This window comes from Chelon labrosus (genome assembly GCF_963514085.1).
Source record: "Chelon labrosus genome assembly, chromosome: 19".
In the NCBI taxonomy this organism is placed as follows: domain Eukaryota; kingdom Metazoa; phylum Chordata; class Actinopteri; order Mugiliformes; family Mugilidae; genus Chelon; species Chelon labrosus.
Window position 1 is genome coordinate 18,275,440 of NC_140352.1, and position 106,936 is coordinate 18,382,375.

The window sequence follows — 106,936 nt, forward strand, 5'->3', positions numbered from 1 at the left end:
TTTATCTCTAACAGGCCAAAGCATTATCCTTCAGAAATAAAAGCCAAATAAAATGTTTCTTTTGTGATGTTATGTTCCTTTTTTTTTGCAGCAATTTCATTTTGCAAATAACATTTCCGTGTAGAATGAAGATGAAGACACTATTACAGACAGTTCCCAACTTCCCACTTGTCTTGAATCGGAGCCAACAGCTAAGTAGTCGAGTCAAAATTGTGTTCGGGGCAGATGCTTCCACATTAAAATAAAGTTAGGAAAGGCTTTTTCTTTAAAAACCACAGATAAGGGATATGATGAAAACAAAGACGCAGACCACGTGTGCAATCAGATGCTCTCACACCTTCTAGTACCATGCATTATAGCAACACATTAGAGAAGATGTGTTAAAGTGAAAGGATCACAATTAACCCATTCATGTCTTAACTACACTATAACTGCTTCGTTGAAGTGTTTGATTCAAAGTGCTTTTTTTGCCTTTGAAGGAATAATTTCCCATCATGCTAGCTTGTTAGCATGGCGGTTAAGACGCCCTTGCCAAAGCATGCAGTCTGATAATACAAACAGATGCCACAAGAAAGGCATCCCAAACATCGGCTATACACAATTTACTTGATTTCCTGCGACTGAATGATTCCAGCAAGGAGTCAGTGAGAAGATATCAATAGGAGGAAATAACGTGATTCACTCCACTGTAATTAGAGATTCAGCGAGATGAAAAGAGAAGATTTGCTCTTTGACACGGGTCACCCACAGAGAAACACAAATGCTATCTAAATGTCATCAGGCACACTGTAGCTACAGAGCCTCGTGTGAGAATGTGCACAGTGAATTCATTATTTTCATCTATTTTCATCTCGGCGCTATTATAACTCTGTCAAAGGGATGTGACTCACAGAAGAAGAGAAATTGGAAAGCAAAGTTAAAAGTCACAGCCGAGGAAAGCGTCTGAATTATTTTTTTTTTTCCCCCGCCACCCTCTCAAACAAGAAATGCTCTCCGGAACAAACGGAGTCTAATATTAATTTGTTTGAGTACATTCCTCCGCTGATCAAATGGGACGATCTCTTCATTGTTGTATGACGAAACTGCCGGATTGAAAACTATCTGCTGCTTTATCTCTCCTCCCCGGACTTGGTGGCTGAAGCTATCGGAGCACAGATCAGTAATTACTGCAGGTTGTCAACAATTTATCACTGAGGTCCCATGGGCTCCTGCTGCGGCGGGGCCATGATCACGCTCGCATGCGCACGTACGGACGCGAACGTGCCGGTTTGGCGCACACATGCACGAAGCCTCAAAGACACACAGTTGTCCGTGTGACAGTGCGTCGCCTCTCTGTCCTTCATGATAACGCAGAGTGCCTTGAGGAAGGTTTGGCTCTTGTAGAGACTCACACACACAGAAACAGAAGCAGCAGCAGAGATTCATTTACTGAACTGTTTATAGACTTGGCGGAAAATTGGTTTCTATAAATATCTCTTATTTATTCTATTACTTTTCATTTTCCAGGTAAACAAACCTCTCCCATCTAGGCGCTATGCAACATTAAGATAAAACCCAATTAAACAAATTATACGTTGGCCATTGATTAATTTATTTTTTTTTACTCAGTGAGCGAACCCATCGCTACAGTTCTGCCATCAGAAGCACATCAAAAGTATCCGGATGTTAAACTACGTGGCAATACGCTATGAAACAGCAAAGGTCATTTCCTGTGCCGTCGACACCTTGCAGCAGGTGCACGCGAACCACACACAAACCCTCCGTCGCCCTACTGTTAAATATGATTTATGAAAAGTGACAACAGCATCAGTGCTTTTAATTATTAATAGGGAAGAGTGCGCGGGAGTCATCTCTCAATCCTCCCACAAAGGTAATAGGGTTATTTGTTGTGGCGGAGGCCCTTACACTTTGATTCATTTGACAACCGTCCCTTGTGTCAAGTGGAACAGGAACGGCGCGTAGATAAGAAGGCTATTCTCGGTGATCCGGTGACATTGACCTGCCTTGCGCGAAGGTACTCACCCACATGGTACGAGCGTGCACACATTCGCAAAACCCCACACACACACACACGTTTTTATACTGATTCAATCTTCCGGCCAGTGTTACAAGCCCTCTTATTGAGACAGTGACAGTATTACAGGAGATGAAGGTCAACGGGTGACCCCTTTTAAATTACATCTCAGTTGAACGGAATAATAATAAAAAAAACACATTTAGCGGTTAAATGCAAAGGTTAAGAGATCGCGCTATGATATCCTTTAGCCAATGTCAACCAATTCTTGCTTATTCCGATTTTAAAACGGAACTGTTAAATGCAATTTTCCGTGGTTGCGCACTGTGTTTATCATTCAAGGCATCTGCCACGCTGCACAGGGGTGGGTAAGGCACGGCGCTTCAGTCTGTGCTAATTACAACCCTCCTGTGAAGGTACACTGTACTCTGAAACCTTTTCACTGCTCCTTTTGCAGGACTGCAGGAGCCCAGAACAAATTAGTCTAATAGCTGGAAAGTGCCTTCTAAGCAGCGGCAGAGGTCGTCTAGTTGGAAACACGCTCAGCTAAGCCGGACAAGGACAAAGCAAAATATGGCTCATGTCATTTGGATCTGCTTCAAAGGTGTTCCTGAACGGTGGACAAATGCAAATTAGAGGCTGATGAGCAGAACATCAAAGTGACAAAAAAACCCTGTCCACAGATTAGATGTTGGAGTTACAATTACACCGAGGTAGCACCGAACTTCCTGTTTTGCCTTGATTACTGATGCTATGTCTGTCAGGCTTTCCATTGGTACATATGCAATTTTAAAATTATAGTGTTGCTGATTAAAAATCAAGTCTGAGTCGAATATAGATACACAGATTATGGAAGGCTTCTCAGTTGTAGACTGAAATGACTGATGAATGGAATGACAGCTGTCAGTAGAAGTTTTAATGTTATCAGCTAATTCTATAGCTGGCTAGCTGAAAATAAGACATTTTTTCACAATTCCAGCTGACTTGTTTTAAACTAATAATGATTACTACATGATATTGTGCCTAACACTAGACTACAGTCCTGTTAAAAATTGGTATCAATGTGCGTCCCAGGTGACTGAATCTCAACTGGGCAGCTCTACAGTAAGCACTCTTGTTTGCACCTGACATTAAAATGGATCTCCGCAAAAATCTCGAGTGACAACATGCATTCATATCTCGGTTCCTCGCGCTATGTGCATGATGATGTTCTGAAATAAAAACCTTAACTTGAAACCACTTGAATAAAGTATATTTTACTGATACGTAGACAAGGTTTACTTTTACTTGAAACTGTATTTTTGTTTTATTTTTAAACTGCCTAAAGTCTGAGTATTAACGTAAGGCTTCCCCATACTGGGAAAATGAATACAATTTTTTTGCTAAATCCCTATATATTATTTATTGTTTTTAATGAGCACCTCTGCACTTGAAGTACACTGTAAGTAAATCATAGCACTGTAAGCAGTACGCTAGTTAGCTCGACAGGCTAAGGTTTGGAGCTTTTATCAAAGCACATAAACGCACAGTTTGTTATAGTTTTTTCCTCTTCCTCTTTAAGTACAAACACATTTTAGTTATCTTACTACAGCTCAGTGCACGCCCCAACTTTATCATGTGAAGAAATCCGAAAGTTAAAAGGCTCCATCTTCTGAGGAGGGGGGTTAGCTTCTTTCCATTTGATAAACCCTTTTTATCATCTGCAAACGCTGGACTTTAACATTCAGAACTGCAAATAATAAATGTATACATTTTTTCCCTCAAATTACCCATCTAGATATGTGCGGCGCTCATGTTTGAATGTCATTTCCGCTTAAAAATCTCATTACGGGCGTGCTGCTACATGCTACACCAACAAAGTCAACCGTGAAAAAGTAACCAGGAAATCCATCTCTGCCTGTCTAAGATCACACCACTATCTATTTGTTTATCCCTCAGAATGCATCAGCAAACCAAATTAGAACTCATATCTTTGTGCTCCAGGCTTCCCAATAATATTTCCAATCAGGGGACAGAATTATTCAGGGGTGTGTGTGACTACTAGCGATCTGTTATATTTGTAATCGGTCAGGCAGCATTACGAGCTCGGGAGGGCTACAGTTAGGGACAAGATTAACTAATAATTGTGCAGTTATTTAGACTGCATATTTATATTTATCTCACCTGCTGAAATGCATGTGCTTGGCAAGAGTCCGTATTTCTGTGCTGTGACTACAAACGTGCTGCAGTTGGATATGCATTTTTAATCATTTTCAAACTTGTAAGTAAGCATTATAAGCAATCTATGATATGTGAAACCTGCTGCTGCTTGTGCTGTTATCATTAACACGGGATTTGACAGGAGCAGGTGAGGCTGAGAGCTGCTTTTTGCATGTGTTGAACACGTAGTTACAGATAAGAGTGCGCTCGTTTGATGCTAAAATGGGTCTTTATCTCATTTCAAGTTGCCCGGGTGAATTTCACTGTAGAATTTTGACTTGGGTTCTTGATATTTCAAAATAGTTTCTATGACTCTGAACTATTGTAATTGTTGCAGATTTATTGATGAATTATGGATGAATACTTGACAGAAATGCTGCTGCTTCTTTGCATCTGCATTAACAGACTTTTTTTTGGCAGCATCGTGGCACCACAATAAACTGTCGGTTCAATACTGATGTGTTATATATTTCTGATAAAGTGTTGATGGTGTTAGTAGACAGTTACCTTGTGGGGCAGAGGGATTCTCGAAAGATCCGTAGATCATGAACTCCATCTTTCCAGGCTTTGTGCTTTGAACTTGTGGCTGATCCACTGAGACGTTGACCAACAGCACCCTGTCAGGATCCGTGTTCTTTTAGGTATTTCAAGCTTACTTTTAAAACCAGAAGCAGAAATTGGAGAAACTACAGTTGTTTGATTTTTATCTTAAATCCAAAAACAAAAACATATATTAAAAAATGAAAAACCTCTTTTATTCTGTTGTCTAAAACCAAAAGAAGAAGGTTTAATATTCCTTCTACTAACATGACTGAAAAAAATAGAAGTGCAACATGTCCGTATTTTCCTTCAGTGAAACAGGAAGTAGCCTACATCTAGTAAAGTGCTCTCACAGACATGGATCATTTTGTTCAGCACTAAATAAACTGGGTGCCTCTCCATATTCAGGAGACAAATGCTCAGAGATAAATTCAGATGAAATACTGTACCTTGTGTCATTGTAGAGTTCCCACTTCCTTCCTGGTCTGGCCAAAACGTGTGTTAAAGGGTGGAGCTCAATTAAATATGGAGGCTCAGGAAATGGACCGGACCATCACCTGTGACAGCATGGGGGGGATAGTGCTTCTTAGCCTCATAGCATAATTGCCTAAGTCATTTTTTCTGCCACTGTTATAATATCAATAAAAATTGTGTTTTTTCTGGCTTTCCGAAAACGTTAAAATATGACTTGGGCAATTATGCTATGAGGCTAACGAGTTGTAAGTTATTGTCTCTGTTGTTTCCCCTTTGTGTTAGTGTTGGGCTGACCGGTCAGTATATAACTTCCACTTCAGTCTCCTTTTTCAGGCCAGTTGGTTGAAATAAGGTGTAGTTTTGTTAGCTGTAGGCTGAGTCTGGTGCTCCTTAGCTAACCTCTTTTAAGGGCCCAGTTGACTTCTTTAACCCATTTTTTTCAAAAGCAAACCTGTGCCTGTTTGTCCTCGACTGCTTGGTCCCTGTCGGTCATAAAGTCTAAAATTACATTGTAATATTCAAAAGTCATATCTGTGCTACCAACAGAAACGTTTTTGCTAGAGAGCTACTAAATCATCAACTCCTGTGAACAACTTCTTCTTCTTCATTGTCTTCTTTTTCACCTACAAAAACATCTGGTTTTGTGTGAATCAAATAATGGCTGTTTTCTTGTTTAGTTCACTTTCTGTTTTCCTTTTTTTTATATATTAAAGGACGGAAGGTAAATTTACTAGTTTAGCATTTTTTTTTGTGTTTTAGAATCTAAAACCAAACTTGAAATACCATAAAGTACATGGACTTGGAAGGAATTACAACTACGGGTGTGTTTTAGGTGCAACAAATTTTAAGAAATCTTCTAGACGCAAGAACCATTTCTACATAGCTAGCTAGCTACACTGACTGCTGATCGTTGCGTTTTGTCTTTGTTGTTTTCCTACTGCGTCACGTGGTTCATTGATCTGGTTGTTTGAAGTTCTAATCAGATCCCAACCACAGCTTCTCAGGTGGTTCTGTGTTAGCGACCGCTTGCGGTGGCGGGTTAGAGGCCGTGGAGCAACAATAGCTTTGTGTTGAGTTGCGTTTCAATATTCACCTACTGCTTTGCTTTGTTTTGCCGTCACGCAACTGCTGACAGAATTATCAGCCTCCTGAACTACAAACCACTCTTTTCCACCACTTTTTTTCACCAGCCAGCTGTTGACGTTGTCCGCTCGCTGTAGCACACAGTGAGTCCAGTGACGGCTAGATACTGAATCAAAGCAGTAGCATTCTGTAAAACCAAAACATGAGCTGAAAGACAATAAAGTGCCCCGTAGAGCTGAAATGAACTGCAGTCAGGTAACAGGTGTCTGCGTTTGTCACTTAAAAGCGCGTTGTTTCTTTAATTAATTCTCCCCGCACCACTTTGTTTTAATAAAGCTCGATTTTCCACTCTTTATTTTATTGTGTGCAGTAAGATTCGCTGTAGGGCATCAGGCTGAATTATATTGCGTTTTTAGATGTTAATTAGTCACAAAGAGTTTCACTTTGGCCAAGTTCTCCATTAAACCAAGACTATTTGACTCACAGCGAAAGAGTTGCACAGACTCCTACTGCGCTCCTAATTGTAGAATAAACAGATCAAATTGCTACACTGCTTTCCTGTTGTGTTGTTGTCATTCTAATATAAAGAGTGGACACTTTACTTTATACGCATGATCGCAGGAATACATTTGCTAATTTTGATGTATGTGCTCATTAATCAAAACCAAAAGCCAAAAAATAAAGACTTATATGTTCTTGTTTTCAAGCCAGGACTGCTCACTAAGATTTTTAGCAATAACAAGTGTCGGAGCCACCCCAAAACAAAAGGGTGAAATCTACTGCTTCAAATTAATTCCGACACTTTCTAATTATTTCCCATTTTTTTCCTTTCACCATCTTTCAGGGCAGTCGGAGCTAGAAGGTGTCTTTTCATCTGAAAATGCCAACGTGAGAAGCAATCGTCACCAGCTGTTCGCTTTCTCCCCCCGTGCTCTCCCCCATCGCGCCTCTCCTCGCCGGGATTATACACCAGGCCCGGACTAATGAGTGGACTTGAAACGTTTTTATTTTTTTTTCTCATATTCATCAAGGTGAACCTGCTGATCTGCTGCCCCTTCAACCTTTTCTCTTATTCGGTTTGTTGTCTCGCGGCTTGGAAGGATTCGCCGCTGCACTTGCTCTCACTCAAACTGCCTCAGAAGCACACGTCAGACTTTTGATATCATATTTGAAGTCTGAAAGGTTACGTGCAGAAATAATGGTTATGACCTAAGACACTTCCACTTACATCCTGACCTGGAGCTTTTGTGACACATCTTTTGTCTCTGTTACAATAATGATTATTTTCTGTTGCAATATAAAAGGGGTTTAGAAGGAGATACTGTCAAGTGATAAATAATAGATCTCAATTTCAAGTCTCTCAGGCTCCTTATAGACATTTTTCTGCAGCTAAATCTCTTTTTGCCCCACTTGGTAAAGACCTACAAACCCCCTTTTCCCATCAAATGAATCACACGATTGTCTTTTACCAGCAGTCTTGCAGAAGAGACGTCTTGACTTTCATTTACTAAATATGGAATACAACTGGCCTAATATGGAAATCTTTTAAAATGTATCACTGGGGGCAGCGAAATGGGATTTGCGCTAGATGTGAACGCTGTTCCTCGCAATTGTACGGTAATGGAGGACATATCCTTCCACATCTCTGGCAGACAAAGGGATTTGCTTTCACTGGAAATCTTTCCAACCTTGTTCCAAGCCCATTTGGAGGTGTAAATTCACCACGCTTCACTCTCAGAAGTCAAATTTACCCCGGCTCCCTTGATAATTCCTTCCGATCCATTACCCGGCGTGCTGATGTGTTTGTGCTGTTTGTAGCTACTGTGCAGCTGTGTCTGCTGCAAAACATACAATCAACCGGAGGCAGACCTAATGCACACAGGCGAATTTATTTGGCAAACAGGGTTTTATTTGATTTCCTGTTGTGCGGCGGCGTACAGTACTGGAGAGAGCGATATTGTGTTCATTAGTTTATGTGCATTAGCAAAGGAATCTAATGGTTTATGCATACGAGGCCAACAGCGGAGCACTCGGATGATTTAGGATGATGCTCGTTTTATGGAAATAAAAGCAAAAAATAAGAACAGATCTTGTAACGCGTGGACGCCTCCCCTCCTCCTGGATTTCTGTCAAGACCATTCTTTACCTTCCTCACCCTCCTTCTCCCTGGATCCCCCTTCACCTTCCCTCCATCGCCCTCTCTTGTTGCTGTCAGAACGCATTAGGACATTGCTAACGAGTGACTTAAATTAGGATCCCCCGCAGCCCTATCCAGGTGTGGGTAATGAGGTGGGAAGACAAGAGATTGGGGCTCCTCCTCCGCTCTTTCACTCCCTGATCAACAGAAAAAAGGAATTTCACCATGTCCAGGCAACACATCAAAAAATATTCCCCAGAATCCCCAAAGGAGTAACGAGGTTACACGCCGGTGAGATGACAGACGAAATGAGCTTAAGTGAGTCAAAGACACGCAGTTTTGAACTTAAACACAATTTGCTGATGCCGTTGGATTTGTGACAAATGCTATTTGTTATGTATCGCTGTGAATTTATCACAACCAGCACCAGGACGCTCCGACGCAGACAAGCTTAATGATATGGAAATTGAAGTCGTAAGTTCGTGAAATGCAGTCATGAGTTCTATTCTCAAGGCCATCAGTTAGATCTGAGCTCCGGAGGCTGATGGGGTGTGATCTGTTATCGTCCCTGTGGCCTGGCCTCTCACAGACAGGCTAAATAGGTGGTCTCCCTCCACTGGAGGTGGAAATGAATCTGGCCCTCAGATCCCCACTCCTTTCTGCTCCCTCTTACACCCTGCTTGTCTCCCCGTCTACCTATCTAGGCCATCTCACTTTGTTTGACGTGGCTGGTGCAAACAGCAGATGTGTGTGTGTGTGTGTGTATTTATATATACCTGTGAGCTGGAGCCTCAACTTTCCAAAACTACAGAATGATCAACTGCAGCACAATTTTATTGAATCCAATTACCTTCAATTCTTTCTCCGGCTGATCTGATGCTGTGAAGCAGCAGAGTCAGCTAAACATTCAGGGGCTCCCATTTTTCTCGCTCTTCATCACTGTCCATCAAGCCGCCTTGACTTATCAGGAACAACAGAGGCCTTGACAGAGTGACATAGTTACAAATGATGGCCGTGATCTGGCCCGCATAAAAGTTTTGAGAAAACTAATCTTATTACCATCGCTCCTCGCTGCCTCAGCGGCTTTCTGGTCCAAGAGACTGCCGTTTGAGTTAGAGTAGAAGAAGCAGAGACATCTGGATGTGGACTTTCCATATATACATGTAATAAGGTCCACTGGTTGTCTTGTCTGTCTGCTGGGTTGTTGAACCATCACTCCAGACGTATACACAGCTTCTCCTCTCAGCCTCTGCTCTCAAAACCATATTTTTTTTTTTTTTTTTTGCAGGAGGATTGCTGTGTGAGGAAAATAATGTTAAGTCCACTTGGTGGGTGTCGCTCATAATAATGCAGACCCTGGATCTGAGGGGAGTTGCTGAGATTGGCCAGAATTAGAATAGGCAAGAACTTTTCACTGCCAGTCAAATGTGCATTTATATAAAGCTAGTTAGCCTGGCTTTCTGGATGTCTCGCTGAATAATTACAGCTAAACCTCTTGAACATTTGGTCCGTCTTCAGCCGAGCACAGAAACCTGACTGACTGTTGCTGTGATGGTGCCAAATTCACCTGTAACTGTTTTATATGGCATACCAGATCACAAGTTACTATAGTCTGCAGCCAGGAGATGTTGGGTGTAGCGTAAAAAAAATGGAAGTTATCTCTTCAGAGCTGGAATGAAGGCAAGTGGACCTTACCGCTTGGATGAGCGGTTGGTTTTGCTTTGCTTTAGAAGAACATGCTATATTTCTTGTTCAGTCTCAACCCATAGGACCCAAAGGCCCCCACTAACAACAGACACCACAGGACACCCTCAGAAGGCCCATGTCCATTCTCTGATGAGTCACAGCTGATTTGGAGGCACAAGGGAGACCTACACAATATTAGGAAAGTGGTCATAATGTTATGCCCACAGACTGTATATAAATATGGACATTGCGTCCTCACTTCCTTGCGTTGGCCAAACTGACAGAAATGTTGGCTTAGACACTGTACTTATTTATTTATTTGTGTTTTCCAACTCTCATGGTCCCGCTGGACAGCTTCATGGAGCAGTTGGCATGGCAACTTGTAGTGATCATGATGTCACATCCTGTTTCTAAAGCATCAATTAACTAACTAAGATAAAACTTCTCAGAGAAATGGACACTTGAATATGCATCGGTGTTATATTAACAACCTAAAATGAGAGAAACAGTCCTTGAAAAAAATTATTAATTTAACGTGTAATTTAGTGTTTGGCCCAGGTCCCACCCACTAACATGGAGTGGGTGGAGCTTATGACCAGCCAGTCACCAGGGGGAGCTCTAGTTGCTTTGGCTTCACTTTAGAGGAGCTGTTCCGCTGTCCATCTTTATACAGTCTATGGTTATCAAGTCTTATCAATGCAGTCACAGTGTTAATATTCTCAACTAGCTCTATTTAATTATTATGTTATTTGTGATGGGCGTCCCTCTTTCACAGGAGGATACAAAAGACACCTGCTACCTTCAAGAGAACACACAAAACACAAAACCACAAAGCCCTGGTTTTGCCAGTAAATGTCAAGGTGGATTTTTCTAACATTGTGAAAATTTGGATAAAATAAGCTCCACTGTGCACTTATGTGTGATCTCTACAAAAAAAAAAAGCAGACTTTAAAAATATGACTTGACTAAATAACTGCGACAAGATACAATGAGATCAATCACACCTTACAGGAGGGGGCTGCCTTGCCAGAGTCTCGCTGGAAGCTGATTGGACAGATTGGACACGCTCCAGCTTGTTGTTGTGGAGCAGATTGGTCCCCAGTAGCACCTGGTGCTTTGTCTCCACTTTAAACAGCTTCGGTCTTTGTAGCTGGCTCCTTTCCTGACACAAAAATCCCCTGTGGAAAAGGGGAGAAGTGAATTGGTGTCTGCCCTCCTCAGGTACATCCTTCACCCCCCTCCCCCCACACACGCACCTTCTCCCCTCTCCTCCACTCTCCTCCAATCCGCTGCCCACTCAAGCAGCTGTCAAGGTGAGGCGGTTTTACATGGTGAGGCTCCAATGCCCTTGTCCAATTTCACTTTAGAGTGAAGCTGGGCTGAACATGCCAATCCTGATATTACCAAACAAATTAAATCACGCGGTTGGGCGCAGAGGAGAGGGAGAGTGCTGAGGGTGCTGGGATGAATGAGTGGAGGGAGGGAGGGAGGTAGAAGGGGGGCAGTTGTCAACCAAGCTGAGCAGGCCGGTCTGATCAGGACATCCTGGGAGGAGAATCGCTAATTGGCTTGAGACGGAGGGGAGCACCGGTGGGAGACGGCCAGGTCGCCGCTGGCCGTGTCCATGACAAAACCATGATGGCTGACAATTAAAGGCCGTATCAGAGATGGAGCGGCCTCAGGAGGCGCAGGTGAACTGAGAACTCTGCCGGTCACGGTGAAAGAAAAACATCTAAAAGATTTAGGTGATGTGAGTTTGCATTTCTGGGTATCATTTACAGTCTGGTGGTCCAGTCCTCTTCTTTCCATGATAAAAGATCAGAGAGGAGTTGACCTGTATTGTCTACAGCCGCTAGCAAAAATGACACTAAGGGCCTGTTCAGACCTTGCATTAAGATCTGATCTGGGCGTTTAGATCAGGTAAAAGACAGGTGAGAACACCCCCGGGAAACACTGAGATCGCATTTGAGTGATCCGATCCTCTGACCACATTTATAGGCGGTCCGCATTCCTTTGGTAGCGTGAACACAATGCATCCTGAGCTGCATTAAAGACCGCCTATACTTAAGCCAAATGAGTTAACATGGTGGGCTTTGACCCTCATCACATAGATGATTCATGATCTCTGTGAAGCAAATACTGCTTACCACCCTGCCGTACACAACAAGACAAGCAGATCTTTGGTTTTCCGAAGCAAGAGCGACATGACGAAAGTTTGTATACATGTTTCTTCTGATGGACACGAACATCTTCCCGAAATTTTATGAGAATCCACAGTATTTCATAGCTGTTCTGACATTTAACCTAAAACCAAAAACGTTGACTACGTAGAAATGGATCGAGGACTGCGCTAGAAGAAAAAGTCAGAGGATGGCCAATGTTGGTAGGCTCCATCCTCTGGGGACCATGAATGCCTCTGCAAATAATAATAATAATAGTTCTTCCAAGAGAAAGGAAAGGGGAAGTTGCCATGTTAGAGCTGCTGGCAGCTACTATTTAATAACTATATCAGTGTTACGAGACAACTTTTGACATCACGGCTTTATAATCACATCCATCTAGAAATCCATTAAAAAACAGAGCTGTCAATTTCCCCACCAACAGTCTCAGCCGACTGGAGCAGAGCTTTCCCGACTCCGGCCCCGCTGCTTTTCATTTGACACGTCTAATAAGGAACGATTTAGGCCCGGGTGAGCGCAGTCAACTTGTTAAACAACTGGAGCCGAAAAAACAACGTCAGCCGGTGAGACCTAAGACAGGCTGCATTTTCCATAACAGGCGCAACTCGCTTTCGCTCGTGTGAAAAATATTTGGGTCCTGCCTACCCATCACCGTCGGAATTGCTTTTGCCATCTCACGCGAGACATACGGAGGCGAACGGCACACGTTCCGGCGCGGTGTGGTGTGGCTGTTGTCGAAAGTGATTAAGGGAAAAGTGGTAAAGCTCTAACATCTTGCAGACGGAGATGGGAAACCGGTGCAGCAAATAGTATATTGCAACAATCGTCAGAAAAAAAACACACAACTCAGACGGATTAATCATGACACTGAGTACAAGGGGGGCAGTTTTTTTCTAATCAAACTGGTTCACTGACTTGTTCTGGCGTAGATTATATATTCTTTTACGAACTTTCCACTAGTAATATACTGTTACGTTAAATGTGCTTTATTACAGAGTATAATGCTGAGCTGTTCCTAAAATGAATGGTCTTTAAGTCTGTTTATTTATAACCCGGGCGTTTCTGGTCACACCGCGTGCCCTCGCACTGTTCCCCCGAGTCAATCTTAATCACCATCAGATAACTCTCTGACAGACCTCCCCCATGTTCATTCAAATCCTAAACCCATTACTGGGACTCGTCTTTATTGCTGGCGAGCCTCCTTCGCGCGGCATTGTCGACGCGTTTCTTTGTAGCACTGAATCAATGCGAGGAGCAGGAGCACCGAGCCCTACCGCACGCCCATTGATTTCTGAGGCAGCGTGACGTGCTAAATGGTGTTCGACATCATGAATCATGTGAATGCCACTCTGCCAGCCACTCGTGTGATTAGGACGGTCTTTGATTTAAGCAGGAAATGGGCTTCCTAATCATGGATGTTAACCCCTTAATATCTTGTCGGATGCAGAGGTTTTACTGCAGGTGTCTCAGGATAGTTTGCACCGTTTGAACCTTGAGGCTTTGTGCTTTCAAACAAGCGCCTGCACACTTGGCCTGCATTTGGGCCAGCTAGTTCAGAAAGGGTCTTCATTTAGCTGAAGAAATGATGTTTCGGCCATAAAGTTCAGGAAACGGTGGCTGAACCGGAGCCGTGGCAAATTTCCAAATGCTGCTAAAATGAACGGAACATCACCAGTAGAAGAGGTTAAAGAAAGTGCATTCAAAGGAACAAGCGGAAGCTTTGCAACACTGACTGTAGCGCTGCAACAATTCAAAACAGAATTCAGGCCATTCTTGTATTTCTGTCCTAGTCAGCACTGTTCGCATTTCTTGCTCCAAAGCTGGCCTTTCTCTGTCACCTTTTTTTTTCTTCTTTTTACCATATACGGCAGCCTAGGAGAGCTAAAGCAGAAGATTTGGAGTGCACGGTCAAATCTGTGCAGAAAATATAGTTTGTATTGTACTGTCTGTTGTGCTTTGCTAAATTTGGAGCAAAACCTCAGGGTTACAAAACCAAAGCGCACTCACACCGGCTGCGTGTTCCGCTGATATACCCTTAACCAACACTTCATGCACACTTACGCTAATACCACTTCAGTGTGGTATTCGGCGCCAAGTGCACTCCATAATTAATCGTGCTCCACTGCTCCACTTTCCGGTACAGCTGGTGTCGCCACCAAGAAATAAACAACAAAGGAATATGCTGCTGCCGTCGTTTCATCTTAAGGTTTGTTTGAGTATGGGATGCCACAATTGCTCCATGGTGTTTCCACCCATTATGTACTCTACTTTCAGAACAATATTCTGAAAGTGGCTTCATTAAGAAACGCTTGAGCCCCCTGTGTTATATATGCAGCAACAAGAACATGACCACAGACAGGAGACGTAAATAACATCGATCATCTTGTGACAACTAAATTTTCTGCTGGGACACTTTTGGACCTGGCATTCATGTGGATGTTACTTAGACATGTAGCACCCACCTAGACCAGACCAGGCACCCCCACCCCATAGCAATGACATTCCTCCTGCAGCAGGATGCACCAGTAGAAAACATCAACAATTTCGTCATCATTTGCACTTCTTGCAGCATGCTTTTTCGTTTTCTGCTGTTGTGAGAATTTGCAGCGGATTTCTGTCTTTGGTCGTGTCGTGAGCAGTTGTGTTTTGCCTGTTCGCACGTGCTTTCTCAAGTCGCAGCGCTTTGACTCTCTCGCCCGCCCTGCAGGTTGCTAATGCTAACCCAAGCTAGCAGCTCCTTTAAAGCTGTAGCTTTAAACAGACCATACAGGTGCAGACCTTCACCGGGACGCAAAAAAGACCTGTCTGTTGTTAAAAAAAAAAAAAAAAGCTTCGCTCTCTTCAAGCCCTTCACTCCAAACTCCTTCTAAGCAAAGCGTACAAGAACAAGTGAGCCGTTGATGGTTTACTGCCTCACTGTCACCGACACAAAGAAAGTGACTTTGATTGCATACCACAGTGCTGTGTGTACAGCTCGGGCAATTAAAATCATAATGGCAGATTTTAGACACACAACTAATGAGCTCAACTCCTCTGAGCGGAAACGCCATTAGAAGTCCTAATGGGCCTCATTCTCTGAGTAACAAAACAAATCCTCAGCTGTTAGATATGAGCTGCGCGGCCTCCCTGGCTTGAGATCAGCACACAATTGTTTTTTTGATTAATACTGTTTGTTTACATGAAGACACAAAGAATCGTCTCCCCCTACTGCGCTACAAAGCCCGATACAAGGAGAGATGTATAATTAGATTCTGGCTGTGAAAACATAAAGAGCTGTTGCCATCCAGATCTTGAATGATGAATCGGGAAGAGAGGAAAGAAGAGGACTGGAGTGTTAGTGGAGTACTTTTTCACCTCTGTTCTCTTTACTCTGAACAGCTTCATCCAGACTCTACTGTACATTTTCATTACGCTGTATCCAAATGTGTCTCTTGAGAAATATCGTGACAGCTTAGTTGCTGGAAAAAAAAAAAAAAAAAAAAACTCTGCGTCCTCCACTCCTCCCCCTCTCGGCCGTCCCCCGCGGGGATGAGGATCATTGGAGGGGGAAGATTTCATCATCTGGTCCTGCCAGGATCTATTCCTGCTTTGGTGTGTCCTCTGAGATCTCTGCTCCGTGCCAGCGCTGATGATGATCCAAGCTCCACACCTCCACACCCACAGGAGCGCATCAATCACCTCCACTCTTCTCACACTCCCGGTGAGAGGGAGGGAGGTGGTGGTGGTGGTGGTGGTAGGGTGGAGGTGGGAATGCGTGGGGAGGTGAAGCCTTCGCCTCCACTTCACTCATATCAGGGAGAGGAGGAAAAAAGGAAATAGAGGAGAGGGAGGGAGGTGTGGTTGCTGCTCTTGTCACCTCTGTTCCTGTGATGTCTGTCTGCAGTCGCGGGCTGCCACCAAAAGACCCTAGAAGGCAAGTAATGACACATCTGCGGGGCGGTGATGTGTGTGTGTTGTGGATTTCGCATTTCACCTAATCTCTCCCAGATCAGGACCGACACCTGAGGCGTGAAATAGATGCCTGTCCCAACAGAGGGCATCCCGGACTTCAAACGCCGTCGTTCAAAAGGTACTCCGAGACACAACGGACCGAACGCGAGCCTGTCTCTCTTCAGTGAGAAACTAAATCCCTCCATCAGGTTTTAGACTCAAGACGGCATGAATACCATTTCTCGTTTCTGGAGGCCTTGGTTCCAGGTCATCGAGTCGGCCTGGCTTCTGTTGTTGACTTCGACACAAGCTGGTGAGTAAGTGTGGATGTTGAGCACCTTCCCTATGCTGTACGATATCAGGAATTAGAAAGACAGTAAGTCAAAACTTTTTCACATCTCAATTTCAATCGACAGAAGTAAAAATAAGCAAACTTTTTGTGGTGGCTTGGTCTCTCCCTTAAGAACTGAAGATGCTCCAGCAGAAATCTGTCAGGTTAGTGGTTTAATACAGCTCCAGAGCAGCAGAGAGGGAAAGTACCTTCACAGTGGACTATAGGCCAAAACTTTATTAGAATGAAAAATGTTTCAACCTTATAATATCAACCCCAGTGGATTCTACCTTTTCCCTCAATTTCCGTTAGTCCCACAATGTTCTAAAACACCTTATTATATATAATAATAAAACTATGATGGTAGATTCATGGTCCCCAGAGGATGAATCTAGTGAATTTAGGATTATTGTCTGAGTTTTTTTCCACTTATCCAGAGAAAATCTACCAGATGTATTGGTATAATACATTTAAAAAGACATTCATTGTCCCAAGATGATACATCCTAATATCATGCGTACTACTGGATCAATTGCTATGAAATCCAGAAAGTTTGGTTTATGACCAAATATCAGTAAAAGTGAGATTAATTCATTCATTTTCCATAGCCGCTTGTCCTCTAGATGGTCTGGAGAGTATCCCAGCTGCCACTGGGCGAGAGGCTGGGTACACCCTGGACAGGGCTTACACAAAGAACTCTGTCCACAATCACTCATTAACCTAACGAACATGTCTTTGGAGTGTTGGAGGAAGCCCAAGTGCCCAGAAAGGCCCCTGCTGACAGGGGTTCGAAATCCAGAACCTTCTTGCTTTGAGGCGTCGGTGCTAAGCAGCGATACGTCTAATCTAAAAATATCCCTTACTCTCTCACATATATCATGCACACTTAACCGTTACTGACCGCGTACCCTTGGTTGATGATCGTTTCATATATTCAAACATTTTTTTGTGATTTGAATCATCTTGGTGCAGTTTTTTTTGGATTGTTGATGCATCTGAGTGTAAGCGATATTGTAGCGTGTTACTGCAGCACACATGGCCCTTTGCTGGCCTCTAGCCTAATGCGTAGGGTAAACCTTGCCTTTGTCCAGCAGTTTTCTTTGTATGTTCACAGGTAAGAACCTCTTGACATCAGAACGACAGATACAAAGAAGAGATTCACGATGACTGTTGGAGACTACCAGCTGCGGCTGAGACTTACAATCCAAACTGTGTTTCCTTTCTCGCGTGGCTCAGAGAGGAAGAGAAACATTACAGGTAAGCATGTAGAGGCAGTGGCTGTGTGTGGATTGTATAGAGGCAAACAGAGATATAACCTTTGTTTATGAGTGCAGGCGGGCCGGCTGACAGTGTGTATAAGTCAAGCGAGGCCAGCCCACTTGGAGATCTAGTGGCGCGCATTAATCAAGCACCGGGGGGGTGGGGGGAAACGCCTCAGCACACCTCTGCAGGACTTTCTAACCAGAGGGAGGGAATGACCACAAGGTTATTGTACTCCATGAGGCAAGAGGCGCGCTCTTGATTCGACACCGCTGCGCCGAAACGCCGCTCCATAAATGTCTACTAACTGTGAACCGCAAGGATGATGGCGATAGACTTTTTAACGGCAGGGAATGGTTCATCTGGAGTCATTTCACAGCATGAGTTATTACCGCAATAATATCCAAGAGTGCGTCCTTCAGGGTGATTATAGCTGTGACAGTGATGCAGTAGATGGGAGTCGCAGATGGGGATTACTAGCTATTACTGCTGTTTTACAACTGGGTCTAAAAAATAAAAACAACAACTCGGGAAGAAAACTAATTGAGAGTTTTGCTTTATGGTAATTTTGAGCACAGTTGAAACTCATTTCTGAAATTCATTGGCTTCTTTACAGTGTAAAGAAAGACTGCAGGAGGGGGGAAAAAAGAGCGAATACGGCTTCTGTGTTAAAAAATTATTTACAAGGCAAGAGGCAATACTTTTGTTGGGAAAGGCGTAGTACCTTTAAAAAAAGGGGAGGAATACGCATACACAGCTGGCACGGGAATTACATATTTGCATTCCAGCTGTCATAGCTTAACACAGCATCAGTATACAAGGCTGATACAAAGACAAATGTCAAGTAAAATGGCTTTCGAAGTAGGAACACCCAGACTCAAGCGGCGGGTAAAACAAAAATGAAAGAGCATCTGTTATTCATAGGACAACAATAATCCTCATTTAGCTGGGATTCAGTTCTAAAAAATAACACAGTGGAGAAGACACGGCTATTTCAGAGGAAAGATTCAAAATAGAAAAACCGGAAGCTTTTGTTGCAAGTGAAAGACGACGCAGATGCAATCGAAGCGAACGACACAGGAATTTCCCGACTCTTAAATAAAAAAACTCCAGTAAGCGTGGCTCATTATGACACTTATACAAATATCTGCTCTGCCTCCGTGTCACAATAAAGACAGGGTGATCACACACAGATTCCCTGACATTTTTGTTACAAAAATAAATATAAGTTGAAGAAGAAACTGTGTTTTTGTTAAAAAGAACAACTATAAAGTCCAAATGCTGCTATTGAACATGCTGTCACAGTGTGACCATCCGGGCTTTTGTTTCCACTTTCCAAATTATTTCAGTGTATTTTGGTCGAGAAAGAAAAAGTCCATCATCGGGCTTCAGTTACAGTGAAGGGCGAAACACATGTAACAACCCATGTCTGTGTCTGTCAGATAGAGGTAAACAAAAACATGTTTGCCCTGCATCACGTCGTCCTTTCTCCCCTCTGGTTTCTCAGAGCCAGGGGTGCCAGGCAGGATCCATGCGACACAGATTGTCCAGGCTGTTTGCCGCAGCCACCAGGGTGTTGACCTTACTCTCCCCTCCCTCGAACTGAGCCAGGTTATGGAGGCGGGTCATGATGGCTGTGACCGCCTTCTGGACCAGCGAGACCAACTGCTGGGAGTCCATGTTCTCTGGCTGGCCGGCCGGGGACAGGGGAATGGACGTGTCCTCCTGGGTCTTCTTGTGCCACGCAATAATCTCATCGCGAAGGACTGCCTTCAGGATGCCATCCACCTATTGGAGAGAGGACATGATGAATTGAGTTTTGAGAAATAATGCAGTAAAAACAACAGGTTCAAAGAAACAATCACTGGTTATGTGTAAATGGACAATACTTATTCAACCTGATTGAAATCGTTCTCATCAAAGAAATTTGTTTTATAATAAATAAGATCATTAAATATGCCGTAAATATAACTGAGGTTACATGTGTAACCCCGGTTCTCTGAGTGGCATGGTTGTCACCCAATGAGAGACACGAAACAAAAGCTCAACATGCTCAACATGCTCAACCAGAAACACGTCACACCACTTGATGTCTACGTGACGTGGTTATTTACTTCCTTAATACAATTTTTTTTTTTTTTTTTATTATTCATTACCAGTTTGAATATTTCAGCACTGTCTTTTCAAAACTTTCAAACACATCTTGTGATCTTCTCCGGTGGATGGAGATTTTGGCATTTTTAATTCATAATTTTTTTTTGGGCCTTTTGTGCATAGAGGGGATATATATTTTTATATTTTTTTAATTTTAATATTAATAGGATGTCTTCTCAGGTGACCTATAATGGTGTATTAAACTTTTCAAGGCACTGTAGTATAATCATATTGCTGCTAGCTGTCTTATTATGAGTCATGTAGCTACTTTAATAATCATAAAGTCGATCAATTACGTGTCAAACTGACGCTGTTAATATGTAGAGCATGCTTGTCTCCTCAGTTAAGTTTCTAAGCCGATTGTCTGTCGTGGGAATGAAAGCAATGAAATGTGATAAAACCCAGGTTTATAAAAAGTCACTGCCAATCTCAAACATATACATAAAACAAAGCTGTTAACTCCAATTTAGGGCGCGTCAATCATCCTCGGGGAAATTTCTCCGTGTTGTTAGCAGCTCATTATGGTGGCGCAGAACTGAAATACATAACCATCTAAACCATGGAGCGGCCGCAACTCTGGCAATCATCACCTAACTAGGTACGCACCGTTCCCTTACCTAAAGTGTTTATAGGTTTTCGGGTAGCCCTGGATGTTTATATGGTTCATGGCTTCACTATATTTGAGCGGATGATTGTTGTGTTTTATTGTGTTCCCTAGTAACATCGGTTTTCTTTGACCACAATAGGCACTGGCCTCTGGCATCTGGCCCTAACTAGTTCACATCTCTGAGTGTTTTGTTTATTTGCATCTTGCGTGTCCTCCACATCAGTCAGACTCTAAGTATGAGCCAGACCTATACATAGACACCACACGCCTGTCATTACTGCCCTGGTGTACATATATTACACAACTTTCTGACAGCTCCTTTTTTTTCCCCCCTCTGCATTGTTTTTAGTTGAGCCTCAGGGAACGTCCTCTGTGTTGATCTAAGTTTAGGCGCTAAACAGTATCGGGTGAACTTGGCAGTAGCTCAGATTTGACAACAAACCACTCCTCGTGACTGACTGAATAAAGTGTATCCTCACTGACACTGGCAGTGTCACTTAAATCAAATATTTCAATAACTGATTCTCTGGTCCGGCCACATGCTGTATTCAACCCCTTTATTCACATGGAAAGTAATATGTAGTCTTAGTGTGATTGAAGGGAGCGGACAAGCTTTCCATACCTTAAAGTTTGGCTGTGCGAAGCATCGTGCTACGGCAATCATGGAGGCGGTGAGCGGGCCGGAGACGCCGATGGTGGTCAGGAACTCGGAGATGTTCGGCGTGAGGCGAAACGGAACAGGGCGATTAGCGTCCAGGTCGCCCGTGGCGTCGTTGATGTCGAAGCGGAAATAAGAGACGTTCAGCTTGCCTGTATCCTAAAGACAGTGAACAGAGCAACCTTATGTCGGCATTCTTACAAAACAGTGAGGACATTTATAATAAAACACTGTTAATAAGAACCTGCTGATTAACATGAATCGTGGTCTGCAAACATTCCTGTCTGCAGTTTCCTCCACAGTCCTTTGAATACGTAAGCAACGCAGCAAAACAACTCTTCTTCGACATAGCTCACGCCAACAAAATGGTTGCCATTATTGATCTTTGTGTCCCAGACACAGTAACATGTCAAACTACCTGCAGCACAGCATCTATAATCCTCTATCAACTCCCACTACCCTCTCCTACCCTACTGACTTAAATATATACAGCCATGTTTTCATCTTTTAAGCCCGCATTTATGTGCGAGAGGGCCGCTACACGAGCAGCCATTCCAGAGAAGATAAGCTCCCTCGTATGAAAAAGTGAGCAGCTATGACAGCTTTATAGCAGGGCATTTCATTCCAGCTCGCGCTCGCTCGCTCGCTCTCCTCCTCTGTCTCGCCTCTTTCCTCCCTCCTCCTCCTCCTTTCTCCTCACCCCCCCCTCTCACCTACTGTCATTTGCTCCTCCAGGCCCCGGCTGAGGGCCTAAAGGCAGTGGGCTGAGACACCAGCAACCCCCAGGAGGCTCTGATAAGCCAGCAGACAGTTGGCTGTGGAGGCAGCACTCAGAATGTTAAATCACCAGACTAGTGGCCAGCGATGGCTTCATTTGAAGGCTGGTGTGAATGGAATGACGCAATATTAATGTGTCACCTGTAGTAACTCGGGGCTGTGGGAAATGACAGATACTGGGTACTGTCAAACACAAAAAGAGTGATATAATCCTATAAGGAAATTAAACACATTCTCAAGAGATAATGCCACGTCTTATGAAGACGGGTGTTGAGAGAATTGGCTCCGACACCGCTCCGACTTTTATTGGTATTTTGGTGCCGTGTCGTACATTGGAGGGAAAGAGAGGCGCATACAGGTAGGAGATTTATTTAAGTGAAGCAGCACAAAGCAAGGTGGGAAATGTATCAGTGTGTATGCTCCACTGAAAGCAACTGGGTCTGATTCTGTCATTTTACTGGCAAAAGTAAAGAAAATATGAAAAGGATGGTTAATACTCTGGTTAATAAACTGGCTTCAATATTAGTGTTTATTGTGTTTTAAGCAAAAATGTTAGTAAAGAACTGATCTATAAATTACTAGCAGACCAGTGTCATGATGCAGTGAGACCCGCTGGGTTTATCTTTATTAATTAAATGACACCAAGCTGCTATGAACTGCCACAATCAATACCACACACATCCAACCAGTCAGTTTAAGACTCAGTACACAGATGTGTGTGTGTGTGTGTGTGTGTGTGTGTGTGTGTGTGTGTGTGTGTGTGTGTGTGTGGGAGATGTGCAATAAAATCATCAACATTTATTTCTACAGTCATTGTACAAGTTAAATAAAACAACCCTTTTAACAACTGGCTGCTACTTTCTAGCACATTGAGTCGCTCTGCACAATCCAAACAATAATATAATTTAGAGGAGAAACCTCTTGTCATTTATTGAGCTGTTGATGCCATGTGCCACTATGACTGGCTGTGAAACCAGCGATGTGACTGACCAACACTGGAGTGTCGGTGGAGACACCCTACAGCTTACTGCTCTGCACCTGTCATTGTAAAGTTAAAACTGGGCCCTATAACTGAATTGGGCCCTGATGAACGTCTCAAACTTTTTTTTTTTCCCTGTTGATGCCTCACATCATTGCTGAGCTCTGTAAGGGCTAACGTGGAGGAACATAAGGTGTCTCTTTAGGCAGGGTGAGGCACTGTGTTGTGGCTGTGATGTCCTGTCCTTGCACTCTCTCTCTGTTTGTGTGTGTGTTTGTATGTGCGTACACTCTCCGCACCGTAATCCTCCTGTGTCTAATGGGATCTGTGGAGTGGAACAGGCAGAGAGGGGGCTTAATACCAGCGCTTAGCTGCCCGGAGGAACGCCTGTCAGCAAAGGCCGATTAGGATCAGAGGGGAGGGGTGGCCGACTGACACAATCATCTTTAATAATGACTTTGAGAAAGCTGTCTGCAGACCCTTAGCAGCAGACAGATGTGTGTGAACCGAGAGACAGACGCGCATACACACAAACACGGGCTCTTCAAATTGAAACGTCTTTGATAGCTGAGCAGAGGGACTGAATATAACGCTCTGTCAAAACACCCTTTGCATTGACAGCGGCTGGCTGACTGATAGGCCTAGCGTGAATGTCATGGGGGAGAATGGTAATTCATACAGCCTGATATGGAGAGGGGAATGGTGATCTCTTAATGCATCTACGAGTGTGTATATCTATTGAATTAGCCGCCGTCAAATGGATTCTCCTTGCCCTTGACAGGAAGTTCAACACATATCCATTTGTGCGAGTATCCTACCTGTGCAATCTGCAGCATTTCAGGGTTGAGTCTGTTGAGGTGAAGCATGAACTCAGCCAGGCCGATTAGGGCCAGCTGGATGGTGAACATCTTACGGAAGGTCCAGTAATCGGTGGCATTAGGGAACGTGTGGAGAGCCCACTCCTTCAGCATGCTGCGAGGAACCATGTTGCCCTGAACCTCTTTCAAGATGTCCCTCAGAACCTGGTAGTAAGAGGGAGCAGAGTTTAGGTTGTGGTCTAGTTAATACTGGGTCATCACGGGTTACTCAGCTTGTACTTGAGTAAAAATATTGATCCTCTTTTTGGAACTGAACTGTGTGGGTGGATTTTCCTTTTATTCAGAAGGCCAAAAGCTGACAGCAGTTCATTTTATAGTCATCTAAAATATCATCAATAAATGTCAGGAATCAAAAAGCAAAGGCTCTCAACAAAACAATCTTAAAACTTGAAATCCATCATATATTAAGGAGAGATAGTCTGCTTAATCTAAGAACACTCCAAAAAGAGCATTTGTAGAACAAAATGTACTGCAGCCATAAAAACAGTCTGCTTAATTTAATTTAGCAGACTGACTGTCTGGCCTTTGTTTTCTTTGTGACTGGCCTTGAAGCAAACCTAGTGAGCTGATCGGGTGCGGGAAGGATTTGTGCTGATGTTTTTTTAATAAAGAGGAGCAGACTTATTATTCCAGAACAGTTAATAGTCTGCAAAATCAAAATCAAAACTGGCAAACTCGAGTCCCCCGTGGTTGAATATTAATGCAGGAACGTTTGACCAGGCAGTTGTATTACATGCTGTCTGCAAAAGTTTTAGAATTGTGTCCGTACCTGGTGGCTGGCCTGTGTACCTCTGGCCTGCACAGTGGCCAGACGATCGTAATATCGGGAGATAGGGTTGTCATGCTCGATGCCCTTCTTGGCACAACGCTGCTTGTAGATTTCCACCAGGGACAGAGACGAAGGATTGTCCTCTACTAGGCGCATCTGGGGCGACACTGCCACCACTCGGGGCACTGGAGAGATGGACGGAGGGAGGGAGAAGAAGGTGGGAAAGAGGCAAGGGCCGAGCAAGGAAATTAAAATCGAGTTAAGACAGAGAGGCGGATAGTAGCGGGAGAGCAACCACATCAGTGATACAGAAACTCTAAACATTTGGCTGCACTTGCTAGCAAATAAACTCTGTTTTACCACAGTGAAAACCACAGAGCTAAACCTACAACTAAAATACTCCAGAGTTGGTAAAGAGCTGCACTGAAGGCGTGCCAGTGATCAACACCAAGCAGGGTCAAAGGAGGTAAACGGCTGCCCATGAGCTGCACGCATAAAGCAGTCTAAACACAAATCAAATCAATACTTTGGTGTAACCAAATGGGTTGGAAGAAACTGTTGAATTTCCCCTCAAACAAAACATCAAGAAACAAACCACGAAAGGAGAGGAGATGGTGCTTGAAAACAAACTGAAAATGTTTTGGTGTTATCACAGTTCACGGCTGGTTGGATATGTGATGAAAAGATGTTTTTCTTTTAACATGGCCCTGAGAGATTCATCCCTAGTCACTACAGACTTTTGAAACTCAAACAAAGACAGGCTCGTCCTTGGTCATACCAGTGAAGAAGAGGTGCCTCTTGGTGGTCTCCTTTCTCTTCTCCAGACAGGGGTTGAGGAGGCGGAGAAGCTGCAGGACCCTCTCCTCTCGACGTGACTCGGTCAGGCAGGCATCGTTCATCACCAGGTAGGGGTAGATCTTGCCATTGTGGCCACGGATATAGAGGCGCCGTGCAGCAGTGTTGTGTTTCTGAACAATTTCCACTCTGGGCATGAACCTAGTGAGGGGTTAGCAGAGAAACAGAAAGAAGGTAGTAAACAATGTGAAGCAAAAATGGATGGAAACGTATATAGGCAACTCTAATATCCACCATGTGTTGAAGAGATCTTTACCTGGCAATCTTGATGTAGTAATGCGTCGGTTTGGGCATTAGGAATTCACCCGGGATCTCCACTTCGGCTGTTTGCGCAGAGAAGTTGCTCAGGAAACGACACTTCTCCTCAATGAGGAAGAACTTAGGGAGCTGTTTGGTTTTGGCCTCCAGGATCTTGATCCACTTCTTCAGCTTGGAGATCAGATTGTGTAGCTTCATGGAGCCTGGCACGCTGAAGTCAAAGTCTGTGAGGAATGGAGAGAAGAAGTAGTCGTCACAGCACTGACATCTTCATTTATTAATGTTTTTAAGTGTCTGACAGGCTTGGTGTTTTTCTTCACTGCGGCAAAAAAGGGGGAAAAAAAACATAGTATGAACTGTGCTTTCAGTGGTTGCCCCCAAACTCTGGAACAGCCTACCCTTTTATACCAAAGCTGCCCAGAGTTTGGAGCATTTTAAATCATTGTTGAAGACCCACTTCTTCTTTCTGGCCTTCAGTCCAAGCTAAGCAGGATATCTTGGATTTTATTTTGCTACCGGTTTTAATTACAGTTTTACTAACCCTAACCCTTTTATTGGTTATTTCAATTCACATTTATTTGTTTCATATTTAACAGGGATTGTCGATTTATTTATATTGTTCTGCTTGCACAGCACTTCGGTTCAACTGAGGCTGCTTTTAAATGTGCTTCAGAAATAAACTTTGACTTGACTTGTGCTTGAAACACTTGCCTTTTAAATAACATGGATTTTGGTATTGGATCAATTATTCTCAATGAGTAAACCTGTGCGACATTAAGAGTAAAATTGTGAAAACAAGCGACCAATCAGATAAAGGCCTTAAAAGTGATCAGATAAAATCCTCAGGCTAGCTGGGAGTCTGGAGGGGGGAGTCGGTGTGTTACACTCCATCCCTAATCAACTAACCTCAAAATGCCCTTCAGCTAGACACTAATCCTCCAACTTCATTTGGACGTGCTCTCAGCCACCAACGCAGCAACACCGAAAGACTGTAGAGGTCATCTCCTTCATGTGTTTGTGTAACCTTTAACTGGGCCTGCTACGTATATATTAGTAAATAACATGCTTCATAAAATACTAAAAGTGGAGGACCCTAATCAAAAATTAAGTCAGCTATAACTAAGAAAATAAAATGTATGGAAATTAAGTTTGAAGGCTTACTGAGGATTAGATGACATTTAAATGTAAATGCTGACACAGAATCCTGTTAGAATAAGTACAGTGAGATCTGGGTATTTACTTTACAAATATTTGTTCTGCCTCACGGCTGTAAGGGTTTCCTCAGTTCATCCCAACTTTTTGCCAAATAAGAAGAAATTCAATGTAAAGGAGTTCCTGAGATATTGATTACATAAACAATAATGGGATGGATGAGAGACCTGGACTGTTGACGGTGAAAAACTAACCAGTTTCCTCAATTCCTCAAGCCATGTGAATGTTTTTTTAAGAAAATGAAAGACTTTCCGTCAAGGGGTTCCTGAGATATCGCAGTCACTAGAATGGGACAGCCAAACTGAGGTGCATATGTAAGGACAACCCCAAAACATAAATCCTCCAGCCACCACTGTTGCCAGCATGAAGGCGTAGAAACCTTTTTCTCACAGCAATGGCTTTCAGCATGGCACAAAATTACATCTGGAAAATTCCCATTATAAATATTGTGTTGCATAGCTGTCCACTCCACTCCAGCAGTGTGGTGCAGTGCCTTGCTTAAGGGAACTTCACAGATCAGTTATTCATGGCAGGCTGACAGCACGAGGAGGCCTGTTTGCTCTATCGACTTAAAACTCCCAGGCGGAGGCCGGGAGCTGATTAAATTAGAGCTATAAAAATGAGAGTCTTAAAGTATTAAATTCCTGTTTCAAGTCACAACTCATATTGCACATAACATATTGTGATGAGCTGCAGTAATAACAACGGAAGGAGGGGAAGTGAGCCAAGCAGGTTTTCCATTTTAGACTAAAGCCCCGAGGACATTTCTGTAACATGAATGCGCGCACACACACAACCACCTCTCCTATTTCAGTACACCCTGTTGTGCCGCCTGTTATAATGAATCCATGAAACTGCAAGGCCTTGCCATTTCAAACCTGTTCAATCTCTCCCAGAGTGAGACCTCCTAATACTTTAAATAAGCCCTTTAAAACAGCCAATGTTCTTTTCGGAGTGGCCCTATTTCGCTATCCGTCCGCCTGCAATTCACCTGCCTCCGCGGCAGAGGTAAAATTGAAACAGTCCTGAGAAATTGCAGCCCGACAACAATTCACCCCCATAAAAGTGTATAATGCTTACAAATAGAAAAAGCGAGACATGCTGCACTCTTTTCGAAGCAAGGAAGCAATATCATTTATCAGCAATATCAGTAATATCATTCCGTCCTTATCGGATATAAAACAATTTATCTGTTTAAATCTGAAGGAAGCTGCACATAAGACACTGGCTTTCTGTGTGTTTCACAACCTATAAATGTACCTGCATTTAGGCATTGTCAAACATGCACAATACAGTCATTTTTAGAAACAAATGGTAACCGATATTCTGCTTTTCCTTGGACCACATATGCATGTAATTGCTTCAATGCAGTAATTAGCTTAATGTTTCAAATCACAAAATGTCAAATCACTAAAACCAATAAAAATATTAGAACTTTCCTCACGTCTGCCAGATAAATGCTCTCCACATACAGCACAGGATGGACAGACCGCGGCTACCTCAGTTTCCATATGTCGACACACATCCCTTAATGTGTGCCAACCCTAAAGCTGTACACTGTTGCTGAGAGAAACCACGGGAGTGCTTTGTAACGAGTGTAATATAGCCACAGAGACCGGAGGAGTTATTTTCAGTCCCCCTGAACTTATCTTTGACCCGTGCTCGGGGGGGGAAAGGATGCTGAGAAAAAGAGTGCAGTGTGGAAAGTAGCCAGACTGCTCTCTGACCTGTGTGCAGAAAGCAGAGCTAGTACACTGCCCTACCTGGCCTGCATGACAGACACAGCAGAGGATCTGCACTGCTGCACCAAATTATGGTTTCATACTCAGGAGGTGGGCCCCCCCTGTATATAGAACCATCATTCCCTCATGTGTTGCCCTGGACCTGACTCTGTGTGGGACTGTATGTGTGTGTGTTTTCTGTGGTGGAGTCTATTCGACTTCATTATGGCTGATTGGTGAACTGAAGTAGAAAGTGTTTCAGAGGTCACCACGGCCGCATGGGCAGGGTTAGAGTGGTAGCTGCATTAAAAGTTTACATTTAAAGCTCCTTATTGAAGACTACATAGGTGCCAAGCCAAACTGCTGTACAGAATTATGCAGAGTTACATTCAACTCTGCTAAATGTAATTTTAGCATGACAAATGATTATTCAATAGTGACAGAAGCAAAAGGCCAGGAAACGTGTCCATTTTTTCATGAAAAGCTCTTCTGACAAAAGTCTCTGGAACAGATCCACTGCTAAAACAGTAACTCATGCAAATAGCATTCTCCGTAATTGGATTTGAATGCCTCCCTGCTGCCAAATGTTATATGTGCACACATAAACCCATATTTTCCGGCCCACAAACCCTGTGAAAGCAAGTGAGCCACTAACGTGGTGCGGGGAATGGGAGCTTGGCTGCTCTGCAGCTCTGTAAACCCTGTTTGTTCCGCTCTGGAAGGCTTGTGTGGTTTCAGTCTCTGCCGGCCCTGCTCCTGCGTCACCGTGGGGACATCTGTGTAGTGATGGTCGGCAGGCACCCTGCGAGGCAGAAGTCCTGGTGACGCCTGGCTGCGCGAGCACAGCTGGCATTGCAACATCTGGTAAAATTCATCAGCAAATCGCTCACCCTCTCACTCAGTTTTGTTTGTGTTGTTCAGTCTATGTGCAGTTCCCGAGCTTCTGCGTGCCAATACCATCACACCTGTCACAGTCTTATTGTTTTCTATTTGCACATTTCCTCTCTTACATTTCTTTTGCTCCTCTCTGCAATTTTCTATGCTCATTAGTTCTGCCTCACACTTATTACCAGTTTGCTTTTCATTCACTCTGTCTCCTCGTCTTCCGCAATCTCAGGGCCAAACACAGAGGAGAAGGGAGAGGAGGACAAAAAAGGGAGGGGTTGCGCGGAAATGCAACAACAACAACGACGACGACAACAAAGACGCTGAGATGTATAGCGCAAATGTAACTGAGGCCACATGTATGTGCAGTTAGTCCCCAGAAGTTAAAGTCAGCAAAAAAAAGGTTTATTTGAACACTGAAAGCTGGGGAAGCTGCAGACAGTCCTTGCTTAAACCGGGTCCAGTGAACTGTGGTTCAACTCCCTTATGTAATGTAGGAAAACAGACACGTGGCTTCCAAAAACAGGGGAATGATTGTTTTGAGAAAAATGTCTCAGAGGGGGCTTTGGCTAAACTAAAACTGCACCTGTCCCGTTAATTCCACAGCTTGCACATAAATCTGAACATGTAGGCAACGATGACTGGAGGCTTCAACACTGCGTTACAAGCACGCACATGAAAAACACAGAGTTTTTGCTTTTAAGGAGGCAAATCCAAAAGGGAGGATAGATCAGAGGACTGTCTCTCGTGTGTCTTCGAACACCCGATTGTTGATGTCAACATACAACACCTCAGAGGATAGATTTCAGGATTTAAAGGTAGACAGTTTAAAGATAAAAGCTACATACTGCCAACAATTCACAGTCAATGGGCCGTTTCAAGTACTAAATGATATCAGTCAGTAGTGTGTAATATCTAGTAAAACATGAGCACGCATATCAATAATAAAAATCTCCCCTGGACAAATTCAGTAGACTTTGTTTTCCGCACTGTTGTATTATCCAACGGCAATGACTTTAGTGAACCCACACAAAGGGTTATTTATATTGGTAATTCGTTGCCGGCGAAGGATTTTCTCTGTAATGAGAACAAAATAACTACTTCATTATCGTTGCAGACCAATATGCAGCAGGAAAAGCGTATTAAGAGTTTTATCTCCATTCCACAGTAGCTGAAGCAGACTCTCGAATTCATCTATCTGTTCCAGCATTTTGTGAGCGGTATTCAACTGTGGTACAGAAAGCAACCAGTAAACAATGCTTATGCAGTGCTTGTACCTATATCACAATAGGTACAAGGTATAATGACACAGCACTTAACTGGTGGCTGATGGTACCTTCCTTGTCTTACTGGGGGTACATACATTTGCAATTCAGTGTAATATCCTAGAAACCCAGTGTCGTTTGGGTGGAAATGATATATATGATATATAAATCCTGCACTGAGAAACCATTTCACCCTGACACAAAAATGTGCAGAGAAAGAAAGAAATTTCAAGTGAGTTTAAGTAGTGTGTCTTGAAGAGAAAAATCTGAACTTTACAACTAAATATCATAACTTTATTCAGTAAAACTTATAAAAACCCTTTCAATGCTGCACTGGCTTAGATTAGAAATGCTGCAGACGTGTGAATAATCAAAACCAGTGTGGGCGTTTGCTCAGACAATTCAATAAACAAACAGACACGCGTACAAATGCCTATTTCTGACCAGGATGGTCACCAGCTCCAATCCCTCCCTAAAATCCAATCATCCTGTCGGAAACCTTAATTACTGTGTAGAACACCGGTGCCCCAGCTGCTCCAAGCGACAGTGCAGCCGGCTCTGGCGCTGATATGAGTAGGGCGAGTGTCTGTGCAGATATAATGTAACCAGTTCAATATATCGGTACAAAGGCCAGTCTGCCGCCTGACTCATCATTTAAACTGGAACAGACATACAGTAACACAAATGCAGCTTTTGTTTGCTCAGAGGCAGCTGATGTCTCCTGAGGGGCTTTAGTGAGAAGGGCGAGGTGGTGTTTCCGGTTTTGATACCTGGCCAAATGTCGCAGCTTGTCATATTCTCACAAACTGCTTTTGTGGTTGTCTAAAAACATATGCTCCAACAAAGTTGCAACAAAAAATTCAAGTGATACTGAAAGTATCAAGCAACTAAGTTTAAAAAAAAGACAGATTATTAATGTGATATGAAAAGACTGCGTTCCTGTATGGTTCTATGCGCTCAATCGCATTTTTTGTGTTTTTTAAAATGCCAACCAACCTGTCGTGAACTGGCCCTTCATCTTCTGGAAAACAGGGTCCTGGGCTGTGGCCTGCGCCCGGCGGGCAAGCGACTCAGAGGCAGCGCTGGAGAACATGGTGGAAACATTGGAGACGTTCTCCAAGCCAACACCAAAGGTGCTGACCAGCTTCTTGACAAAGTTGAGTGTGTGTGGTGTGATCTTGGCGTCGGAGACTGCACCGCTCTTCTCAAAGGCCACCGAGTAGCATTTAGCCAGGCCCTGTTGGAGCTGCCTTAAGACCTGCAGAGAGAGGAAGAGAAAATAGACAAATACTTGAATTACATTGTTGTTATTCAGAGACGTCCAAACTTTCTTCTCCAACGTGAATCATTTGTCAAGAATCTGTTGAGTATTCCCTCTTTCAAACTTTCCACTTTGTACTTTTCTAGAGGAAAAACAGCAATGTGAAGTCATACAGTGACCAGTGCAAATGAGAGAAGGAAAGGGGTGATGGTGTCAGCATACCTATGCCCCCTCTTGCCCAGTGGAATGAAGCATAGAGCCTGCAGCTGCTGCCGAGCGCCCCAAATCATCACAGGTAATCACACAGATACACACAGCCCTCCCAACAAACTCCTAGCCCTAAATCCCTTACCCCATCCTACACGCTCACTGCACCCATCCATCAGTTGTCTCAGCCTTCCCTCTCCTACGGCCTTTCCCTCACCCGCAGATTAGCTTCTGTGTGTGGATGTCGCGGCTAAAACGGCTAAAACGTTTTGCAGCAGCACCACATTCATTTTGGACGATTGTGTCAGGCCTACCTCCTGGATTGACATCAACACAGCTGGCTAGGTGGAAAAAACATGTATGATCTATTCTCACTATGCTGTACAAACAACATACTAAAAAACTAAACAAAATCTGTCACATCTATTTGATCACACTGCATAACACTCATATACACGAGGTGTCCAACTTGCCTTCATATATCAACATTCTCACCACCAGCTGTATTATTTCCTCACCACGCGAGCCACTAAAAACACACACGTCGCAATAAATCCAGACATACACAAAGGCGGCACCACTGTTCCTCTCACCTCTTCATGCCAGTTCTCTCTGAACCACACCATCTGGTCCACAATGCCCTCCAGGGAGGAGAGGAGGGTGGGGTGTAGCTCCCGCTGCATGTGCATGATGCGGCTGCAGCGCCACATTGGGGCAGTGGCCCGGATAGGGCCCGGGTCGGAGGCCCCTGAGTGAGGCTGGGCCCCGACCGAACTGGGCTGCTGCTGGCCTGATGCATCTGGGAGAGAAAGAGTGGAGATGAAAGGATGAGCGGTGAAAACGGAGGTGTGACAGATGAAAGGAGTCCAAATGGAATTGTGTAAAAAAAATAAATTTGATTCTAATTACAAAGCACGATTGTTTTGGTAGAACAGAAACAACTAACACTGGGTGAAGTTGTTTTTCGCAGAGCATATTCCACATTTAATTGTCTGCACCTGTACATACTTTCAAATGTAATAACTCAGCATGATAGCAGTAAGAAAAAAAGGCGGCTATGTTTACTCACCACTTTTGTAGCGCTCCCTCTGCTCGATCTTGAGAGTCAGGTAAAGGGTACGGATTGGGAAGTAGACAGCCTGGGGGTACACTCGTCCCACCTAGCAGATAAAAGAGGGTCACAGATTACATTTCAAAGACTCCCCTCAGGACTGCAAAGGAGAAAGGGAGAGAGAGAGAGAGAGAGAAAGAAAGAGAGAGGAAGCGGACAGAAGTAGTGAAGGGAAGCAATGGAGAGAAAGAGAGAGTGGCAGAGAGATACCATGAATATGTGTGTGTCAGAGAGCGAGATCATACGGATACAGCCGAAGACCTCTGCTGTAACAGAGGGAGTGTTTGAAGCTTTGAGTCAGGGGAGTTAGCGAAGTTAAAAACACGTCATGGCTGAATTACAAAACCGAATGTGACTGATGATGAAATTGCCTACAAGACTTCAAGAAAAGTCACTGACAGCACTGGAAGGCTTAATGGTTGAAGTCGGGACATAAGAGGTTTCAAGTTTTAAACACACAGCAAATTCACCTCAAACTTGGTGGAGTAGGATTCCTTTGATAAGTTACGCGCCAGGTGAATGCAGGGTCTACCTTCGGTGTAGATATAATTTATACATCTGTCTCAGGTCATAGTTCAATGGAAAGAAACAGAGCATTCAGTCTCTCCAAGCGAGATCAGTTTCTGAAATCAAAATGTCAGCTATAAAGCTGTGCAATGAACTAAAAATCAATATTTGGAAAATTTGCAACCATGCCAGGATATTTGGTTGATATTTTATATCTGTTATATCTGTTATCTGATTGGAAAGAATTGAACAGTTTGGTTACACAGCTTACTTTGAAATGTGACACAATGTGCAGGTCAATCTTTTCTATATCCTCAAGTTTTGAATGAGCAGTAAAAGCCCTGACCAAATACTCAAACACCCAGTTTCTGTGGCAACGATCCCAATTCCACACTTGTGTCACCCACTGACGCTGGAATACAAAGGGGGGCAACCACTGCAACAAATTGCAGACAGTGTAAAGGACTCACCCTTTTGGATGAGAGAGGTGAACTCAGCACTGATAAATTTGTTTGTGTGTCATGCCACTGTGACTGCACAAAGTGAGCGCCTCAAGGTAGAACATGAGCTGTATTATTAAGGTACAACAAGCCTAGTCACAGCGTTTCTATTTTTGAACCTTTAAAATATGAGCTGGATGGAGTTTTGTTTATAATGTGCTGCACAGTCTGACCATTCGTGTTCCTCCCTCCAATTGCAAAGTAAGTGTAGACATGTAAACTGTTACTAAAACAGACTAAAAGTTGTTGTTTTTTTTTTACTTGAAAGGGAAAGATCCCGCAGCACGGTTTTATGTCCATTGGATTTTGGTTGGAGACCAAACCACAAGGTTCTTCTCAGGTCTCAGAGCACGATTTCATAGGCTACAATTACAAAGCTACTTGATCCTTTCTAGACCACGCATACGCCTGCAGGGCAGGAAAGGATACCTCCACATCTCAACAACAAAACTGAGTTCAATATGATTAAAGGTGGGTCGAGGATGGATGCTGTCGGAAGGGGCTGCAGGAATGAGACGGAGGAAGAAAGGGAAGAAGCTTTTCTCACACTTTAGCCTAAGGCTAAATGGATTTTGGAACCTCTAAGCTTTCACTGGTTCAATCCACATTCCTCTGACATCTAACTCAGGTCATCAGAGGGATTCTCAAACTGTACAAATCAATATTATACAAAATCTACATCAGACTGAGAAAAAACTTGCCCATGGCTAACTAGAACGTACTGTATTTATCCTTAGACTACCTAGAGTACCAAAAGGGTTACTCGACATCTCAAAGGCTGCTGCTGTTCTAGGTCTAAGGAAGTCTGGACACGATACAAAAGGAGAGAACAAAATTATCAAACTGCACAACATCTAGGAAAACACTTTTCACTTACTCAACGGTGATCTAAGCACACCTCAGCTACCATCAAAAAGCTTTAACTGCTCTTTTGTGGCTACTACACCTCCATTTATGATGCTGCCAGCACAAAAGGATGACTGCAGTCATAAAAAATCTAAATAAGTTAGTCTCACCCTTGTCCTCAGGGGAACCTGTGTACACACCTCTGCACACCTTTACATATAGAGTATTCAACAACAACATTAGGAATGCCTTTTCTATTCCTAATATTTCTCAATTTCAATTTTTATAGAGCACATGTGGCCAGTGTGCAATTTTCAAGATGCTCTTTTATACAGAGTTTAAAATAGAGAAGAGACGAAGATTTAAAATGAAAATTATTCATTGGTAATGAGAAGTGAGGCAAAGTCAGGAGTAAGTGGAAGAGGGAGTTCTAAGAGGCAGCTAACAGCTGCATTAAAGATGAAAGAGGAAGGAATGCAGAGAGGAAGAGGAGGAACCACAGATCACCACACTAATGGGAAGATAAGAAATGTCATATTTTGGCGAAGCTAAGGTGGGCTGAGGGGAAGAGGGCGCACGGCAGACAAGGAGGAGGCAGCGAGGGAGGGTGTGAAGGGGTGCCGAGATTCTCGGCTAACTTCTGATTCATCTTCCCGTCTGCCCCCAGGCGCTCTTCTCCTCACCTTCATCAATATTTCAACATACGTTTTTTTAAACATCCCGCTGCCGCAGAGAAACTCTAAATAATTCAAGCAATCGAGAGAGATAAAGAATGCCATGCATTAAAATGTGGTTTTCTTTACATAAAAAAGGCAGTAAAGAAACGGGTGTCAACCTTTTACCCTTCAGTAGTTACAGGACGACGATGAAAGGGCAGATCTCAATGGAGGGGAAGGCTGTACAGTCACACACTGACATCCATTCATATAAATACGGAAGACAAGTACTTTTTTAAGTCAACTGGAAGTAAGAGGTAACAACTCTGAACTACGTGCTATGCACTAATGTCCTTTAGAGAGAAGGAAAAACCTAGTCAGATTAACATATCACATAAAAAATCTGACAAAATAAAACAGCTGTACTCATATTTAACTGGCAACTTGCATTAAGTCATCTTCTTAATGGGCTTAACAATCAACCATATCAAGTCATCACACTCTTGGCCTGTTTTTCAAAGAAAGTACTACATCTATCTTGTACACTACCCACTTGTATTTTAAAACCTTGTCTCTTCTATTTATCCTCCTTCGTACTTGCTCTACTCACATCCTCTATACAATATCCCTGCTCTGCTGCGAGGAAGGCTGTTTGTTATAGCAGACTACTCTTTGAAGATCACCCTCTTCAAATTGTGCGGAAATAATACTCCATTAAGCAAAGCAAATTAGTCCTCGGTTTAATTACTAGCTCTGTTCCCGCAGTGCGGATGCGTCCAATATTAACTTTATAATCATTTCTTGAACAAATAATTTTAAAAACCAATTCACCAGGGACTGGTGAAAGCCAATAAATTGCCATAAAAAGTGACAGTGAAAGAATTTGAATGCTTAATTTGGTAAATAGAAAGCAGGAGAGAGAGCACTTTGGCGTGAATGCAGTTAATTTATCTTGATTAGAAAGACGTGCAGGAGGACTAACGCTGACACACCAGCCAGATGTGCAGTCCCAAATGGATGAAAGAAGCCAAGGAAATATTTGATTGATGGGTGCGGCAGACATCCAGGCATTAAACTGAAGTCGGTGTTGAGATTATTTTACAAAGCTGTGTGATAGATGGATGTTTTTATTAATATTAAGTAAATAGTAGACTAAACACAAGCATTTTGCTTTAAGCGCAAAATTGAATATAGTTCTGGCTGTGGGAGGTTTGTAAAAGCCTCACCTGGCTGATGAGGTTGAGCAGAGGTTTGCCTTCTGACCCAACCAGGCACGTCAGGAGCTGTGGTATCCATGCCAGCCACTGGATGGGCGGGACTCCAATACAATACTTATCCACCGCATCTGCGAGAGTGTTCTTGTCATCAAAGCTGAGCAGCCACAACACCTAGGGATGAAAAAGATGAAAACAAATGTGAGGAGTGAAGGAGGAAGCTGAAGACAGGTGGAGAGGCAAATAAGAACAGAAGGAAGAAACAAACATATTAAAAGTTCACTCCGTTTTTTTTTTTTTTTTTTTGCCAAGAAAGTCACAAAAAAATAGTCTGTACATCTCACAGTAAAGTAAAAACTATGAGACACCATGAAGCACGGGGTAAGGTCTCTGCCATTAATCAGACCGTTGCTGCTTCTCTGGCTCTGTTCACAGCAGGCGGGGGGTGGGAGAGCAAATATGAGTACATCTTGGCAATCCTTACTATGATCAAAGTGGTGCCAGTGCCGAGGTGCTGTCAGCTCCCCTGGTGCGCTTGTGTGTGCGTCTACATTATGATGAAGACATTAACCCCAGCCGAGCCCCCAGGCTCTCTTTAGCAAGCCAATCCGAGTACACAGATTGTTTATAATTACTGATAATGACTGGTCATCTCACTTCATCCATCAGGACTGAGAACTGCCAACCCAGTTTGGCAGCACAATACTTGGAGGTGGGATAATTAGAAAAAAAACACATATAATGTGAATGTCAGGCTGATAATAGCCTTTATTATCACAGATAATGACAGTAATATCTCATGCTAACACTGGACATGGCAAGAGCCTATCTATTATTTATCCAACCTGACACAAAGTAGTATCTGGTTTCTGTGTTAACCTCTAGAGGGGCTGCACTGAATGAGTTGGTGTGTATGTAAGAAGGTGGATGCTTGTTAGCCAAGACTCCATCTAGTTTCCTCCCTCCCACACAGAGCTAACTGGACTGGTAAGTATGGTAGAATTGGTCTGACTGTTAGAGAAAGGTCAGTCCATGTACAGGGTCATGAGATCGGAGTGTCGGGGGAGGCCATTAGTCTGTTAACCTCCAGTGCCAGAGGATGGCCTTCACTTCACCATCGATCTACTGTGGGAACCTATCCACACCGTCTACTGCTAGACTGTAATCGATCAAATTACTTCTCTCTGCTTGCAACTCTGAAAAGGGGTGAAAGAAAGCCTTTCCTCTCATCACCACCAACAATGTATGAGCTAGAGGTTAGGTAACAATGAAGTAAAAAGTGACCCTCAGAAGAAGGGTTGAGTGTGGTTCATAGTTTTAAAGAAACAAAAGTTTAGAAAATAAAATATTTTCACTCTTCAATCATCAAAAGCTGAGGTTAAGAAATAAGTAACCAACATTGTGCTGCCTATTTCAGAATTTGTCCTCACAATTTTCCTTTTACACTCTAACCACTCTCAATCTTGGATCCCTCATTACCTTTGCTAGGTACTTGCGGGACTTGCTCTCGTTTTGGTGGCGGCAGGCGTGGAGGTAGCAGGTAATGGCGGAGACTCCCAGGTGGAGCTGCCTATCTTTGACAAAGATGTTCTCCAGGTAGTCACCCCACATAGCCCAGGCTTTCACCAGGACGTCGTGCATCTGTACGGCTGCTGAGAAGGCCTTGTTGGCCTCCTCTGACCTAGAATAAGAAAGAAGGGAAGATTGTTAAGAGTGAAGGGCGGACTACGTGTAACGCAGAGCGTCAAGGGCAATTGAGCAAAAGGAGGTGGCTGGGGTAGAGGAAGTGGGATTGAGTGGAAGGGAAGTGGGAAGGAAAAAAAAGATACAAAGTAAAGAGGAGCACTGACAAGAGCAGAGGGGCTAAAAGAGTCAAAGAGATGGATGCAACGACTGTGTAGAGAGAGGATGGGGGTGGTGGGGGAACAGAGGAAAAAAGAGAAAGATGGAGTGCACTAGAAACAGATTATGATGATCATATCCTGAATCATGTACTACACATCAATAAGCACCATATTTCATTTGCTGTAATCTTCAAGGCCCTTCTCCTCGGCATTATAGAGTAAGCATTTAAACCAGAATGAATTAACGCTTCCAAGGTTTCGTTCTCTTATAATGTAATGTGAGGTGAAGCCGACGCTGCGATGCCGCACAGATGAATCCATTTAAAACCGGATGACATCTTCCTATTTTATCACAAATGACAGGGCCACAGCAAGGTAAGAACCACAGCTATATTTATCAATATACAGATACAATGACCGCAAAGAGCGTCGCCGGAGCACGGTGAAGGCCGCGGGCTGATAAATTTCAGAATCCTTCAGCGTTTTTATCCTCGCACTGCAATCTAGCAGTCACGCCGATTTAACTGTTAAATAGCAGGCAAAGACAGACAGGTGAAGTCTGGCAGGAAACCCAAGTTTTGACTGCACCGTTAATGCTGACAGGGAAATATATTCTGAATCATCAGCTATTTTCACCGCGCCGAGCAGCTTCTAACCACTCACTGGCACACAGTATGAATAATTTCCACACACCTTTCAACCTTTGATTAATAAATAAGACGCAAGAGGCGAGACACAAGACGCGCTACCCTGCAGTCAAAACAAGGCCTGTCAATGAAAAACTCTTACTGAGCCACAGCTGGTAAATGGGCCTCCATTTTAGGAATGCTTCCAAAACTGCTCTCCCGCTTGCTTATATTAAAATCTCTCCCAAGCCAATCAATTAAAATGTGTTATTATAAAAGGCATTTTGGCATGTGATTAAAAAATGGGAGCTTGATTGCTATGGGAGTCAGAGCCGAGGACCCTCCAGTAATACTTAATGGGGTTTCCTCAGTCACTTTGCGAGTGTTAAAGTACATTAACTGTTTCTACTAGCCAGCTCAACAGGAGCACAGGCACCCAACAGACTGTCAAATCTCTGACACCCGTTTAATTGAATGATCCCAAAATCCTCCGCACATGTGGTTGCACACACACACAATCTCTGAACGCCTAGCCCCCACTCTGCTGGTAATTCTCCCCCAGTGTAGGGGAAACTTAATGATTGCAATAAACCCTGCTGAGGTGGAGGCAAGTTCTGCTGATCCCAGAGATTTCCGCAAATTGCCTTGAGTTAATTATTCGGCTGCATATACATTTAATAAGCCTTCCTCAATTTGTCTTTCACCCCTCAGGATGCCATGTCATGTCAAAGATGATGGGCGGAGAGGGGACTCCGTGGTAAAAAGTGTTGCTCTGGGTATGCATGGCACAGACAAGAGTGCAGACAGCAGATGTATGGTCCACAGGCAAACCCTGCAGCCAAAAATAAATTACTGACACCGTCGCAACCTGATGACACAGATCACTTCTTAGTCATGTCTAATGGGTTATCTAGTAACATAACCTGAAGTATAAAACGCCCACACAGAGTTAAGGGACCACTGACACAGTTTCAGGACAGTGTGGTGATGAATAATGGGAAGAAAGTGATACTAAAAACAAAAAGGTGGGAAAAAAAATCTGATGTAAAAGTTGGTTACAATGTGAAAATACTGGTGGACTTACTTGTTGATTTGAGCCAAGAACATGCCCTTCAGGGCATAAAACTCAGCCGTCATCTCCTTGGTGAAGTACTTCAGGTTGGTTGACTCTATCACCTCTAAACCCTACAAAACAAGAGGTGAGAACAGCGCACAGTTTAACACTTCAAACAAAACTGCAGGAAGATTCTGAAGCAAACTTTCCCCTTACGCTCGAGAGGGAGGAATTGTGAAGAAGATACCATGACATACTGTTTTGGGTAGGGCCATAATCACAGGCGAAAAACAAACAAACTGCTCACTGTTCATTAAGAAGTGGGAAAAGAGGTGTTAAGGGAACTAAACTTCCATTACGGTGAGCCTCTGATTAGGTGTCCCCTATGTGCTGCTGTGACAAACGATGTGTAGCAGGAAAAAGAGACAGAGGGAACCAGAGATGAGATAGAAGAGAGAAAGAGAGAGCGGGAGAGGGGTGTCTACTGGCACTTTTAATGACTTGTGGTGTAGTGAACTGCTTCTATTAATCAGAGCACTCCATGGGCTTAAGAGCAAGCTCCTGAGTTACGCTCTCTTATAAGTCTCATTGCTATTACTTGTCACCTAGAGCCACCCCAAACACTTCTTGCTCTTACTTATTTTCCCACTTGAAGTAACCCTAACGATGCCTCCAACTGCTGCTGCTGACACAAATCAACCCTAGTACTTAAGCCCACTAAGTGCATCAAATGTGTTTATATAGAAGAGGTACAACACAAGGCCGGTGCTTCTAAAAAACATATATATATATACGTTAAGAGGCAACTGACTATTTGATATAAAAATAAAAGAGAGCATCTCACCTGCATGCACTCGTTCTTGCCCATGACACCAGCCAGCTGCAAATAACACTTGACCTGCTGTCTGATCTTCTGGAAGCAGTCGACGATGGGAACTGTAGGGATGGTGTGGATGCGACTCAGAATGTCTAGAGCCACATTCACCAAACCCTGAGGAAACAACAGAGGGACAAGGTTTCATAAGTGCAAATGAAATATTTAAGGAAACTTGAGAAACACAGATGCTCAGCTTTATGTTTACTCATCCACATTTATTTCGAGCTTTTGAGCCTGAACCAGTACCTGTTTGCGACCTATCTTTCCATACTGAATGATGGCAGAAGCCGAGGCATGAACTCCCAACATGGCGTTGTTGTTGTTCGGATCATGCTGCGTGTTCGTCTCGTACGCCGTAACTATGGCTGTGGACAGAGAGCAAACAGTGATGAACACGGCATTTCTCTGAAAGTCGACAAAGCAAAAAATGAGGTGAGCCTAGTGCAGTATGAAAAGTGGGGATCTTCTAGCAATCTGAAAGATCTGCCGTCATAACTCAGAGGAGGGCACTGGGGACACTAAACGTATTGAACAGTAAATGAGCCATGACGATGAATTTCATCAAGAAAATTCCATTTCACTTTAAGTTTGAAGGCTGTCACGTATAAATGAAGTGGATTTTATTGGCATGGTGCTGCAGAACCAACGCTATCATTATTTCAGCGCCTCACACTGCGAGTTGGAGCTCAAGTTGCTTGAGACATCACATTTTGCAGTGGCTGCCCCTCTGAATGGTCTCAAAGTCACTGCAGGAGAGAGCAGAGCACCGAGCAAAGTAAACATGCGAGTGTGTCAGAGTGTGTGTGGGTTATGTCCTGCAGTGTGAGAAAGAGTGCTTTAGTGGGTTGACATTTTGAAATGTACAGGGACCCTGAGGGGTTCTGCACATCTTGGCCTTTTAAAGAAAACCCCTTCCAGGAACTGGTGGATACCAAAGCAGCAATCTGAGAGTGTGTCTCCAATGAACGTCGAATTTAGAGGCAGGACTGTCGGAGCGCATGTCATACCTTGGTAGTGGTGTTGGCGCCACATGAATATGCTGCTCCAGTGGGACAGGTCATCAGAAACAATAGGCAGTCGATTCCTCCAGGTTTTCACCACTGTCTTCATGTCATGGAGGCTGGTGTTGCGGCCCAGGTTGGCTGGCTGAAGGCCCGTATTAATTTGTGCTGCTTCTTGGAGCTCAATGATCTGCTGTGCCGCCTGGGGAGACATCAGATTTAAAAATTAGCGATCGTGTTTTCTGTAACTTACATATAGGATTCATGATTATATTTACCATCAGTAATTGAAAAGTTAAAACTTTTATTGGGCTGGCGACAAAGCCCAACTAAAGCAGAAGACAAACGGCAAGATTCTCATGTTTATAACCACTAATGTTTTGCTGAAAGGTAAGATTGCGTCAAAGACTTGGCCCAGGCACTACAACAGATGAACTTAATCTTGTTAATATTTTGTCTACACATCTAAACAAATGTAAGCTGCTGTCCAGATTTCCTGTTTATAATGCATTATGCACACAGTGTCCATCTGCCGTCCATCAGCTCTTATGAAATCTCCTCCTTCATTTAGGGAGATTTCACAGGCAATTTTAAGTATTCTTTTTTAATTACAGCGAGCAATTAAAAGGAGTAATTTCTGCCTCATTTAGTGTTTCCTCCACTTTTCAGCGTACAAGACAATAAAGCAGAACATATCTAAATATTTAAATAAACGGAATGAAACGAACAAGACTAAGAAAGATAGCTGATACATTGTTAGAACATGGATATGGGGTGTTTGGAGATCAGGGTTTCATTAAGAGGTAGAAAGATGGTACGGGAGACGGGAAACCGGAGATAGACGGAATGAATGAGAACAAGGGTGTTGGCAAGGGGGAGAGAGTGTGAGACTGTTGTGTTAATGGAAAAACACAGTGTGAGCATGGAGAGTAAAAAGACATAAAAGATAATGTAAAACGCAGCAAGTGAAATGGAAAGAAAAAGAGGCCTGTTACTGTATTGACACGATACGCATTGATAAGAAGGAGGCGATGCTGAAACTCTAAGTTTCCACTAAGTTGTTTTCTTAAAACCAAGCGGTAACCTCCAGGCCCGAAAAATGAAGGTGGCGGGGAAGTGCACAGACTGCAGTTCCTCGAATGGCCAGATGAGGCCATCTCCAAAAGCGAGTCAATGCCCATAGACCTCAATGTTAAAGTGACCTTCTTTACAGCCCAAATAAACATGTTTCCTTGCAAAAAGCTCTATAGCCAATATCAACCATTTACTGTACAGACAGTAGTTCATTTTCACATAACTCGCCAGTTTAAATTATATCATGGCTAAAGGTTATGATGCAAAAGAGTGTGGCCACTTTGAGTGAGAAGTGGGAGTACATAGAGGTTGCTAGCTGTCTGCCAAGGCATCACCCTCCAACCTCAGCTCCATTCCTGTATCACCTCTTCGACTATTTAAAATAAATTAAATATGCCAGATGTTAAGAGGAATCAGGCACTGCCAAGATGGTGACTGACTGAATACTTAGTCAAAGAAACGGCATGAAGGAACAAAAACGCATTATTCATGTGTTGGAAATACAGAGCAGCAGTATCTTTGTGTGAGAGTCTTTATGTCTTCTTACATTACTTCAATAGCTAATCTGCTCTCATGCAACCAAAAAAAAAAAACCCAACAAAAAGATGGGAAAGCGTGAAAACGAGGGCTTCTATCTCATTCCGTAAAAAGAAGCCCCATTGATTGGCCCAAAGCAGCTTTGAGAACAGATAATCAATCATGCCATTATAACTACTCATCAGTCAATATTAATGCCAGCCCTCATAATCGATAGCGTGGGTGATAATCCATTGATCGTCAGTCACTGCTGAGAGCTGGGATTTGATGATAACTTGATTCAAATGGTATTTGAACCCCGGCTGTATTTGCAGTCTGGGCTTCGCAGTCTCCGAGGCTCGCGGAGTCGTGAATTTGAGATATAGAGTTTGGAATGGAGATTTACAACAGGTCGCTTGGCTGGGCAGAGGAATAAATAGCTTGTTTTCCCATGGCTGGGGTAAATAATTGGACTGCACATATGCAAGCACACGCAGGCACGCACACAGCCGAAAGAATATGGTCACACAATTCAAATGCCCGTGTTGAAAAGATAAATGTAGTGAATCAGAGCAGCGCTGAAGACTTAACCCCTCCCCCTCCCTCGCAAAACAAAATAAATTAGGCAGTACAATATTTTTCACAATTATCTGTTAATATCAGCTGATGGCCCATTTCTAACCTTCATTCAGACCATCCCATTCATCATGTAAATGTAATTCCGCTGCAGGTATTTAATCAAATAGTATCTGATGGCAGGGAAGTAATTACAGCCATTCTAAACTAACTCTCTTTCTTCCCCATTCTCTCTCTCTCTCGCCCTACATCGCGGTGTCTCAGGGCTACTGATGATCCCTTGGCATGCATCTCTTCAAGTGCTTATCACGACAGACTTCCTTCCCGTCACTACTGTTCCTGGCATCCTGGCATCCTGGCATCCTGCCTACCGCGTCGCTTTAAAGGCGGCCTTTCAGCGTGCGCTTCGTACACTGACCTGCAGCAGGGGCGTGTGCACGTGGGAAACGATGTGAGGCAGCCTCCTCCACTCGCGAATGGCCAGGCTAGAGGCCATCTCCACCAGCCGCTCTATGAAGTTGAGCTGCTGGTCCTCTGGGTTGCAGATGGCCAGGTAGCCGCGGTGCATGTTCACCTTCCACGCCATCTCCTTGGGGCAGCTCAGCTCCACCTGGAAATGAAGAAGAACAGCTCGATATTTAAACACAAATTTATCATCTGAGCAACTTTAAATATGACTTTTAGTTATGCATATGATTAAAGGATAATAAATAAGCAAATATGAACATTTTCAAAGAACATTATACTGCCGTCACATTACCGCAGACTTGAGAATGACAGCAATCTAAAGGTGAGCTCGTCATTGGCAGTCTCACACCAGCAGCAGACTTGGGGCTAGCGTTGCTGCCACGTACATATCAGCATCATTCACAGGAACGCTGCTGCTGCTGTTAGTAATGGGAGGTTTTCTACTTTGTTCACCTGAAATTCATTAATATTATCTGCATTTTCTATCAGTCTTTTTGTTGTTTTGACATCTGCTAGTTAAAAAAATCATAACTTCGTTTATGTTCACGCTAGAAAACAGTTTGAGTTTTGGTGAAGTTGATGCGCCTTATTCTGCATAAGGTGGCACAGTTAGTGTACTGTATGTGGCATTTTGTTTTCCTGTGTGTGCGTTTGTTACCATGTTGTCGAGCAGAACAGCACACACTCTACCCGGCGCTGTGAGTGTGGCCATTTTAATTAAATGAAAACATCCGAGGGGAAAGGGCCTATGACATTTTCCTTGCATAATTTAGTACTTAGACAAATACACAACAATACTGTTTCCGATTCATTGTCTGAGTAGCTTCAGCAGGACTTCTGTACTAATGACTAATAAACCTGACGAGTCTGACACGGAGGCGGAGTAATGGAAAAGGCCCTGCTATTGATTAAAACGCTGAGTGCATTAATGCTAAACAAATAACAGCCACGGGGAGCCTCCTACGTCACACCTGGGGTTTGCTGGTTTGTGTCTAATAAGTGGGTGTGAGAAACGCTAAATGAGAGAAGGCTAAAAAGAAGAGCGAAAAGAGCAAGAGAAGAGGTGTGTGTTTGTGTAAGCTCTCCCGATGCTGCGGAAAATTAGAGTGATCGGCCAAAGTGCACTTATCAGGGGTGACGCTTGATGAATATCCTGGAGACAGGGTCGCCCTTATCAAGAGCCAGCTTTAATTGAAAGCAGGGACATTTGTACTTTGCCTCTGAGCTGGTGAGCAGTGGGCAGGCAGGCAACTGGAAGTCTTGCTCCTCTCCTCCACCATAAAACAAATCACCCTGCAGCAGATGCTGGGGTAATTATTCACGCACGCAGCTGTCGTAAATATTAGCCGTTATAGCCAGAGCTGTGGAGCGAGGGATGATAAGATGGAGGTGGAGGTGAAAGTAGAGAGAGTAGTAGTACCAGAAAGGGGACAGAGTGAAGAAGAGAAACTGGGTAAGTAAGGAACGAAGGAAGGAAGGAAGGAAGGAAGGAGGGAGGGATATAGAGAAGTTGGTGTTGCCATCCAGACAATTTAATTAGATGTCACCTTAGGACAGAGCGAGTCAATGGATTGGTCCCAAGTCTCCTTGAAAGAGCAAAGCAGGAGTATTTGTTATATGTCAGGTACTATCACACGCTCGCCACCCATCTACGCTTTGTTTTAGGAAACATGAGGCCAATAAATTCACGGAACAAGCGGCTGAACTGAATTTGCACAGCTTTACGGCCATCTCTCTCATTCTCCCAGAGGGTGTGGGGTTATGGAGGGGCCGGACAGCATTAATATCAAGTTACCATACTTCACACTAACATGAGGCCTGGGCTTAATATATAGCACCGTACCGGAAACCAGGAACAAAATGAAAAAAGTTCAGTCGGACCTCTCTGGTTCGCTGGGTTCAAGTGCGGGCTCCACGGTGTCTGTGACTGTGTAAGTGAGAGCGTGTGGTTCTAGTTTCTATTTTCTGTCAAACTGCATAAGTGGGGTTACTGCAACCTTTGGGAGAAATACACATACATCATTTTTACATATTGATTGCCCACTCCTCACCTGCGAAAGAGCCTCTTTCATTGCTGCCCAATTGGAAACCCTCCACGCACACTCGAGCACAAGGTACGGGTTTGAGTGGCCTTTAGATTGGCCATATTCAGTCAACGGTTCCCACTGGTTCAACTCCTTAGAGCAGCTGGAGATGAAAGGACACGTTTAATCTTTAAACAGTTTATGCTCTAAACAAGATTTTTAGCGATAAATAAAATATTTTTTATTGGGCCATTTTACGGTGCATTATGTTTTGGAGCTATCTCAGCGGGTAGCTTTATCTGAATGAAACATTTAGTGTTTAACATTGTGACTTCTAAAAACAAATTCCATGCTTCATATATCTGCATGGTTGCCTTTGTGTTTGTCTCATCCATATGGTGAGTGTTTCATTTGAATCTTATGATTTGCATGGTAAAATACACCAAATATCATACTCTATGTATCTATGATCTGGTGATCATGTCACTTTTTTTTGCAGGACAGTAAAGTCCATAATGTGTAGAATAGGATGAACAGATTTAAAAGCAGTATGTACAGAAATTCTGTTTGTTTCTGAAGTGTGAGTAACGAAATTAAATGTCCAATAAATGGTACACAGTACAGTGTGTATAGTAAATAATGGAGTTGTAGAAATCTTACCGTATCCAGTGGTCCTCCCAGAGCTGGTACTCAGGGAAAATGGCAGGGGAGACGTTGCTTCTCTCGTGCTCTTTTCTAGCCTTCTCCATTGCTTTCTCGTAGCTTTCCTGAGCCTGAACAGATGTGTTGTTAATTTTTCAGAACACGCTCGGGATGATAACGTGTTAGTATAGCAAACTATCAGGCACATCTTCTTAACAAATGTAATAAAGTACTACATCCTCCAAAATGACAATAAAATTGGGGGGCTTCACGGCAGGACTGTTGCATTAAACTGTGATGAATGGGTATGTACGAAGTAAGGGCGCTCCAATCAATCGCCCAATATTCCACATAAATAATTTGATCGGCCACCTCTATAGCAGCCGATCAGAAAAATCTATCATGACGATGTGCAAGAATCTCAACATAACCTATTGGAGCACATTCAAAATAGACTTAAAGACCAGATGCAAACTGTATCCTGTGCACGTTCTTCTTTTTTTATAACATAAAATAATTTTTTATTTTTACAAAGGAAGGCAAGGCTATGTTTGTTATGTTATTATGGGTTACAAATGTGTAAATTGTTGGACTTTCTATCAACTATCAATGTTCAGCACTCCTAAGTAACTGGATGTATAAAAAATTGAATTTTAAAGCAGTCAGTGGGAGTACGTCAAGATTTCTCTCACCTGTTCAAAGAAGCCATGCTGCTCGTAGGCAATCGCTGTAGCTGTCTCAGGGAACTTACACCTCTTCTGCCACAAGCCTGCCCACATGTCCTCCTCTTGGAGCAGAGAGTAGAGCTCTGCCAGGGAGTCTAAAATCTCCTATATTAAAATAGGAGGTAGGACAAATGCAGTGAACAAACTGTACATTTAACGTGACAAGATTTGCTAAAGAGTCTGGTTGAAACAGGATAAGAGACAACTTTTAACATCAGGCTGCGTCAAAATGATAAATAAAAAGGATAGTAACAGTTCTGAGAAGATAACCATAAAACATATTGAGAGAGTTATGGTACAAAGTCAACTATCTTGTTTTTGTTTCCTGATAAAGTCAAGGTTTATGTGGAGATTGCAAAGTTATTAAATATTATCGGAAACTATCCCGTTTAAATCAAAATCACATTACCTGTTGAGGTGGCGTGATGCTCTCTTGTTCGTAGAACTCCGTGCTCTGCTTGGGTTTACTGTGCAGGCTGAGACCCTTTTCAAAGGCCTGCTGCTCCAGCATGAGAGTGGAGCGGAGCCAGAGGTTGTGTGTCTTGCCCAAGTACTTCAGCACGCAGGGGCGGATGGGAATAGGAGGAACACACTGGGACATCGCTTCCACAAAGCAGTTTAGGGCACTGGGTTGGCAGTCCCTCTGGGCCTGGTGGCTGCCGCTGCACAGGAAAGGACTCATTTCGCCAGACAAAGCCTGGAGAGGAAAGAGATGATCAAGTACTCATCTTAACTTTAGCTGCAGTACACTGATATGGCATATTGATAAAGGCATTCCGTTGCACATACGGGATGCAACATGATGCCATTTTCCAGTAAGAGAAAGCTGTTAAGAAACAGGAAAAGAGAGGTGGAGGATAACAAGTTGGAGGACTGAGAAGGGACAAATGACAAATCGTATGCTGCCTTCTTGTGTATCCAGACCACGCGAAACATCATCAACAAGTTAATTAAGGATTATTTAATTCCAACAGAGATCAGCGACATGTGCTGTGATTTTATATATGCATCATTTTCCAAAAGTGGAACATTTTGCAATAGTAAATTTAACCACTTTCTGTTGTTTTCTAATTTTAAACGAATGCACTTTAAGGTGATGCTAAATATGTGAAAAATGCATTATCTGCTAGTTTGAACCACTCCTGGCCACTCTATGCAATCAGAGCCTCTCCGAACACCCACATCTGGACAGAATAGACTTTGAGCGTGATCACAGGGTTCGCGCTCTGAAAATCATGACTGACATACACTGATGTATTGGTAATGAATATAATTTTCTCTGCCCGTTGACAGCATGGAGTAATTTATGCCTTGATGGTCACTTTAATTAGACTGGTGGTGGTGAACGCCAAAATGTCATCAAATTCCTTCCTAAGGAGAATAAGATTTTCTATCATTTCTATGTAACAGTCAACCCAGAGATATGGGGCCTGAGCTGCAGTAATCACTCTATTTTCACCATAAATTGACATAATGGTGGTACCGAATTCAGGACTAAAACGGCCATCAGAATAAACCCATGTGACAGTTTTTTGAATTAATGTCATATGAAGAAAAAAATATATATATATATACTGAATAGTCCCAGTGCCTGCATCTTTTAGACGTTTAAGAGTTCAGTCATTTTAAATCAAGGCTTTCGGACAAGATACTCCATATGCATTCTGGTTTGTTAAACTCATTACAGCTTTCCTCTCTTTTTTTTTTTTCCATATTTAGCATAAATAAATCCGTCCTCATTAAGCAGAATTTCACGTTTTGAGACAGTAATGAGATGGCCAAGGTCAGAGATACCGTCTCCTTTCTGATGTCACTGTTGAGATACACAGATGTTGTGTAGTCGTATACAGCTTGTGTGAACTCAACATTACACACGCACATCAAAAACACTGGGTATGGAAAGTACAAAGAAATGTGTGCTTAACTGTCATTTCGGATTTTGCAAGAAAATAAAACTTAAAATTCATTTTAAGATGTAGTGGAAAGAGTCACATCAGATATTTTGCTGCAAACTCGAACGGGCATTTTGTTTTCGTCAATGCTAAAATATGTTCAGGCAAGTGACAAGGGAGCGTGATTTTATTTATTTTTTCTCCTGTTGAATATTGACAATATTTGAAAATCTGATGACATCAACTATATTTGCGCTGCTTCTCTGAGAGAAACAAGATAGATGCCAGTAAATTATACTCACATGCTGCTGCCTGTCAGAAAGGATCTTCCAGAGACGAGGGAAAAGCTGAACCCATGTCCGTTCAGCCAGCGGTGTGGAGATGTGACAGAGCTGCACCAGAGCGTTCAGAAGTGCCCCCGTCTGACAAGGAATAGAGGACAAATTACAGCTACTGGCTGCAAACTCTGAAAGACAGTTATTCTTTGTCTTCATGACTCAAATGTACTCCTCAATCCCTTCAAATCAAGGATTTACCCTCTGACAGGGTGGTTTAACTGCATCAGAATATGCCAAATCTGAATAGGAATAAAGAGGGCACAGGGTCCTAATACTTTTATACATTTAACATATCCAACAAATAAGACATTGTAATTAATTAATGTGTCTGTCACTTGTCAGTTTCATCCAGCCCCTGAAACTGAAGGACCAGAGGGATCAAGCTTACCTTGACCTCCCGTAATGAGTCGAGGAACTTGTCATGGCGGTTGGTAAGCATGTGCAGCTGGTTGCCTGTGTCCCGTTCAGCCTGCTCCTTAGTTTTGGGAATGGCCGTCTGGTCACCTGGTGCCAGCTCTATGTCAATCTCCACATCCTGTCAGGGAGTATAAGAGAATGAAAACAGCTTTCGGTGACGCTTTCACATTTAGTCTTTACATCAGACATATTATGACATTAACAAACAACAGCTTCTTGGTAACGAGTGAGTGTTAAGAGCAGAGTCAAGTCTTAAATAAAAATATATAAGCCAAGAAGTCAGGTGTTATTTTTTCTCAGATCGACAGAAACACACTCTTAATGGGATAATGTGCTAATTTATGTGACACACACTCTGTGGGCCACATGTGTGTATGTGCGTGCATCCCACCTCTTCTTTGGTCTCGCTGTTTTCTCTCTCCCGCGGCTCCTGCTTGACGTGAGTTGCCATGGCAAAGGCGGCGCGATCATGGCTGTCAGCCAGGTTGATGACGTTGGTGATGGACGGCAGCATGGATCCCTGGCAGCTGGTGCCGATGATGGTGTTTCGTTCGCACACTGCCAGCAACAACTATCAAAGACACAAACAGGTGCGAAACACTGAACAGAGGATCGCTGACAGTAAGTGACGGGTAACAGGCACGACAAGACGTTAGCTGGAACTAAACAAGCCCTGTTGTGAGTGTCAAAAGCTTAAAAAGCACATTGAAAGTTCAGTGCTGTTTACCTCTATGCACTGCTTGATCCAGAAGTGGCTGCCCATGGCCTCCCAGTTCTGAGAACAGCAGATGTAGAGTAGCCTCTCATAGACGCGTCGCTTCATGGAGGCATCAAACACCTCAAAGAACTTGGCTCTGATCTGCGGCTGAGTGCAGCGAAGCCCCGACAGGAAGGCTGGCTCCAACTTGGATGTGATGTCACTTCCTGAAAGGCTCTCATCCCTGAATTGGAGAAAATCACAAGTTAATTGGTTTAACTTGGCATAGATGCTCACCCATTTAACTTTCATGAAGTCAGGAAACTGTCATTTTTACTCAGATCAGTAAATTGTTTCAGGGGACATGGATTTTTCAGCTTGGCGTAGCGCTGTTCTTATCAGAATATGAGTCTTGTAACACGCCAATCAGATTTTACCTACACAATTGAAGCAACTACATGATTTTTAAAAAGAGTAATATATAAATATATGATATGATATGAAATATGAAAATAACTGACAACCCAATTTATTCTGGTATTTGTGTGACTAATCACACTTAATACTAATTAGCAGATTACAATACAAAAAACAATCTTGCTTGGGATTAAAGGATTATTTAAAAATATGGCATGCAGGTAAGAATCTCACAGCTCACAGCAACATTCAAACGCAAGCATGTTTAAACAGCCGTGTCATGCCTTGAGCAGAGAGCGGTTAACACTGAACGCTGGGCAAAATTCCACATCTTTGATGCTAACGCTATTGTAACAGGTGTTAAATAACAAATGTCATCCCGCCACCTTGAATGAGCTTTGTGCGAATGAGTCACATGACAGAAAGAGAGATGGAGGGGGGGATAAAGAGGACAACAAAGACAAGGCTGCCACAGCTGCACACTGCCCGCGTTTGTGCATTCTTCTGATCACTCTCTGCTCTGGCACAGCTGCTTTATCGCTCCATTATCGTAACTCTCCGTCCATCATGGCTTCGCTCATTGTTTTTGAATCTTTTGACACGAAGAGCCGATGGGGCGGGGGTGATACAAGGTACACTGGGATGACTAAAAGTGTATGTGCGTCAGATGGAAAGACAACGAGGTCCATGGTTTGATGAATAGTAGGCTCACAGACAGTCTCTCCCCTCTGACCCTACCTGCTGGGTGTCCTGTCATGAGCTGGCTGAGTCCTGATAGTACTGTAGCCCTGTGAAAGACCCTGGCACATTATCTATCTCCATTACCACCTTCTGTCTCTCTGACCCCTTGTTTTATTGCCACCCTCATTTTCCACCTCTTTTGCTCCTGATTTCCTGTTTACCACCGACAGATTCTGATCATTTGCGTTGTCTTAACAATCCATCTTCCCATATATTTACTTTAATCTTTTGATGAACAGTAAACTGCTGAAGCTCCCTGACCCAACCTTCTGTGCCTTTCCCTACCTCGACCTCCCGACCTTCATCCCTCCCTCCCGTTAAGATGGATGCAAGGCATCATGGCGTCAGTGGCACGGCCATTTGGCCATGTGATGAATGGTGGTAATTACCTGTAGACGTAATTAACGAGGTCCAGGAACTGGGCGTTTAACTCAAGTTCATCGGGGAAGCGCTTCTCTATGTAGGTCATCATCTTCACCAGCAAAATGGACTTCTCACGCAGGTTCGGCATCTGAAATGAAAAGGGATGTCGGTCAGGAAGGAGGCGTACAGGAGTTATGAAGGTGAAGGTGTGAAAATTAAAGAGACAGGAAAAGAGGAGAAAATAAAAAGACACAAATAATCTATTCAGTTTTATTCTTGTAGCTATACCTTTCTGTCTAGTTTAGCTGTGCACTGTCTGTCTTCCTTCTACAGCTTAAAAGAAACTGAAGACCAAATACTCTTACATCTGTTTTATGTTAATGTTAACCTGACTGGATTTAGAAAATGTGCTTTGCTTGTTGTTTGTCCAAAGGTTTCACACATTTCTTTGCTGATCCAGTTCTCAATTCACAGATGTTTTAATCAAAGAAATTATTTTTTAATCTGCTGAATCAGGCATTTGTTTGTACACAAGATTTTTGTATAACTTAATACCGGTTTAGTGCTGAGCCGTCTGAACTGTTTTACTCGACAAAAGCCTCGCATACCTGGTTAGCAGCCAGAGAATTGTTTTTCACCCACTCTTCCACAATCTTGACGACGGCGCGAAGGATTTTAGGGTCAGGCGACTTCTCAATCAGGGAGGTAAGGATGACCTGGATGAAGTTCTTCCTCATTTCCATGCTCATGACGGACAACCGAGTCTTCACCAGGTCAAGGCTCAGCATTACCAGCTCACTGGTCACTACGAGATCAGACAACAATTAGAAGCAGGCCTAAGCCAAATAACACCCCAAAAAACATAATCACAACAGCAGAACATGTAATATTGAGGTTAGTAGACGATTATTTTTTATATATAATCTCATCATCTTTTGCCATGTCTGCAGCAGCCACAAATGTAAAAGTTTCACTATAATCAGGATGGAACTACTTGAGTTTATCTTATTGGATTACTGAAACATTGATAATCTTTAGAGGCAAAGGCCTCACTGGTCAGATAGTTTGGTTTTAGTCCCTCTAACTGCTCACAGTGGAAGGTTAATGTCTGTGTTTTTCAATATAGTAATTAAGGGGCGCATTTAAAGTACTGATAGCACCTTAAAGCCATTACTTCCCGCCTCAGGAGTAACAACAGGAATTATGTACTGTCGGACTTCTATAACCCCTGGCGAAGTTGAGCTCAGAGAAGAAAGGTAACGTTACATGTTATAATTATGACCAAGCTAAAAAACATAAAGTACTTTAACAACATTGCTTTAACTTGCCAGACCACTTTAAAAGCAGTGATAAAAATACAAGAAAGGTGGTGATGCGTTTCTGCATCAAGCAGTGAATATCCTTTTAAAGCCATAGTAAAGCAGCACAAGGAGACCATCTGTTTACTTTATACAGAGAGGGAGTTACACACAACAGAGACTGGGAACCAGAGCTGAGGAACATTCCCTGTGAAACCAAACTATCTTAGAGCAGATCTCCCCTGACCACAGCAGGTGCTGAGAACACAGCTGGGGCCATTGATATAGAACTTTTGATACAGTCTTTGTATAGAGCCAGGTACTCCTGAGATACATGGGATATCTGAGCTCTGAGGAAGGCCTCCGTGTAAGTGTGCGTGACCTCGCATACAGTCAACCCCTTGTTGGATAAGGGCTGCTTAGGAACACTAACCTTCCTGATAATGTCAGCCAGGTGCAACAGCAGGACAGCGGAGTAAGTTCAACTAAAACAGGAGTTGATGTCTGGTGCGCAGTCTGGTGCTTCTCTGACTCAGGTGTGAGGTGAGCTCAAGATCTGAGTTACATTTTCAATCACACAGGCAGAGAAAGGGAGACTGCGAGCCAAGATTGGCACCAGGTTTTGTGTATGGGCAGACTGTCAAGAAGCCAATAATTGCTGCTCTAATCATTAACAATATTGTTTAAGCTGTCTTAGCCAATTAAGACTAACTTAATCCAGAGCTTTTCTATTTGGCTCAAGTGTTTTTGTCATGTTTAATAAGAACATTTATTGGTAGTGGAATGACACGTTCACAAAAGTCGTCTGTATTTTAGAGGCTGTTAATTGAGATTTTTCAAGATTTCTACAAATAATAGTGTGAAAAATTTAAAAATACTTGAATTAAAATAACAATTTTATGGTTTGTTATGGTTTATGTTTTGTAAAGGTAGCAGACCAGAGCTCTCCTTCATTCCCTCATAAGATTGTCCTTGTGTGTTTGCATGTGATTTTTCATTATGTTACCATATAATGTAAAATGTATTTGTTATTGCTGTGACTGGCTAGCCTGGCTGACGCGACTGCACATCTCAATGAGATGCTGGTCTGGAAACTACGTGTTTATTTTCTCGTATTTGAGGCGTGGTTTTACAAATGCCTAGAGCCGTTTATTGGGCGCTACGAATGTCTATCAAATGCGGGTAATTCCCATGCTGCCTTGCGCGCGATTCATAGCCAAAGCCTGTTGGTAGCAGAGCAAACACATCCTTCTTGGCAACGAAGTCTTTCAACGCCAAACGTTGCTCTTTTTTTTAAAATAAACTTGCGTTCTAAGCTACTTAAAACACTGTCTAAGGCTGCATCGAACGGTAACGTTAGGTCCGCTGCCATGTTGGATTAACACACTACAAGCTTCGGTGTCGCGCATAGACGTCGTCATCGTCTTGCTGCCCCCCCCCCCCCCCCCCCCCGTTCTGTGATTGGTTCCCTATCTCAGGAGAAAATATGGGCGATGGTTTCCAGACTGCTTTTGCAGCGAGAATGAAATCGCGCGCAAAGCAGTATGGGAACACCCAGGCTAGTGACTGGCTCCTATTTCCATTGAATTCATGTCCATATATACATACCTGTGCTGGTTTCAGTGACCCCTGGGTTGGCCTGCTGGGGGCTCAGGTGTTCCCGCACCATCTTCTGTAGCGAGCGCATGAACACTGAGATGAGGCGGTCAATGTAGCTGGCATTGTAACTGCAGGCTGACTTCAAGATCATCAGTGTTCCTGTAAGACAAATGAAGGGGATGGGAGGAGGAGGAGGAGGAGGGGAGAAAAAATTGAAAAAACTAAACAAAAACAATAATCTGATAAGAACCGTAACCACTCCGGGGTAAGGTAACAGACAGATACACCTGAAGTCGGCTATTGTTCATTCACGCAGCATGACAAAGTGTTTGTAATGCTGCAGGACTTTTTTTGACTGTTACAGAGGCAGGAATAAGAATGAGTAATGTCCCTCTTTGTTGCTGCTCCCTGGAGGGGAGACAAATGTTAAAATGTCACCCCCCTAGCCAAACGGATGCATCACATCAGCGCTACCTCACTGCAACAGCAGGACACCAGAAGCTTTTTATTGACCAAAAGTGTAAATTTGGAAAACCATATCAAGAAGCGCTGCCTTCAGACTGCTCTCCAACAGCCACTTGTCACCCTCCGCACCCTATGTTTGGAAAGCTACAGCACATCCGAAAAGAAAGTACTCTCTGACATCTGGGTGGATAAAAGTAATGTTTGTACAGGGAGGGTGGTCGAAAGCAGCAATCCTTCCCAAGACAATCTTTCCCAAGCCGCTGGACTGTGGCCTCCATTTAAACAGACCAGATGTTAGCCTGAGCAGCAGGGCCCATCGGCTTGCATTTTAACAACCTACTCACTAGCTTAATTGCAAAAAGTGACTGGGAGGCCACTTGGTCTTGCAGGGAAAAGAGAAGGAGGATTTTTTTGTTAAATGGCAGGGTTTATAAGCAACAAACTGAGAGTAACAGAAAGTGTGTGTGTGCGTGTGTGTGTAGACGTGTCCTTACCAAAGAGCTGTGTGGGGTTAGTGTTGCTTGTGGCTTTTTCATAGTTGGTAAGGCCCTCATAGATGACCTTGCCCACAGCAGCATAAAGACACTCCAGTTCCTCATACTTGGATGCCACAGTTGATGTACCTAAAGAAAACAAGCATTCAACTTCAACGTCCACCCAAAAATCTAATGCCTACTTTAATGACATATAAACATACAAATGTTAGCAACATGCAATGGTCCGAATACTCTGGCACTACATTAATGAACATAGCGGGGACGAGCAAATTTCTTAGATAGGAAACAGACATATAATGCTTTCCGGAGTCAGTGACTGAAGCTCATTTACGTTCCACTTAGAAATGAACCAACTTACTAGGCTCAGTGGGGAAGTTACTCATGAGGCGAGAAAGGAGGGAGTGGACAGCCCTCAGGACTTTGGTATTGCCGCAGGTCATGCATGCAGCGATGCCACGCTGGAGAGGCTTGAAGTGGGCCAGGATAGCCGAGGACTGCAGCACCGTCAGGAGGAAGCAGAGAATTTCCAGCCCAGTGCAGATGTTGGAGATGTTAGCTTGTGCCGGCTGCTCCTGAGACACAAAAGGGGAGAGCAGTGCAACCAGTATGTCAGCTGAGTAAAAGAACACATGGATTATGCATAAATTGTATTCTTACTGAAACAGAAAATATTTAGCACCTAATATTTTTTATTAATAAATGTAATTTAGCAAAATATCAAGATATCGTTTGTGTACAGTCCTAAAAAAGGCAAGACTGACAATAGTGCAAAATCCTCTTGCAGATGCATTGACCAATCCAGTTTTTATTCAATACAAATTCTAGACAACTCAGAAATCAGTATTCTACACACAGAGGTATTTCTCACACACACAAAAAAACAAGGAATTGTGATGGCTGCTAAACCAAAGATCAATGGCCAGCGTCGTGTCCTAATTTTGTCTAAATTGCAATCAAGGTTTACAATGGCAGGGCCAAGAGGGTAATCTGTGACAGATCCATGGGCCTAATCTTGGCTAATGAACAAGGTGACTCTTGTGATAAGGCTCCTAGTAGATGTTAGGGTAGTATTGATTTGGCACTGTATTAACAGAATGGGAACTTGTCTCTGGAGCCATGCAGATAGAGCATGCATGTGCATGCAACTGTGTGCGTCCACCCTTACGGTCCTCATCTGCCCTCTCGTGCCACTCCCCCTGACTTTTAATCACTGCCGTGCTAGTACAATGAGATGATAAAAGGTAATCCGATTTAGAACATTGTTCATTAGTCTGAGTAAGACGGCTGGGCAGGTAGAGCATGCTCCCGAGGGGAAAGGCTTGTGTATGTGCATCTGCATAAGACCTACAAAACCCACGTTTGTCAGACCATTCCCATGGGATCTGGGATGGCTGATTGGTTTTGTGTGTGTGTGCGCGCGTTTGCAAAGAGAAAGACGCGACCAATGCAGTGATCCCCAAAAGAGAACAAGGGAAGTACGTGACAATTGCCAGTGCATGTTGATAACCTTGTCTGAACACTGACGCTACATCAGACCCGAGAGAGTAGTGGAGAAGGAGAGAGAAATGGATAAAGAGAGAAAGAGTGAGCGAGAGAGAAGAGAGGCTGCGATAAGAGGCTGAGTAGCATAGAAGAGATGAGTGGAGGAAGTGGTAAGAGACAAAGGGAAAGGCGAGGAGTAGAGATGCAGAGAGGCACCGTGAGGCGATACAGAAAGCAAGGATGAGGAGTTTAGGATGAAGAGAGGTTGGGGGGTTGAATGAGAAGGCACAGGCCAGCCCGGATAGACTCTAGTTATCTCACCACTGTCATTATTTTGTCATTATGGCAGCTGGCGCCTCACTCCATGTACTACTGATAACAGACAAAGGACTCTGAGGTGTTAGAGCAAACACTAAGACAGAGCTTATGCGGAGGCTGAGAAACTTCTCTCGGAAGGCATTAGTTATTTCTTTACTGCTTGCAGCCGACTACATGGAGCTGTAACAACAGAAAAACAAAATATTCTGAATTTTATTTTAAATTGGTTTGCCTGAAACACTGGTGATGACATACACTTCTATCCGCTACTGTTTTTCTCAGTTTAGCACCAAACAGCAATATTTGGCTTGTCTTCACAGTAATGAAGGCTATGTCAGGAGGTTATTATTGATCAGTGTAGCCTGGGAGGCAGTCAGAAATTTCCTCGCCTGTGGGGGAATGTTGGTCTGTAGTAACTCCATTGAGGAATTGATTAAACACTGGCAAAGAACTGCCAGACCAATCAAATAATTTGGGTGGGCTTTGTGCCATGATGGACGGAAGAGTGCGATGTAGTCATGGACGTCATCTGAGCGCCGTGGTTAATTTGTTTACAATAAAATGGCTCTAAATTAGTTGTAGAACTATGTATGTTGCGCACAAAGATATGTTTTTTTTTTTTTGCCTCATAAAGAAATCCTAACTGCTTGCTACACCAGGCTATTGACCAATATAGAATCCAAGTAAAAGCTATTATAGGACTGAACATTGACAGAGAAGTGATCTTTGGTTAAATAAAGTGCAGAAACACGGAGTTATAGAAGAATATACCACGCATAACCGCAGTCTAATAAGATACATGACGACACTTTCTGAAGGCACATGCCATCTTACCACTGTCATTAGCAGCTTGTCAAACCACTGTAGCTTGAGCTCAGCACGAGGCCACATGTCAGGCCTGAGGGCGGTCTTCATCAGGCTAACGCAGCGGCGGGACAGCAACTCCCCCGGAGACCCAGCTACATTGGTGCTGTCATTCACCTGGACAAGAGAGGGGGAGGAAAACTGGTATCATTACCATTATCAATGACAGTGGTCTTCATCTTTGGTATGGTGTCCCGAAGAGGTAAGAAATCACACAGGGCAAGAAGGGGCTAGGACTGTCACCATATATTGTAATTTCATTCAGGCAGCTCGAGTTCAAAAGTGGCACCACCACGAAGGAGAGCATCCTTCAATCAGGAGCCCATGTGCAACCCTGCATAGTGACAAGCATCCACCGTGGAGTAGCATCCTTGACCAAGATAATGAATCCCTATGAGGTGAGGTGTCCCATGGCTGAAAGTAAATCTTTTGGGCCGCTGGAAACATAAAATTCTTCTACAGGGATCAATTTGGTATCACAATACACTGTTATCAAGCGGAATACAAGGGAAGGATTATGTTTCTATAGACCGTTTCTATGAGCAGTGAGTGATTCCCAGCGGTTTCACAGAAGGTTATATTCAACAGAGATGGTTGGGTGAACAGTGAGAATGAAGCTTGGCCCAAAAAGAAAGTAGAAAAAGTCAAGGTGAGTGAAATCTCAACAGTCTATTTCAGGCTTGTGACCAAGGACATCACCGCCACTAGAGCAAGGGACAGCTGTGTGAGGGCACACATAAAAGGACTGCATGTGTGGATTTAGAGTGTCCTACCCTCGCTCAAATGAGTGTTTAGAGGTAGGTGCCCTACCTGGCAGGCGCTACGGATGGTAGAATTAGGATGGATGAAAAATGGATGTGCGCGTGCAGGAAACTGGGTGGAGGTCTTACCTGGCATGCGATCCTGATGAGAAAGTTGACCACAGTGTCTGTGTGTTGTTTCTCGACAGGCTTGGTGAGCATGGTCTCTGTGCCTGGCATGGACTGGCTGCGACCGAACACCTAAAAACATATCCATTGTGATTATAAACAAGTCAAAGAACTTTTTTGTTTAAGGAAATAGGAGTCCATAAAGTGGCAAGGAAACAACAACAACAAAAAATGATAAAACTCTCCGCAGCACTGCAAATGCTGCACATGGTCCTTAGTTAGAAATATCAAAGTCCCTGCACCAAGTTTGTCACAAGGGGTTTGTCTGCACTTCTTGTAGCATAAAAAAAATAAATATATATATACATAAAAATCAATCTGCATATAACATTTGGTGATTATTACAACGGTAACTTTCTCAGCAATTAACATTTCATCTGCAAAAAGAGGAGCAAACGCTGCTATAACATTTTTATGGAAACAACAGCATAATTAAGCCTGCATCTACAAAATGTAAAACTTTTCTTAGCTTCATCGCATAGAAACAGATACAAAGATATTTAAAGTTATAATAATAATATTTGGAAGACAGATTACAAGTGAAAGTTACATGTATCAAAGATTGACCATAGGCATCTCACCGTAAAAATGAGAGACAACAGAGCGACATGAGATGAACTACATGTGCAGTTTCAATACTCCCGTAAGGCAAGCTGTATTAAGGCAACAACAACCCCGCTGTCATCTCCGGGTGCATGTTTTTTTTCTCAGACACATCAAATAAATGGCTGGTAAAAATGGCGGTTTCTATCTTTTAGACTGTTCTGCAATCATCCCGAGAAGCGTGCAACGCAAGGACATCCAACAAGGATGTTTAAGGCAAGACGATGCAACCGTCTGGGCATGAGGGCCCATCAGTCACAGTCGCATTCTAGTGGCATCTGACTGATTGCTGATTGAGCTCACCGTGGAGGTAGCACCGGCTGCTGTACGGAATCTCTTGACATCCTGTCCAGCCCCAGCAGCGTCCAGAGACAGCCCTCTTTTCACAGCTCCCCCGCTGGTCCCTTCTCCACCAGGCCCTACTTCAGCCTCAGACTCGGGCTGATGCACCAAAGTTATAAAATGATTACAATCACAACATAGCATGATTATATCTTGTTACTGTTTCTTAATAGCCTCTTAAAATCTTTCTATAGCTTAGTAGCTATAGAAATTAGTATGTAAGAATGTGAATAAGAAAATGTTTTCATCACCATAATGCAAAGCTTTGTCTTTCAAAATAATAAGCAACTTCAGTTTGCAGTGAAATTAAATATGAATGCATTTCTCGGCAGTACATTGCTTTTAGTAGACCCATACTGGTTTGGTTGAACTCAATTCAAGTCAGTAAAACCTGTGTTCACCTGCTGGTCTTTGATCCGCTGCAACTCCCACTTGATGACCACCTCAGCCAGGTCTACGGCCAGTTTCCTTTGCTCAATAGTTACACTGGGGGTGAAGCCCAGGCGCTGCATTGCGCTGATCATGTGCTGCACCAGGTGGTGGCGGACTGGGTAGTACACCTAGAAAACAAGATGATCATTAAAACTTTATAAAATATGATAATGTAAATCATTTCGAAGAAAGCACATTACTTCCAAGAAAGCAGTGATTCTATAAGATATTTGTAGATATTGAACACGCAGTTCACAAAAGCTTACATATTTGATAGGGTTTAAAAGAAGCAGACGAAAGTGAGTACAGACAGGCAGTAAGGATCAGCAGATGACAAAGTGGTGTGTACAGAGCTTAAACCTCAATATAAAATGTCACTGAGGGCTTTTCACATCCTGTACTTGTATCTGGCTGTGTCACAACTTGAACCTCCGCTTGAACCTGTTTCAGAACGCAATAATGGACGAGTGGAATAAGAGCGGGAAGTGCAGGATTAGTGTCGTTTAAAAAAAGAAAAGAAAAAAAAGCTTGTTTTGCATAAATTGGAAACACTCTCAGTTCGCAGGGCCATCAAAAACACATTCCTCCGACAAAAAACCTCATTCATCCCGCTTGCATACCTGCAACCCCAAGCACTCTGCTCTAACGTGAACATTTCACATTACCTCAGATATCTAAGCACATTACTAGCCTACTTTCAGCCTTCACACTATTTATTTAAATGAAGGACACAACAACGGAAAAAACAACTTGTTTGTGTTCTCTGTGACATCATTGGTTCTCACAAGACATTATGTCAAGTTTCTGTCTCTTGGACTCCAGGGCTGGGCTGCTTGTTACCCAGATGTGGTATTCAATGTATGTTTTTCCTGAGGTGACCTTTACTTTTTACACACAGAGCCAACTAGCAAAGTGAGTTTGAAAGGCCACCACCACAAGCTGGGCGCAGTGCATCCTGGTACATGTAGGTACTGCATTTAAGGCTGTTGGAGCAGGGCAACTCAGAGAGTGTAGGTATAGCTGCACACTCGGGAAATCACTACAACTGCCATCAACCGTGACTGGGTATCTACATAAAAAGTGGTGAATATTCCCTTTATATGTTGAGTCTTCCCAAAGACTGGCTACTATTTCCTTAGCGACCATCATATCATATCTGCTCCATCCTTGCCATTAGGATTCTCCAAGACATCCACTTCCAAGAAGTGCCTAAAAGTCTGAATTCAGTCGACTGAAAGCCCCATGAGCTGATCACTATCACAATCGATGCAAGAAATTCGGTCAGCCTGCATGTCGGGCGAAAATAAAAAGTGACAGGGCAAGCACATTTACGTACGCTATACCGCTAATACCCGGCTTAAGATTTTGGGGTGATAACACATGCAAAGATAAATTGGCCGCTCAATCACTCCGAGACTTTGAGTCAGAATAGGCAAACTGACATCGTATTCTCACTTCGTCTCAAGGACATGATGACACGCACTTAGCCCTGAGCATTCACACACTCAAGTGTCACACTCAAGAGTCACTTAGCTTCCGAAAACCGAACTGAGACTCTGAAACGCACAAGCAGACAAAAGGGACGGGAGATGAGATGTCTATCTGAGGGCTTTTGTCAGTGTCAGAGAATATTAAAGCTTCTCATTTTGAGGGTAATTATAGTCGATAGAGCAGGACTTCACAGCCCCTTAATGACAGACTGGCTTAGCCCTGTCCATCACGTGTGCACACAGACAAACACGCACACAATCTCTCTATTTCTTTATCAAACACACGCACGCACAAAGTCTCTCATCTGTCTGTCATTATCTCCTCCCCAGTGTAATTATGCTGATGTGATTACATTAGATTAGTCATCTGGCCCAATGAGAGCAGCCTGTCAGTGAGATAGAGAGGGGAGCTGAGGAAAATGTCAGTCTTCTGCTAAAAGACTGTTGCTCTCTGACTGTCGAGGCGGTGAACATCAGCTTGAAGAAGTGAGAGGGTAGAACGCGTGTTTCAATTTTAAAGGAGCAAGGCGAACATAAAGGCCAGTGTCCACAGATGAGACGCGCGGTGGCTCACCTCAAAGTCTCACAGAATGATGTCTTAAAAGCATTAAAGCAGATACAGGCAGCAAAATGTGGCAGCTATAGCCAATATAAAACTGAAATTAACCAACGTCACAAACATTAATTAGGTCATATAAGATAATCTAACTTTTAATGAGGATGCTCCTTTCCCATTAGGACTTGTTAAGAGGTGGCATGTAATTCAGGGCACTCAGATAATCAGTAAAATTAGCTCCTCGGCTGTTTTTCTCCCCACATGGTTCTCTGCAGTGAGCTGGCAGCAGCAACAAATGGCTGTGTACGCTTCCTTGCTTACTGCGGGGGCAGCTCAAAGTATCATAAAGCGTAAAGTATAAGATGCTGATATCCGTCATCATATTACTTTGAATGATCTAAACCGGGATGAACAGCACACAACGTAAATTACCCTAAAGTGTTCAGACAGCTCTGTCATGATTATTCTAAGTCACGGGGACAGAAATCAGATATGTTTGACTGTTCTGTCTGCCCCACCCAGCCCAGATGGATTTCCTGGGACTCAATACATGAGTAATCTCGATCAGACAGGATGAAGCACTCTGTTGGCTCGAGTTATTTTTCGTGTTTTTTTTTTTTTTTAAACGCACTCACCCTGAAGTGCTGCACGATGAGATGAAGTATGTGAACGAGCTGCGGTACAGTGTGCCCCTCCTCCACGATGATTTTGCGAGTCCAGTGGGTCAACATCTGGTGGCCATCCTCCATGCGGGCGGGCACGGCTGGGGTCAGGATGGCCATGGCCTGGCGAACAATGGCCCTTGCCTCCATTGTGTGGGCCTTCAACAGGCTGTGGAAGACCTGTACAAAGCACACATACCGCTTCTAATTTAGCAACATACTTTTGCCTCTTTCCTTTTTATAACCACCTGGAATGCTGCTTCCTTTGCTACACATTCATATTACACTGGAATTCAGAGAGCATATAAAAGACCATTGTATTTCTCTCTCATAAAACACCCACCCTACATCATCAGCTCGCATATAGTGGTGTGAACTGGGTCCAGTCCATCAAACTAGACTGTACTGATTTAATCTTTAGTTTCTGTGTTTAGCTCAGGTGGCTAAATTAAAGCTCAATGACTGGATATTTTTGGCCAAAATTCAATGGGTGTGGTTGAGTTGTGGTTAACTTCTCCAAAAATACATTCAAGCACGCATACAAGTGCTTGTGTATTCTATAACCAAGTTAAAAACGGTCATAATTTGGTATAATCACAAAACGGATTTAATGCCAAACCAGAAATTAATGGAATTGTTACTGTCAGCACCACTGTCACCCAAAATAGATTTTCCTGCTTTACAACTCCAAGGTACCGTCTAGTTTCCCCATATTCTCCGCCTTTATCACCATGTTCCATTTAACCCCCACTCCACTGATTTCGACCTCTCACCTGCAGGACAATCTTCTTGTGAATTGCGAACTTTGCAATGATGTGGGCCAGAAGCAAGTGGCCGCTGTATTTACAGGCAGGGTCCACGCAGGCTTTGGGCAGCAGGCACGGCCAAGCGAAGGTCATGAGGCGGCGCAGCTTGCTGTTGCGTGACTTGTTGTTGTCGTGAATGTGGTGGGGCGCATGCTCCACTAGCAGGGTGGAGAACTGCAGCAGGCAGATTCTCAACGAGTCCAGCAGGTCAGCCTGCTTCTCCGGGTCCAGAACCTTGGAGGGGGAAAGGAACAATGTGAGGTTAAAAAGTTGATGAGTGAAGCAGAAACTGATACGACTTTTGCTGCATATAGCAGAGTAAAAACAGTATATCTGCAGAGACTTGACAGGGTTGCGGATCATTAACAATGAATCAACTGCTTTGCCAGTTGGTGAGATATTTTATGTTTACATCAAATACACATATTTTGTGCAGAAATGCCAGAGACCTGTTTAATGCTACTGTAATTCTTAACAATTCAGACAGAAGCGCAGAAGTCTTAAATAATTAATGCACTTATGTACATAAATAAGAAAGAGGAACACATTATACTGAATTTACTGTCTGAATTGCAGAAGTATAATACGGATCTGACTAATGTTCATTGCATCTGAATGACACCGCACTCAACATAATTTACTTTTACACATAATGAAAACCTCTCCCTGACCAAAATACCAATCACCATCTGAATTCCCTGGAGAGGGGGTACAGAAGAGGGGACATCATGTAGAGAGAGGGAGGTAAGGGAGGAAATGAGTTTTAACCAGACCGTAGAGGAGCCATTAGCAGCCATTAGGACTGCTGTTAGTCAGTGATGAGATCTGCCACAGCACAAACAAACATGCTGACCTTTAGCACGGTCACACTGTGACATTTACACCAGGAATTATAGTCTGGCCTGATGAATGAAACGTGGCGCAGAGAGGGGTCGGTGGGAATGGCGAGGGGGAAGAGAGATAAACAAGGAAGAAGAGGAAGATAAAATGACAGCAATTAAGTGATCAAGTAATACGTGGAGGCCATGAGAGAGGAAGAAGAACCGGACTAAGTGGGATGCATTTAAAGATGACAGAGTAGAGAGGCCTGATACGACATAATGAGAAGAAATGTAGCAGGTAATGAAATCAGGGAGACAGATAGAAGCATAAAACTGTTGTGTAATAAACAGGATGGGGTGGTCAACTGACTGAATGTGGAGAAAAATGCTGTTGAGAAGACAAAAAAGAAAGCTGGCATGTGTGTGCGTGTGTACCTTAGTGATGAAGACGCTGGTAATGCTTTCAGGATTGTCCCCTTCAGGGTTGGGCGGCCCAAGCAGCTGCTCACCTTCTCCCTTCTCAAAGCTGTGTAAGAAGGCTGGATTTAAGATGTGCTGCAGTACCTATAAACCAAGAAAAGCACGTTAACATTAGTGACAAAAAAGCCCAAAACATTTGTCCACAGGCAAATTTACAACCTTCACTTGGTTTTGTAAAGATTATGACGGCCGATTTCACTTATGCACACCTTCAGGAAAGGAGAAACTAATCAGTGAAATCACTTGGTGTGGTCTTTCAAAAGCTACAGAGAGAAAAAAACCTGCACACTCTCAGCTCTCCATGGCACATAATTAAGTGATGAAACGGTAATCTAAAATCTATTCTTAAATCAACGGGACCCTTTTCAGATTGATAATAACAGGGGGAAAAAACCTTTGATTCATTAGAAAGAGAAAAATAAGTCACTGCACAAAGACACTCTTGAGGCACAGCAGTGTCAGACGTGACCCAAAATAATGGTAATAAATGACGTGACATTTAAGAGCAGAAGGAAAACCATTTCAATGCTGAGGCAACACTAAAGAACCGTCACATATTCTTTATCATCCTTAAGCAATTAAAGCGAAAATCTATATTATCACAGCAGAAACACTTAAATGCAATTTACTAACATGTTTGAACCTGCAGGGGTTTGAAAGAAGCTTGATTAGCTAATAAAATGCAGAATAACGAAAACACAATACAGCTAACGACTGCACTTATTAAAAAAAGCTGCTATCTATTAATGAACACCCAGATTCAATCCATCACTGGGGAGGACAGGGCATTGCTCACTGGAGAATGAGCTGTGGTAGCATATGCTCCAACTCCACCATTACCACATTATTCACATACATGCAAAAAACACACACATTCTCAAATGAAGACACAAAGAAAACACAACGTGCACCACTCTGTTTTTCGGTCTCATCTGTTCCTATTAATCCATAGCATCTCTGACATCAATCACTGTAAGACACCGGGGTGTTTTTGTAACAATATTGATGATGTGCTCCTGCAGGAGCGCATCATCTGTGTGTTACTTCATGCGTACATACGTACTGCTGGGCAAGTAGCCTAGATCTCGTTCTGAAGGGGTCTGAATCTTCTTAATTCATTTTCCATTCACAAATAATATATGTATGTATGTGTGTGTGTGTGTGTGTGTGTGTGTAAAAGCTGAGGGAAGAATGCATTATAGTAGCTTTAGTAATGGCATTCATCTTGCTATATGAGACACCCGTCTACAACGCAATGTCCTGTTTTATTGCGTATCCATATGTTGTTGATGGTCTCTATAGCAGTGGCATCACAACAATCGTATTAAGATGTGTTTTGAATAAGGTTGGAGGGCATTGAAGGCCCTGGTGGAAAATGCGCGGCCAGCCACTGCGATATACCAACCAACCGGTGAAGAAGATCATTTCATTACAATGTAATAATCCGACGTGAAACCTGGGTCCTGGCATATGTGGGGATGTTACTTTGACACGTACCACCTCCTGAACATTGTTGCAGACAAAGCATGTGGTGACATGAGTTTCCCAGAAAAGGTGTCTAGTCATCAAAATTTATCCCTCAAAGTCAAATCCTTCCACTTTTCCATTTTTGCTGCCTCTAACACATCAACTTTGGGAACAAAATGTTCACTTGCCAACTAAAGTATCTCACTCGCTGACAGGTGCCAGTGTTATTCACTTGACCAGCAGGCTGACTGGTGTATGATTTGGAAATATCTTTGCCACAAATTTAGCTGCACATCATCTCAATCTACTTCGTTGTTGTTTACATACATATGTCAGAAGGCGTGCATAAAAACATGCTTTTGTTCTTTAAACTTAGCAATTCAGCTTGATTTCAACCTCTGTGGAGAATGTGATAGTAGCACAGTGCACAGACATATTCTGATGTTGTAGAAAACTCTGACAGTTTGCCATGATGGGAACAAAAAGAGAAGCAGCAGAATGTAAAACAGATGCTGTGCTTCATAAATTTCATACATTTGTTTGTTTGCTTGTCTGCTTGAGATCCATTCGGCGCAGAGTCAAGAGCTACAGAACAGAAGAGCAACAAAAAAAAAAAAAAAAAGAAGTGGTTTTCTGTAAGAACTGTTTGGATAAAACAAAAGAAGCAACATGGGGTCAGTCTGTGCTACCACAGATGATTCATTGCTGCTGTCTCTCTTCTACTCTTACAACCTCTCTGTGCTTACTCCAAGTGAAATATTCTCCCAGACCCTTGTGATGCTACATAAGAAACTGATTTTCTATGTAACTCCCAGGCATACTGAGAATGCACACACACACACTTTCCTGTGATATTACGCTTCTGGGAAAATGTTCCAGGCAATTATTTAAATGTCAGCGGAGGTAACACCCACACTCGTTCTCTTGCTCACGACTCATACACCAATCAGCACAAACATATTCACACAAAAACATATCATCTGTCTGTCGGTCTGTGCCTCACACGCACAGCGAGCATCTGCTGCAAACCAGCAGACGGCAATTAAGGGAAAAACAACAATAGAAGCAACATTCTGATGGGGGGTGGAGGTCAGTGGGGATGCAGCAGCTCTGCGAGCTAAAAGAATAAACACCAAAAAATTCCAATGCAACATTTCCAGCAGGGAAGATACAGATAAGTGAGAGAACAATTAGCCGGCTGAACTCTCTCCTCTGCATTTACATTCACACTCCACAGCCACTAAAGCAATGCAAACTGAACCCAAGCAGAAAGGGCAGGTGGAGGGAGAAACATTAAACATAATTGTATGTCCTTGGATTTGGTGGTCTGGGTGCACTTGCCCGCTTCTTGTGCGTGTGTCTGTGGGTTCTTGCCACGCAGCCATTTGGTTATGTGTCATGTGTGTACCGGGCCAGGCCTTCCCCAATGACCCATTTGTACTTAACAGCAGTGCTGTTGCTCCTCTGTGCCAAGCTGTGTGCCTCTTACAGCTGTGCAAAATATGTGTGTGTGTGGGTGTGTGGGCGCGTGTGCATGCAGGAGAGTGAGCTTAATTAAAAAGCAGCCCAATGACTGTAATGCTCGCAGCAGCAGGTCAGGTAGAGAGGACAGAGGCATTCATCTGTGAGCCTCTGAGGGTCTACAACCAGACAAAATGACCTTCCTGACTCTGTCAAAGAACTTCTGGTACAAAACACACCAACCATAAAAGTCACACAGATCAGGTCCCTAAATGCTGCAGTTCCCATAATGAGGAGGTAAAGTAAGTAAGGTGAGGAGATGCTGAAAAAAGAATGCATCATTAAGTTTAGGCCTTGGAAAGATTAAAGGGGACTATAATTTTAAACGTAGTCCAGAACATAAATCAAACATTTTTTTTTTTTTCACTGTCAATATGTGCCCTACAGTTTGAAACGTGCATCTTCGTCTAAGTGTATATAGCACCTTTCAAAGACTGAGAATACAATGTTGCCACACTCTTGGCTACATTCTTGTTGGAACCATGTAAACTTGTCACATATTACAAATTAGCCATCAATTTGTCCTGTTTATCACAAAACTCCCCTGAAATGTAACCATGCACCGCGGCAACACGGACCGCAAGAACTGTGGTTGTTCCACTTGGTAGCAGCGTGTTTCCGCTTTAGTATTTCCGGCTGCTTCTCCATCTCGGCAATTTTCGAATTAATTGTTTTGGATCAATGCCAAAACTGAGTGGGTTCGGAAATACAAACATCTGTATGACTCATCTTTGGCGAAATTTTGGCGAACGTTTCAGTCGCTATTGTTGAATGTGAAGCAGGAAGTAGAAACAAAAAACCAGCCCGACTGGCAAAAAAGACACAGCATCGAATAGCGTTTGGGTGGCATTTTTACAGAGCGAGTAAGAATGATGAGCGCACAATTATAAATGGCTACTTGCGTAGGTTACAGCAGTCCTGCAGTACCCTAAAAGTACATTTATCTGCTCGCTTCACATCGCTTAACAATCACCAGTAAAGCAATCTGAAATAAACTAACCCGTAGCAAATGTGCAATGCAAATAATTCATACACGTCAACATACAGCATATAGTAAAGTCATGAGGTAAAGTCCTAGGGCCTGGACACAGCAAATCAAAATCATAGAACTAGATGCGATGAAGGCCAACAATGCCATCGCCTCAAAAAGTTGCACTTGAACACACTACAAAAACCAGAACCAGAAAAAAAACTGTTCATGGCAGCAGGTGGCAGTATTCTTTACTTGTCATTCAAAAGTGGAAAGCAGGGAAACTCGGACTAACTAGGAACAGCTGATCTTTTCTGAGTCATACTGATGGAAAACAATAGCACCATAAGTTCTGGGTTCTGCTGCCAACTTCCCTGCACCGTTTGCTTGTGCACATACCTTTGCTTTAAGTTCATCATTGAAGTGGGGGTCATTGAACTCGACGAAGCGGAAGAAAAGGGCACGTTTCTGGGCAATAGAGTAGTTCTTGGGAATGTCCTCCTCCATATATTCCTTCAGGAAGGTCATGTTGCACAGGAAGCGACCTGTAAAGGCCCGCAGCAGCTGGAACAGTAGCTCGATCTCTGAGTAGTTACGCCTGTTGAGAAGACAGGGGGTTCATGATATCAGTGCTAGGATAGAAAGACATATGTCTAATGTCAACAACAATACAGTGTACAACTAACAAAAAATCTTGGATACCACGCAGTGCAACTCTGATAATTGGCCAGTTTTACATTTTCAAACAGAATATGTTTATCAAAAGAAGGTTGACTGAACACATACACTTTGAAATTACTAGCTGAAGTGGTTGGGGGTTAATTGTGAGGTCTGAAATAAACATCTGCTAAGTGCCTAGAGCACCAAGTGTGTTAGCACTTTCTCAGTGCTCAGACAAAGAGGTGGAGTGAGAAGGTCATTCATGATTGGAATGTCATTTAGTTAGAAGTTAGAAAGTGAAGTTGCTTTGGAAATTTGCATGATAAGCTGAAAGTGCTTAAACTACTGAATAACTCAAGATGACACCCAAAAGGTCGCTTAAGTCATAAAGTTTTACTGTCTGCTGGTAATGCTGTTAATTTCAGAGTAATCACTGGCTCAGAGCTCAGCTGGTGTAGTTGTTTTGGGTGGGCATGTTATATTTTGGTTTTTAGAATTTCCAACCCTGTATGTAGAGTACATTTACATACTTGCAGTAGCTTAGCAAACAGAAGGCAAGCAGCTTGGGCTCCTTCCAGTTGGTGGCAGCCATATTGTCTTTGCGATGTCTCTCCTGGAAGGCCTCGCTGACCCAGACTCGCCTTAGCTGGCTGACCAGGGAGTGCTGCCCCGCCAGCCAGCCCTCATCATTCTTCACTATGATGCTAATAATCTGAACAATGGGAGGAAGGAAAAGATTAGATTAAATTATGGCATTAGTGTGCGATAAGCCATATTAAGATTTGGATGATGACTACCAAAGCCTCACACATTTGTACAGCTGACTTGCAAAGATTTGTTGTACCTTGATAGCTTGAAACTGCAGGTCCAGTCTGGCTGTGGTGGTGGAGGGAGATCCAGGTCGAACAGTGGTTGCAGTGCCAGCAGGCACAAGCAGGGGCACGAAGCGGTTGGGATTAGAGGCCAATACATCTCTTAGCGGCTTGGCATCTTTGTGCTTCAGAAAACTCTGTATATGAACACATAAACATATTTTAAGTATAACACGAGCCTACTACATGTAGTAAAACAAGAGAGAACGACGGCACTGAATCAACTCTACGCAACACATTAAATAAATATAGAATGAAAAGAATGATAAAGAAACTGTTACTGAGAGTGATCTGTCTCAATTTGGTGTTAACATGACCACTGAGCTGTGATATATCCCTGATTATAGCCCATTACCGCGGCAGCACAAAAACAAAATGATTCATAATGGCGTATACGTCAATGAAAAGACTGAAGGGAGTGCCATTTAGAGGCGCTATCATCTGACCATGAACATGCGGCTCCACTGGGGGTCGTTGAGCGTGGCCTCCATCATGAACAGCTCCACCGTCTGAGACGGGTGACGCGTCAGGAACTTGATCAAAGGCTCCCTGAATGGACTGCCGGCCTGGTGCGTGACAAATGAATGGGGAAGGAGAAGGAAAGGGGCAGAGGAAACGGGCGGAGGAAGAAATGATGAGAATGACCAAATGAAGAATTAGACTTGCATGGCTGAACATGCCAATAACTCTATTATGAAGATCAAATAGAATCTGGAAACATCTCCCAACCCATAAAACATCCTTAGTTAATATCAGTGACTCAGTTTTGCTTTAAACAATGATAAACAACAAAAAGCAACTAACACGACAACAATTTAAGCTTCTATTTTCCTAAATTGCTGTTTCAGTAGCACTCTAGGATATCTTTGCTGATCCTCCATCCTCCAGGTTTTTGTACCATCCCAAATGTAAGACAACCTCCACAACTGCAGAGTTGGTGTCTTACCTCTATGAGCATAGCCCTCTCGGTCTTCATGACCACCTCCAGCAGAGGTTTGACTAGAGTCTGAGGTGCAGCTGGGATCAGGTGGAAAAGGTTAATGATGGCAGAGCAGATCTTCATCTCCTGTGGAAAGGTTCAGAGAAAGACAACAGAGGGAACAAAGCAGTGGATGAAATTCTTGGACAGATGAGCTACACATAGACATAATATCTGACAGACAGTCTTGGCGGACAGCCACTGTGGAAAGACGAGGATGAATCGCAGTTTAAAAAAAAAAAAACTGAAAATGCCATCTGTAATTATAAGCAAGTTAACTACCCGCAAGCTCTGGGATCAGACTTGCACAGGGTACAAACAAATAAAGGACAGTATGCATGGTCATTGCTATAAACCTTGTGTTGTCAATATCTTGTGCAAAAGTCTGAGGAAAATCAGGGCAACTGGACATTCCAGGAACATTTCTGAAAATGATCACAGACACATGGGTACAGAAATAACTCCACCACTATCACGACATGGGTTCATTTCACCAGCACGACATTGGTTCAAACTAGGTTTCAATCACTGACAGAAAGTCGCCAACAGAGGGCGCGACACCGGGTCACATCTCACCTCAACGCCCTCCAACGCAGGCTGTACCAGAACGGGAGACAATGATAAGAGTCAGCAGAACATTATGTGTGCATTTTTGTGTGGCTGTGTGTCTTCGTTCCACATGGAAGGTGATAATGGGCATAAACTCAGGAACTATTTTTCTCAGGATGAATAAAAGGAAAAGGCCTATACTGGAAGGTTAGTGGAATAGCATAGAATCAAGTGCATTAGGAGGAAAAAACACTTGTCTGACTGGCACCAAGTAGAGAATACTGAAAGTGAAATTTTTGGAATAAAGCCTTTCAGTCAAAGCAGTTTTCTTTTTCTTTCATACAAAGCCCTTCACCCTCCTCCCCACACCTTCACTCCACATTCTCCTCTTTTCTGTCAAAACCTTCATGTCTCCAGACCCTCTTCCTCGGCCCTTCTACATCCGTCCGACCCCAATTTTTGTCTTCATCAGGCTCAGCTAATTGACTCCCTGACCCTGGCTCTACTGTCACTGCCAGGCTTGCTGTCAACAGGCACAAAGACCACAATTTGGAGGGCGGGTAAGACAAAAGTCCAATTTGCATCTAATTAAACACATCATTTTAAGATGGGCTCCCATTAAGACAGCAAAAAAATTTGAGGGAGGGAGAGGCAGCTGTTTTTTTTTTTTTTTTTACCCCTCACTCTCACCTTTTCTCTGCCTTTACAAGGTTATCTGTCCGGGAGATAATGAGGAGACGCAGCGCTGGGCCCACCACCGCCTGCCTGGCGCCTAATTAATCATTGATTGTAATATGGGCACTCACTACTCATCTGGGAGGAGGCCACACAGAGAAGGTGTTGACTACATGTGACTAAAGCTTTGTGAGTATAAGGAGCGATTTCTCTCCACGTTCAGCGAATGCCGTTTGGTTTAGGCATGAAAGATCAACTGAACAAAAACAGTGCCAGTAGACAGCTGTATTGATTCTACTGGCCAGGAAAGCTTCTGTAGTTCATTCAAGCAGATTGTAAAGACAAAAGAAAGAAGACATACCTAGATGCTGTGAGCAGGACAAGATTTACAGGTGTATTATATTTGTTAGTGCTATATGGATGGGTATGAAATGTGTTTACTTACACTGCCATCACTGCGCTGGCCTCCTTTGTGTGTCATTACAACTACCTCCATCCACTTCCGCAGGTGTTGCTGAAATATAGAGAAATAAAATTCAAGTTAAATTGCCATACTTTCACCCAGTCATTCAAATCTCTGCCACAAAGTTTTTGCTCAATTATTTAACTATTTTAGAGCAGACAAGCTGAGAATATGCCAAACTGTATAAGAACCACATAGGCTCTACTGGCTTTGCTACCTCAAAGTATAAGCCTACAATACAGCCGCTAGAAATGATTGTACCTACACTGTGTATGGTATTGAAGTTCAAACTAAGAAATTTTAAGTTATGATTCTATGCCACAGAAACAAACAAATTGTGTTATTTTTCTGCAAAAAGTTGCTTAAACCTCAGTCTATATGTACATATACAAACTGCTTACAACTTGCAAACGTACTGGAAACCAGATTTGCCATACTAGTCATTAGCACCTGCTCTAGAGAGGCTTTGTTGAGTTCTTGTCTGGCACATAACACAGGAAGACACAACGACAACTCCCAGACACCGATCACCAAGCAAGAATCAGATAGAACTCACTATAATTGTCCAAATACTGACGTTCCTGTCTCGTTATTTTTAGGTCGGAACACCTTGTATAGGATTTGTGGTGGGCTGTCGAATTCAGACTAATGTGCATAATCTATTTGTCCAGTTTGGTTGTCATGCTCATGCCACAACAACTGCTAAGCCACCAGGTGCTGAATAAAAACAGGCAAATGTTGCGAGAAGACAGGGAGAATGACAACAGAGTGCGGACTTTTCTCACCATCATCTGGTCACAGAACTTGTCGTTGAAGGAGTTGGGGAAAAGACGCGTGACAGAGGTCAGGCGGTTCACCACGTTGAGGGTCAGGCTGCGGTAGTCGCCGAGCATCATCAGTAATGGCCGCATGTGAGTGTGGATCTGGTCCACCTCAATAGTGGCACCTTCCAGGAACTACGACGGAGTAAAGGGAATTTAAAATATTTAAAAATAGACATCTGATATGATCTTTTACCCATTTTATTTTCCCCTTCACAGTTTTTTCCTGTCAACGCGAGACCCAGCCTTGTCTGGTCTTCTAGCCCTGCAAACTGCTCACTACCCCTCGCGTCTCCATTAAGGAACTAAGGCCACTCAAATGAGGGCATGGTGAGCTGTAAACAAGCACACATGCCAAGCAAACGCCGATGACGCACACCCTCACACAGAAGGGTGGGGAATGATGCATGGCAGCCACATTCATTTTCCTCTCAGTGCTGAGAACAAACACTCCATCCTGTATCGATCTGGCCATGGCAACGCTCATTAGTGCTAGCGGGGCAGAGATGAAAGAATGGAGAGAACAGAAAATGGCAAGCAAAAAAAAAAAAAAAACACGGGATAGTGAAAAAGGAGCTACGGTGGCTAAAAAAAAAAAGGAGAAAATTAAGGACGCCAGAATGGAAGGGAAAATGGACAAAGAGCTTGGAGCAGAAAGATGGAGGCTAAGATGGTATGGATATTTTGATGAATAGAGGCTGGTTCAGGGAGAGTCTGATAAAGCAGAGGGAGGTCCATATGAAGATAAGTGGGTGGGGAAATGGTATGAGGGGAGGATTAACAAAGACCTCTGAAGTTGGTAAATGACATGTGAGACAGAGACAAAAGAAGGAGGAAGATTTTAAGAAGAGAATGAAAATGAATGTAAAACATGACCAAGTAAAACAATACAAACAGAAAAATTAAGAAATACTAGCTTAAGGGTGAAGGTCACAGCATTGCAATTTTTGAATATTAAACACAATGTAACATGAGATTACATCAGTCAAGTCTATTAAGTGATTATAGAAGCATGAGAAATCATTCACTTCCTAGAAATGTCAGTTTTATAACAGAATTTTGTAATCCATTAAGTACTCAATGTAATAATCAATTTGAGGGGTGAGTCATTTCAAATCGAATTCGTAGTGTTTTCATTTTATTCTACTGCAATTACAAAGCAAACCAGGAAGGAGGAAGAGATGTAACACACTGACCTTCCTCATGCAGGCCTCGCCCGCTTCCTGCAGTTCGTTGTTGGTGGAGTTGAGGGCTTTAAACAGGGCAGCAATGATCTTCTCTCTGGACTGTGGCAAGTAGTTACAGGCTGCCAAGGCATCTGACCAGGATAAAGAACATTGATAGCATTTAATGCTTGTTTTCTGATAAGAAATAGACATAAAATACCTAGAGAAAGTAAGAACAAGAAATCAGTTGACCTGAAATATTTTTTAGTAAACCAGTAGCTAATTTATTCATCTCATTGGTAAATGAAATAAAAGTTGTAGTTGAAGAAAATACTACACACAAAATGGGATGGGTCTACTTACTTAGGGCAGCAATACGGAGTGGAACCAGGGAGGGAAGGCTCTTGTAACAGGGCAGTTTCATCAGAGCAGCATCCTCTGCCTCACACAGGTTCAACAGCTACACATGAGTGGAGAAAAAAAGGAGAAAGGGGTCAACAGTCCATTACAGTAAATCTAAGGCAATGAGTCATGCAACTCCGTATAATATGACACCTTTTTTTTATTCTATATGAAGATGATACGGCTTAAAGTCAATGTCCTCAATGTAAATGATTCTGCAGCTTGCATACCTCTGTGTAGAAGACCTTGTGCTCCATGACATTGAGGTCCATTGTAAAGAGGCGGGGCTGCAGTGTGGTGCAGAAGGTGTTACCCTCCATCAGGCCGATTTGGGCATTGGCAGGCTGGTGACGCAGCAGGTGTTTCTTAGGGGGAACCATATCTTGCAAAACCTGAAGGGAAAGGCAACAGTGGCCCAATGAAGTCACATTACATTTTCATTCCAAGGCACTACAGCGAGTGCCAAGAACAACATTGCTAACTGTATCCACCGTCTACTAGGTGGAGAGATCACTTAATGATTAAAAGTAGCATTGCAGTCTTATATTTAAATGGACAGAATCTCATGAGGTGTTTCTCTTCAGCAACTTTGTGTTTAAGCTTGTTGAAGTGCACCTTTATATATATTTACAGAAAAATCTTTGCTCTCACCTCTTTGTGGGGTTCCATGATGACAGTAACACTCTTGCCAGTGACCTGGGCGAGCACCTGTAGTGAATGCATGGCCTGCTTTCTGACCGTGGAGTTGGGGGAGGTGACCTCTCGGACGAGGTCATGGGTGACCATGTGGAAAGACTTGTCCTGGGCGGCAAGCAGCTCCTCAGTCTTTTCTTCATCTTTCAGTGGAGTGGCACAGCGCACCAGCAACTGCTCCAGGGTGGTCTTTGCCATCGCTACGGCTCCATTTGATACCTGTGTAAAAACCAATAACTACAATGCCTTAGCAGTAAGCTAACAGTGCTTTGACAAGACAGGAAATGTACAAGTTGCTACACCAGATTGTTTGCACAGATAACAGAGCATTACCTTTTGAAATTATTTGCTAAATAACAGATAATGCACTCAATTACTCTCACCTCTCCTGTGAGGTCCATCATGACAAACAGCAGGGCTTTGAGGAAGGTGAGCTGGTTCTGTAGCACCCAGATCAGAGGGAGTCTCTCCATCAGAAACTTGATGGATACCACACCACCAAGTTTAGCGTACCAGGCCTGCTCATAGCAGCAGGCACACAGACGCTCCACTATGTAGGAGAACAAGGGCAGCTGGCATGCCTGAGAATGAAGACGCCAGGATGATTAAAGGTGACTCCCACATCATATAAAATTACAAAAATGATTTGAATGCAAGTCAGAATATTTGATTTTTCATAAGGTTGATCTGGCAGAAGACTGCGTGAAATAATTGTCTTATCTTAATGGTACATTTACCACAAATATGCAGAATGAGCTTAAGTGCTTATTTCTGATACACAAATAGGTGAATCATCCTCCCAGTGACTCACCCTCTCCTTGGAGCCAAGGATGATGCTGGCCACGTCAAAGATGACGGCTAGGGCCACTTCTCCGATCTTGCACAGCTCCTTTTCCTCGTAGGCCATGCATATAGCGATGGCGTCAATCAGAACGAGCGGATCCATGCCCTTTGAGCCATTCTCCTCACTGTGGAACATGGCTGTGCTCGGCTGGCTGCCAAGTTGGTAGCACGGAAGCAGGAAAGGACCTGGGATGAAGTATGACAAAAGAAAATAAATTATGGGTCTAAATTTTAATTTAGATTAAAGAGATCACCATCATTTGCGGAAAAGTACATGCAAATTTTTAAAACGCTAATACATCTTGTGCCAAATGTAGAAAGAAAAATCCTGACTTGTGATAACATTTCCAAAAGCAAATATTTGGTAAGAGACTAATTTTCTTGAGCAGCTGGGAATAAATACCAACGCAAGGGCAAAACAGAAAGCTAATATTAGATGTAGCGAGTAAGAAGAGCACCAGTCCCTCACCACACTGCTGAGCCACAGCGACCATGGTATAATGGCGTATCAAGCTGGCCACGAAGGGCAATGCACTGGGCCTCAGGTCCTTTATCACAGCCGACATGAATGCCCCAGTCAGGGCCTGTTCAAATGTTCTGCGGGCAGGCGTGTCTTGTGCCTTATAGCGGTGAGAGATGATGACATTGGGGATCCACTTCTCTGTGAAACTAATGGGGGTGAAAACCACACAATAAATGAGAGGATTACACATCCACAATGACAACATATTAACCTATCGCAGTGGCACTGACATTTTCTTGATGATGGGAAACCTAAAAATCATTTAATGTGCATCCATATAATATTTCAAGACAGCTCCATGTCCATCCTGACTTTAGTCTGCATACTTCAGATTATCTCTGCCATTCTGTTTCCTCTGCCTTCTTTCTTTGTCCCCTGCTGGTATTTTTGTTATTTACTGCAGCTGAAGGCAACTGGGCCGTGGTGTGATTGAGCAGCTGTTTTCTCCATGCTTGAGCTTGTGTTTTATAATGCCACACGCCAGGGGCAGACCTGATGGATCGCTTCATTTTATTATTGCCATTTGAAAAACTGCTCTTTGGAGGCGGAGGGAAGAGATGGGGTGAGGAGGTGGAGGGCGTGGGGCGAATGTGGCAGGCGGCTTTGTCGACACAATGTCAGATCAATTGCCCTTTACTCATGCAGGGGCATGCCACTCCAACGCCGAACTGTTCAGCAAAATTGGCATTTCAGGAATTTCTTTTCTACATTTACAGTGTTGAGGCAAAGAAAGATGGCTGGAAGATAACGAAGGGGGACACAGTGGGTGAGACAAAATCTTTCAGAGAGAAAGGAGGCGGCAAATCGAGACGTCTGAGGAAGCGGCAAGCACAGCCCCCCCAATCATAACTGACACACTTTCATCCCCACTGTATTTGTGTGCATGTGTGTAGTTACTGGAGCATAATGACAGGAGAATGTATGGGGAATGGTGTAGCATAAACAGACAGGGGCAAAGTCAATTAGCCAGTGCCCGGGGATCAATGATGGTAATGTGACTAACCCACCCGACAACCACCCCCATTTCCGTTCGTCTGTTCATGTATGTGTTTCCGCCTTCCAGTTAAGTCTGGAAGAGGGTGGGTGGCCTTCGAATGTGTAATTACCAACACCCGCTTTTGAGAGGGAAATAATGAAGCAGTGTGTTTGTGAAGACATGACGTAAGAGAGAGAAAGCAGGGCATGTCAGCAGGTGGTAAGACGGGATATAAGGCATTGTGTTTACAGACATGGCGCGGTAGGAGGGGTTGGGAGAGGGCAGGGAAAGTGGAACAGACACTAGCCATGGGATAGAGGTCAAATTCAAGCCGACTCAAATAAATGCAGAAGAAGTGGGGGGACTGATTAGAAACCTGGGTTTATTTTAAAAACTAAATTGTCACTATACTGCAGTTTGTGCAGATTTAGACTGCTATGGATCTACACAGAGCCTGGACCACAGCCCATGCCCCTGTAAGCATTTATACTGGTGTGTCAGCCAGAGGGTGCGCTAGACTTTTTTTGTTGTCTGTCATTTTGACTGACAGGGTCATCTATTTTTACCCGTCACTTTAATTCTTTAAATGATAATAATGCAATTCAGTAGCATTTAATTTTCATTAAAATTTCATTAACATTACATACTTTTTCAGTATTGACAGTATTGACTTTAAATGGTAGGGGGAAAAAAAGTTTGGGCTGCCGACACGTCTTGTCCGTACTCGGAGCGGGACTGCTAGCGCTAACAGCTCTTAGACGGTACCGTAGGGTTGAAGTGCTTCGGTGGTAAGCAAACTCTTATATTTTGAACAATTTGCACAAAAACTCATCAGTCCTAGCAACGTGCTTTCATCCGATTCCTCCATTTTGGTAGCCCTTAGCTGCATAGACATAGACACATATACATACATATTGTATATATGTCTATGGTTAGCCGAGCTCTGACGTGTGCATCAGTATAATCGGTGTACCAGGAAATCGTGCACTGATAAAAGTTCCGCAATGTTTGGAACGCAAACTGCAATTAGAGACAAGAGCCAATTAATAATGTCACTCGTCACCAAATGGTCAGGGGTGTGAATTGTCAAAATGACAGATGGCCATCAGATTTTTCCGTCACAGTTTTAAAAACAAAACGGTCAATGACGGAAAATATACGGTTAACGCGACCCCTGGTGTCAGCATCGTGCTGTAATTATGACACTAAAACGCTAGTCGGTAGCTAGCTAACTTCAAACAATGGCGACTGGAATTGAGCTAATAATGCTGAACAACAGTTACTTTCACTGAAACCCTGCAAGACGTCCGAGTAGACAGTGGGTAGGAGGCAGAAGGAGGGTGAATTTCTTTTGCTTATTTGGCCGCTGAGAAACATGGATGATAAAATATTAGAATAGTTATATATCTGGAGAAGTGCCCGTAAGGCTATGTCATGGTAGCTTCATTAATTGGGATAAAATTATACACTGAACGTTTGAAGACAAAAAAACATAACTCATCCAATAATATAGAACTAATAGAATGCATTGCAACTGAAATGACAACTCATTGAAAATAAGTTTCTCAATAATGTATAATAAATATAGAGACATATGCCAACTCAAACCCAGAATGTTTACTCACTTGGGATGTGACAGAAGCTGGTAGAGAGCATGCTTATTGTCATCCAGACTGGTCATGGCCACCAGGAAACACTTAATGACCTCCCAGGCCTGTCGTCTGTAGTAAGGCTCTGTGTTGGCACTCTTCAGGCAGTCCAGAGCCGTCTCTATCGCCTTAAAGGAAACACAACATGCTTATCTTCACCCTTTTCATTCTGAAATAACAAGTTTCTATGATGCCAAGTGCCAATCATTTTAAATGACCGATCCAAGACTTGCACTGCATTTTATACATATATGTGATTAATTGCACAGAGCGCCATCTGGCCGAGCAAAGGTCATTATCATTTCCACATTAACGGCTGACAAGCCAGAGCAGCCGGGCACTTAAAATGGAGAAAATGAACTAATTAATGCCACTCAGAACAGAGAGGAGAAGATGAGGAGCACACAAGAACTGAGGGAGGATGAGAGGAAGTAAGGTCACAGCATAACTGAATTGTAGACCTGTCAGGGTATTATGATATTAGGATATTTCTGTCAGGTCGGGGACTCTGACAAGTACTCTACTACTAGGTGTTAGATATATAAGTTCAAGGGGCAAACTTCTCAGAAAAGACAGCTTTGTCCTTGGGCTCTTCAAGAGTACCTGGGGTCACTACAAGGGAACAGGAAAATAACTTGAAAAACAAAATAAGCTGAAGAAATAGCAGTGCAGAAGAAAGATATAAATCTTAAATTCCACGAGTGTGTTTACATGCTGTATATCTTAAAATTATTTGCATCGATATTACTTGATTTCTCCGTCTACCGTACAGCGCTTCAAGCTGTCTTTCCCTAATGTGCAAACTGGCCGTATGGCTGCATTATGAGGCTGCTAGAGATTCATGCCTTCAGTTTGTGCATGTGGGTGTGCAGCATGTGACAGAGTGTGTGGGTCTGAAAGTGTGCTGCCTGCGCCCATGATGATGGCAAACACACAGACTGATAGCCAAGAAGAGGGAGCAGCCATTAGTGAGAGTAAATAATGCCGTCATGGTGGCCCAGACTAGATTGATGATTACTGACTGGGGATGAGGAGGAGAAACAAGAGATGAATTTAATTACCTGGAGGACACACACATCTCCTCACTCACTTTCTCTCTCACACAAACAACCCTGTGACAAAGATGTATTGCTCTCAGTGGAGAACAATAATGAGGAATATCAGGCTCTTTTATGTTTAATTATTTCTTTCTCAAACTAAAATACAAAAGAAAAAAAGGGTTTCCAAACTCATTCTGGACAATGTTACAAAGTCAACTCATCCCAAAACTTTGGGAAAACATCTGGCCAAAGTATAAGACGTCATCATATCTTACCTTCTCCATGGGAAGCTGTATGGAGGCTTTGCAGTCAGTGAATTCGGCTTTGATGCTGGGCCCCTGGACCTCAGTCACCACATAATGCAGCCTCTGAGACTCCTTCAGCATCTTCCTGTTGCTGCCACCAAACTTTCCCAACACCCGGTAGGCTACATGGGAGATGCTTTCCGCTGGATTACGCAGTGTGCGCCATAAAGCCTGGAGCACAGAGTAAGAAGGGGATAAAATATCAGTTTGGATGTTGAAAAGGAAATAACAGCATGAGGCGGATTAGTTTAAATCCACAAAATAATCACTCTGACGACTGATCACTTAAGTGATTACAAGACAGATATCAGCAATAATCACTATATGTCAGTATGTTTAAACATTTATAGAACCAAGATAAACCACGTCATAGAACTTGGTCTTGCAGGTATGAATGGCCCTAAACAGTCCATCTCTGTTGGTTCTTGAGATCCTATCCGCAGATATTGCTGTGCCCTCTTTTTACCACAAGAGGGCAACTGATTCAGAGTGAATAATTAAAGAGTTACATTTTTGGATATGTTACATACTCTTATTTTTTTTTGAGTACAATAAAAACTGCAAAGAAACACCTATTATTTGATCACTATGACAAGAAACAGCCCCTGACCTGCATGAGTTCAGCCCTGACAGGCTGGATGTGGTCGTAGAGGAAGTCCGGCTGCAGGTTGTCTACACACAGCTCCAGGGTGCGAAGGCCCTGGCTGACTAGAGTCTGAGAGCCGTTGAGGGCAGATACCAGCGGATCCATTAGCATGGGTAAGTAGGGTAGCAAGGAGCTCAGACGCACTGGCACTGTCAGACACAACTCTACAAACAGGTCCTTCATGTGCTGCTTGTGGAGACCACTCTGCAGCATGTTTAGACCTAATAGAAACAGGAAGGGGATTGGAAATTTGGCACAAATTTTAACAGTGGTCTTATATATGGTCTTATGTTTAGTTGAACGTAATGGTGCGTGTGTTTTTACCTTGCAGCAGGTTAGGTAGGAGGGGTAGGAACTCCTGGTAGAGTAGGTCATGGCTGCCTCCACCAATAGAACGGAAGAGAGCCCGGAGAAGCAGGAAGTAGTTGTACGGTTCCTTAGCCGACTGGGCCAGCTCCATGGAGCTGTTCACTATCTTATGGAGGTGGGGCTAAGGACAGAGGAACAATTTAATCAGTATGAAGTGGCAAGGATAGAGAAAATTAGCAGGCTCACACAAACATAACAACAAACAAAAAACACCAATCACCTTGAGCATCTGCTCATTCTCAGCAGCAAATAGTGACACTGAACCAAAGACAAGCTTGAAAAGCTTGAGGTAGAGGTTTGAGAGCTCAACGTTGGAGCCCATCTCCGGCAGTCTTTCAAGAAGATACTCTACTAAGATGGTGGCAAATAGAGCAGATGTTGACAGGTTGGCCAGGAAAGAATTTGCCACAATCTGAAAAACATTAAGAAGAAAACAAAGCAATTTAGTCTAAATACATTATACTCAGTATCCTAATGTATTGACTTCTAAAATTGAGAAAATAATGTACCTGCAGTGCGTAGTTCTTGGAGATTCTCTCCACCATGTACGGCACAGTAGTCTGAAAGATCTCCTTGAATGTGAGGGGGTTCATCATGGTGAAGACCCCAGCAAAGTGCTCCAGGACTTCTTTCTCCTCCTTCATGCGTACCGTCTGGCAATTGGCCACTCTGATGTACGTCTGCTGGTTATTGGCGACCTGGACCTGGAGACGTCAGGAGAAACATGAAACCTATTACACTAGGCTGCTGACACCAAAACCCTTTTGTTGTTCAAAACCAAAACCCTTATTAAATATTTTAGACAAGCAACTGTAAAACTTCTATCAGTGCAGTTAGTTTGTTCTTTAGTTGTACCTGGTAAATGTCCAAAGCCTGCATGGCATATTTGACAAGCTTAATGTAGATTTGAGTCTCCTTTGGCTGGAGCTGTTTGTTAGGAATGAACTGAGCCTCTGAAAGCAGAAAGAAAAAGTTCATCATTACATGTAGACAAGACCAAGATTTATAAAATGATATACTCTTCAATTTCCTTAACAACAAACTGGTACATATGCATAAAAATTTGAAGTGCCTAATAGCACAAAAGTTCTACAAACGTGATCAGTGGTAGATGAATTCAAATCCAATAACTCAGAACCTAAATTATGACTTAAAATCTCCTCTCACCTCCAGGCGCCTTGCAAGACGTGATGCCCCAAGTAATCGTCTTCACTCCGCACACCAAGGTCTTGACCAAGCTGCGGCAGTCTGACACTTGAAACGTCTGCTTGTCTTCCTTCTCGCCGGGTCGGTCGAAGGAAGTTCCTGCTGTTGGAGGTGCAGCAGCGACCGGCGTTGGAGGAGCAGGGGGTGGAATGGCGGGGGTGGTTGATGGAGTGGGCGTGGCTGGTACCCCAGGTAACGCCCCTGGGTCAACCATACCCATCTCTGACTGAGGCTTGCATTTCTTGAAGATGGAGACAAGCTGGTAGCGCGCAATGGTGTGAAACTTCAGCACAAACACCTGTTTTAAAAGATTAAAATAAAACATTAATATCCGGGTAAAAATACAGCAACAGCTACTCTTCTACTGAACCCAGGTCCTACTTCCTACCTCCAGCATCCTCATCAGGATGTCGCGTCCATTGCCATTTTCCTGCTCTGACTTTGAGCGGATGCAGTCTACCAGGTTGAGTAGCAGCTTGCAGGACATGGTCTGGATGTTACTGGGAAGCGACTCGTCATCAATGTTCTTGGCGAAGAGCTGCACAGCTAGGGATAAATCTGTCAGGGGCAAGTTCTGTCGAACGTGGTGGACCAGGTCTGCTAGAGTGCTGTAGGCCAAGGGTCTGGAAAGAAGGACAGACATATACAGTAACTGTGACATTTAGAGGAGAAAAATAATCCCATTTCATTGCTAAATTGTAGTGAAAACTGAAAAGACTGCCAGTGGAATGGAAAAACTTCACAGATATGGAAAGCAGGTTTGGGATGAGGAAGAAAGAGAGAGAAAAGGTGAGCTAATGAGTGACACTGATAGTCCTGCCAGATCCCATCCAACTTCCTTGTTTCCAATGAAGTACTAATGTATAATGACAGCTATTTTGTTGATGGGGCGAGCTAGTTTGGCAACTGAGGATGGTCGAGGAGATTTTGAAACAGAACTAAGAGAGGACGCGCAGGCAGCCTGCCCTCTAGAGAAGCGAGTGTACATGACAACTTGACAGGGCGATCTGTGCTGCAGTGTTGTTCTCAGCTTCCCTGAGAATTTGTGCAGCACTGAGAACTGCCTGATTAATATGCTAGGACACTTGACATGCACCTGGCTGAGAAATCATCGATGAGTGAGAGTGTGTGTGTGAGAGAGAGAGTGTGTGTGTGTGTGTGTGTGTGAGAGATGGAGAGAGTGAGAGAGAGACGTCTGACACTGAGGAATTCTAATGATCGTGACTACACATACAGAGAACTTACCTAAGAGTCTCTCGAGCAGTGTAGCCAGAACCAATCAGGATGGATTCATCAAAAAGTTTGTCCATGCAGGGGATAAACTCTGAAAGAAATGCATATTCTAATGATTTCAAGTGGTTCAATGTGCTTCAGAGAGAAGTGTGCAGACAAAGGGAAAATTGGGGAAAATCTGAATAGGTAGGTTCAAGAGTGAGTGAAATTTCATTAGCAATAACACCTACTGAATACATGCAAAATCTGTAAATAAAAAAAAGAGTAATTTTAGTTTATTTAATATTTTAAATATAGCCGTGTGCCTTTGTCTGCTTTGGCAGCAATAGAATGACTAACATCCAAACACCTACACTTTATTGTGTGTCCTGAGTTTTCTCAGTTCTCTGCAACTACTGAGTGTCAAATCTCTTGCAGAAATAAGCTGAATCACTGAAAACGGTTTGAGCCACTGACTCAGAAGTAACACAGAAAATCATCCAAAATGTGTATTATTGTCTCGATATTTCAGTGATGGATGGTTGAGCTTTCAATCCATTCAGTCGCACTTTTCACCTCTCAGTCACCAAATCAAAATGAGGTTCTGGAGCCGTGGTTTGACAGCTATTAAAAATGTTATTTCTGAAGTGTGACATTGCAAGAAGCTACTATAGACTAAATGTATTAAATGAGCCTCAAAAATTCTTTAGCTTTCACTGAGGAGGTAAAAAAGTTTCTCTTCTCATTATCTTGTGCCACGCTAGCTTATTTGCATTTGTGTGTGTGTGTGTGTGTGTGTGTGTGTGTGTGTGTACGTACGGCTGCGGAGGTCAGTTGTGAGGATGTGCTTGGCTGCAATGAGCAGTTCCTTGCGGAGGTGAGCGGTCTCGGAGGGACAGTTGGTCAGCAGCTGTAGCATGCCCTTCACCATCTGTGGAGAGTACTTTCCTACCAGGTCCTGACAGGGAGGAGAAGCAGACAATGATTAATGATTAGGATTTCTGAAATTACTGTATTCTGGGGCCAGTTGTGCACCCCTAAAATGGCTCATACAAAGGTCAGTAACAATACAAGCCATATGCCGTATATTTCATAAAGTCTATAAGGGCTTAAAAACGAACGTCATACTAATAGAATTCTCCTAAGCGGGTTCTTTCTATGGTTTTATCAGTGTTTTTTGATGTCTGTTCCTACTGCCTTGGTTTTTATTGTCTTTCACACTGCTTCTTGTTAATATACACACTGTTATTAAAGCTGGAGGCAGCATCAGAGTAAGCTTTGTGTGCCATTAATTCTTGTTCGGTGTGAAAACCAAAACAGTAAACTTTAAGTCTTAATTTAATTTTCAAAGTCTAACTTTATCTCTGTTCTTCTTTCCTACTAGTGAGTAAATTATTTTACACTGTTTCCTGCCAATCACCTGACACCCACAAGCAGAAATGAAATATAGAAAATTCTTTAGAAAAAAAATCCTTTTTAATATGTTTTCTTCATTACACAGTCAGAGGATTTTCAGCTGGTATTCAAAATTTGATGCTGCAATTTAAAATTTTATCAGCATTAAAAAATTCTTCTGGTATACCTGGTAGATCCGAATGATGTAGGCCAGAAATGACAGAGTCTTGATCTGGGCTGCGATGAAGTCTGCATAAAGCTCCTTGTTGTAAAGCTTATGTTGCCTACAAAGGAAAAAATTAACATACAAATACCATTTAGTCCCATCAAAGGCAATAATGATGCTGTGTTCCTGCAGCAGTGGCAATTACACAGGTTGAAATCGTTGGTGCACATGCAGGATTTAATTCTACATGGGTGACTTGTTTGTTTGCGTCACAGCGGTTACTGAATGTAGAGAACACTCTCGTTATACCTGCCAGAGACGGCCGAGGTATTTTTTCTAAATTAACTCTGCTCCATTTCCTTCCCGTTTGGAATCCTTAACACAAACCCCCCCTTCCTTCCCTAAGAGGTTTCACCTCCTGCTAAGCCAATTTTAACTTCCCCAAATGGATTTTAACTCTGGCTTGGCAGGTAAAGTGCCAGGCGGCATCACCATCAACTTAGCGAAAGAGATGGAGAAGGGCTGCGGGGGGAGGGGGGGGGGGGTCAATTCTCTTAAAAGTGGCCAAACCCATTTCAGTGAAAATTTGTTACAGGCACATTCAAACTCACACGCTCATAACTTTGCACGGACACACAGATGTATTTTACCTGGCCTGTGGAGTCACCTGGAGCATGATGGTGTTCATGATGAGGGGTACGAACTCTGACACCACATTGTGAATGTTTAGCTTGTATAGCTGTGGGAACAAAACAGACACACAACTTCTGTTAATTAAAAAAATATGTATTCGCGCATTACAGCCGACAGGATTCATGCCAAAAGAGATTTCTATGTGGCCCAGAAGCCAGCCTGAACTTCCCCTGAACACAACATTTCTGTGGTGGGAAGTTGGTCTATTAGTCACTCTGTAGGGAACCGATTATACGCAAAGATCTACTGAGCAAACAAAATAGGAAATATACCAACTCTGTTTATTTAAAACTGCAAATGAGTTGTGTGTTTATAAAGACAAGGAATTTTAAGTGCATCTTTTAAGAGTATTTACATTTACGCAAGAGACTATTTAATATTCTTTTTTACCATCTTACTGAACTGTGTTATCAGATTTTCGCATGTAGACAAATGAGTATTTATAGACAAGCCCAAGAGGATTTAACTGACCTGATACATCAGCACCACTATGATCGGAAGCTCTGCCAGCACCTTGAGAGACAATGACCCCCGTGGGATGATGGTGTGCTTGAAGCAGAAAAGGAAAATCATATTAGTAATGTAGACTGAGCAACGTAACCACTGCACACAAAAACAGGCAAAAACATATGAACAACAAGTCTGTACAGTGAAGAGCAAATCTCAGTTTTAGCAAAAGAATCTTGACATTAAATTACAGCATCAGCATGAAATTTACATGGTTTATTAATGTTTAGGTTTCCCAGAGCAGAAGACTGTTTCTTATTGTTTTTATCATAATACGTATAGATCACTGAATGGTTATGTTTATACATATATGAAACAGGCCACTGCTGTAAAAGAGCACTATGTGTTTCCAGTGTCTCGTGTATTTAAGTGTAACTTGTTATCACTCCCGTAATAACATCACAACAGTACTCAACTACCATCTGCTGGTTCCAGACAGTACTGCACAGGGTCAACGGGGTGGAGATATACACTGCTGAGTTTGCTTACCGTTCGTGTTTCACTGTCTTCCCTCTCAGGTGCAGTCTTAACCAACACCGATGTGATCATCCCCACCATCTCTGGTGAAGGAACTGTGTTCTCTGCGATGACCTGTGGATTCTCAAAGTATCTGGTCTGGAGAAAGTAAAATATACCGTATCAGAACAAAAGAAGAAAACTGGACGAAGAAAGGCAGTGAGGGGAAGACAATGGCAAGCTTAAAAGTGCTTCCAGAGAAAACTTTGACAAATTGGAACCAACAAAAAAAAAAGCCACCTGCTGTGGTAGTTGTACTTACAACAACTTTAGGAAGGTCTTTGTAAATCTGCTTCACAAAGTCCAGAAAGTGGTGAATCTGTGAAGAAAAAACATAATGATTGAATTACAAACCTATTTCTGCCCCTATTGTTTGTCATTCAGGACTTTCTCACCTAAAAATGTATATTTAATTGATCGTATTTTATTGGTAATTGCATACTGCCGCGGATGAGGCATTAGTCACGAGTTATGAAAGTGTAATGCACTTCACCTCTCAGAAATATTTAGAAAATGCTACCTTTAAAACGTACACTAACTATACTGTAAAATAATTCCAATGCATTCATTTTCATTCATTCATGGACTTTCTTAAACTGACAACTAGTCTCTGACACGTTTTAGTTAAGGACACCCTTAATCAATATCACTTTCGCAACATTTTTAATACACTTTTTTTAAATAACAAGACCGAGAGACTCACCTCCTGAGAGATTGGAGGTCGGAACTGTTTGTGCAGCTCAATAATGATTCGCAGACATATCAGCACATTTTCCTCACTTTCAATCTAGAAAAATAAATGAGGGAAGAAGACGAATGAGAAATAACTCCTGTCTAGACACATGAAACTGACTCCATATTGAGTTGTAGATACCAAATATCAACATCCAATACATTTGTGCCACAGCTGTCAACCCCAACTAATTTGAAGGCGCTTAATATTAAATGAACAAACTTTCAATAATTAAACTTCCAAAACTCATTAGTTATCGGGTAATAAGGCAAAGTCAACTACTATAATTAAAAATGCTCTCATGCTTCAAGTTTATGAATGATCCAAACCATAAAATTTAAAATGTTGTACTGAGAATTGGACTCATACCTCCAAGAAGCGGAACATCACTGACAGAATGTTCTTGGTGTGTGGACGAAGATGTTCGTTTGTTGGAATGCGGTGGATGATTTCCAGGACTAGTTTCCTCAATTGCTGAAGGAACAGAGGATATTTTAAGTGAATAAACCAGCCCTGCATGCAATCGTATGATTTAATACACTCCAGTCGCATTGATTTATTTCCGGGGATGTGTTGTGATGAATTTCAGTCACTTATAATAATACAACATGACAGATTGTGAATGACATACGGGTGTAATGGTCTACAGTCTACAGACAGTTGGTGAACACTGATGAACAGATAACAATTGATGAGTGCACTCGTCTGTTGCCACGTACCTGTGTAGGTTTTTCTTGAAGAAATTGAACCTCTCCATCCTGAAGAAATGTGAGGAAGCGAGGAATGATGTGTTCCAGGAAGGTGGAGTACTGAGGTGAAGACGTCACATTCTGAAACAGACAAGTCCAAGATAAATGCAAACTCAAACACAAATGTTTCAGTGTTGTGTTTATTTGTTTCTGCATGCTAAATTACTTCACTGGACAAGAAATGTCTAATATTTTTCTGAAGTTCCAACAGTCGCTAATTATTATTTTTTTTCCTCCAGAAGTACACTTAAGTGGGATCCATAAAACTTTTAAGAATCCATCATAATCCATCGGCAGGGACACAGTAAATGAATCCACTCCATCACACACTGAAAACATTCATCAGCCTCACCTCAAAGTTCTCGCTGACCTCCTGCATCATCTTCAGCTTAGTTTCATCAGCTGGAAGTTGAAGGACAGAGTGTCGCCATTAATCACACATACTAATGATACAGTTCCGTTTTTCATGGCCGTCATAATGCGCTCAGCAGGGGCTCTCAGATCTTATCAGTTTTACTTTCAGCGTCCAGACTGATCAAAAGGTACATCAAGAAACAAACACTCAAACACACACACACACTCACAAACACAGCGCTCTCCCACACACTCGTACCTTTGGCTGGACTAAAGCATATCGCCCTCATCACATAGCCCATGCTAAGCACAAGTTACTCATCTGAAGCATCATTCAGTTAGCTGAATCTAAGCAGGAGAACATTCAATGCAATAACTAGGTGCACCTAATAATAATTAACAAGCACGACTAATTTAACTATTTAAATTAAACCAAGAAATATTACAACTATTAATTTTATAAGAATCAATTCATTCATATTTACATTAACTCTTACTGAACACAGGACTAAATTATTTAAAGGTTTTAAGAATTGACACCCAATCTGGATATGTTGGTAAATTGCATTTACATCAGTCCATACTGTATTTGAACTCTTCCTCAGGTGCTGTGAAATGGACAACTGTTCTAAATCACTGCAAGTAAGTAAACTCATCTATGACTGCTATTGGATAAAGTTTGCTAAAAATAATATCAACCCTATAAAAGGTGTATCTTTTTAATGTAGAACAACAAATAATTTAATTATAAAACATGAATTTGTATAAATTTGACTGAATACATTTCTCTGAAACAGCATAGTTTTAGGACAATCTTCAGACATCGACACTACACTACACATGGAGGTCTATTAACTTACGTGTGTTGGTGTCTGTGAGTGCTGCCACAAACTGCAGGTACTTCTTCATTAGAGTGGTCTGGTCGACCACAGTGGGGCTGGGCGCGGGTACAAAAGCCATGATGGCAACAGGGACAGACTGGGATACAGTCTGCACAGACCTGTGTGATCACTGTAGTCTCATGTACACTGTATAAATGACAGGAGATAAGACACTAGTTAACAAGGCAGAGCGTAGTCGTTAATCTCAAGGGAAAAAAAAAAAAAATATATATATATATATATATATGCCTAAAATTCTGAGTTGTTTCGGGAAACTTGCAGGGTATCACAAACAAGCCCCGGTAACACCACAAACAACATGCCGACATGGGCGCACAGTGATGACATCATAAAAAGCGTCAGCTAGCACAATTTTTGTGCAGTCCGGTGGTATTTAAAAATTAAAAGCGAGGTTTTGGACTTAAATAGACACCATTCTATTTTTAAGATGTCGTACACACTTACGAACCCGCTCAACAAAGAGAAACGGCTTATATATAATAATTATGCACAACACATTGGCAACCATTAGCTAATAAGCTAGCTTTCCCAAAGAAAGAAAGCGCTCGCGCATCACCTAAAATAAAACTCTATTTAACACAAACTAAACGTGGAGCAGAGGGAGAAACCACCTTGGTTCATGTAAAAATCGGTTTAAATGTCATTCGCATACAACAAGCTCTGGAAAACCCCTGATATTTACTAAAAGTTAATAAGACAAAGCCAACCGTTAGCACTTACCCAGCGCCACAGACAGGAAACTGTCGGTCTTCTCTATCCGCCGCGCTCGCGCTGCCGTTTGTGCCCAAGCCGCGATGTGTGATATTCCTCCGCGTACTGTGTATCATATCTTCCATGTAAACCCCCAAATACAATGTAACAAAGTTTGGTTGATACGAATACACGCCAAAAGCGACATAGTTGACGTTTAGCTATGTAAAAGTAGATTTTACTAGTCGCAAACCTTTCTTCTAGTGCCGGCGGAAGGCTACACAGAACAGACGATGGCTATAAGACCATCATTTTCGATGGTCTTCTGGCTCCGCAGCGGAGGAAGTAAGTTGGTGGTAATATATGGTCTCTGCATGGCGGTAAAGCCATTTAGAGAAGTGCACACTATTTTAATATTAGAGATATAGAGATTGCAATTTTGCACAGACAGTATGTGCAGTTAATTGCTTATGTGCTAGAGAAGTATATTTGCTAAGATAACCAGCAGTTTAGGGAAGAGATTTACACACAAACTTGAAAATTTCATTAATAAAGCATACTGTTTAAATGGTATGCAGGTAAAAGTTCTAGCAAATTGCTTTATTAAAAGAACACAGCAATATTATATATAGATTGCCATAATAAGACGAGTCTGCAGTTGTATTTTATCCCAGATAAATAATGTTTTTACAACAAACAATCCATCTGGTGTAACTATATTTGTTTACAATGACTGCAGGTGCAGTTATTCTCCTCCAGCAGCTGAACTAAATAAAATATCTCTATAAATATGACCAAGAGGGATATTTTATAACATGGAAAGTAAAAAGATTGCTATTCATTGCTTATAAGTGATGTACAAGCGATTACACTGGATGATGATATTGAAAAGATATACAAAGATTAATTCACCGTGTCTTCATACTCTTACATTGATTAGTGCTGGGCTTTTTAACCACAAGATGGCAGCCAAGGTGATCTGAGGTGATCAGTGCCCAAGGTAAAACAAATGGAATATTAAATTTTACAATACAACAACAACAAATAATAAAAATTATAAAACATTAAGTCATTTCCTTTCTTGGACTGGCCAGCTTGGGTCATGTGACTCCTTTATTTGCAGGGTAACATGGGAAAGTGCTAGAGGAAAGATGTGGATCATTTAGTAGAGGTAAGCCAGCTAGTGTAGTAGTGTCTGTGCGTGTGTGCTTAATAATTTTATTAAGATATAAATAAGGGTCTTTTAGTGGAATCTACATAAATATTAAAATGAACTAATGAGTTACTTGTTTTTTTGTGTTTTTATTTTGTGTTAATTTGACAAGTTGTAGATTTTGTAATGGCTGTATCCTTGATCTTCTTCTCAGTATTTCTGCACTAAGAAGGTCAGTCACAATCAAAACAGCTGTTATCTGAGATCAGAACATATTACATTTCATTATCATTTTAAAAATTGCTCCCATGTTTCATTTTCATAATATTAAGTTGCTGTCATGCACACTTCTGCAGTTCAGAAATGAAAGTGTACGTATATGGCAACAAGGCTTTAGATTATTATTAGTTTTTTCATAATGCTTGTTTTAATAGCTTTGGAAATAATGAAGTCTGGCTGAAAGATGGACATTATTTATCTTGCCTTATCCATCACGCCTGTCTCCAACACTCCAGCTTTGCTAATGGGATTTCAATTCATAATTCTCTCCTTCACAGCCCCCTCCTCCTCCGTCCAATGACTGAACCCACTGGCAGAAAGACTGCAAAATGAGATATCCCTTTCAATGAATGTCACATATGATGTAAGACATAATTTGACATATAATATGACTTTCTCATTCTCTTTTGCACTCGCTGTTCCCTAAGCAATAATGATCTGCTAAAAGATGTTTGTCTCAGGCTTATTGCGCTATCCTGTTTGTTTCATTAGTGTGTTTCTCTTTTTTTTCTGATGGGGGCTTTATCCTGTGAGGAGGGAGTGGATGACACACTGGTTGCGCGGCTTTCCAAAACCACTCATCTGTCCATTAGATTTGTGTTTCCTCAGTGCACTGCTGCAGCTGCTGATGCCCTTATAATGAAGCCCGTTCACCCCCTGCATTATTTTTACCATAGAAAGAAGTGCTCTTTCCTTGAGACTGAGTCTGAATCATCAACATTACCCTGAAATCTATTCAACAAATACCCTGAAATCTATTCATGAATCTGAATCTCTGGCGCTCATTCACTCTCATGCTCATGCACTGTTGCAGAACAAGAGGACATGTTCTCCCTGACCAAGTAAAAGACTCAGACCAGATACTCCTCCATCTTGCTGAAAATGGTTCTTACTGAAAATGTTAATATTATAATGACAGTGTTGCGCTTTCATTTTTCTGTTCCCATTCTGAAGGCAGCAGGTAGCTTTTGTCCAGAAAACAGGTGTGATGTCATTTTAAGAAATGTTCTGCGTTAAGATAAAGCAGAAACTGTCCCAGACTCAAGGTGCTGATGGCAGATCATGCTTCTGCCTCTTTCTTCTCATCATCAAACATTTTTGCTACAATGCTCTCAGAGTTTCAGGCTACTGCTGTTGAGCTTTGCGCTGACAGAATACTAAGTGGAAGTAAATGTGTACATTAAGTTTAGTGGAAGTAAATATGTACATTAGCTTTAGTACTGTACATTATTTGAATGTACTTCTATTTCTTTTGTATACTATAATCTACATTTCAGAGGAGAATATTGTACTTTTTAGTACACTATCATTTTTTGATATAATATAGTTATGAGTTAGTTTGAATGTAATGTTTTAGTTAACATTTGAGGCACTTAGATACAGAATATAAACATGTAAAAAATGGTCTATAAGGCAATATATCCCAGCAACTGGAAACTCAAGCTTCTGTAAGTTTTGCCAGATTCAACATTTAAAAAACACTATGTGGTAAGCTTTTGAATACAGTGTGCTTTTGTCTTGTGATTATAGACTGTATATAAAAGAGGGATGCAGCCACAGTAATGCCACTATTTGTTTTGTGTACTAGCGCTTTGGTGGCGGCAACAAATTAACATTGTGGGAATGTGCCAAAAACTGCAGTTCCCCAAGTGGCCACATGAGGCAGACTCAAAAAGTGAGTAAACCCGAGAAAAACCCCACCCCCCTTCACTTCCATGTTAATATGCAAAATGCACTGATGTGTAAACATGTTTACAGCCTCGTATAAAAAACTGTTTTGTTCTCTACAGCTAGTTCCTTCATCCATGACAACTGTGCGGGTGAATTTTGATCTAACTCCCTTGTTTAATTTGGTTTAAAGCACAAAGTTCAGCATAATTTTGGTGGGGACGGGGCGCACTATGAATGACAAGTGGCTTCACTGGCTGTCTTCCTAGACCCTAGAAGTTGCCTGCCCACCTCAGCTCCACTCAAACTCCACCTCTTTGACAATTTTTGAATTAGCTAAGTTATGCGTTATGAGTAACATACTGCCAAGATGGCGGCTGCCAGATCCACCACACTGAGCTTCAGAACCTCTCTTTAGGAACCTTGTGGGTGATGTCTACCTTTATATACAGTCCAGGTCTCCACCTGAAGCCGACACATTTAGACACATGGGAGGAGCTGGGGCAGAAGTAAAGACTTTTACGTACAGTCAGGTGGTCGTCGGCTGATGGTAGCGCTTGCTAGCTAGCTTTGCGAGTGAGGTACACCACCATAATTCACCTGAACTTTTAACTGGGATTTAAGTTATCCCTAACCTGACACACCAGGTGGTTTGTATACAGAACAATCTGGACAGTATTAATTGGAAACTCTTTAGAAAAACTGAAAGTGAACAGTCTGTCATTATCTGTCACTGCTCACCAGCCCTCAAATCAGAGGAACCAAATTCACTTAATGACAACATAATGACACGTGGAAATACTGACTTAGTATTTAATTAAAGATAGTATCTCAGAGATCCTATGAGTCAGAACCATTGCACCCATCAGTGGACTAATACTTTAAGCCACTTCTTCACTGGCGTCACCTGGACCTTTTTGAAGCTGGTTTATTCAGATCTTTTATATACGGCTTGCGTTCTTAATCCCTTTATCGGAGTTCAGAAGTTTGTGAGTCGCCAACAGTTTCATCAACGAAGGACTTTCTTTCCAGATCTGTTAGATGGTTTAAAAAATGTTCATTAAGAACATGACAGTGTACAAATTCTTTCAACTCAAGCAGTTACAACAGTAAAGTGCTTCTCCTGTGATGGCAAATTTACAAATGAGCTTAAAGTTAAAATAGTATTTACTGAAAATGAACAGAATAGTCATAATGTGGGTCACTGTTTGGTGTATAACCACAGATCTTCTAATTTATACGAGGAGAAACTAAAGGCTTTCCGAACTATCCAGATGGCTTTTGTAAAATATTTTATTGAGCACTGTTATCAGTGTGCTGATGGGATGGACTGATTTTAATTGGTCTGAAACTCAAATAGGTCCCTTGCTGTTTTAAAGCCCAGCATTGAACAATTTGTCCCCACTGTTCAGCTGCTTCTACTTTGTCATGTCTCAGTGTCGTTTAAAAAAAAAAAAAGATCTCTGATTGACTTTGCGGTTTGGAGCATAGTTGGACGCCATGTTCAAAGCACAGTGGCATGCCTTCCAGTCTGCACACCAGGATTTATTGACCTTTCACAGCCAGGCGGGCAACTGTTGCTAATTGTTTACCGCCACATCCTGTTTCTTCACTGCTTGCCTCATTCAAAAGATTCACCTGCATTCAGAATGATTAGTTGGGTTTTTGAGATTGTGATTCTGGCCTTAAAGGGACTCGAGTAGCCTTTAAAAATGTGTTTTTGAATGGGTGGTACAGTGTGATTGCTGCACTATAGCAGGCTGTACTCATGGGATTAATATGTGGTGTAGTTATTGTAGTATTATTGGAATATTCATATACACTTAAGCTATACACTTAACCACCTGGACATGTCTCACACATGCAGGGGGAACATACTGTGTAGGGAACAAGAAAAGAACGTCTAAAGATATTATAAATTTAAAGCCAAGAGATAATCCCCAACAAGCACCGATCAGCCTTTCAATCACCTTGCAGTCTCTTTTATCACCGTGATCGTTTTGACATAATATCTCCCCAGAGTCCTGACTGCTTAATTCATTTAACATATAATCAAATGATCAAATATTTCCCCCAGCTGGTCGGTGACGTCTGCCTACTACAACCCCTCCAGGAGCTTCCCAACACCTTTTGGGTAATCCTCTTTCCTAAGAGAAGCTGTCAGACCACACCGTGCGCTCTTGTTTGCGCCAAGAATAGTCCTGTTAACACAAGCCACATTACGGGGCTTACAGTGACTGTCTCCCACTTGATCGGATTTTCTGCTGAGCATACTTTTTAACTTATTTTATTTTATTTTACCGAATGGTCATGGCACTACTTTATATAAATTGTTGCACCTGATGTTTTTTCTCGGGGGTAGACCTATTCCTGGTGCCCCTTTACGCACTGAACAGTGGAATTCGTCGGGAAGTGTAAAGGCTTTTCGCTTTTCCTTTGACTGAAACGCCGCCGGTATGTTTTCACTCTCACACAGATTGTTATGCTTTTGCGCTGTAATTTGTGGTCATCTAACGGGCGGCCAAGTGGACGATGGAAAGCGGTACATTTGCCGAGCTGTGCCCCTGAGCGGCGATGCCAGTTGCCCCGTGACACTGTTGCCCGAGCTGAACGCCGGCAGCCAGGAAGAGGAGCTCAGGAATACCGTCATGCAGCTACGAGAGACAATTTTACAGCAGAAAGAAACCATTTCCAAACAGGTGGGCACCATCAATGAGTTAACCACCAAGCTGTCCCTGTGCGCCTCAGCCACCGACGATAGAAAGTACGACAAAGGAGGGTCTTGGGGCAAAGAAAAGCAAAATACAATGGGGGATGTTCCGAGGGATCCAAATGACACAATCGACAATCTTGGAAAAACAATGCAGGGGCTCAAAGACCGACTGGAGAACCTAGAGGTAAGGTGCCACCTGTTGCGCAAGTCAGAACCACTGTGCCACATCCATGCGTAAAACCGTAGTTTTATTCTCCGTACTGATTGTTATCTTGTCCAGGATTAGGACAAATTGTCAACTCAATCTGCAGCCATAGAGTAGAACTTCTAATTATAGAATGCGCTGTGGAGATCAAACTGGGGTATCAGTGGAAAGAGATTAATTGGCTAATTGGCCAACCTCAAACAACCTATTACGCAGTACGCAGGTTATGTGACGAGTTTGTTTCCGCAGTGTCTTTACAGTTTTAAAACGTTTACTTCACAGTATGCACAGTTTTTTGGTTGTCAGATATACTCTTGCAAGTATTTGTGCAATCATATTTAATGAAAATGATTAATAAAAAAATAACAAGGGGATCTTGTCAGAACAAAAACTCAAAAATAATAAATTGCCATGAACAGTTTATTTATAAGAATGTCAACTGCCCACGCAGAGGAATCATAACTGTGATGTAAGGCATCACCTTCACCTCTCAAGGGGCTCAGTGTCCCTGATAATCTCTGTGCACTTCCTGTCCATGATCTCCTGTTCACTCTTCCTTAGCAACAGCAAATGAGGGCCAACATATCTGGCGCCTCGTTCCCCAGTGAGCTCCGGGACCTGCTGCAGCGTCGGCTCGGGGAGCTAGAGAAACAACTGCTGAAGAAAGTCAGCAACTTGGAGGAGGAAAAGAGCATGCTGTCCAACGCCACAGCTGCCTACAGGTTGAAGACGGAGAGCACTCTGAACGCCCTGGTGGAGAGGATCAGTGAGCTGGAGAAAGGTGAACTGCTGCGCATTCATCCAGCAACTGCAGCACTGTTTTTTATCTTTCTTTTTACATCGAGGGTGTTAGGTAACTCCCTGTGACTTTGAGCAGTGTGTATTTCTATTCCGCTTGCTGTCTGTACTGTAATAGATGTATAGGCTACGCACATCATTCATGGAGATTCTCTATTGAGTCAGAGAAGGTGACATAAGAGACATGCCCATTTGTTGAATAGAAAGAACATTAATGGAGGTCATGGTGTTGTTTCTTTCATTTCATTTCATTTCCATACACCTTTAAAAAAATGACATACCCTCCTGGGCCACCTCTCCTGCCATGTTCTTATCTCCTCTCACTTTTCTGCCTTTCTTATTGCAGGAGGAGGAGACTTCAAGTCTCCAGAGCAGTTTAAGCTGTCCCTCCCCCAGCGGACCAACTACTTGTACGGCCGCTTCACCAAGACCCTTCCAGAGATGTACGCCTTTACGGTCTGCATGTGGATCAAGTCCAACGCCAGCCCAGGCATAGGGACGCCTTTCTCTTACGGCGTACCGGGCCAAGCTAATGAAATTGTGCTCATCGAATGGGGCAACAACCCAATCGAGCTTCTCATTAATGACAAGGCAAGCTATTGGGCTGTCATTCGATAAAATGATCATAAGCACAATGAAAATCCAAACATGTAGAATTTCAAGTACAACATCTCTTGACATTAGGTTGCCCAGTTGCCCCTGGAGGTACGCGATGGAAGGTGGCACCACATCTGCATCAGCTGGACAACGCGTGACGGCCAGTGGGACGCTTACCAAGACGGGGAGAAGTTGGGAACCGGTGACAACCTGGCAGCCTGGCACCCCATCAAACCCGGTGGGGTCATCATCCTGGGGCAGGAGCAGGTAAGGACATTCAACAGAACGCACAACGAATGCCAGTATTTCTAGATAAAGCTATTACTCCGCTTCTTTAGTCACGATCAAAGAAGGCCTGGGCTTGCATTGTCAATGAGGTCTGTGCTTCATAAAGTGGCATCACACTAACAATGTCTCGTGCAACGTGTTCACATTACCTCAAGGCCGATGCTTCAGTGTGTAATGTCAAGTAGCTAGTTCTGCTAATAAGAAGGACTATTTATGAGGCTCCTTTGCAAACTGCAGATGGAAACAAGAAAATCAAACAAGACCAAAAGCAGCGGAAATGAGACGGTGTCAGGTTATCTTGACAAAGCAATTAACGGGACAACAGTAAACCTGTCGCTGGCCACAGATGCTGATGTCTCCTTCTGGACTAATTGGTGCATTATTGAGAATGTCACCATAGAGGAATAAGGAGTCTGTCAGTCTGTTGTGTTCTGTGAAATTGCCTTGTCCAGTGACTGGCGACAAAGAGCAAAATGACATACAGCAAATTTGTGTGTTAAAGGTGTATGGTTTTAATGATATGTGTTTTAAAGCACGCAGGCTGCAGTCAGTTTGTATCTGTCACTTTGATACAAACTAATATATCTCAGCCACTATTGGTTGGTTAGCAATGAATTTTAATACCGACAGAACTCTTAAAGGAGCAGTGTTTACGATTTAAGCAGGTCCATCAGCAGAAAGTATTCATAGTTTTGTAATCACCTGTAACTATTAATGGGCCCTTAATATCTATACAGCCAGTAGGTCCTCTCCATTGGTGTCTGCCATGTTTGTACAGTAGCCCAGAAGAGACAAACCAAACTTTTGCATTATTATTCAGAACTGTCGGTCTTCAACCGTGGGTTCTCTTTCCTGCTTGGAAAAAAAGTGGTGAATGAGGCGTATCAAGTTGGTAGCAATCTGCAATCTCACCACTAGGTGCCATTAAATCATACACACGGATCCTTTAACATTCATTACTGCATCAACATGTTTGTTTGTCTTTGATGCGTGAACAAAAATCAGGTGCGGCTGTACTGTTCGGCTCCAGTTTTCAAATGCTTACCGAGAGTTAATAAGCGAGTCGATATCATGCTTGCGAAACATTAGCATGTCCTTGTAAGCACGCAGTATTTAACTGGAACCACCACTGAGTCAAAGTAAAACATCACAGAGCTGCTGGCAAGGACGTCTTGTTTGTACTAATTGGAAATGAGATGATTCACTTCCACTCAAACGTCCACACAGTTCACACTGTGTCCGGTGTGTTGATAGTGTGCTTTAACAGGGTGTTTAAGGCATAGCCTATTATATAGATATATTGAATCAGGCAATTTAGTGGTACCATCTCTTGGGGCCCCTTCCGTTTTCTTAATGTAATTTTGAAGATGCTGCAATTACATTCACACACAGAATTTGGACCAGCTGTGAAAAATAGAGTTGTTTTAATGATTTGTACTTTTCCGCCTCAATTAATTCATAAAATTGTGCTGGAGGAGTTCTAAATCCATTTTTTTATTTGTTTGTTGCCACAAAAGAATGAAATTATGACAAAAGAATGAAATTAATGTCATCATGTGTTTTTTTTTTTATTACAGAATACACATCCAAAAACTCCCTAAAATAAATACCTTCAGTGTCCTAAACAGTGATCACGTAAAGCTGAGACTCGAACACGTCATAAATACATTAAGTGAAAGTTCAGAAGTTGATTGATTTGTCCATCAGTTTTCCCACCTCCACGTTGGAGAGATAATTACTTTTAATAATGTTGTTGATGATGCTGTATAAATTTACATCCTGCTGTTTATGACTCTCACAGGACGTGGTAGGCGGGCGCTTTGATGCCGGCCAGGCCTTCGTGGGCGAGCTGAGTCAGGTGAACATTTGGGACCGCATTCTGAAGCCGGTCGAGATCCAGTCCATGGCCAACTGCAGTTCTTACATCCCGGGGAACGTGATCTCCTGGCTGGCAAGCAATGTCGAAGTCTTCGGGAGGGGCGCCTCCAAACGGCCCTTGGAGATGTGTCAGGAACGACTGCCCAACGCTTAGAATCTGTCCGCCTCTCATTGCCATTTCAGCTGCTGTTTCAATCCATAAAAGAAAAAAAAAAAGATGAGTACAAAAAGCCTGCTATCATTGTTAGGCAGTTTATGGATTTCGTTTTGTAGATGTTTTATCTGCTTTGCACACAGATATATTTAGGAGTTGTGAACAATTATGACAGTTACATATGTAGCATTGAGCGTGGGAACACACCAAAGTGCAAATTGTTATGTGGAGGTTGAGCGCAATCACTGACTTGCTCGCTGTTTCCTCTCAAGTGGCAATCAGAGCGCTACCTACTGACATTTGTTTCCGTACCATGATACTTAAGTCCGTCAGTACACCGACCGTGGTAACTGTACCCTACAGGTATTAGTGCGAGAGCATTACATAGACCCCCCTCTCCACTATCTCCCACTCACCCCTCCCTGCACACTCAAAAGCCCTGATGTAATGAAAATCCACTCTTGTCCAGCACAGACGCGCAAATACTCCGAGGTCTAGACTGACTTTGCCGTCGACATGTGAGTTGCTGTTGCGTGCCGTGTGGGAGTCAGGAAAGATTAAAGGTCTGGCTAATGTTATGTCTCTTCCTTAACTAGGGAATGGACTTAGAGCCAACATCAATCCAACCCCTGATCCTGACATGTTCAGTCATATTAAAGGGGACATAACAGACGAAAATGCACCTTTACCTGCGACGTGGCTCTGGCTGGCAGATGGAGCATGTGCGTGGATCTCTGTTAGAAATGCTGCTGATGTAGATTTACAGCTTGCGTTGTGATTAACCTTGTCGCGAAGCGTTACTTTTTTGCTGACTCCAGTGATGCTAGTGAGCCTTTTCCCCTTGGCCTTTTTCCGTTTGAACAAAACCGGTTTAAATGGTGAAATGAAATGTAGTCGCAGCTTTAGTGTTGTGGAATATTTTTACTCGTGATTTGTTGCATTGTTGCAGTGGATTGTCTTAGCGAGCACGCTGTAAATGTGACAGATTAGATCCGTCAGAACTACTAGACACGACTCTTGATTGTCCATGAATCGTTCGTCTTTTGTTTTACATTATTTAGTGTCTTTGTAGCTGTGCTTTTTTTATGAGATCTCTGTTTCTGGTCCACCTTGTCCTGTTGCCTTCTTTAAATGTTCAAGTGCCATTAAATGTTTTCCACAGTAAGTGTTGGAAATGATTTGCTTTGCCAATAAATAATAAAATGTGACAAATAAAGAAAGTCTCTCCTGCAAAATGAATCTACGTGTGACTTTTTTAATCCGTCATGTTGATCAGTATGTTTTCTTTGGTAATTAAGAGCCCCGTGAAATGTATCTGGGTCATCTGAGTTCCTTTAGTTAATCTCCGATGGACTTTGTTTAAGCATATGGCCGTACAACACCAGTTTTAAATCACCTTGTCTCTCACAAAGGTACACTGCCAAGCTGTTTGAGGCGACATGAGCAATTAGTAACACAGGCTGAGCAGGATCTTCAGACTCGGATGGCTCGGGTCAACACAACAACAGGTGTCCTGGGTGGCATTAGTAGCTCTTAACAGATGAGAGAGGCCGAAAGGTCAGCGCTGACATCGATGACACTCTCGGTTAGACAAAGCAACACCTTCCAACCACTCACAGCTCTGAGCACATCTCAGGTGGGGCTGAAACTAAGTTTTTAAAGGTCAAGGTGCATGTTGTAGTTTTGAATATCAACTGTGATGCTTCAGTATAACACTTCAAGCTGAAGTTGTGTTAGCTCTTTAAATGAAGGAGGGGCTGCTGACGCTGAGCAAGACTGAATATTTAGATAAATGCTTTATAGCTTCTTAAATGTGCCTTCTGGATCTCATTGGATATAATACGGTGACACATTATTTATCAAAAGAAACACCGAAAATAGATCTGTGACAGGATCTTTGTAGAAAGGAATACTGTTTTGCTATCGCAGCCACCTCACAGTGCTCTTTGGTGAAGATTCATTAGTATAATTCACATTAGCTGTCTTGCAGGTTTAATAGAGTTTAGGCAGCCTTAATTCACATGCCACTGCGTAAGATGCAGCAGGTAATTTTCTGATAACACCAAAATGTTGTGTATGTTGTAGCCTTTTATCTGGGCTGAAAGAGTGGATAGCAATAACATGAAAGCCTCCACCTGGCTATTCAGATGGAGACAATCAATAATGGCCATGGAAATGGACAAGGAGATGTCCAAGGCAGTCTGCGTCTGTTCACCGCTTTGTGTTTCATGCCTGATTATACAAGATGAATAACAAGGTTGCCTGGTAAACAGTTTGTTACTTTCATTTGTTAATGTGCCAATATTAATGTAAGAAAGACAGAGATGTTGTGTAGTGAGGATTTTTTTCCAAGTACGGTGCTGTAGGTCTTGAATAATGACATGAACATCACATCTTAGAGCTGCACCTGTCAATGTTTTTATATAAACCGTAGATTAAATGGCTATGTGAAAGACCGACAAACCGGACGAGAATCATCATCTAACTTTGCAACTGTCCTCACCTCCGCAGAGAATTTACGCATCTTTAAGTTCTTGGTGCCAATTCAACTTCACTGAAGCAAAATAGAATTGTATGTGTGTGTGTAAGTGTGTTCACCGATCAGCCACAAAATGGTAAACGGTAAATGGCCTTGCTTTCATATAGCGCTTTTCTACCTATTGGTACTCAAAGTGCTTTACAGTCACAGACACATCTTGCTCAGGGACACTGAACACTACCTATTGAGCTCAGTAGTATGAAAACCCTTGACAGGAGAAGTAAATAACATTGACCATCTCGTGAGAATCCAGTGTTTTGCTGGGAAACTTTTGGACCTGTCATTCGTGTGGATGTTGCTTAGACATGTAGCACCCACCTAGACCAGACCAGGCCCCCCCACCCCATAGCAATGACACTCCAACAGGACGCCCTCAGAAGGCCCATGTTCATTCTCTGATGAGTCACAACTGTTTTGGAGGCACAAGGGAGACCTACACAATATTAGGATGGTCATAATGTTATGCCTGATCAGTCTGTATTTATGTGTGTGTGTGTGTATGCGTATGTGATTGTGTATTCAGTTCAGCAGTTCAGTGGCCTGATGCCTGGTAAAAACTGTCTCTGAACCTGCTGGTTTGAGACCATAGCTGAGTTGGCTGGGGTCAGAGAGGATCCGCTGGGCCTTCCTCCTGCAACACTGGCTGTAAATGGTCGGCAGTTCTTGCCTGAGGATGTGCTGGGCTGATTTTACCACCCTCTGGAGCACTCCCGCCGTACCGGGTGGTGATGTCCCCCGGCCAGGATACCCTCGATGGTGCATCTGCAGACGTTTGAGAGTATCCTGTTGTCCATGTTGAACCTCCTGAGATGCTGCAGGAAGAGGAAGAGGTGCTGTCTTGCTGCCTTTAGGATCATACACG

The 106,936-nt window shown here is 42.8% G+C and overlaps 2 protein-coding genes across 4 annotated transcripts; one reads left to right on the plus strand and one right to left on the minus strand.

Moving 5' to 3' along the window:
- Positions 1-18,495: 18,495 nt before the first annotated feature.
- trrap (transformation/transcription domain-associated protein) lies at positions 18,496-93,851 on the minus strand. 3 transcript variants are annotated; one of them, XM_084568058.1, is made up of 72 exons: positions 93,833-93,851; positions 93,071-93,238; positions 92,209-92,258; positions 91,827-91,937; positions 91,477-91,581; positions 91,078-91,161; positions 90,637-90,693; positions 90,348-90,473; positions 89,823-89,900; positions 89,309-89,397; positions 88,680-88,776; positions 87,917-88,055; positions 87,131-87,209; positions 86,274-86,508; positions 85,847-86,183; positions 85,535-85,632; positions 85,189-85,383; positions 84,900-85,091; positions 84,635-84,800; positions 84,275-84,531; positions 83,635-83,835; positions 82,296-82,447; positions 79,641-79,840; positions 79,140-79,357; positions 78,712-78,909; positions 78,287-78,547; positions 77,866-78,027; positions 77,597-77,693; positions 77,264-77,385; positions 76,032-76,202; positions 75,229-75,297; positions 73,527-73,646; positions 73,027-73,146; positions 72,553-72,717; positions 72,239-72,420; positions 71,448-71,646; positions 67,046-67,174; positions 65,757-66,023; positions 64,957-65,163; positions 62,245-62,403; positions 61,805-61,942; positions 60,860-60,970; positions 59,940-60,086; positions 57,664-57,877; positions 57,303-57,431; positions 56,353-56,502; positions 54,055-54,251; positions 53,473-53,594; positions 51,956-52,169; positions 51,620-51,799; positions 51,200-51,346; positions 50,776-50,895; positions 48,991-49,278; positions 48,549-48,686; positions 47,875-47,987; positions 47,242-47,377; positions 45,141-45,332; positions 42,563-42,758; positions 41,802-41,920; positions 41,523-41,669; positions 40,709-40,809; positions 38,634-38,835; positions 37,167-37,328; positions 33,390-33,480; positions 32,914-33,119; positions 31,849-32,110; positions 25,768-25,993; positions 25,435-25,652; positions 24,657-24,841; positions 23,828-24,031; positions 21,218-21,412; positions 18,496-19,622 (listed from the first exon to the last, which is right to left on the minus strand). In XM_084568058.1, exons 2-72 carry the CDS (start codon positions 93,168-93,170, stop codon positions 19,338-19,340), a joined length of 11,529 nt encoding a protein of 3,842 aa, XP_084424184.1. In that variant the 5' UTR covers positions 93,171-93,238; positions 93,833-93,851; the 3' UTR covers positions 18,496-19,337. The 3 variants fall into 3 exon arrangements, with proteins under 3 accessions (XP_084424184.1, XP_084424182.1, XP_084424183.1); XM_084568056.1 differs by having other exon boundaries at positions 78,287-78,565; XM_084568057.1 differs by lacking the exon at positions 93,833-93,851 and having other exon boundaries at positions 78,287-78,565; positions 93,071-93,802.
- Positions 93,852-99,358: 5,507 nt separating this feature from the next.
- On the plus strand, positions 99,359-103,535 carry nptx2b (neuronal pentraxin IIb; the record flags this gene model as incomplete). The annotated part of the gene is made up of 5 exons (XM_084566951.1): positions 99,359-99,799; positions 100,382-100,601; positions 100,965-101,209; positions 101,303-101,482; positions 103,305-103,535. The coding sequence occupies 5 exons, from the start codon at positions 99,359-99,361 to the stop codon at positions 103,533-103,535; spliced, it is 1,317 nt and encodes a 438-aa protein (XP_084423077.1).
- Positions 103,536-106,936: the final 3,401 nt, after the last annotated feature.

Coding starts and splice junctions, on each gene's coding strand:
- trrap (XM_084568056.1), bottom strand. CDS start 93,170: ATGGCTTTTGTACCCGCGCCCAGCCCCACTGTGGTCGACCAGACCACT. Junction 72,421..72,552: donor TGCAGTTTCAAGCTATCAAG/GTACAACAAATC, acceptor CCCATTGTTCAG/ATTATTAGCATCATAGTGAA. Junction 60,087..60,859: donor TCATCAGGATCGCATGCCAG/GTAAGACCTCCA, acceptor TCTCTTGTCCAG/GTGAATGACAGCACCAATGT.